The 144015-nt window shown below is 38.5% G+C and overlaps 2 protein-coding genes across 2 annotated transcripts; both read right to left on the reverse strand.

Moving 5' to 3' along the window:
* Positions 1-927: 927 nt before the first annotated feature.
* On the reverse strand, positions 928-95269 carry LOC120768741 (voltage-dependent calcium channel subunit alpha-2/delta-3-like). The gene is made up of 11 exons (XM_040095513.1): positions 94646-95269; positions 63573-63654; positions 31891-32001; positions 3298-3774; positions 2948-3229; positions 2159-2866; positions 1995-2092; positions 1806-1921; positions 1528-1739; positions 1170-1384; positions 928-949 (listed from the first exon to the last, which is right to left on the reverse strand). The coding sequence occupies exons 1-11, from the start codon at positions 94753-94755 to the stop codon at positions 928-930; spliced, it is 2433 nt and encodes an 810-aa protein (XP_039951447.1). The 5' UTR covers positions 94756-95269.
* Positions 95270-137704: 42435 nt separating this feature from the next.
* LOC120768179 (phenoloxidase 2-like) lies at positions 137705-139944 on the reverse strand. Its single transcript, XM_040094745.1, has 4 exons — positions 138967-139944; positions 138280-138901; positions 137983-138218; positions 137705-137917 (listed from the first exon to the last, which is right to left on the reverse strand). The coding sequence occupies exons 1-4, from the start codon at positions 139942-139944 to the stop codon at positions 137705-137707; spliced, it is 2049 nt and encodes a 682-aa protein (XP_039950679.1).
* Positions 139945-144015: the final 4071 nt, after the last annotated feature.

Genomic DNA, 144015 nt, shown 5'->3' on the forward strand with positions numbered 1-144015 from the left:
AATTCGTATATATACAGACAGACAGACGGTCATGGCTAAATCGACTCAGCTCAACATACTGATCATTTATTTATATACTTTATAGGGACTCCGACGATTCCTTCTGGGTGTTATAAACTTCGTGGCAAACCATAGCATTACCAGACTCTTATACATTAGAGAATGTATGGACTTCAAACCAAAAGCCAAAATATCAAGAAAATATTTTAATGTGAACAAAATATTTTATGCCGTTACCCCAACATACCTGGAGGTATCTTTCTGTGCGGAAAATTTAGTTGCATGTTGTCACCAAGGATGTCAGGAGGTGATAGACAACGCGGTGGATTGAAGCAAGTATTGAATAAACGTCAGCTATATCAAAACATTTTCGATTCATTATAATTACAACATTTTTCTAATAAACACTACCTACACGTTGGAAAACAAAAACTTTATTTTTGAACACACTGTAGCTTCTCTGTGGGAAGGCCTCAATATTTGCAAGAGAAATTTTCTTATTCTCGTAGACTACGACTGGGTGTGAAAGCGGACGTATTCGCGGTTTTAGAAAATGGATAAAAGAGAAACAAACACTGGTGATTTCACTCTTATTTTTGGAAGCGAAATCGTACAATGAAATTAAAGAACGCTTGTAGCATATATACCGCGACCCTTCTCTTTATATCATGCAAACAACTACCGTGGAAGATACGTGACAAAATACCACGATATAGTATAAGCAGAGCGACTATTCTAGGCCCGGATCAAAGCGACGATTTTCCGCTTTTCTTTGACGCTGAAGTTGTGAAGAACTATTTGTAAAACTACACAAATGTCGCAAAAGACAACCCTTTCCAAATTAATAGAACCCTATAAGTTTTAAGTTGCCTTTGAACAACTAATCGGTTTTAAACGAAAAGTTGGAGGAAAGCTTTACGAAACGCACTATGATTTTTCTTTCACGAATCTAAAAATATTTTGAAAAGGTGTATCTACAGCATAGATCGAGACTCATTATTCTTGTAGACTTATAAATTCTTCATTGAACTGATTTAGAGTTGCAACCTGGATTTGTTGTACCTGCTCTCATTGTGCAGAGTCAAATCAAAAGAGGATATGCAAATTTAAAAGAAAATGAAAGAATAAATGCATGCATCCTTATGCAGCACGTGTTGTCGGACACATACTGTTTATCCTCCTTTCCATTGGACGTTCCAGTTGAATTTCGATCCAGACCATCGGTTACCATAGCATCACGCACTAAACTCTGTACCAAGGTTCGATCGCAATAGTAGGGTTCGGCTTTGCGAGAACCTTGCACGTTATTTAGATGCTGAGCAAAATGGCCGACAGGTGTCACGCCATGCATGGCATGGTGTGGTTGCGGTGGTTTTGGTCGCACCTGTGAGAAATAAAATGGCTTAAGTTAGTTAAAACTGTTCGTAAAAATTTTTTTTTTAGCAGAACTATTTTAGCAGACAATATTGAAGGTCTGGATACTGATATTTTTATTCTACCAAAAACTTTTGCTTTTAATTTGCTTACCGACATCCACTTCCAGCCTGGCCGTCCTGCACGTCCCAAGAAATGTAAGACCTGCTCTTCAGGTGAGCCGAAACTTAATTCTTGTTCACGTGAGGCTGAGAGATATTCGCCAGAGCTTTCACGCTCCTTCTCTAAATCGCTAACACTATTGTACTCACAATACACCCAGTCGGGATGTACGCGCCAACTGTCTCCCTTAAAGTACTCGGTCACTGTGGGATAAGAAAACACTGTGAGTGAAAATATAAAGTTAAGGTAAAGTAGAAAAATTGTCGTACCATTTCTGCGCGAGTGCCTTATTTCCTGTTGGGAGACCAATTCGTGGCTGCCATATTTTTCAGGGAGTACAACAGCTAAGGTAAAGGGCGTATCTTCAATAGGTCCATAAAAATACCTAAAATCGATGAGAACATCATTGAATTATTACGTATTGTGTTATCAGATACTTTGCTGGGGCTAGGATATACCTTTGTGTACGCGCCGTCACTCGTTTCATTTCGTCAAAGTGATTGAATACCGTGAATTCGGTTTCACCCTCCTTGGGCATGAGCATATCATTGCGCATCTGTTAAAAAAACGGTATTTAATAAACTTTAAGACTATTTCAATATTATATTCACTCTTCACTTACATCGTATAAGAGATTCTTATTCATTTCGACAATTTCATGCTCGTTGCCCACTTCGGTTTCCGGCAGTTCCAACTCCGTTACGTCGACTGACGTGTACCGCGGCCGCAACTGGTCAATATATTGATTACCATCACTCAGTGGACGCAAATCTGGATGATACAGTACACGCCCATTATTATCAACGATAAACGAATATCCATTCGGTCCCAATTTATGTTGCGGTATCATCTTACGTATCTCCTCGATGGGCACATCGGTGCCAACAACACCGAGTAAATTTGCCACACGCACCGAATGGTTTCGTCTATCGAAGACCGGAGTTGAAACTGTCGTCACCAGCCTGCGCTGGTAGTCAGAGTCGCGCGCCAAGCCACCAGTCTTGCCAGCAACGAAGACTGGACTCCAGTGCACTGGATGATCGGCCTGATACATTATCATGGGACGTGCCATAACCAGCGCATAGTCGATAACCTTTTTGCGTGCATCATCCATATCGTTGATTTGTACGAAGAAACCTTTATTGGAGCAGGCCATTTCATGCAAATTGCTGCGACTACTCGAGTCGGAACCGATAAGGTAGGTGAATATTCGTACGGGCATGTGAGGCCAATTGTATTGTTTGATTATGTCGCTATGCGTTTCCGAAGTACTCTCGGTAATGAGCATAATGGCTTGATTGCATTGACTGCCTTCGCCGGATTGATTGTACTAAAATTATAGATAAACAAAATCAAGACGATTAAAATTTTTTGAAAAATATAATATTTAGTAGTTAGATAAACAACCAACCTTGTGAAGCAAGCTGAAAGCATACTCCAGACCAGCTGTGAAATTGGCAGTATTTTCGAGCTTAATTGCTTTTACTGCGGATTTGATTTCCTGTATATTGTCTGGGGTGGCGCGTACCATACGGTCCTTAAAGCACGGTACCGGCGTTTTGACATCCTCCGCAAATGTAATCAAGTTGACGAAATCGTTCTCACCTAGCGTGTCAAGTATGTTAAAAGCTGTTGCCATAGCGAGTTCGAAAGACTTGTCCGACATGCTCGACGAAGAATCCAATAATATCATCTGTATTCCATCAATAGAAAATCAGTCAACAGTCAACAGTAACATGTCAAACAAACACAGAAACTTACAATATCTTTTGGTGACGATGCGGCTTGTACGAACCAGTTTTGTGCGCGAAAGTCGTGTATTTGTTTGCTGCCCTTCGAACCCTCGGGTGGCCAAGCAGTGCCAGGGAAACGACGTAAGAAACCAGTTGATGAGCCGAAATATTGCCACGAGAGCGCTGGATCGCGTTCAAGATTGTTTTGAAAGAGTGGATCGAGATGTGCGCTCCACTGAAGTGCTGACTTTACATCAGGCTCGTCAAGCGAGACAGAATTCGGCACTAAAATGGAACTGAGACTGAGATTGACGGGTAATCGCTCGAAACGACGCATAAAACGTATGTCCATATGCCTTGCACCATCCGCCAATTTACCATCCGAGTTGTATTCGTTAATGCGACGCGCATCGTAGTGCTGATTGTTTATTGTCGCGGAAGTACTGTGTGAGTTCTGTGATTCCAATTCGGAGAGAGCGGCCTGTTCGGCGGAGTCCATAATGCGCTGTAAGAAAAGAAAGCATTTAAATTTTAGTAACCGAATAAAGTCAAAATATTTTAAGTTTCTAAAAGCTACTCAAGTAAATAATTATTCAAATATCGGAATATCATACATAAATTTAATATTTTTCTCATGTATTTGATAAGGAGAGTTTATAAAATAAAGATGTATTTTAATAGCGAATTAGACATTAATCAAAAAAACAAGAAATATATTGAAACAAGTTTACCAAAACGGTAAAAGCGGTAACACAAAGTACGCACAACCTCTCATGTAAGGGTTTTTATTTTGTCTTATAGTAGGGGTAAGCATCGAACTACGGAGTACGGATCTTTAATCCGCTAAACCTAACCTACTCTCAACTTAAGACACTCCCACGGAACCGAGAACAATGGAAAAACACGTGTTCAGAGTTTTCTATCGAACAATAGATAGCCACTGAAGCACGCCTACCCGCTTAATATTTGGGTCAGGTGGAAATCCAGGTCCCTATGTTATCTAGTTATCCACGTATGGATGTCAAGTAAAAGGCTAAGGGTCCACCGTTCTTTAGTTGAGGTTTGCTATCGTTGCTACCATATAATTATGCTCTTCTTTCTCTCCTCTCTTTTTTATACTCTCGCAACAAAGTTGCTAAGGAGAGTATTATAGTTTTGTTCACATAACGGTTGTTTGTAAGTCCTAAAACTAAAAGAGTCAGATATAGGGTTATATATACCAAAGTGATCAGGGTGACGAGTAGAGTTGAAATCCGGATGTCCGTCCGTCCGTGCAAGCTGTAACTTGAGTAAAAATTGAGATATCATGATGAAACTTGGTACACGTATTTCTTAAGATAAGAATGTTAAGTTCGAAGATGGGCAAAATCGGCCCACTGCCACGCCCACCAATGGCGAAAACCGAAAACCTATAAAGTGTCATAACTAAGCCATAAATAAAGATATTAAAGTGAAATTTGGCACAAAGGATTGCAATAGGGAGGGGCATATTTGGACGTAATTTTTTTGGAAAAGGTTTTTGTACATATCTTGGAAATTACTATAGCTATGTCAACCAAACTCTATAGAGTCGTTTCCTTCAGGCATTTCCATATACAGTTCAAAAATGGAAGAAATCGGATAATAACCACGCCCACCTCCCATACAAAGGTTATGTTGAAAATCACTAAAAGTGCGTTAACCGACTAACAAAAAACGTCAGAAACACTAAATTTTATGGATGAAATGGCAGAAGGAAGCTGCATCCAAACTTTTTTTAAAAAATGAAAATGGGTATGGCGTCGCCCACTTATATTCGGTATGTAACATTTTCTTAACACCCTGATGACATGTACGAAATATGGGTGAAATCGGTTCACAACCACGCCTTCTTCCAATATAACGCTATTTTGATTTCCATCTGATGCCTTCTCGGTATAATATATACATTAGGAACCAATGATGATAGCGGAATAAAACCTTACACAAATACGGTATTTGAAAAATATGTAAATGACGGATAATGAAATCTCGATTATCACTTTATCATGCGAGAGTATAAAATGTTCGGTGACACCCGAATTTAGTCCTTCCTAACTTGTTGATTTCTGTAATTGGCGCTGATAGCTTGAATAATCTCGTGAACTCGTCTCCCTGGTTGTCTATGGGCGGCAGCTGAAGTACTGCTTCGCTTCAGAATGCACGTGGTACTCTTATTGTTGTGAGTCTATACACCGCATTTATTGGTCTGGCATATGTTTTTTTGTCTAGTGCTTGTATCCATACTGGAGCAGCATATAGTATTACTGAGCTCATTGCTTTTGCGATGAGAAGGCGGTGGCTGGAGGGTGTTATAAAATATTTGGTCGAGCAACTATTCAAAAAATGTCGCCTGAGTGTAGGCGTTTGAACATTGTATATACTTATTTATTGATATATGGTATTGCACAAACTTTTCAATGTCTAGGCTTTGAAAAATTAACCAAAAAATAAACAAATTTTAAACATGAAATTTGTATCTTGACCGTATGACCGCAAGCAGCGGTGTGGCAAATGTTACATAACACATACTTGGCTCTCGAGTTGCTTTACTTCTAGAAGTTCAATAACACTTGTAAAATTATTTGTGTGAATTTGTGTGCTATGAAAAACTACGTCTATGCAATTTTTTCTACTTATATACAAATTTCTTTCAGTTAGAGTTACCAAGTATAAACAAGGCTGGAAATATTCCTTATAACAATTTGTTGCAATAAGCATTACTAATCTGACATTTCCAAAAAAAAACTTTTTTCGTTTGTATTTCAGTTAGATGTGGACATCTTTTTCAGAGATTTGAACAATTGATACAGCCTACTATTAAGTTAAAAATAAGTTTTTCATGATTTGATTTCTAACCAAAAATATCAGCACCAATAGGTCACTTGAAAAGTCTTCAGCCTACCATAGTAAAACACATTTTTTTGGCAAAATTCTGTTTTTTATTCTTTTAAGGGTGATACATAGATTATATCAACCCTCCAACTTTTCGATACATTTTTGGTAGTACGATTTGTCCTTTGCTCTAAAACAGACCATAGTTTCGGCGATCATCTCTTCATTCGAGGAAAATTTCTTCCCAGCAAGCATTCTTTAGAGGTCTGAGAATGGAAAATAGTGCTGGGAGCCAAATCTGGAGAATATGGTGAATTCAGAAGCAATTCAAAGCCTAATTTATGGATTTTTGCCATTCTTTCCCTGACTTGTGACCCGGTGCATTGGTGAAACAGCTCTTCGTTTTTCTTTAAATGCTAACGCTATGTAATTCTTAGTCGCTGGTTCTTCCTTTTTCAAGGAAATCATTAAAAATTATTCCACGCGCATATTAAAATACAGATGCTATAACGTTGCCAGCCGACTGTTACGATTTTCCATGCTATTTTTGCTTTGGTTCGTTGTGTGCGGTGCACTCGGATGACTAATAATTGGACTTCGGAATGAAATTATAGGACCATGCTTCATCCATTAATACAAATCGACCCAAAAATTCGGCTCTATTGCGCTTAAATATCTGAAAACACTACTCTGAATCATCAACTCGTCGTTGTTTTCGGTCAAAAGTGAGCTCGCGCGGCACCCACCTTGCACAGAGCTTTCTCATACCCAAATGTACGTGAATGGTATAATGTCCAAGTTTAGTTTAGAGTGCTATCTCGAATAACTTCACTTTACGGTCATTCAAAATTAGTTTGCGGACTTTTTTGATGTTTTCGTCAGTAACAACCTCTTTTGGGCGTCCACTGCATTCACCGACTACGGTGCTTTTTTCACCGTAGCTGCTAAGTGTGATGCCTAAAAAAACTCAATCTGTCATTATAACTTATTATTATTTCAATAGCAGATGTCACAACAAAATTAAGTAAGAATATTTCGACTAGTGTTATGCCATTCTCCAACAAAAAATATGGCTTTTGTTATTTCTTAAAAAACTGATAAAATGAATATAGTGTTCTGAATTGCTTCGATTGATTTTATTATAAATATTTTGGATATAAAACAAAATACAATAACCCAACTAAGTAACTTTAGGAAAGATGGTGTAATATATCATGATTGTAATCCATGGATTGATGTCATTTGCACTTAAAAAAATATTTTGTTAACACCTAAACGTGTGTGAACCTGTTTACAGTCACAACTTTGAAATTGTAGTTAATTTTGTCTATCTTGGAACCGCCATCAACATCAACAACAATATCAGCCTTGATATCCAACGCAGAATCATTTTTGCCAACAGGTGCTACTTTGGACTGAGTAGGCTAATAAAGTTCTCTCTCGCCGAATAAATACCAAACTCTACAATCACTCCCGTCCTACTATGACGGAAGTAAGTTTGTGCATCAAAAATGGGTTAAATCGGGTCAATACTTCGCTGAGCCCCCATATACTCAATACTAAGATATTCGAACTTCCGGGTGACTTTGTACCATATATATCGGCCAATATTTTTATCATAGCAATTGTGCCTAAAATATATAAAATTGGGACAAAACTTGACCTAGTCTCTATGTAACTGATATCGGGATTTTTGAGCATCCGGTTGATGTTACTACGTATGATTGGTGATTGTAGGTGAGGTACTTTAAAGCAACCCAGGAAACGTTTTTTAGCATGTTGCATGATAATAGTTAATCGATAAATTCGGGTTGTTACAACCCAACTCTCATAATGATTTTAGTTTTTCTAACAAACCGTATGCCGAATATGCCGGTCAGAGTATGAGTTATACTACTGTGATCAAATTGACAGATGAATTTTTAATTTTTACTTCGTGTGTTTTTCTAATCGGTAATTTTTTTCTGTAAGTTGGTAGTACTGTTAGTGACATCGATGCTAAATTTCACATCTAAATATTCATTAGTATTAAGGATACGCGTCGTTTTGTAAGGCTCTAAAAGTGAATTCTTCAATTTTTACTATGTCTGATTTATTGAACAAAGAAGTGCGATAATGCACCATCTCATACTGTATTGGTTATTCGTGATCATTTCGCCACATTTTCAAATAATATAGTGCCGCAATCACCGCATTAGACTGATTTACCTTTGCGTAACTTCTGGCTATTCAGAAAATTCACACGACCACTCCGAGGACACCGTTTTGACTCAATCGAGGATATAAAAGATGAATCGAAGAAGGCTCTGATGGCCATCACGACGGAGGAATTTTCCCACTGGATGGAGAATTCGTTGGCATAAGTGTATTGCAGCGAGAGGGGATGAAATGGGCAAAATTCACCTTTCAATTTGATCATATATATGCATATCGTCACTTAAAATGCAAAATAACGTATCATTAAAAAATTCCAAACCGAGTTTTTTTATTGGTTATGATTCAGCCACATCATATGTACCTATTAGGAAAAATTTTAAGCATTCTTGCCGAATGTATGGGACAATACCCAAGTTATATTGCAAAAATGGGAATTGAACATCTCCAAAACATCGGATTTATCGCATTATATTGACCGATTCAAAGTGATTTGTTCTCCATAAATTGACTGATTTCGTTACACAAAATTGTTCAGAATGCAACATTCGATCGACGCTTGTGACCGATTATTGAACCAAATAATCACATTTTAACCATTAACCACTTCCCGTATTCACCTGATATGGCACCGTGCGATTTCTTCCTTTTCGGAAAAATGCATTTGCCCATTAAAGGAAAGCGTTATGCAGACGTAGGGGGCATTCAAAAGGCCTGCATCGGCATACAGGCGGGCATACAGGCCAACGAGCTAAACATCGATTTATCGACATGCTTTGACCGTGCATCATTTAGATTTACGAAAGAAGTGTGCACGGTTTGTTCCCCACAAATTGATCTTGACGACCAAAAACACTCAGAATCCAACATTGCTTTCGACGCGTGTGACCGATTATTGAAACAGAAGGAGACTATTTTGAACAAAATTAATTAATCTTGCCGAAAAAAACATTTGTTCACGTTTGCGAGTCCTGTTTTCTTTGGAACGCACCTTGTATATATGAAAGGAATACTATGTATACGCAAAGTTGATAAAATTTCAATCCTCTGAATGACTTTTCACATACGGATTAAGGTATTAAGGTATTTCCATGGAGTTAATTCTTGCATGTTGCAAGATTACAAAATGTTCGGTTGCACACGGACTTAGCCTTTTCTTCCTTGTTTTTCTTTAATTACTAAAAAAACAAACAAATTATCGAAGAAAGACGAATGCTAAGAGAGTTTGCTGTTTTCACATCCGATATCGATTGCTGTGCGCTCTGAATTTCTTCCGATTGCCCCAACTGCCAACAAGGAATACTATTTGAGTGTTATGCGTCGTTTGCGTGAAACTATCCACCCTAATATGCATTGATGTTTGACGATGAATATCTCGTAAACGCAAAACTTAATCGAAAAATCATATGAGACCATTTTTATAGAGCAGTAAATTTCCTACAAAACTGTGAGTTTCATCATTCAAAATAATTTTTTTTTCATTGAGTATAAAGTTCATAAGAAATAAAAAATTTTCCCAAAAATAATCAAACTTTAACTGTTAATATATTTTAAACTAAAAATCACATTGGACCTTTTTTGTAGAGCATTCAATTTTCTACAAAATCTAAGGAACAATACAGTTTTTTAAGTAGTTGGAAGCGAGATATAAATTTTTCTATCTGATAATAAGAAAAAATAGAAAACTGTATGTAGGAGGACGTTCCCGTTACAATTAAAAACTCATGCTTGGAGAGGCTTTCTTAGAGGTGTCTAGGAACCTATTTTTCCGAGTACTAAACGAAAAAAAATTTTTTTTTTTGAATCACTCTAATGTATGTACTTGTATATAGAAAGTTGATAAAATTTCAATCCTCTGAATGACGTTTCACATATTCAGGTATTTCCCTGGAGTTAATTCTTGCATGTTGCAAGATTATAAAATGTTCGGTTGCACACGGACTTAGCCTTTTCTTCCGATTGCCCCAACTGCCAACAAGGAATACTATTTGAGTGTTATGCGTCGTTTGCGTGAAACTATTCGTAAAAAGTCGACGCAAATATGGGCCGACTACTCTTGGTTTTTGCACCACTATAATGCACCGTTAATATATTTCAATGATATTAGGTACCTTAAAGTTTTACAATTATATTATTCCTCACAGAATGAATTCCGATCCTTTCGCCGATGGTTTTCAAATCCACTCAATATATTAATTTTAGCGGACTTGGTTGAGTTTGTATCACATATACATATGTGGGAACGAAGAAAGGACAGACTAGAAGTGGGCGAACGTGCGGACAGTAACATGCAACAGTGATCGCTATAGACAACGAGTCGCGACGAAAAAACGACTGACAGTCGACACGCAGACGAGTACGATGCCAGTTGCAAACAGTTTGAGAAACTAAAACTAGAACATTTTTGTGAAACAAACACTTTTATAAAAACAACACTTTTATAAAATAAACACTTTTATATAATAAACACGAACCCACCCCACAAATTGGGGACTCAACCGGTGGAATATTGAAAAAAGGTTTAAAAATCATTTCTTGCGTCAAATAGCGTCGTCAAACGCTATAAAAACATTCAACACTTAATCGTCCGTTATTTTGTAATTGTCAGCGTCGTCAAACGCAGTGCAATACACAAATATATTTCAAGTGTCGGCCAGTGAAAAAAAAAACAAAACAAAAACAAAAAAGCGTCTTCAAACGCTATAAAAATTTCTTAATTTTCAATACTAAAATTCTGGAAAGTTCGGGAAGCGTCATTAATTGTTCGTCGTCATACGAAGTCGCCATTTCAAAATTAACGGCGAAAAAGCAGCTAATGTATTCCATTCGTATGAAATACAGATCCAGCGATAAGTGGTAGCAGCGAATTCGAGTACGAGAAAAAACGACGATCGTGTGGAAAGGAAAAGCATATTGGTAACGAAGTGTGGCAAACAAAAGAAGTAATTTGAAAGTAACGAAAGGTGAACACGTTGAACGAAGAAGCGAGAAGTCTAACGAAGAAGCAGAAAAGTTGAACAAGTTGAGTAAGCTGAAGGCAGAAACATAGATGTTGAACGAAGAAGTAAAGAAGTTAGACGCGGAAAGCAGATAAGTTTAATATAAAATCGATATATTTACATATATATTATTGATTATTTTTACATTTATAGTTGTTTGTTTAGAAACACCTTTAAATTATAAGTAAAATTTGCATTGCGAAAATGGACAGACAAGTAATACTGACACTCAATATTAGGGAATTGCAGCAAGCACTACGTGAACTAAATATTTGAACTACTGGACGTAAAGCAGAGTTGCAAAAAGACTGTTGTTGTACCATGGACATGAGACACATGAGGATGATGAAAATGCTGAATCAGTTAGTTCCTACGACGATGTACCAAATACAAATTTTACTGCGGCAGTGGCACCGATAGGTAGATCTGTTTTTACGTTTAATAATATCCAAGAAAGCCTAACACAATTTAATGGTGACGATAATATCGATATTCAACAATGGATGAATGACTTTGAGGAGAATGCATTAGTAGTAGGGTGGAATAGTGGGCAGAAATTTATTTATAGCAAGCAGTTGCTGAAAGGAGCTGCCAAATGGTTTATTAGAAGTCAACGAGGCTTGGTCAGTTGGGAATCACTGAAGGAAGAATTGATCTGTGAACTTGGGAAAAAGGTGTCGTCGTCAGAAGTTCATAGTCAGTTGAGAAGTCGTAAGAAGAGGGTAAACGAAAGGTTTCGCGAGTATTTGTATGTTATTATAGAAATTGGAAAGCCAATAAATATCGATACTGAAAGTTTAGTATCATATTTCATTGAGGGAATAATAGATACGAAATTGAACAAAGCGGTTCTGTACGAAACAAAAGCAATTAGTGAGTTAAAAGATAAGATAAAAGTTTTCGAAAAAATCCATAGTAAAGCAGACAAGTCAATACAGAAAGTCGTAAATACAAGTTATAATCAGAAAGTCTCAAAATCGTGTTTTAGGTGTGGAAGCTCCACACATCTCATTCGAGACTGCAGCAGTCAACAAACCAAATGTTTGACATGTAATGGTATATGACACAAGTCTTTTGAATGCAATGGTACTGCAGGTATAAAAGTAAAGAAGGAATCAGATAAAATTAATGTTGTAAATATTGACAAATCGAAATAAGTTTACCGGTAAAAATAATGAAGGTAGGAGGACTAAAAGTTGATGCATTGGTTGATACTGGGTGTTGTTTGTGCTTAATACGGAGCGATGTTTCCATATTCAGTATTCATAGGGACATCAGTACTAGATAAAGTCAATATTAATATGAAGCTAGAAGGTGCAGAATTCATAAAGAGGAGTGATGTTCAACAAGAGGTGAAGGACAGACGATCAACCATTAGGCACCTATCACTTAGACCACTTAGGACCTTTAACGGTCACCGCGAAACGTTATAACCACATTTTATCAGTTGTAGACACATTCTCCAAATTTGTCGGGTTATATCCTACCAAAGATACTGGTGCGTCAGCAGTGATTGATAGGTTGCATAAACAAGCTGCTATTTTTGCATTTTTAGCATCTTTTACCTCTCCAGCGTTTAGAGACTACTTTCGTGAACATGAAATTCAACATCTCTTTATCGCGACGGGTGTACCGAGCGGAAACGGACAAGTAGAGCGCATCCACCGAACAGTAATTCCAATGTTGACGAAAATTTCTCTGAACAATCCAGATCAATGGTATAAAAACGTTGATAATATACAAAAAAATTTAAGCAATTATCCAAATCGTAGCACAAAGGTGTCTTCATTCAAGCTCTTAACAGGGCTTGACATGCGTGTAGAAGATCAGATAGACTTGAGTGAGTACATTGAAAATGAAGTAATCAAAGAGCTAGAAACAGAACGTGACCAGGTTAGAGAGATGGCTAGGAAAAATATTAAAATAATACAGGAAGAAAATCGAAAAAATTTGAAAGCAACAAGAAAAGCCGAACAAACGTATGAAGAAAATGAGTTAGTAGCTATTAAGCGTACACAATATAGTCACACATTAAAAGTTAATAAAAAGTTTTTAGGACCGTACAAAATTGTTAAGAAATTGAATCATGGCAGGTATGATGTCAAAAAAATAGGTGAACGCGCAGGACCGTATCGAACAACAACAGTTGCCGAGTTCATGAAAAAATGGTGCATGTCGTTTGAGGACGAACGAATGTCAGGACGGCCGAATGTGGAACAAAGAAAGGACAGACTAGAAGTGGGCGAACGTGCGGACAGTAACATGCAACACTGATCGCAATAGACAACGAGTAGCGACGAAGAAACGAGTAGCGATGAAGAAGCAAGTAACGAAGACTTTGAAAACGACAGTCAGTCGACACGCGGACGAGCACGATGCCAAGTGCAAACAGTTTATGAAACTAAAACTAAAAAATTTTTGTGAAACAAACACTTTTATAAAACCAACACTTTTACATAATAAACACGAACCCATCCCACATATATCTTATTTGATGACGATTTTAATATAAAATAAGTTAATATAATACAAAACTTGATTGCTCATTAATTAGAGACATTTTAAGGAGCGCAAGTTTGGTGTGGGACTCTTTGTGTGAGAGAGTCTCCGTCGCCGAGTACTATCATTCACTCCGGTGAATGAACGTCTAGCCACAATCGCATCAAAGCGAGGTTCTTCAAAATTTCGCTGATTTGCGCCCATGCCCCGACGGAATAGAAGAACGAGTGACCAAAGATGCCTCCTATGAGCGCTTGGAGCGCACTTATGAGAGCTGCACCCGCCACGATGTCAAAATCGTGCTTGGCGACTTTAACGCCAGGGTGGCCAAAGAAGGTATCTTTGGCACTACGGTCGGTAAATTCAGTCTCCACGACGAAACATTCCCAAATGGGTTGAGGCTGATAGACATCGCCGGTGGCCCGAAATGGTAATCTGTAGTACTAGACGATTTTCTACTCGGCTTGCACTCATGCTCTCTGAGAGCACTCGTCAAATTTTCAAACAATACTGAGTCAAGTAACTACAAATTTATATGAGAAGTTTTTCATATTCTTTTAACATCTTACTATAGAGTACTTATAATAATTATGTTTTGTTATATATATGCACCTAGCGTAAATACCATAACAACTTTTATCAACAGTGTGAAAATGGATGAATCGGATGATCGGAGTATAACCCCGCACACTCCCAATATAACGGTACTGTTTAAAAGTACTAAAAGCGCGATGAATAAATAATTTTAAACCCCAAACCCATGATGAATGAATTTTATACTCGAGACGAATGAGAGCGCTTTATAGAAGCCTGGATAAAAAGCCATAGCTCCGCCCACTTTTAGGTGAAATAATATATCTCGAGACCCGCCCGGCCCATTTCAATAAAATTTGGTAAGTGATACTCTTCTTACATTCCTATATAACATCGGCGATATCGGACTGCAACCACGCCAGTTTCTCATATACAAGTGCTGCTTCTCATATAACACAATTTTAAACTCCAGTTTGATTCCTTCACTTTCCAGCGTACAGCGTACAAATCAAGAAACAATTAATATAACGGGGCAAAACTTTGCACGAATAATCGCTTTGAAGTGTGCCATCTAATGACCAAAAATGGGCCGAATCGTACTAAAACGTTTGCAGCTCTGGGTACTGAATATGTGGACCCAAGGATCTACAGTTGTCTTTTGTCCGAAAATATAATTAACAAGCCTTATGTACCTAAAGGCATTTCTCTGTCATTAATCTTTGCAAGTTATAAAAGCATCAAATGTTCAGTTATAGCCGATCTTAGCCTTTCCTTATTTGTTTTTGTATGAAATCTTATCTTTCTAATGACATAACGTAACACGTCTAATGACATATAACGAGAGACACAGAATACTAAATTCAGCTATTGCAGAAGTAATTGTTTTTTTTTTACTAGACCTAATATATTCACTGGATATAACCCGATAATTCTTAAAACTTATACTAGTAAATAGCAATATTTTCTTGTAATAAATACTTTAAAAATATAGCAAGGGCATGTGCTGGACGTTTGCGCTTTTACTTTTATACCATCTCGGGATGTTTCTAAAGTGTACTGAATTAGGCTTAGGAGTCTTAATTAAACAAGTAATGAAGTGCTCCACACTTTAAGATGCTGCTCTGAAAGCTTATCCTTCTACCAATTTCGACATTGGTTTTGTTGCACTTATCGCTTGCGGCGTTAAAGCACACGTTCATAAAAAAGAATTTGAGAGGTACTCACGAAAAATTGCTGTTACTATATTTTTAAGTAGCTGAAAAGTTATTTGGTGCAGAAAGCTGCTTTAGTGTGTAGAGAACTTTGCAAATATTGAACGGTCGCATTTGTGAGTATTAGAAGTCGTCCATTAAAATTGCCAACATTCACTCAAATGTTAACAATTTGCAGCCAAAATGTAACTTCTAGTGTTTGTACGTGTGGACAGTGCGAATGCGTCATGTTGCAAGTAAAACATCTTGTTGCAAATCCGTTGGCAAACAATACTCACCATTGGAATCCTGTTCGCCAACACCATTTTGCTATGTGTGTGTGCATGTTTTTTTCTTTTTTTTTTAATAATAACTGACAATGGTGTATTTGTAAAGCTGACGCCGGTGCCCAACACGGTGCTGTGCACTTTACGCCGCACTTGTCTGAATGCGCTCCACAAATGTGATGCGACTGAGTGAGTGCATTTTAATGTTGGCAACATGCGTTGCCCTGCTGCCGACATGTCGTGTGCTGACGCAGCGGCAGCAAAAAAAAACACAGAGAAAGGAAGAAATCAGCAGCAGCGACCCATGTCGGAGGCCAAGTCAACGCAAGTGTAACATGCTGCCTGCTTTTTAATGCAATCGTCTTGCTGTTGCACAAATAGTCAAAGCGTCAACTCGCATGCAAGACAAACAAGCCGAGCAGGCAGCTAACAAACAACAACAACAGGAGAATCAAATGCTGCTGGGTCGACGCCTTCGTAATGCATGCACCAACACATGTCTATATTTGTATGTGTGTGCGAGCCTAGAAAAAAGATACACCGGGCGTATGATAAACGTACTGTGGAGTAGGTACACCCGGGCGTATGATAAATGTGAACGCATGCGAATTGCATTACGTTTGCTTTGTTGTGTGTATGTGGTTGCGTGTGTATGTATGGGTGTGTGCGTTGACTTCCTTTAGCGCCGCTATTTTTGCTTTGTTGCTGCTTCTACTTGCGTGTAGCGACGCACCGGAGGCGTTGGAGAGCGTTTACTCTTGCAAGTCTGACTGTCTGCTACTTTGTTTGTTTGCTGTTGTTTTACGCTTTGTCCGTCTACCCGGCAGTTCATAGGCTTGTGCTATAATCACCCATCCGCCGTCCGTGTTAAGGCGCAAAACTAACAGCCAACAAACGCGGCGCTGTGTTTTTCCACAGCTATTTCGTATTCTTCTCCGCTTATGCTCGTCTGCCTGCCATTGCCTTGCCAGATGTCTGCGTGTTCATTTGGCCGGCTTTTAAATAATTTTCTGTTTTTTTTTTCAAAATCTTCGCTTGTTTGTCTGCCAGTTCATGTTTGCTTTATAAACTTACAACCCTCCGCTCTCATCCCAAAAAGTTGCAATTTGGCGCTGCATTTCTAAAGTCTAAGCTGTCCATCTTGCCGCTTGCTTTCTAATTCTTTCTTCCACTTTAAGCTTCTTTTCGCACATTTGCTGCCGCGCTGTGGATGATTCACACTTTCAAGGTTTAAATTCTATAGTCATTGTGTTTGCTATGGATGTTTCCTTAAAGGACTCTATGCCATTGCACTGTCTGTGCCATTGCGTAAGAGTTCATATTTCCCACGAAAAAAAACAGAAAAAATGAACGCAAATAAACACATATTTAAGTATCACTGGAAAAGTGCATGTAAACAAGTCAGTCAAGATATTTTCTCACTTTTTTGTTGTAGTGCTCTTGGGTGTCGAGTTGTTGGTTCCCTGCACTCTGGTAGGTGGCAGTAAGAGCGCATGTTGAGTTGTACTAGGAAATAATTTTCTTGGTGATAATTATGTCGCCTGGGAAGATGCAAACTAAACATCTTTTTCATTAATTTTCCATTCTTTATTCTTTCAGTTGTCTGTTTGTGCATTTAAGGATGATGTGTTTGATAAATGACTTTAATGGTGAAAAATAACATATGGAAGAGTTTAATATTTGCTCATAGTTTCTGGCTGAATATTACCAAAGCTCAGAGAGTATTCCTAGTTGATTCGAAGAACTTTGAATATAGTTATTTTAGGCAGCACATTTTTTTGTCCTCCAAGGACTTACCTTACTAAATCACGGGCCATTTGTTGGACGGCTGTAATTTTGTCTTTGGAAAGTGTAAACATTAAATATTTGGTTGAAAGTCTAGTTGTAGTCTCAATGAGAGAATACGTAAAAAAGTGAAACAAGGTTCTATTAGGTTTTCTAACTCTAGGCTATTCAAACACGGCGGCGAGCATGCATCAGCTTCTTTGTAAAATATGGTCGGACGAAAGCATGCCCAACGATTGGAATTTAAGTGTGCTCTGCCCAATCCACAAAAAGGAGACCCCACAATCTGGGCTAACTACCGTGGGATTAGCCTCCTCAACATCACGTATAAGGTTCTATCGAGCGTATTGTGTGAAAGAACAAAGCCCACCGTCCACAAACTGATTGGACCTTATCAGTTTTGCTTTAGACCTGCAAAACCAACAACTGACCAGAAAGACCGGTGAAAGGAGAATCGGCACACACCACCTCTTCGTCTATTTCAAAGCTGCTTTTGACTGCACGAAAAGGAGCTGCCTTTATGCCACGATGTCTGAGTTTGGTTTCCCCGAAAAACTAATACGGCTGTGTAAACTGACGTTGAGCAACATCAAAAGCTCTGTCAGGATCGGGAAGGACCTTTTAGAGCCTTTCGATACCAAATAAGGTTTCAGACTAGGCGACTCCCTATAGTGCGACTTCTTAAATCTGCTGCTGGAGAAAATAATTCGAGCTGCAGAACTTTATCAAGCAGGTACTGATATCATCGGACCTCAACACTCCAGCTCTGAAAGCATTCGACGCAGTACCCGCCAGTGTAAGCAGAGAAGAGGAAGGCCTCCAATTTTTGGAAGGACCAGGTGCAGAAGACCTGGCATCGCTGGGAATATCCAAGTGGCGCCACGTAGCGAAAAGAAGAAACGACTGGCGCGCTGTTTTTAACTCGGCTATAACGCATAAGCGGTGTCTAAGCCAGTAAAGAAGAAGACCTTTTTTTGGTAATGCAAAAGTTTTTTATTGAATTAGTTTACCATAAAAAGCCAATAGGGCAAAGGACAACGTCTATACCATTAGTACCATCTATACCGAGAGTCGATTGAGGAAACATTTTGTTAAAAAAAAATATGAAAATGTTTTGAATTGCGAGCTGAGTTTTCAATGTATGCATTTAACTGCCAAAGTATATTTCTATATGTGCAAATCAAACATAATTAGATCACAGTATTTCAGTATTAAGATTATTTCTAATAATCAATTAATAAATACATTTATTGAACTAATTCACGAAAGTTTAATTAAGAATGCACTAGAAGTATCATGAATTATTGAAAGAATACAATAAAATTATGATGATTCTAAGTGGGGATTTTAATAAAAAGTTTGCATCGGATACAGATAATTCATTGCTTCAGTTCTTGGATGCCAAATTTAATTTAAAAATGTGCAGGTCGCAGTGTACCAACAACAAGATATGGGTATGATATATATATATATTTTTTTTTTTGTGTGCTGTCTTAGTATTGTCCTTTCAATGGCCCTGCGAGTGTTCAGCGGACTGGCTTGTCCCAACATTCCCAAAATATACTTAGATAATTAATAATGCGTAACTAAAACCAGCGCCTTAGAAAGTATGTTATCTATAACTCCAAGGCAATTCTGTATCTACTGTACCTGGGTTGTGTCTGCAATCGTCGAATCGAGACTTTTCAAAGTTTTTGTCACATTTCTGTGCTATTGGATATACTTATTTTCGGAATGGCTTGGTTCAAAAAAGAAAGAATTAAGCGAAAAAGGTAGTATTACGCTTAGATTGCATATGTGGTGTACTAAGGTTCACTCTAACTAAGGTACATTCGGCATATGGCGCTCTTACATATCGCCGGAAGGTGTATGGCCGCGAAGATTGCTTTTATACTCAGATAATCTGGGTTTCTAAATGAACACGTATCTGTACGGATTCTGACATTTTCGCTTACTTTGACTCTAACCAGATCTTTTCGATTTTAGAATCGTCAAACAAAACTATAGCGTCTTTCTCTGTCCAAATACTATCGAGGAAGTTGTGGGTGGGTAGAACACGTTAGGGGCGACGGGCAATAAGCTTCTCTTAGGATGGTTCCAACACATGGGAGAATGTTGGTGAAGGAATATTGATAATGTCAGAAAATCTCTATCAACTTCAGCTTTAGACCTCTTGACTGTTGCAATGTTTTTTAAGCCAAGGTTGCTGCCATTTAGATAGCGATAAATTTGCTGTTCCGGAGTGCAGCCTCCTTCAGAGGAATGACTATCGTCTCTCGTTATCAATAACTTTGAGTAACTTTGTGATAAGACTGGTATGGCTGCTTGGCCATAGTGAAATCGCAGGTAATTGTAAAGTTGATGAGCTGCCAAGGAACTTTATTCGCGCCTTCAGGGTTGGTGCTCCCTTTTCCTTGTGTGTTCTACTACTAACTGTGCTTCGCTATAGTTTGGCCAGCGTTGGGTTTTTATAACTTCATGACCTCTTTTGGTCAATCATAAGAGATTCAGTGGGTTCTTTGCCCTATCGGCGTCCATTCTGTAGGGTTGAGAATCTTACCAGAAGCCAGCGACAGAAGCTATATGGAGGAAGACGAAGTGAAATTATCTCAACACTTCATTCTCGATTGTGCCATGTTTGCGAGATCCTTAAACACTTGGGAGCTCATACCTTCAGATATCCTACCAAGTTGATGGGAATAAAAATTAAACGTCTGAGAAAATTTGTGGCTGATACAGGCACTTACTTTGTGGACTTATAAGACCGAACGTAGAAGCTTTGTTTTTCATGGCATTCACAAAGAACTGCATATGATATAGTAGGCTACGTGTGATCTTTGGATCAGTCATTTAATCTGCAGATATAAAAAATTACTAGGGGATCCGGCCACGCGTTGCTGTGGTATACATTTTATGCTATTGTTCATACAATAAACTATTCAATACAGTGAAAATTTCATTTGCGAATAAAGACGAACACGTTTTTGTCGGTATAAGAATCCAAGGGGTTGTACTAGAGGTTTAATTTTGAATATGTTCGTACAAATAAATTTCATTGGAAACAAGTAAGGAAGGGCTAAGTTCGGGTGTCACCGAACATTTTATACTCTCGCATGATAAAGTGATAATAATTTACATATTTTTTTATTTTGCTGTAAAATTAATTAGATTAGATCAATTTGTGTACTTTGAGTACTGAATTGTATTTTCATTTCCTAATGTATACATTATACAAATAAGGCATCAGATGGAATTCAAAATAGCGTTATATTGAAAGAAGGAGTGGTTGTGAACCGATTTCAACCATATTTCGTAAATGTCATCAGGGTGTTAAGAAAATATTATACATATTATATACCGAATTTCATTGAAATCGGTTGAGTAGTTCCTGAGATATGGTTTTTGGTCCATAAGTGGGCGACGCCACGCCCATTTTCAATTTTTAAAGAAAGCCTGGGCAGCATCCTTCTGCCACTTCTTCCGCAAAATTTAGTGTTTCTGGCGTTTTTTGTTAGTCGGTTAACGCACTTTTAGTGATTTTCAACATAATCTTTGTATGGGAGGTGGGCGTGGTTATTATCCGATTTCTTCCATTTTCGAACTGCATATGGAAGTGCCTGAAGGAAACGACTCTGTAGAGTTTGGTTGACATAGCTACAGTAGTTTCCGAGATATGTACAAACAACTTAGTGGGGGGCGGGGCCACGCCCACTTTCCCAAAAAAATTACGTCCAAATATGCCCCTCCTTAATGCGATCTTTTGTGCCGAATTTCACTTTAATATCTTTATTTTTGGCTTAGTTATGACACTTTATAGGTTTTCGGTTTCCGCCATTTTGTGGGCGTGGCAGTGGGCCGATTTTGCCCATCTTCGAACTTAACCTTCTTATCTTAAGAAATACGTGTACCAAGTTTCATCAAGATATCTCAATTTTTACTCAACGGACAGACGGACAGACGGACGGACAGACAGACATCCGGATTTCAACCCTACTCGCCACCCTGATCACTTTGGTATATATAACCCTATATCTGACTCTTTTAGTTTTAGGACTTACAAACAACCGTTATGTGAACAAAACTATAATACTCTCCTTAGCAACTTTGTTGCGAGAGTATACAAATAACGAATTTAAGGCTGCTTTCTCAATATCTGGTTACCAGCGTTTCTATGCAGTTAATAGAGATGTTATTAGAAGTTTTTAATAAACATCAACAATGTGCATGCTTAACAGAGATGTCCGCTTAATAAGGCGTGCATTTGAGAGAGCTTTCACTGTATTCTTTATTTATATATTGTTTTAGCTAACGTATCTTCTAAGTTGGTTCAAATTGAATACTGTGTGCTAAATTTTACTAGAATCGGTTCAGTAGCTTAGGGAGTCTATCGCGGACAAACAACGTGACACGTACTTTTTATATACATATAAAGATAAATAGAAAGTTGGATAAAACCTGAAAATTTGGTATGACATAAGTAACTGCAGCATTTTTGAAAAATAACTCCACTTCTATAACATTTCACGAAATGTATGTCTTAAATCAATTATTTCCACTTGTTTAAGTTTCAAAAAACAACAAAACGCAAGCAAAGAACCACAAAGGCACCTCAGTCATTGACTTTCAACCAACGAACTAACCAAAGCAAACGACCGACTGACTGAGTAACTGACTTGCACATCCTTCTTTGTTCGCATGTTCATCTCCATGCATCCTGCTTTGTATGTAGCAACTTTTTTTTGGACCTAGCCACCACCATTGGTGGAGGTGTTATGCTGCCACTCCGACATGATGCATGTACTCGGTGCCACGTTGCATTGACCCGATTCACACGCAATGCAAAGAAGCTTCATGCACATGCCAGACTCACTCATACACACGTACACCAGCGCTTGGTTGCCATACCGTCTGCGCATTTGTCTACCTGTCCGCTTGTTTGTCTGTCGGTGCTTTCGCGTGTCTGCCCGAGTTCGGTCGGCCCGCAGGCAAACAATTTGCACTGGCCATAAAGTTGTCCACCTACCAACTACGGCGCTGTAGCTTTCTGCTGTCCTGTCAGGTGGCATTTGCCGCGCGAGCCGCGTTACCACTTCGCTATATTTGCCATTTATTTTTTTACAGTTTTGTTGTTGTTTGTTTTATTTTGTAGTTGTTATTTTTCGCCACATGCGAAGCGGAAATGCAACCAGCAGCAGTTGTTGGCTACTCGTTATGGGCGCCTGTTACAGACAGCTGACCCGTGACACCGCTACCCCGGCAGCAGACCGAGGCGATCTCTCTAGAGTCCGGGGAAGTTATGCATTTGCGCCGCGCCGCGTTCGTTGTCTAGTCGCTTTACCGCATGCACGAATTGTTTTTCATTATTTTCATGTTGAACACAAGTGCAAATTGCCAATGTGGCATTTGCGGTTGCGGCGGTGCGAAGGTGGGAAGGTGGGAAAAGCAGGTGGATTTTAAGGACGACGGCTGAGCAGGCGGATGGAGATGCGGTTATGTTGGTGCGACGCGACGCGACGCTTCTTTTTTGTTGGCTGTGTTGATGGCCACGCTGCACGTGCAAAAATCCGTAAAAGCATCAATAACAATAACAACGACAACGGCAACAACACGCCTATGGTAGCCACGAACGGCCCATTCATTCGGCAGTCATCGAATTGTCGATTGCCATGGTTTCAACAATGGCTGGCTGCCGCGCAACCTCACACAAGCAACAGCAACAACCCACTTACGCTATACAACCGCTGGAGATCCCTACACTCGCTGTCTTCCATTTTGAGGGGTTCCTTCTGTTAAATATCAATTGTGCGGGTAATAACCAAACCGAGCGTCAATTGCTTTGGTAAATGGGTGGATGCTCAAATAAACTGCCGAATTATTTATTTACGCTCTCTCATTCGCTTTTGTTGTTGTAGACTGTGGCGCACTGTCTGGGTTTTTTAATTGAGAAAGCAACAGAAATATCGCTAATAAAATACTGAAACAGAGCGGTGCGCGGTAGTGGGTTTATGGAAACGTTTTACCCCTTGTTAATTGCAGTCTAAAAGCTTGCATTGGACTTTACCCTTTACACGTTCGATTATGTGGAACGTCTCTGTATTCGTTTAATAAAATTCTCTTATTATTGGTATAAATTCCTTTAGTAGTTCCTAACGCTATGGTATAGGGAGTGAATACGATTCTAAATCCCAAAAGAACCTGAAAGTAGGCGATAATAAGCACCATGAACTTTTAAGTTTTTCACACATATTGTATTACCGTAGTCTCTCTCAGGGTTTACTAAATAAAAATATACCAGGTTGCTCAATAAGTTTTGTCATTTAATAAGAAAAACACAATTTTATATTTCAAAATACACTTTATCATTCAGTATAATTTCCCGGAACATTAATACACTTGTTCAAACGGTCCTCTGTGGATCCCATAGCTGAATTGCGAATCCGGAAGGTCTGCAAGATACGCTTCAACAGCCGTTATGTCCTCTTAATTTGATGAAAACCGCTTGTCACACATAAATTTTTTATGTTCTAGAAACAAATGGAAGTCGCTGGGGGCCAAATCTAGTGAATGCGGTGGATGCTCCAGCAATTCGAACTTTAATTCACGGAATTTAGCTATGCACTTGTGACACCGTGCAATTTCCTGATGAAAAACGATTTTTAGCTTCTGCAAACCGGGTATTTTCAAGAATTTTTTCCCTCAAGTGGTCCAAAAAGTTGCAGTAATATTCAGAATTAATCCACAAACAAAATTCTTCTCGCATCCCAAAAAACTGATGCCATAACCTTCTTGACCGATTTACGGGCGCGAACTCGTTTCGAAGGCGTACAACCATGTTCATACCACTCTTTAGCCTCTTGTTTTGGTTCAGGATCATGGTGATAGAACCAAGTCTCATAATACTGATGAATCAACGCACAAAATCCACTTTATCCTTTTTAAAACGCTCCAAATGTTGCTGAGAAAGTCGCATTCGAATGTGTTCTTGTTCCACTGCAAATGCGGCACACAGTTTTCTAAAACCCAAAATTTCACTTAAAATATAGCTCACACTGTCTAATGATATGTGTATATCCTCCACTAAATCGACGATCTTCCAAAAGCATATCCTGTATTTTGGCTTTGATTTCTGGTGTTGATGCGCTTTTTGGACGTCCTTCAAGTGGATCGTCTTCTTACGACCACGTTTAAATTCAGCAACCCATCTTTCTACTGTTCTAATTGTAGGTGAACAATCATTATACACTTTTATTATTCGTTCGTGAATTTCTTTTGGTGCTAAATCTTCCAAAAATAAGAAGTTTATCACTGCACGATATTCAATTTTTTCATTGTAGAAAAAAATACTTTGATACGGCGACACTAAATGGCTTGTAAACAAAGAATGAATTGACAGATTGAAATTAAACTTCACATGCGTTCATATAAAGAGTGTACCAACAAAACAATTAAAAAAATGTGGGCTGGTAGCAACACGCCTTCTTTTATCGAACGACAAAACTTATTGAACAACCAGGTCTTTTCTTTTAAAATTTTTTATTACTGATTCTGTAGTTCATAGAAGCCAAGAAACAACCACAAAAACAAAACATTCATTTCGTGGAAGTTGCCAGCGGCCTAATTCGCTTTTTGGTTTTTGTTATTTGTAAGTTATATTGCTACCGTTAAATATGCCTTGAATTATATTCAAGAAAATTGCCGTTCAAAAAAAAATTTAGTTCGAGTTGATAACGTTTTTTGCATCGATTTTAAATAGGAAAACTTATTAACAGTCAAACTTTGATCTTTAAAGATGGGAGATTCCAAGTAGGGTCGTTTATAAGAAAATCTTTAATAATGACCGTATCTAATCTGTAGCAATTTATTCTTTATTTTGCGCTATAAATTTTTGGTGATTCTAGCAAAAATTCCATATTTTCATGAATTGCAATATTCAACAACTTATCCAAGCTTTTATCTAATTATTATGTGGACTTAATTTAATATTATAAACAAAGAGAATAAATCGTAAGTTAGAGGCATTTTTACCGGAAATATTAAAACCTTATTTTCAAAAGTTAAACGAAATGAAGACTTCCAGTATTCGAAAATTCATAAAGAATAATAAAAAGAATTAAATTGTGAATAGTGATGTGCAGCACTTGCTTGTATATATAGATTACATCATTCATTCATTCATTCATTATTCATCGCCTGTGTACGCAGATGGTGTAAAGATCCATTGTATCCAGAACAAGGTATATTAAGTTTGCCACGAAGTTTGAAACACCCAGAAGCTCATATCGGACACCCATGCCCATCAGTTTATAATTACGCCAACTATGTACATAGTACTTCAGATCCATTGTCGGATTCGCCGATATTGAAGCACTATAAGGTCAAATATATAGATCGACCAAAATCAAAACCTTGTGTGGATATCTTCAATAAATTCGGCATAGATTATTATCCAAGGCAATGCTTCATTCCTCGAATATATCGAACCATTATACAATACAGATATTTACCATGCACCAAATCTAGGAAAATACCCGTGAAAATAGAATCGACACGCACCATCTTTTCGTCGATTTCAAAGCTGCCTTTGATAGGATATTCGCATCATTAGCCTTAACAACCTCCCCGCTAGTTCTGCTTTCTCCAAAAAGGATAAAGCATCGAAGCAAATGGGTCTGCTGGTGAACGAGGGCAAGACGAAATATCTCCTGTCATCAAACAAACAGTCGGCGCACTCGCGACTAGGCACCTACGTAATTTCGAAGTTGTAGATAATTTCGTATATTTAGGAACTAACATCAACACCAACAACAACATCAGCCTGGAAATCTAACGTAGGATAACTCTTGCCAACAGGTGCTACTTCGGACTGAGTAGGCAATTGAGAAGTAAAGTCCTCTCTCGACGAACAAAAATCAAACTCTATAAGTCACTCATTATCTCCGTCCTGCTATATGGTGCAGAGGCCTGGACGATGCCAACAACTGATGAGTCGATGTTACGAGTTTTCGAGAGAAAAGTTCTGCGAAAGATTTATGGTGCTTTACGCATTGGCCACGGCGAATATCGCATTCGATGGAACGATGAGCTGTATGAGATATACGACGACTTTGAAATAGTTCAGCGAATTAAAAGACAGTGGCTACGGTGGCTAGGTCATAGGTCATGTTGTTCGAATGAACGAAAACACTCCAGCTCTGAAAGTATTCGACGCAGTACCCTAGCTTCTCCTAAAGATGCTATTCATTTGTCGTAATCACCAATATCGGACCGCTAAGACTACAAACTGGAAAAATGGTTTCTAGTGCCTGTATGAAACACTTTTTCGTTTGAAGGGACTGTACTTTCTTTAAAGGTTAGTCCCATAATACTTTATAGGAAGTCTTTAAAGCATAACGGGATGAAACTGCGCACATGCACACTAACTATCACTTCGTATATGAACTGTCAAAAGCTTTCAATCACTCTAGTTCTAAGAAAACGAGGGCGCACAGTGAACTCAGGCTAAGAGTTGAAATCAAAGTTTGTACGCTTAATAATCAGCTTTTTAAACACTTTTGGTTTATTCTAAAAAAAACTGAATAATAACTTAACATACTTACATTATAGCCTAGTTTTTATACTTTCGAAATATTTATTGAATATCTTTTTCAGTCTTATGGAATTTGTTCAATACGCAGAACTACAAACTACACAGGTATTTATGTGAGCATTTGATTTCTGCGTCCCAAGTAATAGCATTTAAGGGATTTTCGTAGATTTGTTGGATAATCCAATCCAACATAATGTGCGGACACAGCCACAACAACAACAAGTAAAACAAAGCTTGCAAAATATATCAAATATGCATGATAAAAATGCTAAGGATGCTTGGGCCAATAAATATTAATGTAACTGAGGTGAAATAAGTTTCGTTATGTATTAGTGAAAACAAACACATACACACATACACAGCAGCGCTTGAAGGCAAATACATCCGCATAAAATGATGGACGAAGGCAATGAATTTAGGCAAGCAGACCAGCGCCAGCTCCCCCACCTGAAACGTAGCAAAGCCTGCCGAAAATTCACGTGTGCGCCTAAACACGTACAAAGAGATGCCTAAAGACATGTGTATATATTAACCGGTGCATATCTCTTCACAGTTGGTTTACGTGGGGATAGGTGTTTCAAGAAGAGCGACACCATAATCCTTCCCAGAATAGAGTTACATGTGAAAAGGGTATGAAAGCGTGTGAGTGGGAGCAGTTGTGAGGCATGGGAGCCTCGTTTTGGGCGAGTATTTACCACTATATATATGCAACCGTAACAAACGTTCGTTTCGTAGCTGAAGCACCGTAAGAAAATTTGAATTTTTTTTCATCCTAATATTAAATAGAGGCAAGCAAACGTACGAAAACTAAAAAGTTGTGCCAAAGTTTTCTGCATATAAAATGCGGATGCGGATGCTCAGCTGTGGCTGCGGGTGGCAGATGTTTGTGGTGTATTGCTGGACCGTGTCAGCAGTAAAGTAATGTCTTCAATGCAGTCAAAGCATCATAAGGAGTGAAGGTGCAAAATGAAATTGGTGTGCAGAGAATGTATTTATGTTGTTGTTGTAAAGTTTTAAATATTATATACACACATATTATGGTGCTGAGTTGTTGGCATTTAGCTGCCTTTGAATATTGTTTTGGTTTATTTTTCGCAATCAACCGTCTGCTTAAGGACTCAGTGCTGCATGCCACATGTGTACTATAAATATATATATATGCGTTATATACAAATATTTACTGGCTCATCAAAAGCTTAACAAAGCTTATTTTCCCAATTTTAAATATTATTTAAATTTTTTTTGTGAATAAAATGTGCTGTACTACAATTTTTAAAGTCGCAATATAGTTTAGCGCTTAATTGTGAACCCAACCTAATCTTTTACCTGAGTAGTATTGATTATTATTACCTACTGGTTTGACTAGTTACGTATATTTTTCATATTCTTGCTATAACATTTGTTTATAACACCTAAAGCTGAACGAGATAGATATGGATTTATATATACGGTTGTCAAATATCTCCCTTCCGCCATTTTTTCTTTTGAATTTCGCGGCTATGTATAAAGCGCTACAGACCTCGTATCTGGCAATACTATATAGTACATCTTTGAAAGGTATTGACATAACCTACAAAAAGCCGCTATGCATGATTAGTTCGGATATTACGTTCAACAGTTATAGCCGTGTAAACATGGATTTCTCTAACGCAGAAATTCGCGCTATTTTAAAGTTTTCCTTCGTTAAAGGCAAATCCGATAGAGAAACATTCCGTGAGTTTAATGGTGTTTTGGTGGATAGTACTTTATCATTTCGAACTGCGGAGGAATGGTTTCGACGATTCAGAGCGGTTGAAAACGACCCCATGGATAAGCCAGCTGGCGGAAGACCTGTGACAACGAATACCGATCAATGGCACCGGCATGTGGCATCTCGTGACATCGCCCAGAATATGGGAGTTTGTCACCAAACCATTTTAAGCCACCTGCACAACGTATTCAACAAAAAAGCTCGATGTTTGGGTGCGGCATGATTTGACGGAAAAAAGCCTTCTGGACCGAATCAACGCCTGCGATATCCTACTGAAACGGAACAAACTCGACCCATTTTTGAAGCGGATGGTGACTGGCGACGAAAAATGGATCACATACGACAATATCTAGCGAAAACGATTGTGGTCGAAGACCGGTGAATCGTCCCAAACAGTGGCCAAGCCGGGATTGACAGCCAGAAAGGTCTTGCTGTGTGTTTGGTGGGATTGGTACGGAATCACTAACTATGAGCTGCTCCTATATAGCCAGACGCTTAATTATACGATCTAAAATATCCAGTGGAATTTCCAAATTGCGTTTCACAGTTGGATCTGTCATTATTACGTTTCACAATCTTCATGCGCCGAAACTGTGTAATGGAACCCGACTAATTGTGACGGAGCACAGAATGGTTGATTCTACAAATTCCTTTGAGCTCCAACAATTTGCCATTTCAGTTTCCCGGGAAAATTGCATTTGCGCTGACAATCAACAGGACGCAAGGTTAGTCGCTAGAAGTGTGTGGCATAAATCTGGAAATGCTATGTTTTTCACACAGCCAGCTATACGTGGCGTGTTCATGAGTTGGAAAACCATCTTCTCTGTACATTTACGCTCCGGAACAGAAACCAAAAAATGTTATTTATCAAGCTGCGTTACATTAAAAAAAATGTAGAAAAATAGTAAATTAATAAGTTTCAACACAATAAAAATTCAACGTTCTTTTCATTTCAAAACACATAATTTCACGCAGGACAACGCCTGCGGGGTCAGCTATTATTATTATCCGACTATCAGACTATTTACTATATATTTTCAGAACACAAAATTTCTAAAAAGGTGGAACATGTGCTATTTACACTAATGCTTATTTTCAACCTTCGAGAAATAATCGATGTTATCTCTTAACTACAGGTGAGTTTTTGAAATACAACACCAAAAATATAAATCAATGACCCTAAATTTACGCATTAAGTAAGCAGCAATATTATACCAATCATAAAAACGAGTAAGCAACTCAGTTTTTGTTAGTCACATCAATCGAATGACCAGCCCCTGGTAATAAGTTGTGTGGGATTGCAGGCAACACGAGCATCCAATAAATAAAATCTGTGCACACAAGCATACCTTAAGGTAACTAAAGTTTATGCATAGATTTTTTTATTTATTGCGCAATAAATACGCGACGTAATGGCAAAATCATAGAAACGTGAGTCTTTACGGTTTTGTTTTACTTATGTTCGATGCAAGCATAAGCGCCCACAGCGATATCAAATACCGGAGTCGTATTAACCTTTTACATACACTATGTCATAACTATTGGTGGTATATATTTGCATATATAATGTAAATAAATACAGTGGTACCTCGACATACAAGTGCCCCAACATACGAGTTTTTCGAGATACGAGGCCGGTCGCGCCATCACGATCAGTCAGCAGCGTGCTTCCGCTGTGATAAGTTGTGCAGTTGAAAGGATCTATGAAGAATTGGAACCCGATGTCTCAGTAGATGAGGAGATTGTATCTCTGGGGAATTCCATGGGTCTAGAGGTGGAAGAGAGAGACGGGAACGAGCTCATCAAGGAGCACACCCAGGAACTGACGACTAAGGAGATATAAGAGTTACAGTCACAGTAGCATACTGAGGTTATGCAAGAAATTGGTTTTGAGGAGTCAGATGGGAATGTGGGAGAGAGTTTCACAGTTCGTGGAAAAAAACACCCAGAAAAAGTTGCAACAGCTCGTGCATCTGACCTTTGTAATGACACTTGCCTAACTCATTTCTGGAACATTATGAGAGGGATGAAGAAACAAACCTCCTTGGACTAGTTTTTTTCTAAACGGCCTACAAGTGAAAGCGAGAAAAATGTAGCAAAAAAGGCAAAGACCAGTGAGGATATCTAATTTATTTCTTTACGTTCTCTTTTTTGTTTTTGTGTAATAAATATTTGATATTTATAAATACGGTTTTATTATTCAAAACTACGTAACAAAAATAACTGGGGTGACATTTTGGAGGTTGGAACGGCTTAATGGTAGCTCAATTGTTTTGTATGGGGAAACTTGCTTCGAGATACGAGTAATTCAAGATACGAGCAAGGTTGCGGAACGAATTAAACTCGTATGTCGAGGTACCACTGTATATATTTACATATTTACGCATGTACTCTTGAACCGTTTTAGTAGCTTCACAATCTGTGGCAGAGTTCTTGGCATATAGCTAACCACTGATTTGTAAGGGCTACTCTTTTTCGATTCTCCTTATTACGCGCCACAAAAGCCTAACGGCGTTGTTTTAAAGTTGCAACTTATTTATACACTTTTTTCCTTTCCACATTATATTTGCTTGCCTCAAAGTCTTATAGATGCCTACACAATCAGCGTGAGGCACACTAACAAAGGCAGCGAGTCTCTGTTTCAATTTCTCAAAAATCGCTCGCGGATATCAAAGAAATTATAATTTTTAAACACTTCACTGCTTCGACAATGTTCTGCGACGTTCCTCGCACCCACCGTTGCCTACTTCTGGGCGCTATAAGGACATTTTATTTGCTGCCAACCTTCGTCCCGGCTGAAAGCTGCCGCGTCGCGCTTTCTTTGCGCCCTCGCGACGTCGTTGCCGCCTTTGCCAGTTTTGGTGCTTCCGCCTTCATTAGTTTGGCATTGGCTTCGGCATAACTGTGTTACGTAGCTTTACTGTTACGATTATTGATAAATTTTTAATGTATATATGTATGTATGCATGTATGTGTGAACTTACCATCACAGCGTTGCGTTTGAAATCCATGAAATTTTTCACCTCAGCTGCCAATTCGCGCAGCAACATGATGCCATCCTTTCGCTTCACTTCGATGTCACTGTCCTTAAAACGCTGTATAGAGAAAAGAGCGCAAAATGGAAACAAAAATTAGTGAAATTTGTACGCTTATGAAAATGTGCAAGGATATTAAAATTTTAACTTGATTGGCAGGATTTCAGCAAAAACTTTGATTTATCATTGATTCTCCTGCTGTTTCGTGAAATTTTTTAAGATTTTTAATGCGCGGAAGTGAGAAAAAGTATGTATGTATATATGCATAAATAGCATAAGTATTATATATATTGCAGAGTCTTTATAAAAGATGAATAATAAAAATAACGCTTGAAAGCCTTCACTTTAGAAGATATTCATCAACATCAATGATCTATAAATGTTCATAAGGCCTTCCTGTTAAACAGAAACAATGTCGTGTAGCTCTGTCTCAGTCTATGGTCCCTATCCTCAGACCTGCATTACACATGGAATTAGTTACAATCAGCGGCTGGAAGATTTGTTAGTCGAGTTTTTAACGTAAAAATATCAAGTAAAATTAATTTTGAAGAATTGTAAATCTCGAACCCTTAGGTTTGATTTTAAGTCATTTTTCCTATTTAATTTGTAAACATCTATTACCTTCTTTCGAAAATTTGTATAACAATACTCCAACACTTAAAGTCCTAAATAAATCTTCACTTTTAGGTTTGCAACAATCCAGAATAAAATTTAACGATGTTAATGAAGCTTCGGCATTATACACAGCCTCGGTGTTTGATATATAAAGTTGTCAAATATCTCCCTTCCGTTTTTTTGTTTTTTATTCAATGCTTTACAAAAATGGTTACAGTGATCGGATTTAGTTCAAATATGCACCGTTTCATTCAATAATCTGTTTCCATCTAGACGGCAACTTCATAATATCCCCATCGTAGAAGCCCCCCTCCTTATTTGCGAATAAATCGGACTTTACACCAACAAGGGCGTTCGCCATGGACGGGAACAGGTGGTAATCACTTGATGCTGTGTCCGGGCTATATGGTGAATGCGATAAAACCCCCCATCCGAGCTCTCGTAGCTTCCGACGAGTCATCAACGTAGTGTGTGGTCTGGCGTTGTCCTGGTGGAATACTATACCCTTCCTGTTGGCCAAATCTGGACGCTTCTGGTCGATCGCCTGCTTCAAGCGGTCCAGTTGTTCACAGTAGATGGTAGAATTAAGCGTCTGGCCATATGGGAGCAGCTCTTAGTGGATGATTCCCTTTCAATTCCACCAAGCACACAGCAAAACCTTTCTGGCTATCAATCCCGGTTTGTCCACTGTTTGGGACGATTCACCAGCCTTCGACCACAACCGTTTTCGCTTGATATTGTCGAATGTGATCCATTTTTCGTCGCCGGTTACCATCCGCTTCAAAAATGGGTCGAGTTCGTTCCATTTCAGCAGCATATCGTAGGCATTGATTTGGTCCAGAAGGTTTGTTTGCGTCAAATCATGCGGCATCCAAACATCAAGTTTTTTTGTGTACCAAGCCTTCTACAGATGGTTTAAAATGGTTTGGTGACGTACTCGCATCTTCTGGGCGATGTCACGAGATGCCACATGCCGGTCTAATTCGATGTTTTTTATGATTTGATCGGTATTCGTTGTCACAGGTCTTCCGCCAGCTGGCATATCCATGGTGTCGTTTTCACCCGCTCTGAATCGTCGAAACCATTCCTCCGCAGTTCGGGGTGATAGAGTATCATCCCGAAAACATTATTAATCTCACGGAACGTTACTATATCGGATTTGCCTTTAACCTATAACTGTTGAACGTAATATCCAAACTAATCATGCATACCGTCGTTTTGTAGGTTATGTCACTATACGAGCCCTGTAGCGCTTTATATATAGCCGCGAAATTCAAAAGACAAAGAGACGGAAGGGAGATATTTGACAACCTATTATATTTTCATAGAAGGATAATATAACCAAACTAATAATGATTGCGGACCATGTCGAATAAATAAAAAAAATGATTACGAAGATGTTGAGATAATGGCAGATAGGAACAGTGTGCACAGGAACAGAGTGTAAGTTTTTCCTTATGAGAAAAATATGTATGACACTTATTTATAAAAATATGAGCATGTGAAATAAAACTTTGTTTGTCCTCAAGATTTAGGAAGAGTCAATAAATTTATTTATGAAATTGAAAGGAAGAAATGACAAGGCTATTTTTGCTTTTGGATTAGAAAAATATTTCTACCCAATCCTTTACAAGGAACTGTGACATACCGGTATTTATTGTCGAACTGCGGTTAAAAACTGAGTTTTGTTCCCTTGAATTTGAATAAGCTAGTACTAGAGAACCTGCGCTGACTCAAGTCTCTTTTCGTTATGATAATTTTGAAAAGTGTGCCTTTAAACAATCGTACTTATTGTAACTTTGTCAAGCTGAGGAATAACATCTCGCTTATTTCAAGCCTTAAGAAGCCAAAAACTTACTGGTTGAGTATGTTGAACATTTACTGTACTTTAATTATTCTTAATAATATCAACATTAGCCAGAAAACTGTCGATGCTGTTTACGTACAGAGACAGAAACGGTAGATTTCATCAAATGGCGTAGAGTATAGCTTTGCTATGAAACGAAAGAATTGTTGAAAGAGTATTTACTCAGGCAAAATCGTTTGGTAATTTACAGCTGGATAACAAAGAAAAACCTACAGCAAATGCGAACTTTTAAGTAATATTTATTAAATTTAAACCCAATTTAAACTTGAGTTGAATTTGCTCGATATATGGGGGATGCCCTTACCTCAACCGATATCAGCCTCCACTGCGCTTTGGAATGATTGTAAGATACTTAAGAAAGGCCTTTCGTGTTAAAAGCTTTCTCCGAGGGAAACCAATGCTAGAAACAAGAAAGAACTATAACTTCGTTTAAATCGAAGCTATAATATCTTTCGCAAATACAAAAGGTTCCTTGGATGAACTTGAATCCGATTGTTTATTTTGTATGTCAACCATATGCTACAGTGACGAGATCCCAAAAATTACTCCGGATATTGTATTTTTGCCTAGGATAATGATCCAGGACAAATTACGTGAAGATAAGTCGTCAAAGGAAACAATTTCCGATAACTTGAATCCGAATGTTCAGTTTGTATGACAGCTAAATGCTATAGAGGTCCGATAACGCTGTTGCGACAAATAACCAGCTTCTTTGTGAGAAAAGAACAAGTGAAAATTTTCAGATCGATATCTCAAAAATTGTGGGACTAGAACGTATATATACGGGTAGACAGAAAGACATGGCTAAATCGACTCAGGTCATCAGCTCATCACGCTGATCATTTATACATGGCATACATTTTATAGGGTCTACTACGTTTCCTTCTGGGTGTTCATTCAACTCTTCCCACCCCACTTGATAATTGAAAAATGTTGTGCTTTCCGAGCAAAAGCGGCCAATTAATTTTCCGGCAAAGCTTAAATCAGTGAAGACGCTTCCATTAGTCTTAAATACAGCTTGGAGTAACTTTCTATTTTGTTTAAACTAATAAAAATTATAAAACTAACTAATTAGGCGAGTAATTGCTTAACTGGCGCACTGTGATGTCAAACGGTGCGTACAAGTGCCACACCCATTTTGCTGAGGTAAAATGAAATTTTAGCGCTAAACACTTCAGCCGCACGCTGGGGCATTCATGTAACGTTGAACTTATTAAATATGCCCAGACAGAGAAAATCACCAATTTGTCTGAGCATTTCGCAAATTATTTATTTGCACTCAAAGTTTAAACTTCCACTGTTGTTGTTGTAACGTACATACATATATATTCGCATAATAATGTCTGAAATCCTCCCATGTCCAAACTTGCAGACGAGCCTAATGATTTCAGATGAATTTTTCGATTATTGAAAATTGCCTTGGGATATCACTCAACTCAACAGCTGAGAGGCGTTTTTAGGCACTTGGTTATTTGAGTGGTTATGCATATGTTTGTGTAGTTATTCAACTTTGCTTTGTTCAATTTGAATTTACCTCATTGCAATTGTCTTCCATACTATAAAGTTTATGTAAACAAAATCTGCACTTTATTTGTACTCAACGCGCAAGTCAACCCAATATTTTGAACTCCACATTCAGGTTGAGTTGAATTACCCAGGAGAAGGAGTACAACTCTACCTCTACACTCCATCTTGCGCTGCGCCAGTCAATAGAAAGAGAATTGAGAAGCTAAAGAGCGCTAGAGGGATTTTCATAATAACACCTTGGTTGGAGTGGTTGTGGCGCTGAAGATTTGCTTGTACCTCAGCAAGCTCATTACTTTAACACTATGCATATACATATGTATATACATTTACTGGGTAGAACGCTATACAAAAATATCTCGCTTTATTATTGTGCCATGCAGCATAACTGTATTCCCACATTCATTCAATCATTTTACTATGTTTCTCATGCATTCACAGCTCTTCGCTATCTCTATACATAATGCGTAAAACTCTTTTGCTGGCAGTTGGGAAAAGTTTTCTAATTAATTCACAAAAAATTTTAATGGAAATGAAACCGGCGAAACTAAGTGTACGCATGAATGGTGCGTGCATGAGTAGGCGGGTACATACGCTCACATTTTGCGTGAGTATATAAGAAGTAGGAAGTTCTCTTGAAACTCCCAGTCTGCTACATAATGTAGGTGTCATTATTCATAAAATACAAAATATGTATACATATATTTTTTTTTCAACAAAAAATGAAAAATTTAAAATCTCGACAGTGACTCCCGATAGTTTTCGAATGGGTGAATCCGTGATAGTTGCTGTTGTTCTTCTTCCTCTTCTTCTTTACTGGCGTAGACACCGCTTATGCGATTAAAGCCGAGTTAACAACAGCGCGCCAGTCGTTTTTTCTTTTCGCTGCATGGCGCCGATTGAATATTCCAAGCGCAGCCAGGTCCTCCTCCACCAGGTTCTTCCAACGGAGTGAAGGTCTTCCTCTTTGTCTGCTTCCCCCGGCGGGTACGGCGTCGAATACTTTCAGAGCTGGAGTGTTTTCGTCCATTGAGACAACATGACCTAGCCAGTGTAGCCGCTGTCTTTTAATTCGTTGAACTATATCAATGTCGTCGTATATCTCGTACAGCTCATAGTTCCCTCGAATGCGGTATTCGCCGTGGTCAACGCGCAAAGGACCATAAATCTTTCGCAGAACTTTTCTATTGAAAACTCGCAACGTCGACTAATCAGTTATTATCATCGTCCAAGCCTCTGCACCATATAGCAGGACGTGGATAATGAGTGACTTATAGAGTTTGGTATTTGTTCATCGAGAGAGGACTTTACTTCTCAATTGCCTATTCAGTCCGAAGTAGCACCTGTTGGCAAGAGTTATCCTGCGTTGGATTTCCAGGCTGACATTGTTGGTGGTGTTTATACTGGTTCCCAAATATACGGAATTATCTACAACTTCAAAGTTTTGACTGTCAACAGTGACGTGAGAGCAGAGTCTTGAGTGCGACGACTGTTTGTTTGATAACAACGTCAGTTTACACAGCCGTATTAGTTTGACGGGGATACCAAATTCAGACATCGCGGCATAAAAGCAGCTCCTTTTCGTACTGTCGAAAGCAGCTTTGAAATTGACGAAGAGGTGGTGTGTGTCGATTCTCCTTTCACGGGTCTTTTCCAAGATGTGGCGCAAGGTGAATATCTGGTCAGCTGTTGATTTTCCAGGTCTAAAGCCACACTGATAAGGTTCAATCAGTTTGTTGTTGTTTTAGCAGGTATTGTTTCAACAACTGATTGCAGAACTAACAGCGTTCTAACCCAGCAGTATATGAAAAATAGTGCTTTCAACTTTTAGAAGAGAAATTAAGGAGTGACGTACATTTCGAAATTTCAAAAAATCGTTTACTTTGTGTTTATTTTTTTAAAATAATACTGCACGTCCATTTCAGTTTCCTAATCCTTGGAATAGTCACAGTCTATGTTCATCTATTAGCCGAAAAAGTTTGACTTTTAGATTTTAAATCAACCTATCGTCCATTATGCTGACCACCGCGAGAAGATGTTTCCTGGCGGTGTCTCCCAAAACCAGCTGAGGCTGGCGGATTTTCCGCAATTCACAAAATGTTATTCAAATGTTGTCCTTTGATATACTCGAAAGTTGTAATAAATTACGTCATGTATTATATGAAAAAATCGTGATAATAAGCATTTTATCGGCCGTCTAACTCATCGACAAGTTTAGAATTTTTTGTTATAGAAATAGTTAAAAAACAATAATATGAAAACCTTGCTTCATATGTCGTTGCAAGCCTGTGTAAACAGACGTGTAAACATAGAGTTCACTAACGCCGAAATTCGCGCTATTTTAAAGTTTTCATTCATTATAATTTCTATTTTTCATTTTGCTGCAATTTTTTAATTTTTGACTTCAGTATCGTCGTCATAATCAGCATAAATGTGTAGCTATATTGCGCATAATTAAATCCGACGAGTGACATTGCGTGTGACATGGGCGAAGTAGAAAGCGAAAAAAGTAAGTTAAAAGGTTTGTAAAATCGTTCTGCCTTCAGTGATTTTATTTTTTAATTAATTTCGAAACAAAAATATGCCATTACAAACACACATACGCAAATACTCTTACATAAATAGAGGAGTTTAAGATAGATCCGTAGAAGGAGCGAAGAGAAGCCAACTCAACGCCTTGGTGGAGCTAGAGATAAATCTGTGACAGCATAAACATATTTCGCTCAGCATTGTATTCATTATTGTCATTTTCATCATCAACATAATCATCTACATAATATTTATTGTAAAGATGACTATCAACGACGCAATGTTACGTATACGACCCGTACGCCATAATACTGACACTTACATACCAACCAGTGTCAGCTGAATCTGCCTGCTGCATCCCTCCACCATTGCATCTCTTTCTCTTCTGCTCACTCTGCCAACATTTACATACATTCTCTCAACTTCTATGCAGCAATGTCGATGTGAAAACTTTTCTTGAAATTTTTACTTTTTTTTATTTGTTTTGCAACTGCTCCTATCACAAATGGTTTTCTGTTGTACATGTGTAGGGGTGTGTGTGTGTGGCGCCAGAACGACAGCAGCCAAGCAGTTATGTATAAGAGAAGGAGACAATGCAACCAAGTGCATACCAAGAGATAGTAACTAAAATGTGGCATCTCCAACGGAGTAACACATTCTTTAATTTGAAGTTCTTTCCAACGCATTACTATTTCTGTTCCGTTGCCTTTTTCATCAGGCTACTCGGGCTATGGCTTTAACTTTTGCTCCTCCTTCGTCTTTAAGTAGAATGGGTGATGGTTGCAGTTTGCGTTTTCTTGCTGCTTCGTTTCGATATTTCTACAGTTTTTCTTCAGTTTGGTTGTATTTGAAATGTCACGGGATTTCTAAAGCTCTGTTTGTACTACGGATATGTACATATGTTAGGGTAGATCTTAGTAATCGTTTCGATCGATTTTTCGTTTATTTCATCATGCTCAATCAGTAGTATTATGATCAAAAAGAGCTCATAGGTCATGCAGTAACGAAAAAATTAAAAGCTGATAAAAGTGAAAGCAAAATTAAAAATTGGTCGACTCTTCTCTGTTACAAGGGGCGTTGAGTACAATTTTTGTGCCTTCAGCTGGAGCATGGCTCCAAGTAAATATTTAGACCCCTGCATTGCTGAGCCAACTGTCGATAGCATTTTCTCAATTACCATATCTACAAGGAGGTAGAACCTGAACGGAGTTGTTGTACTAGAAACTTCTAAGTTCATTCACGAATATGCGGTGGAAGTCAGTCCAGAGCCATAATCCGTAAAACGAGAATTGTATCGAAGTTGTTAAGTTTTTCATAAAAAGAACAAGGCATATTATTAATAAGAGGACTCAATTCCAGACCAGAATATATACCAAGCGAGAGTGCACGCTTAGATCAGTTTTTGTCCTTCGCGATCCGTTCTAGATGGAGTGTCGTTACATACAGTAGCTCATGAAGAGTAGAATTCTTTCTGGAAGCCAGCACTTAATGCGAATTTCAACAGAACCCCAAATACTTGAAGCATTGCCTTGCCAATGCGGAACGAGTGCAAAAGATATTCTCCATTGTTTGCCTAGTATTTGTCTCTTCGTTTAGTCAGCTCCATTCTGTAAGCGTGCGGCGGTAGTATTCCAATCATGTATTAACAATACCAGATTACCAGTAGGAATTTTGTGCATTTTACTGTTCTACATATGACATTTGAAGGTTTGCACCCCAGTAAATTCGCACTTCCGAAGATGGGAGTGTCCAAGATAGTGTTTGTCCCACTTGGCTGGAGTTGTGGGCAGTACCACCGCGATAGCGCTTTAATCGACCGCTTGGGTGGTCGGTGCTACTGATCCGCTCGGCATTGGAGACGAATCCTCCAGTGCGTATAGGCACACGCACACAAACTTTGGGCGCTCTAGCTAGGCTCCAAGCAACCGGGGGGGTCGGCAGGTCATGGATAGCCGAACGACCTATAGTAGCAGGTTAGTTGCTAAATAAGTTCAAATGAATAAGCAATCCCCGACAACGAGCGGCAGGAGTGGAGCTTTGGATATCAGGTCGTCAAACCAAACTCTGGTTGTATTTTTTTTCTGCACACGAGATTGCTACCATTAAGGTTGCGGAATATCTCATGCGCTGGAGTACAGGCTTCTTTAAAGAACACACTATCCACTCAGATTGCTTTGAACTAACTAACCGTGTGCTCCTTGACTACATAAGGAATGCCTTCGCTATCAATGGCATCGAGTCACTTTAAGTTACGACTAGTATGGATGTCCGCCCACAACAGGCAAAGCTGAGGCATCGCAACCCCGCTAGCCGTAGAATGGGAACTCGTCGGTACTTTTTTCGTGCAATCTTGTTGGATAGCTGGGACTCGCGGGAGCTTTATCAGAGCTACACTACCATTAGCTCTAGTCCGCTATTGAATTGTGAACTCTTCGCTCTTCCTAACCTAAGCTATAGGCAAAGCTACGGAATTTTGGTGAAAAACACTATATATCAAATAAATTTTCTAGACGATTGATAAAATGTAAAAGGGAAAGTATAGAAGTTATTCACGTGAGCTTCCTTTTGTATAAAGTCCTTTAAGTAAGCCACTCCGATAGCTATGAACATACTCTTTTAGATTGCTGGAATCAAGAAGTTATAAGCATGCAGTCTGAGGAGAATTGATATATATGCATAGTGCTTAACTTAAGTGAACCCAACAAAAAATTCTATCTCGGAGATTGAACCGACTTTTTGTCTTTTGAATTTCGCGGCTATGTATAAAGCGCTTCAGAGCTCGTACCTGGTAATACTATACATCTTGGAAAGGTTTTGACATAACCTACAAAACGACGCTATGCATGATTAGTTTGGATATTGCGTTCAACAGTGATAGACGTGTAAACATGAAGTTCACTAACGTCGAAATTCGCGCAATTTTAAAGTTTTCTTTCGTTAAAGGCAAATCCGATAGAAAAACGTTCCGTGAGATCAATAATGTTTTGGGGGATGGTACTCTATCATTTCAAAATGCGGAGGAATGGTTTCGACGATTCAGAGCAGGTGAAAACGACATCATGGATAAGCCAGCTGCTGGAAGATCTGTGATGACGAATACCGATCAAATCATGGAAAACATCGAGTTAGAAGGGCATGTGACATCTCGTGATATCGCCCAGAAGATGGGACTTAGTCATCAAAGCATTTTAAATCATCTGCAGAAGGCTTGATACACAAAAAAAACTTGATGTTTGGGTGCCGCATGATTTGACGCAAACAAACCTTCTGAACTGAATCAACGCCTGCGTTATGCTGCTGAAACGGAACGAAGCAGATGGTGACTGGCGACGAAAAATGGATCACATACGACAATATCAAGCGAAAACGGTTGTGGTCGAAGGCTGGTGAATCGTGAAAACAGTGGCCAAGCCGGCCAGGAAGGTTTTGCTGTGTGTTTGGTGGGATTGGAAGGGAATCATCCACTATGAGCTGCTCCGCTTGAAGCAGGCGATCGACCAGAAGCGTCCGGAATTGGCCAACAGGAAGAGTGTAGTGTTCCATCGGGACAACGCCAGACCACACACTTCGTTGACGACGCGTCAGAAGCTACAGGAGCTCGGATGGGAGGTTTTATCGCATCGACCATATAGTCAGGACTTAGCGCCAAGTGATTGCCACCTGTTCCTGTATTATAGCATGGCGAACGACCTTGTTGGTGTAAGGTTGAACTCAAAAGAGGCTTGTGAAAAGTGGCTGTCCGAGTTCTTCGCAAATAAGGAGGTGGGCTTCTACGAAGAGGGTTTCTACGAGGGGGATATTATGAAGTTGCCGTCTAGATGGAAACAGATTATCGAACTAAATCCGATCATTGTAACTCCTTTTGTAAAGCATTAAATAAAGAGCTAAAAACCGAAGGAGATATTTGACAACCTTATACAATGCCTTGTAGTGATGCAATAATAAAAAATTTTCATTGATTTATGGGAAACAAATTCTCACAATTTAATTCATCACTTTCTTTAAGCTTTTTTATGTTATAAATTAATGAGGTGTCGGTTGCCTTTGGGCTTTTAATAAATGCTTCATATGGCCATGTTTAGGCGCCAGCATTGTTTATCGAAATTTATGGCTAATTTATGAGAGTTTGATACAAGGCATAGAAGGTACAATAGCTAACAAGAAATTTTCAATTTCTCCACATTGCATGTTGCAACTCCACTGGGAGCGTGTTCTTCTGGTCTTGCTTTATTTAAAATATACGAGATTGCTCTACCCGCATACATACATACATAAACTGTTTTATTAGCAGCTTGCTGTCGAATGCAGAGTGATGCAAAAAAATTGTAGCTGACTATGAAACAACAAAAAGCTAAAAGAGCACAACAACAAATCTTTAAAAAATATTTTCGACGATTCAGGGAAGCGACAGCCACAAATAATGCAATGAAAGTGCCGACAAGAGGTCGGCGTAGCACAAGAAATGAAAGCAACTGGAAAATAGCACACACAAAAAATATCAGGAAAAAGAGACGACGAAGTGAGAACATCAGCACCATTAACAACAAAAACAGAAGTGGCAACACCAGCGCTGGCAACGGCAGAGTGCAACTTCAACCGCAACAAGCGCAACGCAACGCAAGACAGCGCAACGGTACACGGCGCAGCTAACCACAGAAGATGAAGGCAAAAAGCGATTGCCAGCACACACCACCACACAAATAGTAGAAACCCACCGCTGCGCCGAATTGCACAAACCAACAACATCAGGGAGATTTGGCTGCCGCTCCACGAAATGGGAGTTGCTTGCCACACACATTTTCTTATGCGTCAGTGCGTTGCATGTGGCAAGTGAAAAAGTTTTCCTATTCCATGGCTAACACCACACAGCGAGCGAAGTATGCGTACTCCGAACCGAGGCTGCGACGACGGAGTAAGCGAGCAAGGTGTTGCCTTGGGTGCGGGGCGTTGAGGCGACGCGGCAGCGAACAACCGCAACAGAAGACGACACGCTGCAACCGCAAGCTATAAATGTGCGCGTACGCTGAAGTATGCGTATTGTTTTTGCTTTCGCTTTTGTTGTCACACACACACACACATTTCCGCGTAATGCAATAAATATGTGCTTAAGTGCAATTGTTGGTATGCGTCTAAGTATATGTACCGTATATATAACAGCCTCGCAGTGCGTATGAATATGAGCCACGAGCAAGTACTGTTGCTAACGTTGTTGTTGTTGTTGTTGGTGATGTCAGTTGCAATCCGAAGCAGCCATAGCTGCAACAACAATAGCAATAAAACGAAAAGCTACAAAACGCTTAAAAAAACAACAGCAAAAAAGATATGCCAGCAATGACAACAACAACAGCAAAAAAGTATTGCAACACATTCGTGTAAGCAGGAATACACATTTAGCGAAGTTTTAACGCTCCTTGCAGCGCAAATAAACTCAAAGTGGAGCAAGGACGTGCGTTGGTGTGACACCCGTTGCCCTTACATGTACATACATAACTTATATATATTTACATGCGTATGTACTTACATACTTCGAAGTATATACAGTATATGCACATTTGTTGCTTATATATAAGCAGAAATGTTATAGAGAAAAGTGTATCTGGCTAAATTTGAGCGAGGCACCCATTTCGGCATTAAGTTATTGTGTTATTATGTTGCTCATACGCCCCACCCAACACATTACTTGCTTAGTGAAGATCAAAGCGTGCTAAACTATGAACATGCATAAGTTAAAGGTGGCAATATTTGATAGTTTCGATGAATATTTTTATACTCTAGCAACATGCTACTACAGAGTATAATAGTTTTGTTCACCTAACGGTTGAACTAAGCGAGATAGATATAGGGTTATATACATATATATAACCCCACTCTCTATTAAGTTTATTCGGCGAAATCGAACTACAGCGATACACAAGTTTAAATTCCATTTGAAACGTTCACAGTTCACTATACAATTCAAGAATGAATTATTATATTGGGTAGTCGAAAAAGACTTTTCGTATTTTGTCAATAGATGTCGTTGTAGTCGTTTATCTCCAAGCTTCATTTGGCCACGAATGAAATTTGTGAAGTTTACAGAGACTATGTTGTATCAGCTCGTATAGCACAACAATGGTTCGTTCGCTTCCGTTCTGGAAATTTTGAAATTTCGATTTTTACTGATGGAGTAATGTCTCTAGCGGAAAACGGCGAAAAGTGTTCGACCAAAATGGTACATATTTTTTTTGTTTTATTAGTATAAATATAAAAAGAAATAAGTTGAAGTTTGATTAGAAATACGAAAATACTTTTTCGATTACCCAATATCTGTTTAAAACTTTGAACAAATATTGCCTTTGAGGTGCGCCACCTTATGACTGAAGAATGCCTGAAATGAACTAAGACCTCTCAAGCCTGAAGTTACGTTTTACCGAAAATATCGCTTAATGTGTGAGATATATAATTGAAATCTGAGAGAATCTTTTCCTGATAGTAGTATATCTGTGTGCTAGAAGTGGGTTGAATCAGGTCAATACTTCATTTAGCCCCCATATATCTAAAATAAACGTTTTAGAACTTTCGTGTTGCTTAATTCCGCATACATTAGCCAATATGTAAGTCATCAAAATAAAATTGAGAGCGCTTGGTTTTCTTAATAGTATGAAAAATAGACGTGGAGTCAGATAGCTAACAAGCCTTATGTACATGAAGGTAAAAGTCCTTGACTTAAATCCTTGCAAGAGTACGAAATGTTGGGTTATTCCCGAACTTGGCTCTTCCATACTTTTTTTTGTTTTGATTTTGTTTAAAAATTGATTATGATTCTCCTTCTTCTTTACTGGCGTAGACACCGCTTACGCGATTATAGCCGAGTTAACAACAGCGCGTCAGTCGTTTCTTCTTTTCGCTACGTGGCGCCAATTAGATATTCCAAGCGCAGCCAGGTCCTCCTCCACCTGGTCCCTCCAATGTAGTGGAGGTCTTCCTCTTCCTCTGCTTCCCCGGCGGGTACTGCGCCGAATACTTGCAGAGATGGAATGTTTTCGTCCATTCGGACAACATGACCTAGCCAGCGTAGCCGCTGTCTTTTAATTCGCTGGACTATGTCAATGTCGTCGTATGTCTCCTATAACTCATCGTTCCATCGAATGCGATATTCGCCGTGGTCAACACGCAAAGGGCCGTAAATCTTTTGCAGAATCTTTCTCTCGAAAACTGGCAACGTCGACTCATTAGTTGTTGTCATCGTCCAGGCCTCTGCACCATATAGCAGGACGCGAATTATGAGTGACTTATAGAGTTTGGTTTTAGTTCGTCGAGAGAAGACTTTACTTCTAAATTGCCTACTCAGTTCGAGTAGCACCTGTTGTCAAGAGTTATCCTGCGTTGGATTTCCAGGCTGTTGTTGGCATTTACGAGTATACTGGTTCCCAGATAGACGAAATTATCTACAACTTCAAAGTTATGACTGCAAACAGTGACCTGGCTCGTCCGAGTGCAACGACTGTTTTTTTATGACAGGAGATATTTCGTTTTGCCCTCGTTCACCACTAGACCCATTCGCTTCCCAGCCATAACCATTTTGGACAGCAGAACTAACGCCGCGGGTGTTGAGGCATATGCCAGCAGCTGTATACTTTTATAGAAGATGGTACCTTCTCTATTTTCTTCCGCAGCTCTAATTATTTTCTCCATCAGCAGATTTAAGAAGTCGCACGATAGGGAGTCGCCTTGTCTGAGACCTCGTTTGGTATCGAACGGCTGGAAGAGGTCCTTCCCGATCCTGACGAAGCTTTTGGTGTTGGTTGGTGCTCAACGTCAGTTTACACAACCGTATTAGTTTTGCGGGGATACCAAATCCAGAAATCGCGGCATAAGGGCAGCTCCTTTTCGTGCTGTCGAAAGCAGCTTTGAAATCGACGAAGAGGTGGTGTGTGTCGATTCTCCTTTCGCGGGTCTTTTTCAAAATTAGGCGCATGGTGAATATCTGGTCGGTTGTTGGTTTGCCAGGTCTAAAGCCACACTGATAAGGTCCAATCAGTTTGTTGACGGTGGGCTTTAATCTTTCACACAATCCGCTCGATAAAACCTAATATGCGATCTTGAGGAAGCTCATCCTACGTTAGTTGGCGCAAATTCTGGGGTCTTCCTTTTTGGTGATTGTGATGGCTGATGCTTCAGCATGGCGGAGGAATCACGCTTAGAATGTTATGTGCAGTCGTTTATGAAACCAGATGAAAAAATTCCTGTGGTTGGATATTTTCTATCGATAAACCGCCCTGAACCTATCACAAATCTGCACAGATGTTTTATTTCTATTTCACTTGGATGTCCGAAATTATGAGATCCGTGGTATTTTTGCCTTGTTCTGGCAAAGCGGGACATTCAAGGAGGAAGTGAAAATATGATTCTATTTTATCCTCCTCCTTCCGCCTGCTTCTTTTCTCTTTATCCTAAGTCAGAAGAATCTTGCGACTGTACAACTGCTGATAGTTGACCAACGCTTGCTGATCTGGTCTGAAGCCCATAAGCCCAGCAGTGAAGCCAATGGAGCTTCTACCCGTTCCCATTCTGAACTTATTGAGACTAAAGTGCGTATCCTAGCAAGCTCATTAGACTTAGGCAAACCAAACCAATCTAATATCAAAGCACCTTGAGGCTAAAGATAAGGAGCCTAGACGTCCATTCACTAGTATTGAGCGCTTAGCCAGCGAACTCAAGGCAAATATCTTTGCCCTGCTATCAGAGTGTCAAGCGTATCCGTTTGGAAGACGCTGCGGTGGTCAGAAAAACTAAAACTGGAGCTGATATAAATACTCCATCAGTGTACTCCTCTACCAATCTCCCCACAAACATTTATCCATCCGTGAAAATGCTCACCACTCATGTCCTCCAGCAGGTTTATCCCTCCCATGCCTCCTTCGAGGGTATGTGAGCAGAGAAGCGACAACCAGGGCTAAGCTTGGTGACCTGGTAATCTATATATCTTGGAATGAAGTCAAAGTGTACGAGGATTCCAGATTGCCCAGACTCGCAGTCGACTAAGTAGCCAGACTGGTACAATGGTGGTACTATAGCTAAAATTGGTAGTCTAACATAGAGATAAGAGTGATATTTGTGGAGCGATCTCTCATTGATCCGGAAGACCTTATATATCCCAAAAAACTTCGTGCTTATCAAACGCATGATAATGCGGAAGTTCTCATCCCAAGGATTCCGATAATCGTAAACGATATTCGAATTTCAATTCCCGATTTATCACAATTTAATAATTAACAAATCTAAGGTTAGTTCTTGAGTATCTATTGTCTGAATTTTGGATTTTAAGTCATCGTAGTAGGTCAAAATTAGAGACAAATGATCGAATATAACTGATTCAAAAGGATAACCGCAACCTTAGGCTCTTAGGGACTACAAGGTAACAGATTAGTACTCCAACTTCTCTCTATAGTTCCTTTCAGCTAATAGAAAGCCGAACTATCCTGTTTTTAGACCTTATTCGGCTTGCCAGTATTTATGTACTTTGGCGAATAGAAAAATAGCATTACTGCTGAAGTGGGCTTTGATGACCTCTGGTTGGTCCCAAAGATGGCTACAAATATCTCAGCTTTAAATATTATCTGTTACTGAATTGGCACTTCCTGATTCGTTAAAAGTATGTGTTCATTTCCTTCATCATGGGTGTCATAAGACGGGTGATAATTGCATTAACTGAGTGTCGTATGAAAACTAACAGCTCTTGCCTTCTTTGTCTCACAGGCTAATGAATTTAGGATCGCCTTATAATTGTATCTCCAAATACTACACTACTATATATACTAAATAGGACTTAAGTGTCATATTCTTTTAACGTCTTTGACAATTTTTTCATAATGAGGCGGAAAACCAAACCTTGCACGCACATTTTGCAATAGCTCTCAAATATATATTAAATATCCCCATTTCTACCGTGTCATGTCCTGACAATTAACTGTCAACCCATTGAGATTCATTACCCCGAATGGTAATGAGTGTCATTTGAAACGTTACCTCGTCTTTGTCAATGTCTTATACATTTTCCAAAGCTTTGATAACGGTACTGCTTGGAAGAGAGTTGAGCAACTTCGTCATGCTTATATGTAATGGTGTATGTGGCGCTGTAAGTTGAGTGCAGCCGTACGTCCTTCGCATAGTTGTCGCAATGATTGTTGCTCGTTTTCACGCTGCTGCTATCTCGAATGCATGGAATGTATGAAGTACCTGTGTAAAATCTTAATTTTGTTGAAAATGCATTCATATCTCCATTAAAATCTAATTAGCACATTGCATCTTCATTGCGACGCGACAGACACACTTACTTGTGGCAAGTTGACTGCGGCATACGGAAAGCACTAAACAGCTTCAGGTGTGCCCCTGTATATATGTGCTTAAATATATATGTGTAGAGTTGTGTAAGAGAACGGTGTAGGTACAAGTTTGAGCTACATGTATTTTAATTCTGTTGGGTTGAAAGGACTGTTCAGGGTGCCCGCTTTTCAGGTACAGGCTGGATACTATCGAGCTGACTGCCGGAGAGCTCGCTTACGGACTGCACAAACAAACGCATATACACATAGCTGTAGAAGAGATTTAGTGCAGCATTGAGTCCTTGTAGTTGGTGCTGCAGCAACTGAGATTCCTTACGGTTAACAGCAATGACAGGTAAGTTGCCACAACTGTCGGCCAGCAACTTCGCAGGCGTGCGCTTGTGTTGGCCGAGACATATTAACTTGTACTTACAGCGACGAATATGCAAAGGCGCTCCGATCAGAGCTGGGACTTTTGATGCCTTTGGATTTGCCGATACACATTGGAATAAAGCCAAGTCGGAGTTCTCTCTGTGTGTGTGGATAAGTGGCAGTCAATGTGGAGTTTGGGCTTGCCTCACTTCTCACAAGGTAGCCATTTAGTCGCTCGGCGAGCTGGTTCATTGTTGGAATCGGCTTAAGTGAAAATTCTAGAAGAATGTGTACGCCGTCAGAAAGGTGTAAAATCCTTTGGGCACTTACCGATGGTTGCAAGCAGCTGCCGAGCAGCGTGTCAGCAGCATGGCAGTAAGTAGAAGCGGCAGAGTGCCATGAGAATGGCATGGAAAATGGATGACAGAAAATCTCCAAGATAAATGCGTTGTGGGTAAGGGATGCAATGTAATGAAACTACAAAATAATGTTGTGAAGTGCAGGCTAATGGGAGTTGTAAACGAAGTTCAGGGAATATATTTAAATAAAATTGGAAAGGAGTTGCTAGAAGAGCATTTAAGAAGCAGTGTGAGTTTTAAGGGAATAATTGGCTGTGCGTCGCAGAGTTCCCGAAGCTTAATTTTATATTTTGTATTTTTTTCTTTTACTTTATATCTCATAAGCAGAATCCTAGTAGCGGTACCTTTAGAGAGTTGTTGCCTTAACAAACCTAGTCTAAATCTAGAGTCTAGATTTTTATACATTTATTATAAATGTTAAAAGCTGAATTAGTACGCTTATTAAGAAAAGCCTATACTAGTTATACACAGTCGCCCTTAATTGTGCTATCATTAAAAACTCATACTAGTGTATTGCATGTATCAGACTTTTGAAGGTAAAACGTCTTATTGCGCCGACTAATGACCTTGTCCATGAAATATTAGGTTGTCAAATACTTATCTCCCTTCCGCCTTTTTGTCTTTTGAATTTCGCGGCTATGAACATATAAAGCGCTGCAGACCTCATATCTGGCAATACTAGACACCTTTGAAAGGCCTTGACATAATTTACAAAACGATGTTATGTACGATTAGTTTGGATATTGCGTTCAACAGTTATAGACGTGTAAACATGGAGTTCATTGACGCCGAAATTCGCGCGATTTTAAAGTTTTCCTTCGTTAAAGCCAAATTCGCTGGAGAAACGTTCCGTGAGATTAATGGTGCTTAGGGGTGCGGTACTCTATTACTTCGAACTGCGGAGTAATGGTTTCGACGATTCAGAGAGGGTGGAAACGACACCATGGATAAGCCAGCCGGCGGAAGACCTGTGACGACGAATACCGATCAAGTCATGGAAAACATCGAAGCGGATGGTGAGTGGCGACGAAAAATAGATCACATACGACAATATCAAGCGAAAATGGGCGTGACCGAAGGCCGGTGAATCGTCCCAAACAATAGCCAAGCCGGGATTGACGGCCAGGAAGGTTTTCCTGTGTGTTTGGTGGAATTGGAAGGGAATCATCCACTATGAGCTGCTCCCATATGACCAGACGCTTAATTCTACCATCTACTGCGAACAACTGGACCGCTTGAAGCAAGCGATCGACCAGAAGCGTCCAGAATTGGCCAACAGGAAGGGTGTAGAGACGTCATGCAAGTTTGATTATTCGTCAGAAGCTTCGGGAGCTCGCATGGGAGGTTTTAACGCATCCACCATATTGCCCGGACATACCGCCAAGTGACTACCAACTTTTCTTGTTCATGTCGAACGCCCTTGTTGGTCTAAAGTTGAACTCAAAAGAGTCTTGTGAAAAGTGGCTGTCCGAGTTCTTTGAAGATAAGGAGGAGGGGCTTCTACGAGGGGGTTATTATGAAGTTGCCGTCTAGATGGAAACAAATTATCCACTGAAACGGCACAGATTTGAACTAAATCCGATCACTGTAACACTTTTTATAAAGCATTGAATAAAAAGCAAAAAAGCGGATGGGAGATACGTATACCTAATATAAAAATTTTCGAAACTCCGATTGGCTTTATGCCATACATGTAAATTGGTTTATATGTAATATAACTTAGTAAAATGAAATCTATATATAATACAGGATATGATATAGTTTAATGTAGAAAGTGTGTCAAATCCGTTCGCTAATTACCCCGCTCAAATAATTTTCTTATCGTAGTCGGTCTTATGCCGTATATGTCTGTTCGTGTGCGTCATAAACTTTAGTAAAAGAATTGTTCTCGAGTATAATAGAACAATGAAATAAGTTAACGCAATCAGTCCAGAATTTCTCATATTCCCGACATACCTGATTCTAGTTTAGTAATTTCTGAATTTACCCATGCTTTTAAGCCGTTTATAGGGGATGGAATGTATGATACTTTACTGAAATTAAATGGATATATTTTCCTAAAGATAAAGTGGTTTTCGTGCCGTCGAAAACTCGTTTAAGATTCCACGCCCTTAACATCAGAAAACAAATGTATGATGACGAATTCCCAGCGGTGGAATTTTCGAACTTTCACTTCCATATACTTGTATACTAATAAAATTGTTCGCCTCTTTTCTGCTTAAGGGGCATACCTATATATGTATACACTAGCAGTCAATAGAAACGCACCCTCACTATTGTAGACTATCGTCAGATATACTATACTTCTATATGTATAACTGGAAATTTGAAAAAAATTCCACTAAATCTAGTAGGCACTGAGAATGAATGTTTTTTTTTATAGAATTGGGTTAACTGTTTAGTTATAGTTATGAAAACTGATCTTCTTGACAAATAGCAAGTCATTCAGTTTATTCTCGAAAGTCGACTGAGAGAAGAGACAACTAACTGCAGCGGATAAGTTTAAGTGACTGCCTCAAAAGTGCACCTTCTCCAAGGGCGGAGATGCAAAATTTTCACCAAGTCATCTAAGTGTCGAAACCATACATACGTCGACGGTTTAGAGATGTGGTTTTATATGGTAGACGCTCTCCCAAAAATGCGACATTATTGGGCTAAAAAGTATCAAAATTGAAATCAAAATGATTTTCAACAGATTGTGTGGTCTGTAGAAAGCAAATTAAATTTTCTAAGCTCGCAAAATGTGCTTCACGTGCGCCAAATGCAGGTAATGGGAGGTTCTAGGATAAATCTGTAGTAAAGAAAGTTAAGCTTCCTCAAAGACAAATGATTTGGGCCTGCCTTTATACCAAGTTTTTGAGATCTCTACACCTTCTTGATGTAATAATGACTGCAAAAAAATATGCGACAGTGGTTTACAATTTTTTAGTACCCATAATTGTGAAACATTATTTTTGTTCGGATCACCTTATCGTCCAGGATGACTCAGCGCCATGTCATCGTGTAACATGACGAAGTTTAGATTCGAAATTGATATTTCAAAAATTTATTTTGCTAAGTTGCTGGGTGCTTAATTACTATTCCAATTATGAGCGCGACCAGTTCGACTACAGCAGCTTGCGATTTTTAGAATGTATAAAAATATGGAACAAAGGATTTGTCTCAAATTTTGTGTTTCTAACCAAATTTTGTTTGCAGAACCGTTGCAAATATTAGAAGAGGCTTACGGTGATTCAGTTTTATCAAAAACAAAAGCCTACCAGTGATACAAAGCCATTAACTATTAGATCTAGCGTAGTCCTTTCTTACTGGCTTAATTCATCTACTAACCTAAGCAAAACTTAAACAAAGTTATGAAATTTCATACCTTTCGCATAGGTGTGCGCCATCACCCACTAATTTAGAGCAAATGGCAAGAAAAGAAAATTTCCATAAGCGTCTGCCAACACAGAGGCGAACTATTGAATTACATTGTGGGGTTTTCAGACACCCAAAGCCTGTTAGTCAACTTGTCAGTTGCTCACAAGCGGACAAGTCCGAAGTGCAGTGCAAGGAGTGGCTAGCGAAATGCGAGCATGCGAGCATGTGGACAGCAGACCGACAGAGCAGACAAGAGGCATCCTACCAGGCCAACACTCAACATTCACCGTTCACCATTTGCGCGTCAAAGTGTTTATTTAAGCGCACCTACAGAAAGATGACACTCTACACTCATGTATCTACGTGTACTTATATATGTATGTGTAGGTAGGTGTGCCTCTGTGTATGCGTGTCAATGTAGTTTTGTGACTTTTCTAAGCAACCAGCGTCAAGCCCTCACTCTATGTATGTTTGTTGGTGCGTTCATATGCTCTTATGTTATGCGAAACCGTGTCAACTAACAACTGCGAATGTGCCACACACACACACACACACCTATATACTCACACTCTATTGTACTCATGTATGTATGAGTGCTTGTGTTGGCGCGTGCGTCGCCAGCTATTCATTTACCATTTGTTTAACATTTTATTGCTTTTTCTTTTAGTGTTTTTGTGTTGTTTTTTCGAAATTTTTTTCTAAAGCATCTTTCAGCTTTTCATCTATTCACTTTTCTCTCTACAACTATGAAGTATTTTTCTTTCGTTTTTGTTTTTGTTTCGTACATTTGTGTTCGCACTTGCAATGGTGTCGTTCTTCATTCATATGTGCGCGCTTATGCAATGCGAGTGTTGTAGTTGTTGCTGGCACATCCGCTCGATTCTCGTTGTAATAAATTGAAGGACAACCAACTGTCAAATGAAAAATTGCGACCATGTAACATTGTTGAGTTGTTGAGTTAACGAAAAAGAAGAAAAACAATCTGCATCGACGGAAGCTGGGACTATGTACAAACATACATTATACATACATATGTATACATATTGCATAAATACATACTTACAGCAACACGCATATTTATGTACTAGAAGTAAAATGGCAACGAGAATTAAAAGGGTGCGTCGTACTTCTGACATAATGAATTTATGAGGACTCGCTCAGACGTTAGGAACGAAGAGCTTAAAATTGAATAAACGGTTCAGCAAATGAGTATGAGTAATTTATCAAAAGTGCATAAATATACCAGGAAAGTGTGATAAATTCTGTTATATTTTGAGGTGAAACTTATTCGGAGTTTGCAGTAAGTTAGAAAGCTGCAACGAAAATATGCTGCTTAAAACAGTTCCGTAGCCTCCTCAACATCGCGTATAAGGTTCTATCGATATTGATATCATCGGCCTCAACTCCCGCGCCGTTAGTTCTGCTTTCTCCAGACTGGACAAGGAAGCAGAGCAAATGGGTCTGGCAGTGAACGAGGGAAAGACGAAATATCTCCTGTCATCAAACAAACAGTCGTCGCACTCGCCACTAGGCTCTCACGTCACTGTTGACAGTCATAACTTTGAAGTCGTAGATAATTCCGTTTATCTTGGAACTAGTGTAAACACCATCAACAATATCAGCCTGGAAATCCAACGCAGGATAACTCTTGCCAACAGGTGCTAATTCGGACTGAATAGGTATTTGAGAAGTAAAGTCCTCTCTGGACGAACAAAAACCAAACTCAATAAGTCACTCATAATTCCCGTCCTGCTATATGGTGTAGAATCTTGGACGATGACAATAACTAATGAGTCGACTTTGCGAGTTTTCGAGAGAAAAATTCTGTAAAAGATTTACGGTCCTTTGCGCATTGGCCACGGCGAATATCGCATTCGATGGAACGGTGAGCTGTATGAGATATATGACGACATTGACATAGTTCAGCGAATTAAAAGACAGCGGCTACGCTGGCTAGGTCATCTTGTCCGAATGGACGAAGACACTCCAGCTCTGAAAGTATTCGACGCAGTACCCGCCGGGGAAGCAGAGCAAGAAAAAGATCTCCACGCCGTTGGAGGGACTAGGTGGAGAAGAACGTGGCTGCACTTGGAATATCCAATTGGCGCCACGTAGCGAAAAGAAGAAACGACCGTCGCGCTGTTGTTAACTCGGCTATAATTGCGTAAGCGGTGTCTATGCCAGTAAAGAAAAAGAAGAAAATAAACTAATAATGTTTATATTAGAACGGAAACAGTTACTAGTTCAGAACTAGTGTACTTCTCTACTGGGAATGTTGTTCACTGTACAATTTGTTGGCATTGTGAACGCCATCGAATGTTCATTTCGTAGTGAGGGTGGGCGAGAGTTTTAATTGAAAGCAAGCCACAACGTTACAGCTATACTAATCAGAATTCGCCACCAAAATTTAAATAATAAAATAATTTATGTTGGTGCGTGTCAAGAGCAACCTCACACAGCTAAAACTACACACATACACATGAACGCCTGGCATACTGGCAGATTTGAGGAATGTTCAATCGACAATGCCATTGGAAACGGCAGCAGGGGCTGCTCCTCAAATGACAATGGAGCACACGCCATTACTCGGTAGTTCGAAATGCACTTATACCACCACATACATACAAATAGTTATGCTGGCATGTGCGGCTGCATTTTAAACTGGCGCTAGCTTTGGTGTGTGCCGCTAGTAAAACGACACTGCCAGACGTAAATATTTGCATAATCAGACAGAACTTTGCTGAGGGGAAACGCCGCCGCCGCCGCCACCGCCACCAACGAATGAGAGAGTGATGTCGCCGTCGAAGAGCCACCGCTTGGCAGCAACCAGGCAGTCAATGAGTTAACCAAGCAAACCAATTGAACCGCCGACAGTGCGCCAGTCGCTAGCCAGCCAGTCAAATGGCTCAAAACATCGCAATGATCAGACTTTCCGGCGGCAGTTTGCGACCGAATTGGTTGGAGTTGGATTATGTGGCAACGCTGTAGCAGTCACATATGTACTACGTTTGTCTTTATGTGCGGGCTGGCGCACATTTGCTCAGATTTGTATGCTTGTTGTCACTGCGCAGCAGTCATGCTGCTGCTGCTGCTTCTTCGCCCCCCACTTCCCTTTCAGCATTGTTATTTGGTAAATCCACTCGCCATTCCAGCTTTGATGCGGCGTTGATTTATGGTGACTCCTAACAGCGCGTACGCTCACATCCCCACACGCATACATACACACACATGCATACATCTAATATGCACACAAACTCTCGTTTGTCTAGCAACTTCTCGGCAACAATGGCTGTTGGGAATATTTTTGGCGCTGCCGCTTCCGTCGCCTCTGCTGCCCTGGCTCCAGCGTTCATTCAATGCCACCAATGTCATGTTGGTTGTTGCTTTTCTTCCTCATAGCTGATATTGTTTTGCAAATCTGTGCATGTTATAAATGTGGTTGCTGTTGTTATTGTTGTTTTATTAGTGTTAAACATTTTGCCATGATAATCGTTTAAGTCAAACGCCATGAAAAAGTTCAAAAGTTTCGCCAAATTCATTATGTTACAGTGCACAGATTTGATGTGTGCGCCGGTTGGCGTCGCAAATTCCAATAACTGGTTTAGTCTAGTCAGGAACATTGATCCTTTAAGACGTGTCGTAAGTTAAATGGATTAATTTTTAAACTGCAACCTTACTTAAGCAGAGTTTTAATTAAAAATGGAGAATATACTGCGAATCGATATTTTATCGTCTCACATTTCAATGGTTTAGGTTATGTAGAAGCACCAGATTGTCTTTTCTTTGAGCGAGTAGAATAATAGACTGCTTCGATGTTGTATTATTAAGTATAAATTAATTGGAAATTTCTACAACGCTTATTCTGAGTGTTGAGGCTGCAGAGGAATAGCAAAAAAATCGATATTATTATCGATAGTTCGCACTTTCATCATAATATTCGTATAGTCGAGTGTATAGTTCAGTTTAACCTTTTTTCCCTAAAACCTTTTGTAAGCGGCTTAAAACTCTCCTTTTGCCACATAATATCAAGCCACAAACTACAAAAAGGAGTCTAATTCACACAATATAAAATTCAAAAACGTCTTTCTTAACCTTTACGGTATTTAAAAACGGTATTTTAAAAGTCATTTGCTGATTTCATCGATTACTTTGCTCTTGTAGTCGGAAATAAAAATATTTTCAGGAAAGATGTTGTTGTAGTTATACAGTATAATAAGGTAAGACACCTGCGGTAGCATAATCATATAATAATGCTAGTCTCTTCGATTGGTTTCGAAACAGCCGAGCTCAAAAAGGCGTATGGTAAAGCGCCGAATCGATGACACTTACCATTCCTATAATTAAGACCAACAAATTTTTTCAATACATTTTTATTAAGCAGATATTTTTCTGCATATAAAGACATTGGTTTCAAAAAGTATTTGGTATTTATCCAATCTGCCATTTTTATACTCATGCAACGTGTAATAATCGTCGACAAGAAGAAACGACGTTCCAGCGCCGATACGACAAAGAACCGCTCGAAGTAATGCAAAATATTGCTGCCGCAAGTGTTGCTAAAGACCGCAAATAGTAGACTACAAGATGTTCTTAAGGATAGGGACTCTCTCAAGGCACAACCTGGCGGATTTTGAGAAAGGATTTTGGATTGCATCCATATAAAATGGTTCTCACCCAAGAACTGAAGCCATACGCTTTTTTTGCCTTGGAATAACTTGAAAACGAAACCGAAAATCTTCTTCTCCGAAGATGCTCACTTTCATCTGAGTGGTGCGGTAAATAGTTAATACGAGTACAAGTTATTCATGAGCAAGCATTATATTTACTTAAATTAACCGTTTAGTATGGTTTTTGTTCTGGAGGAATCATCGGTCCGTACTTCTTTCAAAATGAAGCTGTTTATTGTATATGAAGAGCGTCATAAATCGATGATAATCAACTTTTTATGGCCGCAATTGAAAGAAGTTGATCTTGGCTACATCTGGTTCCAAAAACACAGGGCTTCGTTCCACACAGCACGTGCAGCAACCGAATTATTGCGAGACAAGTTTGGAGAATCGATTATATCAAGAAATTGTGACATTTAATGTCCTCCAACAAGTTGTGATTTAGCACCATAGGACTACTTTTTGTGAGGTTATTTGAAATCATTGGTCTTTACAAGTAAACCAGACTCTCTTCATGCTTTAGAGGTCAATATTGAACGTGCTACTCATGACATACCACTTAATTAGTGGAAAAAGTACTCGAAAATTGGGTTTATCTTATTCGCTCCTGCAAAGGAAGTTGTGGATCAATATTGAACGTGCTACTCATGACATACCACTTAATTAGTGGAAAAAGTACTCGAAAATTGGGTTTATCTTATTCGCCCCTGCAAAGGAGAAGGAGTCTCTTTCTGCTTCAATACAGCTTTTTGCACGGTCCAAAAGCATGTTGAACGAGTGTTTTAGGTCGTTGGCCGGTATGGCTGCCAGTATGCCGATACAACCCTTTTGAATGGCCTCTACGTCTGCATAACGCTTTCCTTTCATGGGCAAATGCATTTTTCCGAAAAATAAGAAGTCGCACGGTGCCATATCAGGTGAATACGGGAAGTGGTTAATGCTTAAAATATGATTTTTGGTCAATTAATCGTCCTTCGAATGTTGGATTCTGAGCAACTTTTGGTCGTCAGTCAATTTGTGCGGAACAAACCGTGCACACACCTTTCGTTAGTCCAAATGCTCGGTCAAAATGCGATAAATCGATGTTTTGGAGAGGTTCAATTCCATTTCCATGAATTTTAATAATGATTTCGGCTGATTTTTGATGAATTCACGCACAGTTTTGATGGAATTTCCGGTGATCACGGATTTTGATTGGCCCATATGTTGATCATCATTTATGTCCTCACGACCACTTTGAAAACGTTGAAACCTCGTGCAGTCGTGCACTCTGCTACGGGATAGGCAATCATCGCCATAAACTTGTTTCATCAATTGAAACGTTTCGGTAAAAGTTTTACCAATTTTAAAACAAAATTTAATGTTGGCTCTTTGTTCGAAGCTTATTTTCGCACCGATAACACAAACATACTGACACTTAAAACGCAATAGCTTTACTTCCAATGATGATGAAATGTCATGAAATTCTCACTGGACAATCGATAAAAATAGCAGATTCTAACTCATCAGTCGACATATAGATGACCGGGGGGCCGCTAGATTCAAAAATCTTTACTTTGGAACGCACCCTGTAGGTTATTTCAAGTCTCAAGCTCTGAGGTAACAATAAAGAGATGTTTGTATGTTCATTTTCAGAGTAATATGTGATACGAGACATTCACAATGGAAAAATATTATAAAAATTGTAAAACGCAACTTAATAACTTCATCGTTGCTTTTACATTTAAAAATGGCAAAGATATCGAGCAATGAATTGGCGAATCGAAGATGGCAAATATCAATAGCGTACTGTATTAGTTAGTAGAACACATAAACCCTTTGCTGCATGGGAGATAAACATGTGCCTATTTTATGTGTTACAAACAACTGTTGGAAACTCTCTTTTATCATTTCGTGAAAGTTTAAAAATTATAAAGTTCCTAATAGTTGAATGGAGATCAAGAGAACTTCAGTTTTACCATCAACAGGAACATTATAATATAAAAAATTTAGAATATGCCTCTCTTTGCAAAATAATTGATTCGTTTGAAACCTTTTTACTCAAATACATATGAAAATCTCTTACCAAAATAATATTTATTAACACCAGAAAGCATAAACGAATATGTCTCCAACTCTTTCATCCCTTACATATCTATGTATATTTTAAACTCACACATCTTTCATTGAAAATTATATTTTACGCCCCATACACGACATACATACGTATACATCGGTATTTATTATAATGGCGGTATGTATAGTATGTATATGGGTGTGTGCAGACTGTAAATTACATGAAATTAAAAGCAGATAACCTCACTTCTTCCACAAGTATGCTACACTCAAATAAAATAACACTCTACTCAACGCTTTAGAACTTATCTGCCGCACTCAATGTCATAAAGGCCCTCAGCCATTTCATATCTACCCGAAACATTAGTCATTATCCATGCCACGGTGAATGCCGAAATCGTTCCCATACCACTGCACAAGCGAACGCATACGCGATAACCGAGCTGCCAACCCACAGCGCAATAAATGTCAAAATTCAGTTGGTAAGATATTATACCGTACTTCTATTGGCCCGCCTGTGATACTAGGCAGGAAATAAGTGAGCATTAACTGAAGTTAATTCTAAAATACTTCATAACTCTCAACTCAAAATAAGCCATCTGAAATATGCCTAGAATGAATTCTGAAATATCATTTTGTCTCAGTTTACGTGAAGAAGCAAGAGTACAGCTGGGATGGTCTGCTGGAGTCTACTTTTGAGTCACTTGCTTGGAAGAGAACTTGTTGATAGCATCCAAAACGCAATGGCTATGACTAGATATTTACATTTGGAATTATCTTAGAAAACATCTCCGCAGCAGATGTCTAGTTGAAGTCAGTTGCGACGAAAGCCCTCATTCGAAAAAATTCGACTACTAATGTATACTCAGCCACAGAAATGAGATGATAGACATTGGGGAATTTCGACCTAAGACTTGATAATTGTTATTACACAGATAAAAGAGGAAGTAGGCTCTGACTACGAGTACTGTGTGAAGAATACAAGAAAAATAATTTAGGAAAAAAACGAATGTTCCAGAACAATATAATGTAAGTAAAAACATCGTTCCATACTACTTTAGGTTACAAGTTACAATTTAATACTAATTCCTTTAAAAGCGCTAATCTAAGTTTTAAACCAAATTTTCACTCAAGAACCCGTCAACTTGAATTGCTGAAAGTAGTCTGATAACTCTCCATTTCTGGTATGTTATAAAATTTAACCCGTTATAGCCTTATAAAATACTTTTTTAGCATTCTCAAAACAGAACCCAAAATGCTCATAAATTATTAGTTGTTGTCTTTTTCTTTTTTGGGAAAATTCTGAATATTACGTTTTGAAAAAACTTCATAATTATGATTTCCGAGTAAAAGTCGTTTAATTGGGCCGAATGAAAATGAAGTCAAGTTAGTTAACATACTAAATTAAAAACCAAAAAATAAAATAAAAAATCTTGGAACCCTTTATTTCGAACAAATGCAACATATTTTTTCAACTACATATACGCTTATAAGTGGAGCCTACAGCTCTCTGATTTGACTGCTCTTGTTTGCTCGCTGGGTTCTCATTAATGCAGTCAATCATTCGGGTGCGTTCGTATGTAAATACTTGTGTGCTAATTAAAAATTAAATTGCCACAGACAGTATGCGCACACACATACCCAAAACTCTACATGTATAGTACATACATACATATATGTAGGTAGGTACGCGTAAATGTTTAATAAAGCCGAATATTTTCAGGAGCGACGTTGATTTTTATTGTGCGGTGCGTGGTTGAGCGACACAATCTCCTTGTTATAGCATTTCGGCTTCCTTTTTTCGTTTTTAGGGTTGTTTTTTACCGGATTTCGTTGCGCTGGAAGAGCTCCTCTTACATACATACATATGCGGTAGGTAACACCGCGCTGTGTTTTTTTGGTGACATGTGACTACTCCTTTGAACAAACAACAACGTGTATGACTTTAAAGGTATGTGGATATATAGATGTAGGCATGTGAAACGATTCATTGCCTGCAGCACTGAAGAATCGTTAACATTTAAAAAAAATTAAATAAAAACGAAATTTTTAGATAACAGGTCCTTAGAAAGGTACATATTAAATACAACTAATATATATCCACGTCTGTACAAAAGAACCGCGCTATATCGGGGCTGAATAGAATTCAGTGAAGTATGAGATATTCTGAATATAAAATATGGAATTTTGAACATTTATTTTAGAGTGCAGCCCATAACTTTTATTCCATCTATACTTTAATATCATTCTTATATGGTTGTAGTGGTAAATTGCAGGGTGCTTCATCATTTTACATATATATAAATATACAGTTGAACTTCCATAACTCGAACTTCTATAATTCGAGATTCTCCATAACTCGAACTCTTAAATTGGCAGTAGAAGTCAAATTTCATAACTCGAAGTCTCCCTAACTCGAAGTATTTTTGTGGATTATGGTGATTCGAGCTAGGGAAGTTCAATATACATATAATTGCTTGGATTCTTATCCTCTGGTTGAGAGTTTGTACTTTAGCGTATATCCCTAGCTTTGCCTAGGGCAAGTTGCAAGAGTATAAAATGTTCGGTTGCACCCGAACTTAACCTTTCCTTATTTAATTACATTGCATTTGGCAATGGAAATAGTGGTTCAGAGACCAATTTTACACCGTCTGTTGGCGATGCTAACCTCCGTTAACAGAAAATTCTTTAGAGCTTGATTTTATTGATTAAACACAATAATATTTTTTCATACATAAACGAAAAATGTATCGACAGATATCAGTATCGATAGGTGTTGCTTCACTGTGTCTATCCACAGTTATGCATATTCAGCTTACCTAACTTTTTATACTCTGAACAGGGTATATTAAGTTTGTCACGAAGTTTGTAACACCCAGAAGGAATCGTCGGAGACCCTATAAAGTATATATATAAATGATCAGTATGTCGAGCTGAGTCGATTTAGCCATGTCCGTCTGTCCGTCTGTCTGTCTGCATATATACGAACTAGTCCCTCAGTTTTTAAGATATCGTTTTGAAATTTTGTAAACGTCATTTTCTCTTCAAGAAGCTGCTCATTTGTCGGAACGGCTGATATCGGACCACTATAATATATAGCTGCCATACAAACTGAACGATCGGAATCAAATGCTTGTATGGAAAACTTTCACATTTGACAAGATATATTCACGAAATTTGGTATATATTATTTTCTGAGGCAACAATGTAATCTCCGAAGAAATTGTTCAGATCGGTTAACTATGGCATATAGCTGTCATACAAACTGAACGATGGGAATCAAGTTCTTGTATGCACAACTTTCACATTTGACAAGATATATTCACGAAATTTGGTATAAATTATTTTCTAAAGCAACAATGTAATCTCCAAAGAAATTGATCAGATCGGTTAACTATAGCATATAGCTTCCATACAAACTGAACACATAGTTACTAACAGAAATGCACATGTGAAGGGTATTTAGCTTTGGTGCAACCGAAGTTAACGTTTTTTCTTGTTTTGTAGTGTTTTCGAATAGACAAATTGCATGACAGGCGTCCTCGGACTATTGAAAAGTTCAAGGCAAGAATTGCTGTCGTTCTCACCCTTATACTTGTAATTGACTAAGATACTCAACTCGGACTAAAAAACGCAGCAGGAAGAGCAGAATTCGCTGTTGCTGTTGCCAATAAAAGCGGCTCATTTTTGATGAAGTATTAAGAAAAGTTCTGAAAAGTATTACTCAGCTAATTTTAATACAGATTTTAAACCTCTTTTCGTTTTCTAAAAAGTTAATCTGTGCACTTATCCGGCGTAAAAATGGTGCGACCTGTACTAAATAATGATTGTTTTCAATAATGATTCACTTCATAAATAAGAGATACACAGCATTTACATAGTCAGCATTAAGTGTTGCTATTATATAACCAGTTGTACACATTAATTAACAATTTTTTTTTGAGAAAAAGCGAAATATATTTTTACTTGTTTTACTTACATTTTTGATTTCATTCATTTTGGTAAACTGTCGCCCGAACTCCCAAAGATCCACACCAAATTTAAGCGCCCAGTTTCGCACTCTGGAAATAATCAAAAACTGCTTTGAGTTTTTTGTAAAGAATTTTAAGAATATCATACATTTTTAAATTCTGAAATAACTTTAAACAAGTAATTTGATATGAATTAGGCAACTAAGATTTTATCATTTCTAGTAATTTAATACACATATACAGTTTTTCAGGTTTTTAAACATATTCTAGTCTCTCTCAATAATTTCTTTCCATACTTCGGTCAGCATTGTTTACACGGGATATTTTCAATGTTTCTTTTCTTTAACTCCTAGCAGAGAAACTAATTCGACAGGGGACAATGAAGCTTCTAATTGCTTCAATAATCCTCAGAAAAATAAAATTTGTTTTCTAATTCAATAAATTTGAGTGATGTGATAGGTCACATAACGATATTGCAATACCAGTTTGCGCACAAAGTTAGTGATTTCCGGAATAACAACTGATTTTTACGACCTTCACGAATTCGTCTTAGAGGAAGCTCTACGACTTCGATGAGATTCACCATACGGCCGATAAACGCTGGTCCTTGATGGAGCTTCATTGTCAAAAAAATTAGTTAAATGCAGCGATTAGTTAAATTTTGCGATTTAATATAGAATTGATTATTTTAATTTACTGTAAACAACTCAAATAGTTCTCGTATGTCAAAACGTTTTGAGTTTGTATAACATCAAGGATGCCAAACTTTACGATAAGGTTGTGAGTAGTTCGATTGCAACACTTGAGTTGCCAACTCCCGAAACACAAATGGCAATCTACGTATTTACCGCTCATGTGTCAATCTTAATAGTCTCAAGACTCTCTATTATTTAATACTTTGACTGCGAACAAAGTCGATTCTGAAGGAAAGTATCAGATTTTATTGAGGACCACCGTTAAATTTATTTTACTATATACAGGGTTTGTCCGGAAAGTAATAAGACTGATTTTCCTCCGCCGTGACTGTACTTCGGAGGGTGCGCATACCGACTGGATTCAGTAGAGGACGTTCCTAGCTAACAAACGAGCGGCTGGTCAGTTGTCTCTGAGCCCCTGGACAGTCAGGACAAACATTTTCGTGTGACGTGTTTCTATGAGTGGTGCAAGCCGAAAATGTAGCATTCGTTGGAGCAGAGGTACACGATTAAATTCTGTGTAAAACTCGGTAATTCTGTAAATGTGGCCCCCCGGACTTTTTTGTTTCCTTGCCTGATGAAAGGCAAGCATTTTGAGACAACAGAGTGGATCCAAGCAGCATGCAGCTCGCCTCTGAAGGCTATTCCGGAGAATGCCTTCCGTGACGCCTTCAATGCTTGGAAACCGCGCTGGCAGCACAGCATCGAAGCTGCATTTTTTTTAAATCGACTCAGTCCTATTACTTTCTGAGATGAATTCATGTTTACAATTAGTTTTAAGAAGCAGTTGGGGTCGCTCTGGTGTCGAAATTTTTTGATAATTCTTATTATAATTTGAAGGTAGTTACAATCTCAACGAACCATGTTCAGGGTATAACAAAAAAAATTTACAAAATACAGATCTATTTAGTATATGTATAATGCTTGTTATAAATCATGAACACTCATGAGTTCACTCATGTTCAGCACCAATCTAGAGGGAGTTCAAATAAAAATTAGTCTAGGGAAAGTAATCAAAATTTTTTAAACGCAAAAATATGCCAACGTATTGGTATATTTTTTCTTACTGACTGAGAGATATTTTAACCATAATACCTTGTTCAGACCGACACTTAATCATACAATTTTGACTGTTGAGTGGTTTATCCCACTAATCTTATAAATTTATCAAGATTTCGCCATACAAAAATGAAAGTTCGAAATCACTTCATCGGAGTGATTTGAAACTGATCCACGCTAAATCCTTCTGTGCGACTCTAATTTTGCGCCATCTACTTGTCAGCATTGGAAATCTATTACATTATCACAGGTGATTTAGACACTACAAAGGGAAAAAAATGTAAACAATCAAATTTTTTTTAAAGCAATGAATCTAATTTCACCCGGAAATCGACTTAACAAATGAAAAAATGCGTCCGTTATTTCCATTATATGCAAAATATTTAAAAGAAGACGGCTTTTATTTCAAAATACTAAATTTTTTAAACCTCTATACTATACGAAAATGTTTTTTTTTTAATAAATATTAAGCGATGTGAATTCTTGAATGGCAAAAACAGCTGTTTTTTCATCTTTCCAACGGCAGTGAGAACGGGCTGATTAGTGAATATAATAAAATGTAATTTATTCCTTTAAATTTTCGGTCTGAACATGGTATAACATCAGCATAGACATGGCCTTAGGAAATTTGTGATCAATATGAAGATAACATGAATGCCCTTAAAGTGTGGCACATTTGTTCACATACTAGATGTGTTCGAAAAATTACAATAGTACAATTGTAAATTTTATTAATATATTGATATACATATGTAAATCCCCTTGATACACGAGAGTATTTTCGGCAGTATTCATTGGTTACTTTGTTACTTTACCGCTAAGGTTAGACGTGTTTTTATGAGCTGGCTATTTTTGTTAGTAAAAAAATGGATAAAGTGGAGATGATTGAGCTTTAGTCTCAACATCAAGTCCATAAACCCAATAGTCACCTGTTATTACAAATTCCTGCATCGTTGTTGATTTTATATAGTGCTTCCCAAGCACTTTCTATTCAATGCAGCTTTTGTTCAAAATTCAGCTTTTTTGAAACAAATATCGATGCCTTGCGTTTTATATGTCATAAGTAAATCGACATGCTAAGCATCATGAACGTCTCCGATTGTCATTCGGCGATCATTCATAACGATTGGTTTCACTTTTCCCCCGTTTTCATCGGTTGGCTGGGGCGTCCGGTGCGCTTGTCATCTTCAACATCCTCAGTGAAATCTGGGAATCTCAGTGAAATCTGGGAAGCTTATTTTTTTAGTGCTTGATTTATATACGATAAAGCGAAATAATCTAGAAATGTTAGATTTTTACTCAAGTTATCACTTGTCGAGCAGACATACATCCGGAATTCAACTATTCTCATCATCCATATTATGTGAGATATAATATTTAGAAGCGAAGCAAATGGGTCTGGTAGTGAACCAGGGCAAGAGGAAGTATCTCTTATCATTAAACAAACAGTCGTGGCATTCGCGACTTGGCTCCCAAGTCACTGCAATCGAAGTCGTATATAATTTCGTCAATTTTGGAACTAGTATTAACACCAGCAACAATGTCAACCTCGAAATCCAACAAAGAATAACTCTTGCCAACAGGTGCTACTTCGGACTGGATACGCAATTGAGAAGTAAATTCCTTTCTCGACGAAAAAAAACTAAATTCTACAAGTCACTCATCGTCCTCGTTCTACTATACGGCGCAGAGGCGTGGACAATGACAACATCTGATGAGCCGGCCTTCGAGAAAAAGGTTTTGCGGAAAATTTATGGTCCTTTATGCATTGGCAACGCCAAGTACCGCAGTCATTGGAACGATATATACGAATGTCGTATTGACATTCACATAGTTCAAGAGACAGCGTCTACGCTGGCTAGGTCATGTCATCCGAATGGATGAAAACACTCGAGCTTTGAGAGTATTCGACCCAGTAGTAGTAGTAGTAGTAGGGGCAGTAGAGGCAGAGGAAGGCCTCTACTCTGTTGGAAAGACCAGGTTGAGAAGGATCTAGCAACACTTGAAATCTTAAATTGGCGACATACAGCGGGAAGGAAGAACGATTGGCGCGCTGTTGTAAACTTGGCTATAATCGCGAATGAGGTGTATACGCCAATAAAGAAGAAGAAGGAGAAGTTTATTTTTGAGTGATTTATTACTACGTGGAAAGTTATTTGTTTAATCTTGGGGCTTAAACATTTTCGAACTTAAATTAATCAAATTACATATATCGTTGATTTCAATAGAAATAAAATTTGACTGTGATTTCGTCAAATTAGCCATGAATTTCAATCAATTATTTCGCACTTTGTGTTTTCATCAATTTACTAACGCACAAGAGCATACCTAATTACATACAACACATATTAGTATACATACATATATTATATATGCTTAAGTACACATGTATGTATATCGAACTCATTAGCTAAACCCATAAAATACTGCAGCAAATTTGTTTTCTTTAGGCGGATGTGCGCTGCCATCAAAAAGCTTCCATTAAAGCTCAAACAAGGCAATACATTTCTGTTAGACTGCCCGGCGCTGTCGCAACACCCATCCATATATGCATGAATGTAGGCGCATAAACAGCGAGAATTCTATTTTAAACGCTCTTACGTCAGACGCTCAATAGCTACACTCGCGTGTTCAAACAGCAGGTTCTAGGAAGGGCTGCCGGCTTGTAAAAATAGCACATAATACAATGTAAAAAAGCAGCGATATTGAAAAAGGCCAGAGCAAAGAGCAGAAATCGAGACCATATCAGAAATTGAGTAATAAAAGATATACAAAAAGGTGCATATAAAGAACAAGCAATGTATGTGACAATAGGGACTGGCTTTGACGTGGAATTACGAAAATAAATAATTAAGTAAGAGAAAAGGTAGGCACAAGCACTATCAGAGTTTATATCTTACACTCGACACATTTTGAAGAGTTCTATCAAAATAAATTAAATGAGTCAATTATTCGAAAAAACTCTCCAAATCATTTAATATAAAACAAAATTTCCGACAGGCATAAAATTAATGCACCTACATCTGACATTACAAAGGACTTGTAAGGCTATGCATGGCGTTACAACCAGCCAGTAAAACCTAACCTAATGTAACCGTTATTAGTTCACACATTTTATAGTATTGTGTACCTGCATATCATCATCGAGAGTGCGTCTTATATAGAGACCATTTTTTTGTACAATTTTAAAACATTTTCAGCCAGCCGGCAGCTCTCAGCTAAGTACTTTGATTGTATCCTGAACCGATTTTGCTCTGTGTGCAGGTGCATTGTCGTGTAACAAAATTACTTTGCCGTATCTTCTGAGCCATTCTGGCCGTTTTCCGATCAATACATGGCTTAAATTTATCATTTATCATTATCTATAGCGATTAGTATTCATATTTTCACCAGGTTTTAGAAGCCTATGATATAACACACCCTTCTGATCCCACCAAACACAGAGCATTGCCTTCTTACCGATCTGTTACGATCTGTTTTTGCTGTATTAACCTCAACGACAATTGTCCCGGATTAACCAAAAATTTTCTCCGTATAGGATTCTTAAAATAAATGCATTTTTCATTGCCAGTGACAAATCGATGCGAAATTGATGTTCTTTCATTTCAATTTGTCTTTTATTCAATTCATTTGGCATCCATTTTCCTCACTTTTGGACCTTTCCCATACCTTTCAAACCGTTTGAAACTGTTGGATGTTGGACAGATGTTATGACAACCAACAAGAAAAAATATTAAGGCTCTTTCACAACAACACACATGTGTATCTCACTTCATAACGGCACACCTGGTAACTCAATAGGCATTACTTTCAAACAACCATGCGATTGAATTCATAAGATGCATAACCTTAAAATCAAAGAGAGAATTGGGAAGGACGTTCTAAATAGAAAATATTCTACCAAAATTTAAGGTGTTGCCTTGATAGAGATTTTAATATGCGCTCCATAGATTTATAAACACGTATTTAAAGGACTCAACTAAGTCAGCGTCCCTCTTAAGTTTGCTGTAACCAATTTTTCGGTGATCGGAAATAGCCCCATATCTATCTTTTCGCATTATAGCTCCTACTAGGTATTGCAAATGCGTTGTTGTCCTTTAAACTTTGTCAACTTTTGTTAAGTTTATTGTACCCTGAAAAGAGTATATTAATTTTGCCACGAAATTCGTAACACCCAGAAGGAAATGTCGGAGACCAGGTAAAGTATATATTTATATAAATCAGTGACTCGCCAATGTAGCCATGACCATATGTATATCCGTCCGTCTATATACTTCTATGTATATGCGAACTAGCTCCTTAGTTTCTAAGATTTCGATCTGAAATGCTGCACACGTTATTTTCTCTCCAACTCGTTTCTCGGAATCGCTTAAATCGCATCACTATAATCTCCACACAAATTGTTCATATCGGACGACTAAAGCATATAGTTGCCATACAAACTGACCGATCCAAATCAAGATGAAGATTTTTGTAAAATATCATTTTTTTTATTAAGTAACCTTAACTCAACTTGAAGGTTATTTATTTCAAACAACGCGGCTTGTTAAATGCAAACCGTTGATCGGTTTGTAGGTTATTATTTTGGTGCAGGCGCAGTTAACGTTTTCCGTTGTGTTTTATAAATAAAATATTATGTTGGCGACCATTCTGTTTATTCACACTCGCAAGCGGTTAATTAAGGAACCAGATTTATTGCTAGTTATACTAGTTACTTTTTCTAAAACTGTAGTTCGCTATAGTTTCTAACGACAAGTAAACTGAAACTATTATAACAAGGCCAACGTATGAATACAAAAACCAATCTTAAATAAAAGGACTGTATTCCCCAATAAAAAGGTTATAGTTAGCATTACATTTTCGCACCTTCAAGGTAATCATTTAGTCCGTAAATTGCTTGTGTAGTTGATGTCATCGGCGAGTAACCAGGGTATCATCCGTCATTGCGAACTGCGTCAACTAGCTAGCTCAACGCAGGACATAATGGTGACAACTGCCGCGCGCCGCGTCTGGGTGGTGGGTGTCTGTTGATCTCGTCGCCCACTTCTTTTAAAGCTAATCCATTCTCAAACCCTTCAGCAAAAAGCTGACTTGTGTGTGTGTTTGTGTGTATGTGTGCGTAGGAGTGCAAACAGTTGCTTAAATCAAACATAATGCGATTAGCAAAGAGTATCGAAGGTAAAGTGACGTAGGCGGTTAAACGGCGACGCACAATGAAAGTGAAACTCAGTTGGTCGCGTGATATTTCCACACACACTTTGTTGTTGTTATCGTTACCAAAGTAAAAGTGACTTTTTATAGGACCAAGCAACTTGTTTGCATGCTAGCACGTTGATTGTTACATTTTCATATGAGCTACAGGGGTGGCAAAGAAACTATAAGGAGAAAACAATAACAACGAATAAAAAGTTTTCCGCGACGCGCCCATCGACGTGTTGCACGAATAAAAATTTATATTAACACTGATATGCATGTGTTTGTGTGGCACAAAACGATTTGTTACTAAGTGGCAACGTACACACACACCTGCTTGGTTATAATCTGTGGATATCACGTTTTCCTATGTTTAGACGCCAAATATGCGAAATTCGTAAACGAGAGGGTATAGAAACTCGCCGTATAGAGAATGCAAATAGTCTAAACATCCGTTAAATTACAAAAACCTGGTTGTCCAGCCTCTGGTGTTTTAGATTTCAGTGGCGAATTTTATGACGTTTGGAAACGAAATCACAGAGGTCTTATATGCTTTATATGACGACTTTTCTTGTCCAATGGCGGTAGTCAAAAATAAGTTTAATGAGTTTCAGCGTAGTCGATGGAATGTACGATTGTCTAAAAATATCTACCCTTTCGAACCTGTTTCAAAGATGGTGCAGACTGTCCTATTGGCCGAAAATTTGATGTTCACCGATTTTTAGAATTTTCAAGACGATATCTACATCACTTACCTAGTGAAGGACAAAGCGGTCATAGGAATTACCTATATTGCTAGAAAAAATTTCCTATTTGGAGAAGGATAGAGCGCTCTTCCACCAATATAACATTCCGACTCACACTTCCGCCATCACTAAGGCCAGTGGTGAACGAGGGCAATACGAAATATCTCCTGTCATCAAACAAATATTCGTCGCACTCGCCATTAGGCTCCCACGTCACTGTTGACACTCATAACTTTGAGGTCGTAGATAACTTCGTCTATCTTGGAACCAGCATCAACACCAATAACAACGTGAGCCTCGAAATCCAACGCAGAATATTGAAAACAGGTGCTACTTCGGACTAAGTAGGCAATTTAGAAGTAAAGTCCTTTCTCGACGAACAAAAACAAAACTCTATAAGTCACTCATAATTCCCGTCCTGCTAAATGGTGCAGATTCATGGACGATGACAACATCTGATGAGTCGGCCTTAGGAGTTTTCGAGAGAAAGGTTCTGCGAAAGATTTATGGTCCTTTGCGCGTTAGCCACGGCGAATATCGCATTCGATGGAACGATGAGCTGTTTGAGATATGTGACGACATTTACATAGCTCAGCGAATTAATTACAGTGGCTACGCTCGCTAGGTAATGTTGTCCGAATGGACGAAAACACTCCAGCTCTGAAAGTATTAGACGCAGTACCCGCCGGGGGAACTAGAGGAAGAGGAAGACCTCCACTCCGTTGGAAGGACCAGGTGGAGAAGGACCTGGCTTCGCTTGGAATATCTAATTGGCGCCACGTAGCGAAAAGAAGAAAATACCATAATCACGTAAGTGGTTTCTACACCAGTAAAGCAAAAGAAGAAGGCCAAATTTTTAGAATTAGGATTTCGAACTGTTGTCTCATTCACAGTTTTCAAGATTTGGCCATATGCGACTTCGTTTAGTTTCCAAATATAAAAAAATAGTAAGCTCGAGGGGACTATGTTGAGAAATATATCACCACTTTTTAAATTTTTGTAGACTAAGACTTATGCAGCGAATCCGATATGTTAAGGATAACCCATTTCAAGGGTCTATAATTTTTTTTTAAGAAAAAACAGAAACTTCAACTATAGTGGGAATTATATTCATTTAAAAGATTATTTTTGGGACTTATTATTTTAAGATTCTCTCTTTCAATTGTTTGTCGCGGCTACGTTTCAGATGGTCTATCCGTTGAGGCTAATTTTCGGTGACTTGTTCGAGCACTTCGTGGAGTAATTGGCGAATTACACGCGTTATGTTTTGCTCAACTCTCAACTCGTCCTTGTCCTCATTGGCTCTATACTTTACATATCACCACAGAAAAAAGTTTAACGATGTAATGTCACACGATCTTGGTGAGAAATGACCGAAACAAAATTTTCTGCGAAGTGTGCTCTCAATAAATCAATTGATTGATGGTATTTGTGTGGAAAGTCACGCCGAGATCACCAGCTTTAATTTCAGGCATCAAAAAGTCAGTTATCATAGTGCGATAACGGTCGCCATTGATGGTTACGTTCTCACTCAGTCATTATTTTTGAAGGCATATAGACCGATGATTCCACCGGACCAAAATCACACCAAACCATTGTTTTTTCTGGATAAAATGGTAGATCTTGAAACTCTTCTGTTGTTGAGTTGAGCGAATCGCGCGAAATACATTCTTTCATGCGTAAGTCTTTCCATAATGAAATTTCAAGCAATACTGAAGCAAAGAACTAGTGATCACGCGTTAGATAAGTTCTCAACATTTCTTCTTAAATCTAATAATTCACAAGCCTAATTATAATTCAATTCCATAAATAGTAGCCATAAATAAGAAACATCTTGAAATGAATTTGTTCTTGAATATATTTTAATATAAAGAAAACATCGACCGAAAGTCTTCCTATTTTGGTGGACGCTTAAGGTGAATATGCTCTGACTGATCGAATGGGCCATAAGTAATTTGTGCGATATAAAATTATTTACTTTGGCCTAGGAGACAAAGAACGTCTTCGGCCCCCAAAAAGGCTGTAATATTAGGCACTGAAGAGAATTGCTCGATCAAGATTATTGGGAGTGTCTGAAGCAGCCAATGGCCAACTAGTCAAATGAAAGTAATAGCCGCATAACCATAATGCCAAGGTTATACTCTATTTGGTGGAGTCAGAAGCGCGTATTGTATTAGGAGCTTATAAAACCGAGTGAATAAATTAATGGGGAACCAATAAAAATTGACTTGATTCATTCATGGTAGCGAAGCTGGTGCACATTGTCAAAAAAAGGGAAAATATTGCGGCTTCATATGGGCAATACTTTGAATAATACTTTTTTACACGTTTTCTTAAACAAACGTGTAAAAAACATACAAGCATATATCGGTTGTTAAAGTGAGAATCCGGAAGGTCTGAAAAGTACGCTTCAACAGCTGTTATTACCTTTTAATTTGATGAAAAATGCTTGTTTTAAATTTTTTAAGTTCTGAAAACAAATGGAAGTCGCTGGGGGCCAAATCTGGTAAATACGGTGGATGCTCCAACAATTCGAACTTTAATTGATGAATTTTTGGCATGGTAATATGTTCTTAGGACAACGCGCATTGTCCTAATGAAAAAAGATTTTTTGCTTCCGCAAACCGGATATTTTTTCACGAAATTTTTCCTTCAACTGGTCCAAAAGGTGGCAATAATATTCAAAATTAATTGTTTTGCCAGTTTACAAGTAATCCACAAACAAAATTCCTCCCGTATTCCAAAAAACGTATGCCTTCTTGGCTGATTTCCGGACACGAACTCGTTTCGAAGCCGAACAACCAGGTTCACACCACTCTTTAGCCTCATGTTTTGATTTAGGATCATGGTGATAGACTCAAGTCTTATCCATAGTGATGAATTGACGCACAAAATCCACTTTATCCTTTTTCAAACGCTTCATATGTTGCTGAAAAAGTCGCATTTGAATGTGGTTTTGTTCCATATCCTGTATTTTGGCTTTGATTTCTGGTGTTGATGCGCTTTTTGGACGTTCTTCACGTGGATCGTCTTCCTACGACCACGTTTAAATTCAGCAACCCATCTTTCTACTGTCCTAATTGTAGGTGAGTAATCATTATACACTTTCAACATTTGTTCGTGAATTTTTTTAGTGCTACATCTTCCAAATTTACCGATCCACATCGAATTCTTGTATGGAAAACTCTTTTATTTGACAAGATAGTTTCACGAAATTCGGCACAGATTATTGTTCAAAATAGCGCTGCCATATAATATAAACGATCAGAATCAAGATAAGATCTTTTTATGCGCTTTTATGCTATGCACCTGTGAAGGGTGTTACAGCTTCTTGATTTTTATTGTAATTAATATAGTTCACAATCGAAGCCTTTTATTTGCTTCTATAGTGTCATACATATCTGAAGTATCTTATCGACCTTGTCTCACATTCTAAGACTTCTACTACTATTATATAAGCGCACCTTTTCGGCGCCACGTCGCTTGTTGCCTTCAATCACGGCCTCATCGATCATCGCGCATGCTGTAAGGGGTCGCATAAAAACGAGCAATTTATGCGCAAAAATCATTTATAGTTGACAACGCCGAGGAAATAAGCAAGAGCCAAAGCAACTTTAACAATAAACTCTTGAAAATATGTCGCAAAACACTTAAAACCATGCACAAGGATGCTCACAAACTATTTTTCTCCTACTGCTTTACACTTTTGTTATGCCCGTGTTGTTGTTGCTGTTTATTTTATATATGCATTTTTTTGAGTGAGTTTTCTGCGCCGCTGTGATTCAATTACTCGCAGCGCCACTTGCAACGGCGCTTGTTGCATCTGTCCTTTGATGGCCTCAATAATTTGTATTTGTTGTTTTTGTTGGTATTTTTTTCTTGCCTTATTTTTCTCACTTAGCAATTTAAGTTTCCACACGTATTAAAGTTGCTAACGAAGGCAGCAAACTAAAAGACAAAACATTCACAATATTCGTACAACAACGGCAACAACAACAACATCGCTGAGCATAAATTGCTGCATATGCTGGCAAAGCGCAGCGTTGAAGGGTGCGGCGGGCAGCGCGGAATGAAGGTTGAAGCTTGTGCTACTTTAAGATTTTTAATTTGTGTAACACAAATTTTCTTCTGTTCACCCACATAAACACATACCCACACACATATCTACACAAGCACGAGTAAAGTTCATTCTTTTTGCCTGTCACTGCCGCGTACGTGATGAAACGAAATAAGAAACTAAATTCGTTGGCTGAAGCTAAAGCGAATGGTGACTGAAACTCTGCTTTCTATAAGCATCCTGAGACCACTCAAAGTACCATCTGATCAAATTTGATCCGGACAGCGGAAAAAATCCATTTTGACGTATGTTAATACCAATCGTTACTCTCGCTTTCAAAATAGGTTTCTGAGTCAATACAAGCACGCCAACGCTTAATCCAGTTTTCCATACACTTGTTATAAGCCTCAGTGCCTTCAGCAATTATTAGTTTTTGCGGTTTCGTTTCAGTTTTGGAGCGCCATTCGATAGATTATTGGTCAGTTTTAAGGTCGTCTTCATAAACCCACATGTAATCACCGGTAGTGATTCATTTCATGAATGCAAGTGCTCAGCTAAGCTGCCAAACATCTCTGTGCAGCCTTAACACGACGTCGTTTTTTCAAAAGGTTCAGCTCCTTTGGTTCGAGTGTAGATTTCCTCGCTTTAAACCCAAAATATTAACCGAAAATCCAGATGATATGCTCAGATCCTCTACTATCACTCCGATGCAAACACGACAATTTCCAAGCCTAGTTTTTACACTTTTTCCAACATTCTCTCAATGTTTTGGTACCGTAATACCATTGACAACACAAAATTTCAAGCACTGTTATTAATATTTACCTTAAACAGAGTATATTAAGTTCGCCGCCAGGCTTGTAACAATATGAAGAAAAAGTCGGAAACTTTCTAAAGTACTTAAATAAATATATCAACGATATATATGGGCTTTATTGAATGCTTTATAAAAAGTGTTACAGTGATCAGATTTAGTTCAAATATGCGGCGTTTCGTTCGATTTAAGTTTTCATCTAGACGCCAACTTCATTATACCCTCCTCGCAAAAGCCCCCTTTGATTTGCGAAGAACTCGGACAGCCACTGTTCACAAGCCTCTTTTGAGTTCAACTTTACACCAACAAGGGCGTTCGCCATGCTATAAGACAGGAACAGGTGGTAATCACTTGGCGCTATTTCCGAGCTATATGGTGGATGCGATAAAACCTCTCACCCGAGCTTCCGTAGCTTCTGACAAGTCATCAACGAAGTGTCTGGTCTGGCGTTGTCCTGGTAGAACAACCCTTCCTATTGGCCAATTTTGGACGCTTCTGGTCGATCGCCTACTTCAAGCGGTCCACTTATTCGCAATGGATGGTAGAATTAGCGTCTGGCCATATGGGAGCAGCTCTTAGTGGAGGATTCCTTCCAATCTCATTAACCGCACAGCAAAACCTTTCTGGCCGTCAATCCCGGCTTGGCCACGGTTTGGGACTATTTACCGGCTTCGATCACGACCGTTTTCGCTTTATATTGTCAAATGTGATCCATTTTTCGTCATAAGTCGCCATCCGCTTGAAAAATGGATCGAGTTCGTTGCGTGTCAGTAGCATATCGCAGGAGTTGATTCGGTCCAGAAGGTTTTTTTGCGTCAAATCATGCGGCACCCAATCATCAAGCCTTTTTGTTCGATACACAACCTTCTGCAGATGATTTAAAATGGTTTGCTGACTTACTTTCATCTTCTGGGGGTTGTCACGAGATGCCATATGCCGGTCTAATTCGATACTTTCCATGATTTTATCGGTATTCGTCGTCACAGGTCTTCCGCCGGCTGGTCTATCAATGGTGTCGTTTTCACTCGCTCTGAATCGTCGAAACCATTCCTCCGCAGTTCGAAGTGATAGAGTACCATCCCCCAGAACACTATTAATCTCACGGAACGTTTCTCCTGCGAATTTGCCTTTAACGAAGGAAAATTTTTAAATAGCGCGAATTTCGGCGTTAGTGAACTCCATGTTTACACGTCTATAACTGTTGAGCGCAATATCTAAACTAATCATATATAGCGCCGTTTTGTAGGTTATGTCAAGACCTTTCAAAGATGTATAGCATTGCCAGATACGAGCTCTGTAGCGCATTTATAAAGCGCATGTCAAAAGACAAAAAGACAGGAGGGAGATATTAGCCTATACTAATGATAAAACTTTTTGAGGTTGAGACAGTTATGGCAGAAAAAGTATTCCTCTCCGCTAGATATCTTTTATCAGAGATGTGGATTTACTTCTTTAATAAAAAATAATAAAATAAATATTTATTAAACGAACGTTTTCTTAAAAAATGTTTTTTTCTTTTCTCTTAATTTGCAACATTGAGCTATTCGATAATAAGGCTCGTCTCATCAAATGTGTACTTACACATTTTTTATATTAATCCTTAACCCCCCAGTTTCTATTGTAATATAAGTTTCAAAAAATAGTGGAAATTATACTTTGTTGTATTTGAAAGGATCTTTGGAGTTTATATTAATAGTTTATTCCGAAAAAAATGCAATTGAAAGTGGTACAGTTTAATATAAGACTGCTATACCAATGCAACCGATAAGGGTTAATAATTTCGAAATCATTTTATGTTTTGTTCTCGCTGTTGTTACGCGATTTAAATGAATGAACAAATGCATTTTCGCATTTGGGTCACTCCAACAGCGCTAAAAAAAGGAAAATGCATTTAGCCCTAGTGGAGCAACAGTAATGTCATCACCAACGACAATGCCATAATATGCAGCTTGAAGTCTCGCAGCTGGCATTTTAGTACTGGCAATACTGAGAGTCGATGGAAGACTTAAAAGGAGCACTGTGGGCAAATTTGATATAACCTTTGTAAAAAAAAAGCTAAAAAAAAAGTGTTTTAATTGTTAGCGCATATTTACGAGATTTTCATTTTATTTTTAGTAATCTGGATATAAAACCTTTCCAGTCACATCAAGAGCAATGTATATATTCATTATATATTATTAATAATCATATCCAGAATAAAATAATTACAGATTCAACAGTTTTGTTCCGATTTTTGTTGAAGGACGTTTGACAGAGAACATATGAATTCGTGATGTCATGAATGGAAAAAGAAAATAATTTGCTTGCATTTACCATGAAAGTTTGACAGCCCGTTTCGTTTATAGCCTAGCACGGTTGGATTTTGTCTTTATGACATTTTTCATTTCATTTTCACAAATTTGGTTGAATATTGCTCCTTCGAGAATACAGGCATTGATTCTTCACCTTGAATTCATGATTCAACATCTGTTTAGGTATTGTATTGTATTGTATTTAGAACCCAGCATCACGCTAATTCCGTTTAGGCCCCAATTAAATTTTATCTATAGTATCCATCTAATTCACTCGACGCATACATTCCACTAAACACAAATTGCAACAAATCATCTATGGTCTAGTCAGAGCTACCTATGTATATTGTGATGCCTGATAATGAGTTTCAGCTTTACAGAGAGTTAAAGAAGAGTTTCTAAAAAATGATGGTCAATGCATACTTATATATATGTTTGTTTATACCAAAGGGTATAATGAGTGAAAATTAGATTGGCTGGCTGTCACGCCATACATGACCTGCAGTATCTTTGTAATGAAGATGGAAGTTCAGTTTGAAATGCTTGACTTGAAGCTTCTGGATACGTAAGACGAGTTTCAGATAAGGCCGGACAGAACCAGAAAAGTTGTTCCAGCGTTTCGCTAACACCTACTTCCCTACATTTTCTGTATGTGATGAGATTAAGTCTAGGCCAAGAATCGTACTGCAGCAAAGAAATTTCGACCCCCATAGTTTCAGTACGGCTTCGGTAGCCATTAGGATGAATTTCTTACAATCTCATCAGCTATTTTTTTGTCCCGGAACACACTCCCTTTTTATTTTTTTATAATCCGTTTAATGATGATCCTGTGCCATCCACTCTCTTAATTTTTAATGTTACTTGAAACTTTCTCATCTAAATAAAACGTGAGGGAGTTTGGTCTATTTCATCCACCAACCCCCCTACTTATCGAGATATGCCAGTCGATTTTTATGAAAAATTCACTTAACGCCAGCAATCATTCAGCACATTTCGCTGAAGAGCTTTCGGCAGCATTGTTAATTGGTGATAGGTTGAGTAACCTTTCTAGTTCAGCCGTTCTCTTGGTTCATGGCGCCCCCATTAGGCAGAGAACAACGAGCCGCTGTATTCGCTTCAACCGTACTGCATCAGTAAAAATTGTTTTCAGAAAAAAACCAAAATGAGTGTTCCATAAAAGAACTTGATTTCGAGTTCTTTTAGCTTATAATATTACTATATATGCTATATCAATCGCGATTCAAATTTTGTATTTCTAACTAAATTTCGTGAGAAGAATCGTTGCGAATGTTGGAGAGAGCTTACTGTGATTCAGTTTTATCAAAAACAAAAGCCTACGAGTAGTACAAGGCAACGAGCAACGACTGTCGTGAGATCGTTTTGAAAACGAGTCTCGTTCTGAACAACCTTCGACCTCTTCAATTGATGAAAATAATAAAACGTGTAGAGTATGGTATATGAAAATCGCCAGGCAAGTGCTAGGCACATAGCAAAAGCTCTCGACATTTCTAGCGAGTCCGTTCGAAAGATTTCGTAGTATATTTTGGGTATGAAACGCGTTCTTGCGCGACTCGTCTCGATAAAGCTGATTTTTTTTTTCAAAACGAGTCACGTAAACAGATATCATTCATGAAGAGCATTGTAACTGCTGCAATGAGATATGGGTTTATGAGTTTGATATGCAAACAAGTCAACAATAATCGGAATGGTGGGAAAAAAACGAGCCAAGATCAAAAAAACCACATTAATGGATTTTACACGATGATAATGCACCATCCCATCGTGCCACGATGGTCACCGAATTTAAAGGCAAAAACGTACCACCGTATTCACCAGATTTGGGTTTTCGTACTTTTTTCTTGTTCCTCTAACTGAAATTTCCCCTCCGTGGAACGCGTTTCCAGTCGATCGAAAAGATAAAACTAAATTCGCTGAAAGCCATCTCGAAAAGTTTTTATGAAAAGTGTTTCGAGGAGTGGAAAAATTGTTGGCATACGTAAATTACAGCTGGTGGGGATTACTTTATAGGCGACAAAATACATGTTTATGAATAATTAAATATTTTGCATTTTATTTAAATTTTCCGAGTACTTTTGTTTAACAATGTACCTGTGCCCAAAAAATAAGATGACATTGCATTTATTTTGAAAATTCTTTATTTATTCGTCCAAATCAATTTCATCCCCTTCAAAGCAATCCCCTCCCGATGCAATGCACTTATGCCAACGGATTTTCCAAGCTTCGAAACACTGGTTGTAGTCACTTTCCGGGAAGGGCTTCAGTTCCGTCTTCGCTGCGGCTTGAATCTCCACCATCGTATAAAAACGGTGTCCCCGGAGCGGTCTTTTGAGCTTGGTGAACAGCCAAAAGATCAGGTGAATGCGGTGGTTGCGGATTGATATGGGTTGAGTTTTTGGCGAAATGGTCACGAATTACGAGGCAGTATGGGATTGTGCATTATCGTGGTGTAAAAACCAAGAATTGTCTTTCCACAATTCCGGCCTTTTTAGGCGGATAGCGATACGCAAACGACGCATAACGTTCAAATAATATTCCTTGTTGACTGTTTGACCGGTTGGAAGGAACTCAAATGCACAACACCACGATAATCGAAGAAAACAGTCAACATGACCTTGATTTTTGAGCGACTTTGGCGCGATTTTTTTGGTCTCGGCTCTCTTTTGGCACGATATTCGCGCCATTGATCGGTTGTTTCGGGGTCGTAAGCATAGATCCAAGTCTCATCGCCACTTATAATGCGTTTCATGACACCCTAGTAGTCGGAAAGCATCGTTTCACACACTTCAACGCGACGTCTTTTTTCCAAAAAATTCAATGTTTTCGGTACCAGTCGAGATTTGACGCGCTTGAGGCCCAAAACATCCTTCAAAATGGTATTGGCTGAGCCTTTCGATATGCCAACTTCATCAACAAGGTCTCTAATTGTTAATCGACGGTTTTTCAACACCAAATCTTTGATTTGTTGAACGTGAGCTTCGTCGATTGGGGTTGATGGTCGCCCTGGACGCTCTTCGTCGTCGTCACATTCACGGCCGGCTTGGAACTCACTATACCACTTGTAAACATTTTTTTTAGACATAGCCTCATCACCAAAGGCTTTCTGCACCATCCTCAACGTATCCGCAGCAGAAAATTGATTCCGTAAACAAAATTTAATGCAAATTCTTCGCTCAACAAATTTCGACATTGCAAAAAAGTACTGACAGTACTACCAACATAAAAAAAAAATAATTCTCCAAATCCTTTTACGCGCGAAGTTTAAATTCAAATGTCACCTTATTTTTTGGGTAAAGTATATATAATATATTTTTTTGTAATTATAAATTTTAATTTAACAGTAGCTCCCAACCATGCCTCACATAATATAAACACTTTTTTTCCCATCTATGCACGACTTTGTCCCACTGTGCAACGTCACAGTCAGCGAATTGTACTTGGCTAAGCGTTGGTGCTGACGCGCATATAATTGGAGTAATTGAATTTTCTTTCAAGAGTATAAATAGGTTTGCTATTTACTTTTATTAAAAGGTAAGAAAATAGGAAAATATATTTTTTACTATTCTTAGTTAGCTATTGTTTGCGTTTTGTATGCGCTTTCGTTGCACTACTTAACAGTTTGCCATTTTTATATTTTTTTCCTACTTCCTTTACTTTCCGTTGGATTTTTCGTATCAACTAAGTTCATTTTGCGACTTTTTTCATTCACTTCTTTACTGATTTCGTGTAGTTGTTGCTTTCTGTTGCTGCCTTGCATACTTATTTAAATTGCATTCAACGCCACGAAAAGTTTGTAAATATCCGCGCAATGAGCAGCAGCTAACGAGAAATGGAAGTAAGTATGACGGCAGGATGGCTGGCTACAACTACTGGTGCTAGTCAGCTGCAAAAGTGGAGCGTGTTACAACCAACTGTTAATTTCGATAATTCGCAGCGAGAATAACAACAACTAGCAAATAATAGAAATTCTGCCTAAAAGATGACACATACAAACACTAATATAATAAGAACGTTTCATGCTTAAAAAACAGCTTCCACCCGCTCATCCTTCTCATCTAACAGCATCTTAACATTACGCTTGCTTGCATTGAAAGCGTTTTCTTCACATTTACTTAGTGTTAATTAAGGCCTTCAAAAATTACGACATTAACTCTTACGAATGTTGGCTATATAGCACTCTTACGCTGTTTACATGTGGATGGGCTTACTGTGTTGTACGTGCGAATGGGTGCGCGTGCGCGAAAAAATGCGAAATCCTATTATGAATCCATTAGATACGCTTGCACGCACAAAAAATTTACGATACCGTTATTTTGTAGCACAAGAGTTAGCTAAACGCATGTACTATATAGACGTAATGCATATAGAAGAAAAAAAATCATACGAAACATGCTTCACGCTAGAACTCGCACAAATTGTGATTTAAGCCGCTTGACAGCTATACACAAATATCATCAATCTTGGCATTCTGTAAATACATATCTAACTTTATTCAGGTATTCAGCGCTCCAAAAAACAATTAGTTTCTTGGTCTCCATATATGCATTCTGCATAGAGAGCTTAAGAATTATCGACACATTGAACGAAGATGGTTGCCTGCATTTAAGAAGCTTTCAGCTTGAAGTGATTAATTATGCTCTTGCAACGTGTTGCTACAGAGTATAACAAATTTGTTCACCTAACAGAAGTATGTATCACATATGTGTAACTGATCGAGTTAGTTATTGAGTTATACATATGTAAAAGTGATCAGGATGATGAGTTGAAATCCTTTGCATAAAAGGAAGGTAGAGTTCGTTGATGGGCATATCGGATCAGTGTATTGCTCACAAATTGCTTTTAACCGAAAAAGTTTAAAGTACCACAACTTGGCATTAAATTAAGATATAAAACTCTAAAAATTAAACGTTTGAAAGAGTGCGCTGTGCTCTGCACTCCAATAAGTTTAATATACATATTTCCTAAACCACTAAAGCTACAATAACCAAATTCGCCTGGCGCAAATACTATTAGAACTCTTACAGACAGTATGAAAAAGAATGGAGTCGGATGATAACCCCGCTCTCTATGGATAAATAATAATATTAGGTTGTCAAATATGTCTAAAGCGCTACAGAGCTCGTATCTGGCAATAACATACATCTTTGAAAGGTCTTGGCATAACCACCAAACCATTTTAAACCATCTGCAGAAGGCTGGATACACAAAAATGCTTGATGTTTGGGTGCCGCATGATTTGACGCAAGAAAACCTTCTGGACCGAATCAACTGCGATGTGATATGCTGCTAAAACGGAACGAACTCGACCCATTTTTGATGCGGATGGTGACTGGCGACGAAAAATGGATCACATACGACAATATCAAGCGAAAACGGTGGTGGTCGAAGGACGGTGAATCATCCCAAACAGTGAAACAGTGGCCAAGCCGGGATAGACGGCCAGGAAGGTTTTACTGTGTGTTTACTGGTATTGGAAAGGAATCGACACTATGAGCTGCCCCCATATGGCCAGACGATTAATTCTACCATCTACTGCAAATAACTGCACCGCTTGAATCAGGCGATCGACCAGAAGCTTCCAGAATAGGCCAACAGGAAGGGTGTAGTGTTCCACCAGGACAATGCCAGACCACACACTTCGTTGATGACTCGTCAGAAGCTAAGGGCTGTCCGAGTTCTTCGCAAATAAGGAGAAGGGCTTCTACGAGGGGGTATTATGAAGTTGCCGTCTAGATGGAAACAGATTAATGAACGAGACGGCGCAGGGGATTTGGCAACCTAATATTATAACTAAATACGACAGAGACAATAAATTTTACTCTCGAGATGGTATGAGAAGGCTTTATCGGAGCCGGTGTCAAAATTGGACTGTGGTTGCGGCACCACCCATTTTTAGGTGAAATATCTCGAGACCCGATAGACCGCTTTCTACCAAATTTGGGACGTGACATTCCTCTGACATTTTTATATTACAGTGTGAAAGTCGGACTACGACGCCCATATAACACAAATTTTAATTCCATTTGATTCTTCACTTTCCAGTATACAAATCAATGAACGAATTACTGTATAAAAATAAAATTTTGCACGAATAATGGGGGTGTCATCTGATGACAAAAGATTGCCCAAATCGAGCCAAAACTGTTCAAAACCCTAGGTCCTGAATATGTGGACCCAGTGCTTATAGTTTACTTTTAACTGAAAATGTCGGTGAATGTATGAAATATATAATTGGAATTTAGAGAAAATTCTTTCCTGATACTAGTATGTCTGTGTGCTACAAATGTTTGAATCGGATAAATACTTTCCTTAGCCCCCATATTTATATATTAATAGATAGCTTCGCGGAAGCTTAGCCAGAGCTGGGCCACCATCGGTACTTGCGCTGTCGCAAAAGCCTTTTGGCTCAAGAGTGACCTCTTTGCCCTCAATAAGACTAGCCTTTCTCCCTAGTTGTTGGGCTTTTAACAGGCCATTGCCCTATTGGCGTCTATGCTGTGAGGTTGTCCGGTCCCTTAATTGGGAAGGTGCCGCTTCCCAGATGGTTGATGTCCTCGTGAAAATAAAGGCCGACATCACCGCCGTCCAAGAAATGCGATGGACGGGACAAGGACAGAGACGAGTAGGCCCTAGTGGCATTCAGTACAGTGACCATATAAAGAAGCGCAAGTTTGGAGTGGGATTCGTGGTGGGAGAGAGAATCCGTCGCCGAGTACTATCATTCACTCCGGTGAATGAACGTCTAGCCACAATCCGCATCAAAGCGAGGTTCAACATATCGCTGATCTGCGCCCACGCCCCGACGGAAGAGAGGACGATGTGCCCAAAGATGCCTTTTATGAGTGCTTGGAGCGCACTTATGAGGGCTGCCCCCACCAGGGTGGGCAAAGAAGGTATCTTTGGCACTACGGTCTGTAAATTCAGTCTCCACGACGACACATCCCCAAATGGGTTGAGGCTGATAGACTTCGCCGGGGTCCGAAATATGGTTATCTGTAGTACTAGATTCCAGCATAAGAAGATTCATCAAGCTACCTGGCTGTCTCCGGATCGAAAAACTACCAACCAGATCGATCATGTTGTGATAGACGGAAGACGCGTCTCCAGTGTTTTAGATTTGCGTGCGCTCCGAGGTCCTAACATCGGCTCGGACCACTATCTTGTTGCAACTAAGATTCGCACCCGCCTCTGTACAGCAAAAAACGCACGCCACCAAACACAAGGAAGGTTCGACGTCGAGAAGCTGCAATCACAACAGACAGCCGAACGATTTGCTACTCGGCTTGAACTCCTGCTCTCTGAGAGCACTCGTCAACAACTCGGTATAAGGGAACTGTAGGACGGCATTTCAAACTCCTTACGTACAGCTGCAACCGAAACCATTGGTTTTCGGAAAGTGTAAAAGAACAGCTGACGACGAGGAGTGCCGTGTCGCAGCGGAGAGAAAACAGGCTGCCTACCTCGCAACGTTACGATCGACCACAACACGTTCGGGATGGGATAGATACCGAGAGTTGAAGAGGGAAGCGAGACGCATTTGCAGACAGAAAAAGAAAGAGGCCGAAATGCGTGAGTATGAAGAGCTTGATAAGCTGGCCGACAGGGGTAATGCTCGAAAATTCTACGAACAAATGCGGCAGCTTACAGAAGGTTTCAAGACCGGAGTATACTCTTGTAGAACCCCCAAAGGTGATCTAGTCACCGATGCCCAGAGAATACTTAAATTATGGAGGGAACACTTCTCCAGTCTGCAGCAGAATGGCAGTGAACGTACAACGCCAGGAGAAGGCGAACCCGATTCCCCAATCGATGACGATGAAGCAGACGTTCAATTGTCCGACCATGAAGAAGTTCGAATAGCGATTACTCGCCTGAAGAACAACGAAGCGGCGGGGGCCGATGGATTGCTGGCCGAGCTATTCAAACACTGCGGCAAAGAACTGATAAGGAGCATGCATCAGCTTCTTTGTAAAATATGGTCGGACGAAAGCATGCCCAACGATTGGAATTTAAGTGTGCTATGCCCAATCCATTAAAAAGGAGACCCCACAATCTGCGCCAACTACCGTGGGATTAGCGTCTTCAACATCGCGTATAAGGTTCTATCGAGCGTATTGTGTGAAAGATTATAGCCCACCGTCAACAAACTGATTGAACCTTATCAGTGTGGCTTTAGACCTGGCAAATCAACAATCGGCCAGATATTCACCATACGCCAAATCTTGGAAAAACCCGTGAAAGCAGAATCGACACAGACCACCTCTTCGTCGATTTCAAAGCTGCTTTCGACAGCACGAAAAGGAGCTGTCTTTATGCCACGATGTCTGAATTTGGTATCCCCGCAAAACTAATACGGCTGTGTAAACTGACGTTGAGCAACACCAAAAACCCCGTCAGGATCGGGAGAGACCTCTTCGAGCCGTTCGATACCAAACGAGGTTTCAGACAAGACAACTCCCTATCGTGCAACTTCTTCAATCCACTGCTGAAGAAAATAATTCGATCTACAGATCTTTATCAAGCAGGTATAATCTTCTATAAGAGTGTACATCTGTTGGCGTACGCCGATGATATTGATATCATCGGCCTCAACACTCCAGACTGGACAAGTTTTTATCCGAATGGACGAAAACACTCCAGCTCTGAAAGTATTCGACGCAGTACCCGCCGGTGGAAGCAGAGGAAGAGGAAGACCTCCACTCCATTGGAAGGACCAAGTGGAGAAGGACCTGGCTTCGCTTGGAATATCCAATTGGCTCCACGTAGCGAAAAGAAGAAACGACTGGCACGCTGTTGTTAACTCGACTATAATCGCGTAGGCGGTGTCTACGCCAGTAAAGAAGAAGAAGTATTTGAGATACGCGTCGTTTTGTGAGGCTCTAAAAGTGAATTCTTTGATTTCTAATATGTTTGAATTTATTGAACAAAAAATTGCGATAAAGCACCATCTCATACTGTATTGTTTATTCGTCAACATTTCGCCACATTTTCAACTAATATCGGGCCGCACCAATCGAATTCGCCTGATTTACCTTCGTGTAGCTTCTGGCTAATCAGCAAATTCACATGATCACTTTGAGAACACCGTTTTGACTCAATTGAGGATATAAAAGCTGAATCGATTAAGGCTGTAATGGCCATCATAACGGATGAATTTTCCAAGTGCTATGACGACTGGAAAATTCGTTGGCCTAAGTTTATTTCAGCGGGAGGGGATTACTTTGAAGGAGATGAAATGGACAAAATTCACCTTTCTATTTGATCACAGTAGTATATTACAATACAACGTCCTCAAAATAGGCTAAAATCACCATTAACTCAAGGCGATGAGACATGGATCCATTTCCTTCTAATAAGATCAGATAGTTTGGATTCGTTGGTAAGCATATCGTTTCTGATTTCCACAATTCGCTTTTTTGACTTTAGGTGGACCTTTGTCATCCCAGTAAAACTAACAACATACATTTCGAGCAGAATTGTCTCTACATTTATATTCCATTTCACTTCATTTACTCGAACATTTACAAGTATAGTAACGATGTCTTCAATCGGGACTCTACAAAAGTAGACCAATAGGAACAGCTAAAGATCCTCTTTCGACATTTCTCTTCAGAAAGGTTTGCCATTTCATCATGGAAAGATATACGATCCAACAACTACTCGAAATTATTAATATTGCCGCTAGCACATCAGCTTAAGAAGACCCAAATCAGTCTCTGTGACGTAGTTGTGCCGAATTTTTCGAAAAGATCTTGGCCTACACCCTTACAAGATCAACTTAACGCAAGAACTGAAGCCGCTTAACCACCAGTATGGTCGTATGTTCGTGAATTGTGCTGAGCTGAGCAACAACTTGAAAATGATCCAGATTTTCATCGAAAAATCATCTTATACGATGAGCCTCATTTCTGGCTAAATGGCTTCGTCAATAAGCAAAATATGCGTTATTAGTCAGGCAACAATATACACGTACTAGGAATCGCTACCACTCAATGATAACCGAATTGGATAATATGGACTAGGACAATATGTGGTTCCAATAGGACGGCGCCACAAGTCAAGACCAAAAGGCCATTGACCATTGATGAAGAGCTTACAAATATCGGCAGCAGTATCGGCCGATTTATGCTTAAAAACCTTCGAAAATTGGGTTCAGCGTCTGGAACTCTGCAAGCGGGCCCGTGGTCGGCATGAAAAAGAGAACGAGTTCCGTACATAATGGCATCGAATGTACACACATGTATCACAGGAATTAAGAACTTCATTGAAATCTCAAACCGGTTTTGTTTTATTAAAAACAGATTTTTTATCGCTCTTATTGAAAAACTTGTGTTTTAAATTCTTTCAGTTTTTGCAGGGGGGATTCTGATCTCAGGCTTACAAAATGCAACCCATACAAGAATTGAAACCGAGCGACCATCAAGTCCGTCACAGGTTCGATGAGTGCGGCCAAAACGATATTTTGTATTTGGAGTGATGATTTGGAGTGATGATCACAAGTCACTGTTGATACGTTGTTACATCCACAAATCCACAAAAAGTAACAGTTTGGTGTTCTCTATCGACAGAGGGAATCTTTGACCCATAATTTTTAAAACATGAAGCCACCTATTTTGTTACAGTCAATCGGGAACTTTATAATGCCATCATTAATAGTTTTTATGGGACTGAATTGGAAGTTGTTTATGTGGACGAACTTCAATTGCAACACGCTGGTAGCTGATACAAAGCAACCCATTATTTAAGTCAACTTTTGTCGAGCGCATTACATCTCCTGGCATATCCTACATGATCGTGCGATTTCTTGGTAGTGAATATTCAGCAGGTTATTGCTGACATACGGCTTCAATTGCTGCAAAAAGTGGTCGAAAATTGGAATTTATACGAGCCAGTCGGGCCATTTCTTGCCCGAAATAAATTTTAATACATAATTGCAAGCCCTTATCTTTATAATACAGCTAAATACTTGGTCATAACTTTAAATTATATGCGTTCTAGTTCTTCTAGAAAATCACATGTCTAAAAAAAATCCCTCGAACTTCCCACCATTCCGCAGAACAGTTTCTTCTGCTTGCCATTATAAGTAAAAACGAGTGTTTAAATTGTTACAAAAGTCTAACGGTTAACATCTAATGTCAAGCTACCTTCAAAGTAAGAGATGGCCATGTTTCTATAAGAGCATACAATACAACAAATGACTCGACCAAATTAGCACGTATCAGAGCTGACAATGACATGAGCACACCTAACAGAGCAGTTTAAATTTCAAATTGTGTTGTTGTGTTTGTTGGCCGAAACATGAAAGTATTTGATTTAATGCGCAAGTAAAAGTAGCTAAGTAAAACACATATATACACACATATACATGCACACGCACATGCCAAGGACTCTATGCTCAAAGGTTTATAAACAAAAAAGTTACTTAAAAGCCAAAAATTCAAACACATTAACATTACATATGCATGAAGTACATACATATGACTGTATATATGTACTTTGTGTACTCATATGCACGCGCTCATGCATGACGAGCCATCTTTGTGTGCTCCAAAAACATCCTTCAAGCGAAGCGCTGCGCTCATAAGCCACTGCTTTGGCTAACAAAGAAGCAAACCGAATAAAACAGACACAAAATATATATAATCCCCAAACAGCCTTAATACACTTGTCACTAATTATGGCCGTATTTCAGTGCCTCCGCGCTGACACCACACCGTACACCGCTCCCAGCACGCTCATCATATTATCCCTTTCTCTGTCATCTTAATAATTCCTATAATTCATTATTTGCTTTTCACTCTACTTACACGTTCCAAGTATCTCGTCTACAAGTAAGAGCATCGTGCCTTACATGCACACGTGTCGGGAGTCAAACAAAAATGAGCACATGTAGTCAGTGCTCATCTCTCACTTTTTGAGCTATTGAACTACAAGTATTAGACGAAAGTCAACGTGTGAATTACGGCCATACATAAATACAAAGACTTATAAATGAAAGAAAGAATATGTGCGGAAAGCACTTTGGAAAATAGATTCTGCTGTGTAGGCAAAGCCTCTCTAGGAGAGTCATATTTTTCCTTAAGGTTTTAGATTTCGAGACACTGAGTAGACGTAGCCCTATCTGTATGTCTGTTTTAAAACAAGATAAAAATGGATCTAGATTCGAGCTCAGTCTGCGAACAATTGTCAAACCGCTAGCCTCTCGATAGATAATGACATGTTTTTATAACAAAAAATCTGGGGTAAATTGTAGATTCCTGCATTTGTTAAACAAAACTCAAGAGTAAAGGGTTATTCCAAAATTTAGCTTAAGTAAATTGTTTATTATATAGACTAACTATAGAGAATTACTAATTTTTTGCACCTTGCCTTCAAAAAAAGCTACGTATTATTTTTAAAGGTGATACGAAAAGTCCAGAACATCCTTCTTCATTAACTGACAGATTTGGAGATTGGGTTTACAGTGATATGAACTATAATTATATAATTTTAACGGTATAGCGGCCCATTCTTTTACCATCTGTATCGAGAGTGCTATTCAATTCACAATTTCTCGTGAGCTACACATGTCGCTCCGAGGGCAGTAAAAGTGATTAGACGTAATCAAGTCATGTAATCAGATTTTTTCGTAACTGTACTAGAAAGGACTGTTTTAAGCATAACTCGCCCAGAAAGCTTATTAGCTTTGCGGCTGCCTATACAGTATAGGCCGCTCTTACATCTAGCATCCATACTAACCGCATAATAAAGTATAAACGCGAAGCGAATTCCAAGGAACATTAAAATTTTAATCCTACTACTTAATAGAAGGAACCGACACTGATCATTCCAACAAATAATCTGGTGAGTAGATATATCAAATGGAATACTTTATTTGAAAACTGTGGATATATTTTGTCACATATCTCTCAAGTTTTTTCGCGAATAGGTGAAAGTTGACTCACGCTAACGGAGTTCAATCTCTTTATGAATTGACTTTACCCCAAATTTTCTCACTGGGCATGTACTCCGCTTATGCGTTAACTGACTATGTTTATACCAATACAAATGTATTCCAACATCGCTTATATATCCAATATATGATGAGCGGATATATATATACGTATATGTATATATATGAGCATATGCTTTCCAGATTGCCAAAATATGCGCTTATGAATATAACAATTATCCACATCACTGATTCGTGTTCCAAATTCTTTGATAACAAAAACGTAAGCAGTTCACTCATGGAGTTCGGTTAAGTTGACAGCACATAGAAAATGCTTATAAGATGTGATCCATTTATGCCTACACCCATAAATATATGTATACACATATGTAAACAAAATAAAAAAATGGAATAGCAAGCTTTTACTATGAAACTCGTGACATCGCCCAGAAGATGGGAGTTAGTCACCAAACCATTTTAAACCATCTCCAGAAGACTGGATACACAAAAAAGCTTAATGCTTGTGTGCCGCATGATTTGACGCAAAAAAATCTTCCGGACCGAATCAACGCCTGCGATATGCTGCTAAAACGGAACGAACTCGACCCATTTTTGAAGCGGATGGTGACTGGCGACGAAAAATCGATCACATACGACATAATCAAGCGAAAACGGTGGTGGTCGAAGGACGGTGAATCATCCCAAACAGTGAAACAGTGGCCAAGCAGGGATAGACGGCCAGGAAGGTTTTGCTGTGTGTTTACTGGTATTGGAAAGGTATCGCCACTGTGAGCTGCTCCCATATGGCCAGACGCTTAATTCTACCATCTACTGCGAATAACTGCACCGCTTAAATCAGGCGATCGACCAGAAGCTCCCAAAATTGGCCAACAGGAAGGGTGTAGTGTTCCACCAGGATAACGCCAGACCACACAGTTCGTTGATGACTCGTCAAAAGTTACGGGAGCTCGGATTGGAGGTTTTATACACCACATAGCCCGGACATAGCGCCAAGCGATTACAACTTGCCGTCTAGATGGAAACAGATTATCGAACGAAATGGCGCATATTTGAACTAAATTCGATCACTTATTGAAACTGTTAAGCCATGAAAATTTCATAACTTTGAGAACATGTACAACACAGGTACCACAAATCAAAAAGTTGAAACTAATTTAGGAGAAGCGTTGCCACCTGTTTTTAAAAATTACGTAGTAAAGCGTAATAAGGTAAAACACATAATAATATGGATATTAAGTCAAAAATATTTAGAAGGATGGAAAATATTAAAAGGAGTTGTAGTGTAAAATACTTTTGCAAAATATTGCCACATTTTTCAGTTTTGTTATTCAATTGCATTGATAAAATAAATGCAATATTAAACTATGAGTGCCAAAAGTTGCAAATTTTCTTATTTTGACAAAATTATTTTTGAGAAGTGTTGCCACCAGTTTGAAATATTTAAGTCAAAAAATTATTAAGATAAAAAACACAGCAAAAATGAGTGCGAAATTAGTATGGTGCAAAAGGGCTCGAAGCTTCAAATATTTTCAAACAAGGTTGCCACTTGTTTCAAATGTTTGGATAAATTTAATATGAAATATTTTAATAAAAACAGGTCTGTCGCAAAAGAAACAGAACTTTTTAAATATAATTGTTTCTGGTGGCGCCACCTATTGGTGGGTATATGAAATAAAAAGTATGATCTCTTGTTGACATTTCGTAAAAATTTTAAGACAATTGGATAACTACAATCGATGTTATCGATCAAAAAGTGACAGCAGCTTTTGGTCATCGGTCGTAAAATGCAAAGAGTAAATATTAAATTTTGTTTTAAACTTGGGAAAACGTTTACTGAAACATTTCAAATGATGAAAAAAGTTTATGGTGATCAGTGCCTATCCCCTAGTAATGTGCATGATTGGTTTAAGCGATTCCAAGAAGGTCGTGAGGAATTGTGTGACGATCAGAAGTCGGTCATCTCATCATCATCAGAAGTCAAAAATAAAGACAATGCTGATTTGTTCTTACGATTCCGAGGGTTTTGTACACCGAGAGTTCGTCCCACCTGGCCAAACGATTAATGCTGTACTTTACCTTGGTGTTATGAAGCGTCTTTTGTCACGCATTCGTCGTACTCGATCACAATACCGTGGAGCAGGGTCCAGGCGCCTGTTGCACGATAATGCGTCGTGTCATCGGTCGACGCTTCTCACTGATTTTTTGACAAAAAACTCCATATTAACCATTAATAACTCACCCTACTCACCTGATTTGGCACCCTGTGATTTTTACCTATTTGGAAAACTTTGTTTTCCCATGAAAGGACACTGGTTTCAGGACATTTCAGCTATCCAAAAGGTGAGGACCGACATTCTTAAGAGCATTCCGAAAAACACCTTAAACACTCATTTGAAATGCTAATTGACCGGGCTAAACGTTGTATCGACGCACAAGGAAACTACTTTGAATAAAAGAATATAACTTTTGAAAAATATTAATTTTTTGTTGTTTTTTTAACAGTCGTGTTTCTTTTGCGACAGACCTTGTATGTACATAAATATCTATACAATGTTTTGATAACAAAATAAAAAACGAAAAATATTTAAAAAATTATGTATTAAAATATTTCTAAGAAATTTTAGAAATTTTGTTACTTTTGTCATTCAATTCGTTTAATGAAATAAAGGCAATGTTAAATTATGGCTAGCAAGAGGATAAAGTTTAGTTATTTTGTCGACGTGTTGCCAGCAGTTTGAAATATTAGAACTTTAAGGCGTTCAAAAAGGCTTTTAGCGTAAAATAATTTCAAACAAGGTTGCCACTTTTTCAAATTTTTTGATAAATAAAATTATTTTACTAAATTATGGCATTGTTAAAATATTAAAATCATATAAACAAATTTGGATATATTTTGGAAAAGTGTTGCCACCTATTCAAATATTTTTTTTATAAAGAAATCACATTTTACAAGTTCATACATACAATATGTACTCATCTCCTAATTTTTTTTGTCAAATAAAATAAAGCATTTTAAAATTTTCTAGAACCATTATTATTACATATACATACATACATATGTGTGTACTCCACTTATACTTATAAATATTATTTTTAGCATTAATTATTGCAGTATTTTTTCAATAATTAAATTATTTATTGTCTGATAATGTCCTCATATTTAAATTATACACTACAAAACCAATCAGATAATAATAGAACAAGTAAGTAATAAAAGTTTCATGTAAAAGTACATACGTATTTACAACAAACTTACTCATTATGTGGGATATCCTCATCCTGTTCGGCGACCACAGCGAAAATATTTAGTTTAAACAGCAAAACAAACAAGCAAAGCGCCAGAGCGCCCAAATGTTTGCGCTCCATTATGACGTAGCGTCGCGTGTCGCGGCAAATGCGGAAGTGTTTGTTTGTGTGTGTGTATGATTTCTGCTTTTTTTATTGTGCTTTTTTTTGTTTGTTTTATGTGTTGATAATTCAAATATATGCGCTGGAACACTATTTTTACACAATATATGTATATGTATATGAGTGTTTTTTTGTTGTCAGTTCGCGCTTTCGCGATATGCGCTTTTTATAGTTTTGGCAAATTGCTTTTGACGCTTTATTTACGGCCGCTTATTGTTGCTTTGTTCGCATAGACAGTAGGCCTTTTGGACACTGAGCGCTTGTAAGCGTTGATGAAGATGATTTGTTGTGCCTTTTAGCGGCCAATTGTTGCTGTTGCTGTTGTTTTTGCTTTCAATTTATAGTTGCTTTCTTTGTGTTATGCTTGTTGTTGATGTTGGGCATTTGTGTCATTATCCAACACCAGCCATACACGTACATATGTGGATAATTAGTGAACTGCTGTTTTTTGTTGTTGTTGTTGACTATTTTATTGTATTTTTATTGGCCTGTTGTTTATTTGATTGTTTTTATTGTTCTTACGTTGTTTATTATCTAGCTTTTGTCACTCGACACGCACTGGCCCTGTGGTCTGTAATGCCACGCTCACCGGTGCGTATACGTAATGCGTAAATGTCAGAGTAAATGTGTGCGCGACCATTCACATGCAGCAAACAAGCGAAAAATCTGAACGAGTGAACTGTGTAATTCTCATATTTAGTTGCGCAGCGGGTGGTGTTGCGCTTGGTTGTTGTTGTTTTATATTGTTTGTTGTTGCACTTGTGCGGGTTTTTATGTGTTTTACACTGCGTTTTCAAGGTAATTTTTTATTCAACGCCTCCAACTGAGTGCTTTATATTTTTCTCTAATAATTTTCACACTCACAATCAAACTACACATGTATATGTACTATATATGTCGAGTTGTAATTTACGCACACCTGCTCGCCATGCTGTAATACTTGGACTGTTGTACCCAATTAGCTGTCAGCACTTGACCCACTCGCCTTTTTTCCATATTTTCAAAGAGCATCCAGCAAAAACGTTCGAAATTTTTTTCACTAATTTTACATTAGTTCGTATATATGTATATGTGTTTATATATTATTTTTAATTTATATTTATAATATTATTGTGTGCACCGATATGTGTTTTTAGTTGATTTATAACCATTTATTGACGCGTAATTTATTTTAGTTTAGTGTATGTGCTGCGTACAAGCGGCAAAACTGCAAAGAGATGGATGAAAAATAAATTAGATTTCGGTTTTGTTCAAATTTGCCGAGAATTGTGTACTAAAAATCGACAACAAGTTATAAACTTTATAAGAATAATGTTAAAGTTGCTGGTTAGTTGAAAAGGGAGACGCAATAGCACCAGACGGCAGACCGCCACACTTTAACTATCATTAAGCCATATGTATTCACTAACTCAGTGGATTTAGTAAGAAACCTGATTTGCACCACAGCTGCCCAAAGTGTCTTAAGTTGGAGCATTGGCAGACGTGGAATATGTGCTTTCCCATTTGGATATTCACATGGATAATGTGCGCCACATTCACTTTTCCACTTTTTAAAGGTGGTACCTTAAATTTAGGTGCCCTGTGAAGACCCCTACAACTCAGTCCCTAGAAGTAGAACCTTTTGAGTCTTTTTGGCCTGTCCACCTTTAACACTACCCCACAGTAACTTTGTGAAATGCAAGGTGTTGCTAGTGTTCCAAGACCAGAGGGTTCCTCCCGAGTAAATTGCTTTTAATAACCCCTGTAGGAGCTAAATGGTCTGGGTCAGATTAGAGGATACAATGCCCAGGATAGTATTAGTTGCCGCTTGGCTGTCCACTAGAAGATATATGGACTTGCTGTTTGGAGCCTACTTGGCAGCGTCTGTTATGCCAAACATTTCAGCTTGAAATACTGATTTGTAGTCATTTAGTTTGAAGCCAAAGCCTACTCCTGTCCTTAAATCACCCATCGATCGGTCGGTGAATATGTAGTCTTCGCCGTAGGAACTGTCGATCATAACACCATTGGTCCATTCTACTCTTCTAAATAATAAAAACGTTGTTTTTAATTCTTAATGAATCTCCGAATTCTCGGTCGCTTTGTCAATTAATCTTAAGCTTCTTAACAAGGTTGAGTATTATACTATTCGCATGGTGATGCTGAGTCTAGCTCCAATATCTTAAAATCATGAGCAGACCGTAAGCATTGCCTCCAACTTCACTGCGTATGTATTGGCCAGATATCGAAGATAACCTCAGATTATTGATTGATATTTCTTTCTCAGAATTTTAACCGTTTTACTAAACCCATTTTTAACCAATTTTTTTTTCAATACAAACTGTAGCATATTATTAATTTTTTATAATCGTGTCACTTTGGCCGATTCAACATTAGAGCGTCAGCACTTTCTTCTCTTTATAAATTCACACCAAGTGCAAGCAAAGTCCCTTCCCACGATAAAATATGGTCGGACGAAAGCATGCCCAACGATTGGAATTTAAGTGTGCTCCGCCCAATCCACTGATTGGATATTATCAGTATGGCTTTAAACAATGGAAAATCAACAACCGACCAGATATTCGCCATGCCCCAAATATTGGAAAAGACCCGTGAAAAGAGAATCGACACACACCACCTCTTCGTCGATTTCAAAGCTGCTTTCGACAGCACGAAAGGGACCTGCCTTTATGCCGCGATGTCTGAATTTGGTATCCCCGCAAGACAAATACGGCTGTGTAAACTGACGTTGAGCAACACCAAGAGCTCCGTCAGGATCGGGAAGAACCTCTCCGAGCCGTCCGATACCAAACGAGGTTTCAGACAAGGCGACTCCCTATCATGCGACTTCTTCAACCTGCTGCTGGAGAAAATAATTCGAGCTGCAGAATTTAGTCGAGCAGGTAGAATCTTTTATAAGAGTGTACAGCTGCTGTCATAGGCCGATGTTATAGATATCAACGACCTCAACACCCACGCTGTTAGTTCTGCTTTCTCCAGACTGGACAAGGAAGCAAAGCAAATGTAAAGTCCTCTCTCGATGAATAAAAATCAAACTCTATAAGTCACTCATTACTCCCGTCCTGCTATATGGTGCAGAGGCTTGGACGATGACAACAACGAGAGAAAGATTCTGCGAAAGATTTATGGTCCTTTGCGCATTGGCCACGGCGAATATCGCGTTCGATGGAACGATGAACTGTATGAGATATACGACGACATTGACATAGTTCAGCGAATTAAAAGACAGCGGCTACGCTGGCTCCAGCTCTGAAAGAATTAGATGCAGTACCCGTCGGGGGAAGCAGAGGCAGAGGAAGAGCTCCTCTCCGTTGGAAGGACCAGGTGGAGAAGGGCCTGGCTTCGCTTGGAATATCCAATTGGCGCCACATAGCGAAAATAAGAAACGACTGGCGCGCTGTTGTTAACTCGGCTATAATCGCGTAAGCGGTGTCTACGCCAATAAAGAAGAAGAAGCACAAAAGGGTAAAATAATATCAATAATTGAGTTTGATCTGTCAGTTTTTATGTCAACCATTTGCTATGGCGGTCCAATCTGAACAATTGTTTTTGAGATTGTACCGTTACTGTGTGAAATAAACCACGTCAAGCCTGGTATATATATCTTTTCAAATACAAAAAATTCCCATACAACCACAAGTACTCAATCATTAAGTTTTTAAGTCAGCTATATACGCAAAATAGTGGTTCGATATCGGCGGATTAAGTAACGTCCCAGGTCCCGGGTATAAAGATATAACGTTAAAGGTGTTGATGTGAACCCATAAAATACCAGTCCTGATCCGATCACCCATACTTAAAAAATACCAAATCTTAAAAATAAGATTAAATGACTTTTGATGAAGAAACAGTATCTTGAACCGCCGTATTTCGTTGGTTTGCGATGTCAATAGTGATCGTTCAGCGCGATTCTAGCGAAACAGAATCAAATTGTGGCTTAGCAAGGAATCGAAATTATTTGAGCAAGCAAGATGTCGAGGGATGGGTCATTTGCTGTACACTCGGCATCAAATGTTTTCTTCAGCTTTTCGCAGATTAAAAAACAAAAAAAAATCATTTCAAAAATTAGTTTAACCATATGCAAACTATGAATACATGTTGAATTACAGTAAAGCCAATTTTGATGGTTAGTTTTGTAATTTCTTATTTTACTTAGCTCAACAACTCGCATAAAAATCATATGTTTCTGTGTATTCTATATGAAGATGTTCCTAAAACTTGTGAAATATTTAATTACCAATATCCTTAGCCGCATGTGTAACAGTATTCAGTACAAATTATTGCATATTTAAAAACTTGAGATATAGATCCATTTTATTTTACGCCTAATATAGAAATTCATTTCTAATACACTGCCAAATATGTGCCAAGATTTATATATGCCGATGCATAGAGTATTAAAAAATATATTTGTTAGAATTTAATAAATTCATCACTATTTCCTTTTCGCCACACACGCTGCAACGCCACATCGGGCAGTGACGGAAATTGCCACAATCACATAACTTGTACTAATATATAAGTATATGTACATATGCATATACTTATACTTATATACATATGGTGCCGATACATAAGCATTTCTTCGTCGCAATAAAAAATTTTGACCTAGAAAATGGTCATAAACACATACATATATCAACAAATACAACGACCAGTCGCTGCACTTGTGTTGCATACCCTCAGGCGCAGTGGTTGCAAAAACATACTGGTATCTATACCAACTCACAACTGGAATGTGCTTCTATGTGCACCACGTTGCACGCATGTGCATTAGCTTTAGCATTCCCGTATTGACAGGAGTGGGCTTGTGGAGGCAGCTCATAAAAAATACACAAAAATACAAACGCGGTTAAATTAAAAGCATATATGTACAAGTATTAGTAATTGCATTTAAACATTAGGGTGGTAGGAATTGGACTTAACACAGTGTTATGAGGCGAAAGGGAGTGGTTGTTGTTTATAAAAAAATGATTTTAATTTATCATTTATGTTATTCCAATCTAATTTAGCACCTGCCTGAAGATAATCAAAATCAGACTAGTTGAGTTGATTTAATCATGTCCATGTGTGTCTGTTTACTGTCCTTCTGTCTATTCGTCTCTCTGTATATACGCAACCTAGTTTGTACCGGTTTGGAGATATCGATTAGAAAATTTGCACACGTTTTCCTTAAGAAACTGCAATTTTGTCGGAACTGTTGATATCGAACCACTTAAGCGTTTGGCTGCAAAACAAACTGAACGAATGAAATCATATCCTTGTATGTGAAACTTTCTTATTTGACACGATATTTTCACGAAACTCGGCAGATATTATTGCTCGAAGGAACGGTACAAACACCAAAGCTATAGTAATATTGTTAACAAATTCTTACATACGCTTAAATTCAATCTTTAAAAACGATGCACTGTTTTGAAAATTTTTGCATCGCAACAATTCAACGCGTCTAAAAAAGTTTTGGATCTCTTTGTTTGATTTAACCAGTTCCTGAAAATATATTCAAAATTTTAGTTAGAAAATATAATCTGAAGAAAAGATTTTTAACCTTTTCCACATTCTAAATTCAGCAACGAAATCATCGGGATCTTCTACATCAGCGGACCCTTGCTTTTCTAAAACACGAACAATCTTCTGCAATAACGTCAAGATCTATGCATTTATTTGGCAAAATGTTTTCAATTTTGGAAAGCAGCTCTCGATTTTTTAAAAATCGTTCATGGATTTGGTCCAAAAAATGATCTAAAAACGGTATATAAATTGATCTGCGGTAATATTCTTCCGGTTCGCCTTCATAATTGTCGCGATTAGTTTGCCGTTTCGCCAAACGCGGAATTTTGATTTCTAAATCTAATTCTGCGGCTATTGTTTTAACTGATTCAAAAATGAGTTTAAACGATTGCTCAGAGTTAGTTTAAACGATCGTCAAGTGTTGCCGCGAGCTAAAAAAAATTAAGGATATGTTGCGAAGCAAAAAAAGTATCAAAAAGTATCAAAAGCACAACCGTTGTTTTAAAGATTTTCATTTGAAAAACAAATAATAAGTAAAGTTGTGTATCTAATTCAGACCAGTTTTTTCTGGTTGTTTTTATTAAAAATATAGACATTTTAGTTAAGACACTCAAGTATTTTTTTGCAAATAGCATAATTTTTTTTAATTAAAATTTATTTCACAACAGTTTGCTCATGGAACGAAAACTAAAAGTCATAATAAATGAGTTTTTATTTTTCCTTTATTATGATTAAAAATAAACTCTAAAAAAAAGTAATAGAAACCTTATTGGTGACTTTTCAGTTCAGAACTAATTTTCAAAAGAAGTCCATTTTCGACTCACAAGTCCCCTTAAATCTAAAAAAAATCCAGTTTAGCAGCCACAGAGTTATAAGGCAAACTCATTACTTTGAAGTAAATTAAAAAAATATCTGTGTCCAGTTTATATTTTTCTGGGTGTTTTAATTGGCCTACATTCCCACAACTTTAATACTATCCAGATAGTACAATAGGTTTGTTTTTAGTTTAACATTTTCATAGTTTCAAAAAATTAAATTCTATCAGCAGAAAAGTATCAAAATAGGCCGTTTGTGAACAAAAAAGTATCAAATCACAAAATTTAGAAAAAAAAGTACCAAAAAAGATACAATTGTATCAAAACGGCAACGCTGTTAGTGACTAATGTATGCATTTATTTTACATATTCATACATCGTCGGCAGAAAGATTGCTTTGAAACCAACAAATTACAATTTTTCAAATGACTATGTAGAATTAAATTCTATTATTTAAAAATTCAATTAGTTTGGGGGGGGTTTTAACACCCTAAAACCCCCCCCTGCGTTCGCCCCTGGCTTAGACGTGTTTCGAAGCACAAATTATTGTTTACAGTCAAATTTTCATGTAATATTGAATGTACATATGCTGGTCCCACTAATGCCTATAGTTGTTTCAATCTCACGTTAGGTCACATGACGATCTTGCAACACCATTTCACGCACAGAATCAATAGTTTACGAAACAATAACTGATTTTGGAATACTTTTCCGTAATCAATGTTGGAGTGATCTACGACTTCGATTGGTTGCACCATACCGCCGATATACTTGCAAGTGCAGAAAAATATACGGTTGGGCTCACTATTTGAGTTAGCCTCAATGTTTTAAACAAATGTAGAAAAGATTCTCGATGGAATTGCAGTAACCTGCTTTAGAAGCTTCAAAAAATCGATTTTTTTGCTTAAATCTCTTTAGATAATCTAACAATATGTCCTCAAAGTTATAGATGCGAATTCGAAATATTTTCGAAGCTAGAAGGGAAATAGTGACCGTCTAGCAGATATATTAGCGCTTGGGCAGAAAGCGAACACTTTGATGCGCGATTTCTCGATTTTTCATTTCTACGATTTTTCTTAATCGGCGGCCAGGTAGAAAAAAACTAAACGTCGTATGGAATTGGGGCAGAGTTTATTATCTTTGGCATTAAATTATCTTATATTTAAACTAAGAAAAGTCAAGTTTGAACATATTTTTAAATTTTACACTTTTTTGTGGAATTTTTTTAGTTCAACTAGAAGATAAATTATTAGAAAATATTAATCTCTTTGAATTTTCTGTTTCCGAAAGAAATTGCGAACTGCATCCTGCGCGCCGTCGGACAAATGTACATGCGAAATGCATCGGGCAATTGCTTCCCAAAAGCAGAATATCAAAGATTTCGTATGCAAAAAATTTCCGAATGATGTTTATGTATATAATTATAAGCTCAAGAAATTTCGCTTTAATCAATTATTTCTTTCCGTCCCAAAAAAAATCCTCAAATCAAAAAAATCGAGTTTTTGAGGCCTCCAAAGCAGGCTCCCCCCTTAAGTATGGAAACAATGGGATCATTATTGGGTATATAAGGATTAAAAGATTGCCAACTGTTCGTAAAAAATTAAGAACATAAAGAAAAACTAAGAAATGAGGGCCATCCAAAAAGGATTAGAAAAGATTCAACATATGTTTGAAACCAGCTGCCGCCATTTTAGGATTTTCTACACAAGTTCATATAGTAAATGGGCATTAAACTAAATAGGTCATACAATCATGCCATAATGATTGAGATATGAATTATCTGATACAAATATTTTCCAAAAGATATAAACTAATATCTCTGTAATCGATTGCTGGTTTATCGGTTAAAGGCACATTAGTAATTTTGTCATGTTGATAGCACAAAGAAGAGGAAATTCATTATTAAAATTTGAAACATACATACGTATATTAGCGCTCTGCACTTTTTAAGCTGTAATTTAAAGTGTAAGGCACTTCAATTTTGTATAAACAAAAATTTACAATGCTTGCCACCGTCCGACACCAACAAAATTCAAACTTTACACTTTTAAACTCTCAATATTCGTATATCCACCAACAAAAATGCAAAAACAATTTATAACCTTAGTCAAAAATTTTACCAAAACTCACTTTAAAAAAATTTGCAAGAGATAAAAATGCAGCACGAAACGCCCTAAAACCTTATTTTCTATACCGTGTGAGTGCAATTTGAAAACAAAAACAACTTTTAACACACATGAACGGAGGAGAAAGAGAGTCGGAGAGACGAAATGAGTGGAATGAGGTACATAATTGAGAGTGAGTATGAATATCGTTGCGCTAGCTGATGAGACCGAGGACATCCTAAAGGATATCGCATGATAATTTCCATTACAATAAAAGTGTCACAAACGTGCTGTCATACATACATAAGATAAATGAGCATAAACTCACACACTGATATATATTATACTTGTATATGTATTTGGTATATGCGGGGAAGACATTTATGGACAGGATGAATGTACCAGCAAACGCTTTCAGAATGACACATTAAAGTTAAGATCTACATATGTACATATACATATATAGAGCTTACGAACGCGTGGTGAGCATATTTCAATGAAATTCAAAGCAAACACAAATATGAGATATATTGTAGAACAACGCACAGGACCTTTCAACCAGTCTATATTTTATAAGGAACGGAGATATATTATACATACATATTAGATGGCCAGAAATGCCCTCAGTCATTTATTAATTGACTAAACAATATTTTGTACATATGAAATAGATATGTGTAGCTTTAGTATTACTCTAAAAAATCACGTTTGCCATAGGAAATATATTCAGTAGTGCAAGCTAACCTTACAAAACTGTCCACATAGTCGAGAAAACCTAAAGGTTTTACTTCGTGATAGACTTTTCTGACTTTTTTTGTATTAAATGACGTATTCGTTCATTCATTCTCTCTCCACTGAATAAGTGCTCAAAGCCAAGAAAGCTGAAAGGGCTGGAAAAGAGTTTAAGATTTGGGATAAACTATTTGCTACAAAACTAGTTAGGTTATACACTTCCTCAATTATGTAAGTAAGCCATAAATATTTTGGTGACAGTAATAAAGGCAGTAAGTAACCTTGTATCACTTATCGGTCAGATGTTTCTTGGGAAACAGGAGAGCAGTGGGAAGTGTTGCCAGAAGCAAGAAACTTCACTTCTACTGGGTGCCAGGACACAAAAACATGGAGGGTTATTAAATAGTGGACGAGATTGCCAAGAATGGTGTACGGGTAACTCCCGAAAACGTGATCAACATTCGGAAAGCCATGCATTGTCTATACGACGAACTGGTCAGAAACATGGTAAAGAAAATCAAAACCCGATTTAACGAGCTACCTGGGTGCAAAAATCATGTGTAAAACGGTAGATCGGAAGTTCACAAAACTCCTACTTACACTTGATGGAAGAGACTAACTGGTCATTGTCTGGTGGCGAAACACGCCCACAGAATGAGGCTTTCAGATCGAGAAGACTGCAGAAAATGTCTAGAGCAAGGCATCAGCGAAATCCAAAGTGGTCAATGCGTGGCTCATTGGCCTACCCGACTAACCTAAACTTGACTATTAAATTAGAAAAGTTGAAAAACGTATCCAATGATGACACAGATGAAGGTTAAATAAATTCGTTATATAGTATATTTAGATTAGTAGGTTTACCTAACTAACCTCTTATTTGAATACCAGACTTTTCCCTTAAAACATGTGTGGTGCTATTTCCGATATTTAGAAGTTATTTTCAAACCAATTTAATTCACCGAAAAAAAATTTTCTACATTAGTATGACTGTCAGTGACATCTACGCCAAATGTCACATCCAAATATTAATTAGGGTATACGTTTGTTTTTCTGAAGTACATAAAGTGTATTAGGCGATTTTTATGACGAATACAATTTTTCAACAAAGAAGTTCCATTAAATTTTGGGTGCTTAATCACATTTAGGTTGTTGAAAAAGGCCTTCGGTGATAATTGTTTGTCGCGAGCAAGTATTTTTGATTGGAAGAAATTATTCAAAGAGGGTCAAGAGACGACGGTCTAAAAAAGGTCATTGACAACGAATCACGTCTAGGTCAGAGATCTTACTGACATCTTTGGAATATTGAAAGGATCAGTAAAACACATTTTTGAAGATCATTTGAGCCTAAAAAAAAAGGGAAAGCACGATTAGTTCCGAAATCACACAATTTTTTGGCGATGAGTTTTGGATCTATGCATTCCACCCGGAAGCAGACAATCAGAATAATCTCGTGGCAATGGTGAATCGAAGCCAAAAAAGCACGTCAGGTCAAAAATCAAGAGGATTGGAAAATCGAGTGCCAAAAGTGTATTGTGACCAAGGGGGATTACTTATGAAAGTCTTACTGTTATTTGCTCAAAATAGTATGACTCCACTCAAGAACAAATAAACTCTAAGTGCGATATTGATCAAAGCTAAGCGAATTCATTGATAATATAATGACAAATGCAGCTGGCTTAGACTGCGTTCGCAAACGCACTTTGTTGTCGCTCATTATCGAAAAATTGTAGGATTGTGTCGTTCATTGCATTTACACGAGTTCGCCAATTAGAGTCGAACAATTCTCTGAATTCGCTTTCCTGTCACATTCTGAAATTATTGTACGCGGTGAACAAAAATATTTCTGTTTATCAAATTTTTATTTTTTTCGCCCTTTTCTACAATTATATTATGTGTATTTGTATATATATATATTTACATAATATATACAGAAAATAGATAATAAAATTCAAATTCCCGAACTTATTCTAAATGGATGTTCATTTGAATCGGAGCACATTTGCAACGATGGAGAGAGTTTCAAAAGGAAAAGAAATGGCGAAATGCACGAGCACGATCGCCACAGTGCCTTCGTATTTTCTTTAGCCACCACCGATAAAGCAGTAAGTGTGTGAACGGATTCGTAGCAACACTAGCAAGCCACCTGGTCTCATAAGAATCGAAAGTGATGAAATATAATAGCTTGTAACTTCAAAAGGGCCAGCTAAATTTAAATGGCATGTAAATCGTAAAGTAACTGCTGGCATTTGAAGATATAACCGGTTTCGAGATAGTGATTTTCATTACGTGAAACTTTGGTGGAAATGTGTTAGAACGTATAACTGATCAAAAACGGTTGATGGAGTGGTCAACGGCATCTATTACGTCTAGTTACCATACGAAAACGCTACTCCACTAAATTTCCGAAAGACGGATCAGGGCGAGAAGGATTACCTTAAAATGAGGCGGTCATCTTTTAAGTGCAGTTAGCCATCTTGAGTACCGTGGACATTCGAAGAAGTACTCACGACTTAAGACTCCGCTTGTAGAATAGACAGAGTCTGAGAAAGTCGATAGTAGCTTAACAGCTGCTCAGTTAGCTGACTATAACATAACTATTATTGGAGATTGCACTTAAGGGGTTAGGGGTAGTCAGAGGCACGAAAAAATTAGAGTTTTCAGTATTTTTTTTGCTATTAAATCATGTTATTTTACAAAAGTAATAATATGGCATTATTATAGGAAGTGTTGACTTGAAGTCACGAAAATTTCAATTAAAAAAAATTAATTTCCAAAGTTATAGTTGTTTGTGTTGACCCTGTTCCAAAAAAAGGTACTTGCGGTGACAAGCATAAGTCCTTGGAGATTCATCTAAAATCAATCGGACAAAAAAAATTAGTTTTATAAATAGATAATCCTGGGCCTGATCGAAGGATTTTTTTTAATTAACAAAATGGCGGCCTCAGGAAATTTTTTTCTAAATTTTTGCGAAAAAATAACTGTTGATTGGTCTTAAAAAATCGAAATTTTCGAAAAAATAAAAATCCTTCGATCAGGCCCGAGTTTATTATGCATTCTGTACGGTTTTCGAGTTACAGTTGCCACCGGTTCAAAAAACATAGTGTTGAGAAAAACGCGTTTAAAGTTTCACAGTAGCGCTTTGAAGTGCCCGAGCTCTCTTTGTTATTTGTCGAATAACTCAAAAACTAATTATCGGATCAACGTGAAATTCTCAGGGTATATTTTTAATATATTACACTTAACGAAAATGCAAAAAAATTAATTTTTTGAAAATTCTAACTACCCCTAACCCCTAAAGCAATCCAGTGTAGATTTATTTAGAAAGGGAAAATTATGAGACTATTCCTTAAGAAGCTCCAAAGCAATGAAAAATTCAATTTCATTTTCAATCTTATTTTTAAATATCCTGGTAAGATTGCTAATAGCCTATCAAAATTTCTAAAAATTTGGGCTGAATCAAAGGGTTTGTTTTAGGGAGTACTACTCGTTTCGCCATTCCAACTGAAACAGATATCTGTATAAGAAATAATATGGAAATCAAAAACAAAAGCAGCAAACCACACCACCACATATACACAAGCCTTCGAACTAAATCCCGCAAGAAAATGATCGAGGAATCACACAATGCAAACGCAAACACAAAAAAGAGAAACTGCAAGATGTTATAAAACGAAAAGCTTTAAATCTATTTTCATAAGAATATTTTACACAAAGCATATCCCAAATGGCATGGCAAGCTGCAGCCAACAACAACAGCAATAACCAACTGGACCAACCTCAACAAACTGAGAGCCGTGGTGGCCACCTTGAGTACCTCGCTTACGCTATGCTGGCGCACACACAATTTCCATTCAGTTGCTTGGGGAAATTTAAGTTTTAATTGAAACACAAACAACAAACAAAAAGCAAAAACAGCACAAACAGCAACAGCATATAAAAACAACTTTATATATAATATTCGTATGATTGTTGCTATTGTTGTAACTATCATTGTGCGCAACTATGTGCTTGTAGTTTTTGTTGTTATAGCAAGTGAATGTTCATTGTACCACGAAGGACACTCTCGAAGGAGCAGCGCATAGATAGTACGAACATGCATTGTATGTATGTATGTATATGTGTGTATGTATAGTATGTGTTCAAAGCGGAAGCAAAACAATTGAAGAAGCGCAAGCACAAAATGCGAACTAAATTTACAGTAAAGCGGTAAATATATTCAAAACGCATAAACACAAAAATGATAATTCAAGAAAAGTTGCTGCCAATGGATAATAATAGGCAGCGCAAGCAAAGGGATTTAATAGAAATTATTTACGAACAACAAAAACAATGCCATATTACTTCCGTTTTGCGGTTTGCGGCGCCATAAAACGGCCACAGTCGAAAATATTTCAGGTGCAATGAAACTTTTTTACTTTGGCACTTTGAGGCGGTTGAAAAAAGTCACAGCGAAAAGTTGGCAAAACTGGAAACCACCATTGAAGATGCCAGTCAACGAAGCAAGGCGGAGTAGCGGCAGCAGCTAAGACAATACGAAGGAAAACGACGACAAAAATGGACGAAGAAACCAAAACCGCATGAAAAGTTATCGAAAAGCGAGAAGCTTTGGATTTTTTTCTACACGCTGTGTATATACATATGTACATATGTGCGTGGATGTAAGGATGTATGAGTGAGTGTAAGTATACATGAGTGTTTGAATGTCATGTGTGAATGTGTGCATGAGCGGAAGCGGGAAAAAATTTATAACTGTCATTATGTTGGACTTATATCGGCCACAAGCGCACACAAACCCACACAAACACCAATATATACATAGAAATATATTTATATATGTGTGAGTGTGTGTGTGCATTCAATTGTCCATCCATCCTTCAGGTCGTTCATATCGTCAAAAACTTGGCCATATTGTTTGAATACGGCAGCATCGCCACTTTTGCAGATGAGTACTACGATAAACCGTTATTGTAACGTACTCGTACTACATAATGGCAGTTGTCCTCGGTCGGTCGTTGTTAGTTTGTATTATATGTACATATATATGTAAGCACAGTTATACATTTAGTTGTATATAGTGTGTGGAAGTAGTTGTAGTAGTGTGTGTTGTTGTTGTAGTTGTAGTTATAGTAGTAGCAGTAGTAGTAGTAGTTAAAGTTTGTATTTGTAGTGGCGTCAGTGTAGTAGTTGAGTATTGTCGAAATGGCGCATATGGTCGCAAGTGCGTAACGGTAATTGTAGTGGTGCGGCTAGTGATGGTGCGTGCTAACGTACGATTTTGTTGTTGCTTTTGTTAGTATTGGCATTCATAGTAGCAGTACAACTACAACAACAGTTACGTGCACACTACACTCCCATTCTCTGCCTTCTCCCTAATGTCACTGTTGTTGTTGTTGTTATTGTAAGAGCATAATAATTTATATAATAAGCGTATGTTTGCGCCCACAAATGGACAGTTGATTCTTATTACATTTTCGCGCTTTGTTTTGCAGCGCCTTATAGATACATATGCACACTCCGGCCGCCCACAACACCCCGCAACAACGTTAATGCCACATCTAGTGGCAGCAAGCACAAAAACTCCCGTTAGTCGTTGGTAGGAGGCGCACTTCTGGGCACATCTGCTCGCCCAAATAGCAATGCTTCTAGGCGACCTTGCTGTGTCTATGTGTTTGTGCGCCCAACCTAACCCGAAAACTGTTTGCCAGTTTGCCAGTTTGCCACATCGCCACACTCTGCCATACCCAACACACTTCGCACACAATTTCCTCCGTGGACCACAGCATTGCGTATGCCACTCCATGTCGCTACCCGCCAGCCGCTTTCACGCTTAACACTGCCTTTTCGGTACGTTTGGTGTGAACGAAGCAACAGCTTCAGCGCCATTAAAATAAAATATCTTTATTTTATTCCGTAAATTATTACCCACAGAGGCAATATGTAATACGCACTCATGCACACACACGCCCGACGCATTTATTCGTGACATCGTCACATATGCACATTGTCGACTCCTTTTTTAATCCTTGAAATGTCAAAGCATGAAATCAATTATAATGCAACTCTCATTCAGTAGTAAGTAAGTAAGTATCGAGCTTGGCCGAACGCGCGCCTTTACGCACACTTAACTTTGGCTGTGTGTGTGTGTGTGTGCCTGCATTGACTCCCACTCCAAAGTGCGCACTCTCGGAGCGCAGCGCTCGCATGTACTCTCGCGTGTAAGGACACACGCTCGTCAGAACACTCACTAGTCTGTGCTCTCGCACGTAAGGACACATTGTACGTGCTCTCCTATGTAAGCGCTCTCATTGGTAGAAAACATTGCGCTCTCCTGCAATGTGTAGTAAAAATATTTGCATGCAATTATCGTCTCACTCACACTAACGCTAACTGTGAATTGCTTTCTTTCTTCTGTCTCTCTTGCTGCACACCTAAATTCGCTCACGTGCTTGCGCGCGCTCAACTGCATCACGCTCATTATGCATTCGCTCCCATTATTTCGTATGCGCTCTCGCCATCATGTATCCGCTCTCAACACATTACTCGCTTTTAATTTGACCGTTGCGCCTCTGCAGCTCCGAAAATCCGCATGCCAAAACAGTTTACTTCCGTTTTCGCCGAATTTCCGTGAAATATTCGAAAATGTCAAATTTCGAATGTTTTTCATTGAACGCGTACTTTTTCGCCTCATGCTTGCTCCCTAACAATGTTTTCAGCCCTTGGGGGTTGAAGCGTACAACCCATCCCACAGTCAATATATTACGAATTGTTTATGTAGCTCTACGCGCGTGTGTGTGTGTATGCCTGTGTGCGTGTATTTGTCGCTTGTACACTGTCGGCACAAAGCGGCGCGCCTCTGTCCTTAATGGGACACCTGCCAGCACCAGCCCCTTGCAAGCATACCCCCACCGGCCGTTCGGCTCACAAACAACGCCTGACTAACGGCGGGGTCGCAGTTTGGCGCTTACGAAAAGAAGCCAGCGTAGACGAAGTCGAGTATGTCGTGTTGGGTTTAACTCGCAAACACACTTACGCTTGTATGAATGTGTATGTGTATGTGTCCGTTCCCTTGGCTTTGTTGCCTGCCAACCCGAAAACATTGCTTTGCTCGCCCGACACATAAGAAATTGTGGTGTACAGAGATTTTCTCATTCGGAATTGTGGGGCTGCACTGCAGCAGCAGCAGCAGCCGAGTAAAAGAAATGAAACGATATGTATGAAATATATATGAAACGACGAAAACGACTTACAATTCAATGCTCCAGCAAAATTTCCGCACATAAATTTTCATATGTATTCACATCACTGCCGAAAGATATTTATTTCGAAAATTAATGGCCTTTTCCATGCTTCACACACACACATTCGTATTTCTGCCCAAATTTTTTTCGCTGTTTTGTTAAATGAATTTCGCTTTAGAAATTTAATTTCATTCCTTTCGTTTTTCCAATATACAATTCACTTTTCACACTCGTTTCACATTTCTTGGTGATTTCGAAAAGTCCAGCACAAAAGTATTGCAATTTTGTAAGTATGAAATTCCTCTACTACACGCTTTACCAAACCAAAGCCAAGGCGAGCAAATGCCGAAAAAAGTTAGACGTTTTCAAACCGAATTTCACTACCCTTCCACACTTTTTCGTGCTGAAAATCGGCTAAAACTCACTTCGTTGCACATTTCCAATGCGTTTCCATGCATTGCTTTCGGCCTTTTCACAATCTTTTATTCAACTAGCGTGAAATTTAATTTTTCCTCTTCACCATTAAAAATAACTCACTTGGTTGTGCTTTGCTGTGCTGTAGTGGTATGCTATGTGCTTAGGTGTCACGTTCACTGCGTTTGACCAGCGCCTCAGTTCGAAAAGGCTTCCATTCGCGAGGGGTTTACGCACCGTACTAAATGAGAATCGCATTACGCTGCTGTGTGGCATAAATTCGCATTCAATGCATTCGTCACTCGCCGTGGGCGCTCACCCTCACACAAACCGTTTGCAACACACATGCACCGTTAGTCGAATTCCGCAACACAAACGGCGCTGTAAAACGAACTAGTTCGCTCGATTTTGCCCACCCAGAAAGACAATGGTGGAGAGCATTGGCTCTTCAATGAGCACAGATTACTTTTGGTATTCGAAGTCGACGAATGCAACTCTTAAGTACGCATCCGGTTTAAAAGATAAATATTTTCGAATATGAGTTACCAGTGTTGATATTTCCTATATTTTAATTATTGTTATTCAAATAATTTTAATTATTAATTTTTACACGCTCTAAACTTTAGAATAATTTAAATCATAAAATTTGTGCAGAATAATGCAAATCTAATTTAATGCTAAAAAAAAACAATATCTTAGAAGTCTTAGAAAATGAAGAGAGCGGGTAATATCGGTTACAGTATAATTTAATGCCGAAAATAGATGAAATCGGTACAAGAACTACCCAAGATACCATACAAGAGTGCTACAAAAACGGTTTGGCATATCAATGAAATTCTTTATTGCTGTGAAAGTACATTCGATGCCATTATGAATAGAACTCGGTTTCTTTTACATGACCATCACGGGCACCCTTGCAGAAGTTTAAACGCTGAACGCAATTTTCGACGGTTTTCAAGCTTAAATCGGCCGATAGTGCGGCAATTTCATGTTCGATATTTGTAGGAAGTCCATCAATTGTCGCTGGCTTGTTGGCATGAACCATAGACTTGACTTAGCCTCACACGAAACAATCTAACGGCGTCAAATCGCACGACCGAAGCGGCCAATTGACTGGGCCATTTCGTAAGATAACACGTTCACCAAACTAAGTTTTCAATAAATCTATTGTGACATTCGCTGTGTGGCTTGTGGCGCCATCCTGTTGGAACCACATATAGTCCAAGTCCATATAATGCAATTCGGACCAAAAAATATTCGGTTATCATTGAGCGTGCCAGTCTTGATCATCACGGAAGAAGTTCGGTCCGCCGACCCATAAACCGCACCTGACCGTAATTTTTTCTAGATGCAGAGGTAACTCATGGAGTACGTGTTTATAGTTGCCTGACCAATAACGCATATTTTGCTAATTGACGAAGCCATTCAGCCAGAAATGAGCCTCATCGCTGAAGATGATTTTTCAATGAAAATCCGGATCATTTTCAAGTTGTTGCTTAGTCCAATTCACGAACATACGACGATTCTGGTGGTCAAGCGGCTTCAGTTCTTGCGTCAATTTGATCTTGTAAAGATGTAGGCCAAGATCTTTTCGCAAAATTCGCCACAACGACGTCACAGAGATGCCTAACGCTTCAGAACGTGTGAGGGACTGATTTCGGTCTACCTCAATTGATGCGCTAGCGGTTTTCTTCTTTGTCTTACTGGCACGGGAAAATTTTGTACTGTGCCTATACAACAATATTTCAAAAATAATGAAAGCAGTTCGAAAACTTCATACAAAATATGGGTGGTACAGTGTTTAAACATTGTCAACTGTCAACAAATTTTGAAATGGCGGCAAATTTAAATATTGCTTTTAGGAGATTGCAGTAGCAGGGCACAACTGTGAGCTCACATTTTTTATAAAATAGCCGTGGCTGTGCCGTGTACATGAAGTACATATCTCCAAAACTATTCAGGCGAAAATAAAGAAATTTGATTAATACAATTTTCTCGCACCCAAGATGGTACGATGTTAAAATTAGACTATGAATGTGGTAACACCTACATTTAGATAAAATCACATAACCTTCCGGACATACACGACCTGATTCAACAAAATTAGGTATATAACATTATCTTGACGAACCTACAATGATCACAATCAGATCACAACCACGCCTACTTCCCATATAACACAACTTTAACTTCCATCCGGTTTTTCTATTTTCGAGTATACAAATTGCTTTAAGGTATAAATTTCTATCAATCCATCTCTAGTTTAAAAATTGTCAAAATCAAGTCCCCAGAAATCCATTTGTCAAAAATGAGTTGAATCGAGTGACTACTTTTGTAGCCACCATATACCTAATATAAAGATTTTCAAACGTCCAGTTGACTTTATGCCACCTATATCAGCCAATGTGGGAGCCATTACATTAAGTTAAAGACCCTGTTACAATCGCCAACAAGGATCTCAGTTTTCACTTAATGATCAGAAAAATCTTTAAAATTCGACGAAGTGCTTTAAGCCTATCACAAATTTCTTGAAACCAGTTATATCAGTTTCGACTATTTCTCCTTAGGCCTCAGTGATTCTTCTTCTTTATTGGCGTTTACACGATTATAGCCGAGTTAACAACAGCGCCCCAGTCGTTTCTTCTTTTCGCTACGTGGCGCCAATTGAATATTCCAAGCGAAGCCAGGTCCTTCTCCACCTGGTCCTTCCAACGGAGTGGAGGTCTTCCTCTTGCTCTACTTCCCCCGGCGGGTACTGCGTCGAATACTTTCAGAGCTGGAGTGTTTTCGTCCATCCGGACAACGTGACCTAGCCAGCGAAGCCACTGTCTTTTAATTCGCTGAACTATGTCAATGTCGTCATATATCTCGTACAGCTCATCGTTCCATCGAATGCGATATTCGCCGTGGCCAGCGCGCAAAGGACCATTAATTTTTCGCAGAACTTTTCTTTCGAAAACTCGCAACGTCGACTCATCAGTTGTTGTCATCGTCCAGGCCTCTGCACCATATAGCAGGACGGGAGTAATGAGTGACTTATAAAGTTTGGTTTTTGTCGAGAGAGGACTTTGCTTCTCAATTGCCTACTCAGTCCGAAGTCGCACCTGGCAAGAGTTATCTTGCGTTAGATTTCCAGGCTGACATTATTGGTGGTGTTTACACTGCTTCCAAGATAGACGAAATTATCTACGACTTCAAAGTTATGACTGTTTGTTTGATGACAGAAGATATTTCGTCTTGCCCTCGTTCACTTCCAGACCCATTTGCTTTGCTTCCTTGTCTAGTCTGGAGAAAGGTGTTGAGGCCGATGATATCAATATCTGACAATACAGAGTGCAAAACAGTATTGATCGACCTGCCATATATATATGTATTTATAGGCATGTTGTGCCCTTAACTGCTTTCCTCAGCAATGTATCTAGTCAATTCCTATATTACAAAATGTTCGATTACACACGAGCTTAACCCTTTCTTACTTGTTTATTCGCAAAGTTTTATGCTTTTATTTATACTTATATTTTTAATTTTCCCTTTATTTAGTATTTTACAAATTAAAAACCTCCGTTGTCCCTAATGTAAAGAAGTTATAAGCAGATGCACTGTTTTGTGTACATTAATTAGTTTTAATAACCTTATCAATCTCTATAATTAGTAAAAATTGTGGTTCGTATGCTCGAAATTGATAGTGGCAGGTGTTATCAGCGTAGGCAACTAAATCGCTACTTTTGAACTTTTGTGCTTGTTGAGTGCCGGATTCAGACGTCTATGCTTACGAAATATATTTGATGAAATCCAAAAAAAAAATAAAGAATTAATTAAATATGATAGTAACATGGAGCTCAAGGCGAAAATATTGGCTTGTGAGATAAGACAAACTCTTAAATATTCATACACACTTTACATTAAATATGATATAAGCTTGGTAGCAACATGTATCTTCATAAAAATTCGAAATCACTCTATTTATATGTATACATTTTCACACTCTTGCAACATGTTGATAGAGAGTTTAATACTTTTGTTTACCTAAGAAAAGCTAACCGAGATAGATATATATACATACATTAGAGTGATTCAAAAAAAAATTTTTTTCGTTTGATACTCTGAAAAATAGGTTCCTAGACACCTCTAAGAGAGCCTCTCCAAAAACCTTATTCATAATGATTTTTTTCATTTAGTTATAAAATTCATAAGAAATAAAAAATTTTTCCAAAGATAATCAAACTTCAACCGTTAATATGTTTTAAACGTTTGCGTTGACGAAAAAATCATGTTGGACCTGTTTTGTAGAGCATTCAATTTCCTACAAAACCTAAGGAACAAGATATTTTTTCAAGTAGTTGGAACGAGATTTTTGTAGGAGGACCTTCCCGTTACAATTAAAAACTTATGTTTGGAGAGGCTTTCTTAGAGGTGTCTAAGAACCTATTTTTCCGAGTACGAAACGAAAAAAAAAAAATTTTTAATCAGTCTAATATACATACATATAAATAAATAAATGGTCAAAAATGCAGACACGAGTTCTTTTAAGTTTTGTGACTTGCTAATTTGAAACAATATTTTGTGACTAAAATAATAAGTAAACGTTTGGGGTCACTCTGTATGCCGTGCACAAACTGCCTTGCCGACCAGAACAAGTCGGCTTTAAGATAGGTTGTGAACACTGCTAAGGTAGCTAAGGCAGTCGAACCATAAAAATTTGTGAGAGCAGCTAGAACAGAGAACAGAGAACGTATAATATAGAGAAGGCAGAGAACGTTTAATATAGAGAAGGTTCACCGCGTTGCCAAACTTACGATATTTCATTTTTTGGAGGGGTACTCTTTTCTATTAGTGGATTTCACCGCGAAAGGAGGGGTACTCTTTTCTATAAGCGGATTTCACCAAAATTTAACAGGAGCGTCGAAAATAGCAGAATTGAGCATTTTCAGTGTTAAATGAGAAAAATGATGCTAATTTCAATGTATGCTTACAGATTCGTATATTTACAATGCGCAAACGGCTATGGATATCATTTATATATATTCTCCATATATTTGATAACAAAGCTCATTAGTATGTATGTATGTATGTATATGCAATTTGACCTATTTAATGATAAATTCCATTAAATCTGTTGAAATGTATAATAAAGTGTAAGGTTTGTATTATTACTTAAATATTTAATTAATATAATTATTAGTAATATAGGTTTATTAAGTTATACATATACATATGTACATATTTAATGCTTTGGGCATTAGAAGTTTTGATAACATCTTAAAAGACGATGTGATATGCATATAAATACATATGTGTACATGCAAACAGATTTTGAAGAACCGTACGCATAAAGTTCACATATTCACATACATATGTAATTTTGTGTTCATGTAAACAAATTTGAAAGAATTATTCGCATAATGTTTGTATATTTGTCTACACACAACTTTATGTGTAAATATATACACCCATTGCTTCATACATAAACTCCGTTGTCACGGACAACCAATGGCCGAACTTCACGTTTTGTCAAAAAGTCAATGTGTTGTTGGTAGAAAATACGAGCTGTACCAAAAAAAATCAAACGATTGTCAGCGCTTTCCTTGCCGCTGTACAGCTCCGCCTACAAACCAGCGTAAATATGTATGTTTGTGTGTGAGCTTGCATACATAACGACGCAGCTGCGTAAAAATATTTCAGAATTACAAAATATTTTTTATATTCCTTGACAAATACAGTCAATCCCGGTTATGTACCACAATCAAAGATACAGATTTTGTGGTTTGTTAAAAATAAAAATGTAATATGGCACATAAGCGAGTGCGGATACTTAAGCAAGTGGTACTTAAAACAATAACTTCTATGTATTTCAAAAAACAAACCGTGAGATGCAGCAAGATATAATATAGGCTGTTAAGAGTGATGAGGGAGGGATTTGATTTTCATTTAAGGGGAGTACTACTTAACCGGGATTGACTGTACACAAAAATCAGAAGAATATTGAATATTTTCTTTGAAAAATTTATAGACTTGAAATTCGACAAATAAACTATGTTGTCTATTTTATTTTAATATTTTTTAATACTTCTATTTGCGGGGTTGTCACTTTTTCCTTCTCATACATTTCAGAAATATATTCAATTTATGATTTTTAGCTTTTGAAATCGTCGCGAAAAGACGCTTGTAGGCAAGGCATGCTCGGGGAGATGTAATAGCGTCTGCTTTTATGAATGAATCGAATATGCTTTTGAAAGTACGTTTGCGTTCATGAATGAAAATTTTGTTGTTGGGTAATTTACTATAAATTTTGACGTCGGCAATTTGGCTGCCATATTGGTTTCTGATGCTTTTTCAAACGCTTGTTGGTTTTGTAAAACAATATTTGTAATTTTTGCGGGTGACATATCCACATGTGAACGCATGTGAGTATGTATGTTGTGTATGCATTGTTTGTGTGGGAATGCCATACGCACATATTTACATGTGTACTCGTATTGTAAGTATGTATAATGATTTTTGAGACTATTGTTTTTTTTCCAGAAGAATGTTTGTATTTTTTGATTTACATGCGTACGCATATATTATTGGTGTGAGAATGCCATACGCACCTACATACATATGTTTGTACGTAAATATAGAGAAGCGCGCGCTTTTTATATTTCTGATAAATGATAATAACTTGATTTGAAATTGATTTGTACTTGCATACATACATACATATGTATGTATCTGCAGGATAGATGCGTATGAAAGTTTTAAATGATAAGAGGTATGATTTACATACTTACATACATATGTACATACATTTTATTATTGTAATATATGTATTATGTTTTTAGGATATTACGATAATATATCATATATATAGCATATGCATATGTATGCATAAGTAAATGTATATGAAATTATATTATATTATCAAAGATAAGAAATATTTAAAAAGTAGCTTTTATTTGGACATTAACTACAAACATTACCATGAAAATAGCATAATTAAATAATAATGTTATCAATTTTGCATGAATTCCAAAAATTCGCAAAATGATATTCTTATCAAATGATATGATTGCATGTAAACGTATAAAAATATAAGCAAAAGGCCAACATGCGTCTGTAAAAGCAGTGTATATTTCTGAGCATAATTTTCATTGAATTCTCAGCTCTGTTCACTCATTTCTGTTAAAATTTCTCCTGCCGAGCCAAAAGTGGTGAAATCCACTAATAGGATTTTGTTAGCTCTTGACAGTTCACACGCTTGTCCGTAGTTGAACCTTCTCTATATTATACGTTCTCTGCATTGAAGTCCTGTCAAATACTCGTCGGACAATACGGACTAAAGTCGTGACGGAATCTGTAATAGTAAATGCTGCCTTAAGCTCTGAGAACCCGCGCGAATTCTTTTGCATGTCAATGGGCGGCATACTGGCTATTATGTACTTCCTTCAGCATCATTACTAGATATGGTTCGGCAATCACTGATTATGCGACACTGCGTTTATTGGTCCAGCATAAGATGTAATCTATAGAGAAAGGATCTATAGAGTAAAATTCGCCAGCTGACATAATTCTTGCTAAATCATAAGGATTTTATTCTGTTTACTTGAAGTGTACTCCGGGTGGTCATTAAATTTGAACGTTGGGTCCAATATAACTTCTAGATACTTCCGTTGTGGTTGTTAAGTAATCTCACAATCCATCTACTTAGTGCTTATAAGCATGCCTTCTGCCTTGTGATCGGTCAGTTCTAAGCCAATCGAGGAGAATCATTGGCACAAAGCGTATATCCACTCCATGGCAATCTAGGAGTTTAAGGCTATCCGCGTGTTCGATTAATTTCACTGCTTGTGGTTGGTGTCTCCTTAGCACCCCATCTTACATCAGATCCTATAGAAAGGACCTTAAACCGAGCCTTACTGTATTTCACTTTTAATATAGCAGCTTTTGGTGTCTTCAATATTTCGAATATTAGTCTTATCTTTTCAAAAACTTCACAACAATGTTCATAAATACTTATTTCATGCAAAGCCATTCTTAAGTATGTTTACCCATTTCCTGGACTGAAAGCAATCTTCACATCTTACTGCGTATTTTGCAGTTCCAACGACATTGTTTAGTGTATCAATGGCGGATCTGAGTTTCATAAAGTCGTATTATCTTTCTGATAGCTTTTTGATTGCCAACTCCAAGCGTTTTCTTATTATGCTTTCGTACACTTCTTGTTGGGATGTAGAGCAGGTCGCCTCCACGCTGGTGCATCCTGGGTAATGCTAAATGGCCTGGGGCCTTACAACTCCTAGACGACTTTAGCATTGAACTGGTTTTAGAGTAGGTTAAACTTATTTGGATCTGGTTGAACCCTGGGCTGGTGGTGGTGACATTCTGGCACCTGAGTATGATGGGGTGACACCCATCAGAAATGGCTGCGGGGATAATGTCGCAACTGCCTCCGTCCCGTTAAAATCATGGCAGGCCTCAGAGTACGTCCCCCCTCGTCGTTAAGTTGGCGTGGAAGGTGTAAGTTGAGAGGACTCCTTCCTTACGCTGTTCGGCTCTGAACGTACTGCCTCATAAGGGCGTATGTCAACCCTCGCCTTGGCCTCGTCACAGAGATAACCTTGGGACCATAAAAGGCGACTACCTTCCGGGGGACGGCTAGCGGCTCTGAGTGGGGACCTTTTTAGCATGGACAAGTTAGAAACTAACATTGACGGAGAGGCGACGAATGGAGATGAAGGGATGTTGAAATCGACACCCAGACTCGTCTCAGGCGGGGCTGCTGCTCCTGTGGCGACGAAACCGTCGCTGAGTAGCTGCAGCAAGAAGACAAGGACCCCGGTAGGAGTCTTCCCATCAGGCGGCAGAATGGGGGGAGCCGGCGCAAAACCGCCGGCAAAAGAGGTAGTTAAGGGTGGAGCCTTCGTGCACGGCGGAATCGCTAGCACCAGCAGAGGAACTTCTGATAAAATTATGAAGGGATCCACAGGGGGCATTAGCAGGGGAGCTTTAGCTAGAAAGCTGAAGTCGGACCGTCGACTGGCAGCAAAAATCGAAAGGGCTAAGAAGATCCTGAGTGAGAGCGAGACCGATAGGGCACGACTCGAAACGAAGGGACCTGAACCAGCGATTAAGCCCCCATCACATCAACAACCGATGAAAATGTTAAGAAAGAGAAGAAAATCGTTGCTAAAGATTTCGGGAGATCAGTTGGCTCATGTCATGCAATTTTTTGGGAAACTTTGGCATGGGCATGGTACGAGGTACGAGTATATTCTATCTGAGGGGGATTACTTTGTAGGCGACAAAATAGAAATTGACGAATAAATAAACATTTTTTTCAGAAAAATTAAAATTCACCTTATTTTTAGAACAGATCTCGTATCTATGCGTTGAAATGCTTATTGCATATATCTAACAAAACCACTAAAGCTATATCATTCAAATATGATGTGAAGAAATCTTTATGGAACCTTCTGAGAAAGTACCTGTTATTATGTGAGACATATCATTGCAAGTCAAATAGAATCTTTTACCGAAAGTTGTTTGCTGAATATGTAGGTCAGTGTGTAAAATATCTTCATAGAATTAAGTGAAACATGTTTCCGCGCATACTTGATTAATACAAAAAGCTAATGCGATCAGTTGATGCCTTTCTTAACCCCAGTATACCCGATATACATAAGTAGTGATCTGTGGCCGTTCACCTGACTTTAAACCGTTTAGTTTGGTCACTATGTGTGATTGTTTAACATTGAATTGTTTTAACATTGATTGAATTGAATATGTTTTCTTAGGCATACTGTTATTTAGCGCTAAAGACAAACGAAAGGTCTAAGCCTCATATCTCTTCTAGTTCACCTTTTCATTATGTACTCATTACATTAAATCTCGACCTTATGCCTGTTTTTATATCACATATACTTACATACTTATCACATCGTATATCGAACTTAGGACTTCGTAAAGTACATAGTTCATAACACCCATAGAGAAAAGTGAGAGAATCTATTTATTAATGGTCCGCATGACGATCTGTGTTGATTTATCCATGTCCGTCTATCTGTATATATGCCTCAGCTCTTGAGATATCGATTTGAAAATTGCTCAACGTTCTCTTCTATTCAAGAAGATGGTCATTGAGCGAAACCGCGGATAGAAGACCACTATAGCATATAGCTATCATAAGAACTGAAATATCAAAATCAAGTTCAAGCTCTTCTATGGTAACTAATTTATTTGTGAAGGTTATTCCAGATCAGTTCGATACCGAACCTTAATATTTTTGAATAAATAATGATTAATTTGCCAGTCTTTAGCTTTTTGAATCATCTACTATTGCGCTGTACAATGGAGCAAGTCAATTTACAGGGAGCCAAAAAAACTGAAAAATTGCGTATGGGGGAAATGTTCTATAGATCATTCTGAACAACTTTGCTTAAGAGACTGCGGATCTCAAACCGGTTTCGACCCAGCAATTTTTAGGGCGGAGTTTTGAAAGGATCATAAAAATTTGTTTGAAAGTTTTGCAGACATCTTGATATTCTATTGAACAGTTGCCAAGTTTTCACATTTAAGGCAAACTGGCATAAATATACATAAAAGTACAGAAACTTCAAATTTAATGAGGAATGTTTATTATCATTCGAAAGAACATTTTTTGGCATTTAATATTTGAAGATTAACTCTTTTTATCTCAATTTTCGATGACTCGTTCGAGCATTTCGACTTGAAACCGCCGAATGACACACGAGATCTTTTGATCCAAAGCCTGATCGAAGCGGGATTGTCCGCATAGACTTTAGCCTTTACATATTCTCCACAGAAAAAAGTTTAATTGTGTGATTTCACACGATTTTGGTGGCCAATCAGCCGGCGCAAAACGTGAAATTATCTGCTTACCGAAGTGTCCACTCAATAAATCCATTGATTGATGCGATGTGGGAGTGGCGCCGAGATCACGAGTTTCATTTTGACGCATCAAATAGTCGGTGGGGATAGTGGTGCGATAGCGGTCGTCATCTACGGTTACGTTATCGCCGGCATCATTTTTGAAGAAATACGGACCGACGATTCCACCGGCCCACAAACCACAACAAACCGTTGTTTTTTTCTGAATGAAATGACAGCTCTTGAATCTGTTCATATTGCTTTTCGTCCCGAATTAGGCAATTTTGGCTGGTTACATACCCATTGAGCCAGAAATGGCGCTCATTGCTGAATACGGTCTTCGTGTACACTCTCAGCTACGACTACTATTTTCTTCACCGCGTGCTGGACATGGTCTATTCGGTCGAACATTATCCAATAATGAATGCTGGGTCTAGGTAATTGTGTTGCGAATAGTACGCTCAGGCTTATTAAGTTGATCATAAGTTGAGCGAAGCGCGCAAAACACATTATTTACAGGACGTGTATTTTCGTAATAAATTGAATCGATTTGTAAACGTTGTTCAAACGTAAGTCTTCCATGATGAAATGCCCAAAATGGCATGATAGCTTGACACAAGTCTCGCGTAATCTGTCAAGAAAAAAGTGCTATTGAAAAAATTACCTCTACTTGGATCACCCGATATATTCCCCTGACAATGCAAACGAAGTTCTGCGATTTCTGGAAATCCAATGAAATGAAAAATTCCCGCAAGTTGCGAAAGATCACAAGATCTCTATTGCTCGCTGCTGTTTGCAATGAAATTAAATTGCAACATGTTTTACTAGTGCTCAATTAATTTGCATGTTAAAGCAAATGTAAATACATATATTTGTATGTATGTATGTATGTATGCATGCGTGTGCATGTAAATTCAACAATAAATAGCGCGAAATGATTAACCAACCGATGTGGTAGGTAAAAGCTCGATATGAAGCATTTAAGCGCTGCGATGCCAACTTTTTATTTCATTTTCGCTAAACGTTCGGAAAAATTCCTTTACCAACTTGGCCAACGCCACAACAATGTGCAAGTGGAATTGAATGCGCACACATACACATAGGCATATGTATGTGTTTTGTTGCTATTATTGTATTATAGTACAAATAGTAGTCAAACTTGTAGCTGCGCGCCATAATGAGCTGCGCTCAGCCGAGCCGAGTGGATGATGAAAAGCCGTTGCACGAAAGGTCAAATGCAATAAATTATGCCACTTAAAGCGAACAGCAGCAAAGGTGTTCGGACAACTGCCCGCAACGTTGTTTAAACACGTATATATGTATGTACATATGTATGTACGTGTGTATTTAGCAAGTGTATGTCATATGTATATGTATGCAAATGCGGGAATGTGTGCGAAAGTGAGTGTAAGTGTGTGTGTGAGTTGTGTCAGGCGTGAAAAAGGGGCTGTGTGTGGGGTGAGGCCGCGTGTCAGATGCTCGTCGTTCGTTGAGTGGCATTAATTAGCTGTATAGGCGGACGTGTGGACGTGTGTGCTGTAGCTGAGGGCAGGAGGAGATGTCGAAAGGTGAACTGAGCACACACACGCATGCAAACACATAAACCATAGTAAAAATGCAATTATTATTATAAATAAGCTGGACCCCTCTCGCTACTATATTTGAACTGTTGAAAAAATATTATGTGGGCAGGTTGTGATACACATACATACACGCATATTTATAAAGAACGAGAAATCATCAAAGAAAGAGAGAGTGTTGGGGATTCGTTTATCCCTCTGTTTTGCGTATTACAAACGCGAAAGTGAGTGTTGTGGTTGGCGTAGGCGACAAAGCCATCATTGAACCATGATTTTTCTGACAAAAGATATAACTCGATCCCCCGATTTGTTACCATCTGATTTTTTATAGAGTTGAGCACAGCAAGCACGTTCGTACCGAATTGTTCGCTACTTTACCCAATATGCTCCCAAACTTTATGGAAAAATATTAAGCGCGCAAAACACAATCTTTACAGGACGTGTATTTTCAATTTGTTCAAACGTAAGTCTTCCATGTGGTAAGGTAAGACCTTCAAGCCATTTAGTTCAGACGTTTCGTCGAAATGTTCATCACGGATTCTGAAATCATAGCTTCGAGAAAAACGCATTTATAGTTTTGTGTGCCTATGGAGGGAGAATATATAGATTTTTAAAGTTACCCTCTATGTTCACCGAATTTGCTGTTCCCGTCTGGAGTTAGAAGGAAACAATGGGCAAATACTCACACAAATTTCGTTACATTAAAGATTAGAATATAATAATCATCTCAACAGAACTTAAATACTGCAATCCGTCGAAGAGTTTTAAGTCAACTTATTTTTTGGTATATTAACCATCTATTTTGCTTGTTCGTATCCTGTTCATATATATAATGTCCGAGATCGTCTTTCACCCTGTAGCAGAGAGGACATTATTTATGACCAGGTTGCGGAATAATGATGTCGCTTAACGGATGTGGTTGTAATCCCATTACAAGTCACTTTTCAAAGTATTTCCGAATACAGGTCACAGGAGCTCTTAAATGTAAAAACCAACATCAAAGAATAGGATGATGGTATGCTGGAATTATCATTGTAATCACCAACACCTTAAAAAAGACATCGCGAAGTAATAAATAAGGCATTGCATGGATTATGATCGATAACCTTGCATAAGAATGCATAATAACCACGGTGTATTCGTAGAACTTCAGTTAAAATAGGACATAAACGACTTGGCAAATATCCTACTTCAAAGTTATTCTGAATAAAAGCAGCTTCTATGAGCTTGAATTTAGATATTTGAAGAAATAGATTGACTCCCTTCAGCTTATAAGAATCCCCAAAAAATACTGAAATTGATTCATCGCTTCCCACACTGCCCCTGTAATACATCATTTTCATTAGTGTTTCGGCGGTAATATCGGACCGAAAGATTCCTTCCTACATGGCCCCTCAATCCGGTCGAAGTCAGGATACTCCGTTACCGCGCGATTAATTAGATTTAACTAAGCTATTTTACTATCGTGAAGATTTATTTGTAGAAGACGCATTTGCGTTTTGTACACATCCTCCTGAGAAGCGTTTAAAAGCTATTTCTCAATATATAATTTTGAGAGTTTGTACACTTGTACAGAACCCAATGAATACTCACTTTGCTCGATACTTTTGACAACGGTCGAGGTCTCTCTGAGATCTTCCTCCACCTCATCCATCTCATTATGTGCAGTTAGGTAGTTAGCAGCGTCGGCTGCATTTTTGAATCGACGGCTAATCACCTGCCACCTTGCGCCAGCTATTCAATGGATTTGTTAGTCGAAAAGTGCATGATTTGCAACGTTATACTTTTCAGCTCCAAGCCAGATTACACTGTGGGGTCTACAAAATCCTTTACGAATTTCCACCTCTCCGTTAGCAAATTTAGATTTCAAGCTTCAATCAACCGCACCTGGCTCGGCTGATATTTTGTAGCCGGAGACCAGCCTCTTGTCGTTGATCTTGACATAATATCTTTCTTATCGGCCGCCCAGCCGACTGGTACCAGAATATACTTCTCCAACTTTCGCTATAGTGGCTTTGAAAAGCTGGTTCTCTCGTCGCATCATGGTATTATCTTAATTTAACTCTGTTACCAGCCGAAATCTGAGCATAACGTTGATGGATTCGGATTGCTTAACAGCACCTCCAGCTTCAGCTTCAGCTCCAGAGCTATTGCTAGCCTTTATAGCACGCTTAGCTCCGGTCTTGATGCTCGCTGTTTTAAAGCTCATTCAGAACACTACCCACTTTTCGGAACAATTAGTACTTTCCCGCTTTATTGTCTTATTTTTTTATTAAGGATATAAAATCATGTCTTTTACCTCTTAATCGGTCAGTTTGTATTACGATATGCTGTAGTTCTACGTTCCAAGCAATATATACGGAGACTGTAGGAATGGTTCCGACTTGCCCGCATATAGTCAGTCTGACAGCTTGGTGCATGAGCTTGCTATGTGTATTCAAGTTAGTCAGAAGTTCGCTCATATGTATGTGTATGTATGTATTAGTATACAAATGTATATGCTAATAAATGTTCATGTTTTTTTGTAACGCTATTGTTGTTGATGTTGTCGCAGCATTTAGTCGCATGCTGCAATTTTATCAGTAAAATTTAATCAACCACAGCAAGTTGTAGCGTTTTTGTTGTACAGGCACTTTAACAAACAGCAACAAAAACGCATTAAGAAGACAAATGCGAAGGAAACATCAAAATAATGAAATTGAAAAAAAAGTAAAAATAAAAGTAAATCAAAAGCACATTACGTACATACTTGTAGAAACCAAAACGTGAAAAAAGCTCAATCGCGGCAAACACTTGTTGCTCGTTGGCTTTTGCATTGTTGTGGCACCATTGTTGTCGCACCTGCTGCCGCCACAAGTACGTAGAAACATTACACTTGTTGCGCTTAATGTGTATTTACTGTAAACGATCGCAGATAAGAGCAAAAATAAATAAAAAGTGAAAAATCTAGCTAAAGCAAAGGCGAAAGAGACAGCAGCGAGCGAGTGAATGAGCAGCGATAAAAAATGAAAAACGCCGAAAGCTCCACAGTTGCAGCCTCCCAACGGCTGTGCGCTTTTATTTGCATGCACACACACATAACAAGGTGCTTGGCTATACGCATACATTTGTGTGAATTCATACATATGTACATATGTATTTGTGTAAATATTTCCTTTTAACTGTGCGTGGAACAGGTTAGATTTGCTGGAAGCGATTATTTGTTTGTGTGTTTAGTGCTTGTGTTTGTTTGTTTGTATATCAATTTGCTACTTTATTTGCTTTTATTGCTGTTGGTTGCCGATTGGGCTTTCAGCTAACACCCAGCTTGGTTTTCACTAAATTCTTTTTCAATTAAATTTCTTCAAATTTAAAAATAAAAATACTTATGGTACACACATGAATATATCTCGTATCACCTGGAACTGTTAGAATAATAGCGCATTTACCGTTTTCCTATTCATATATTGGTTTATTAATGTACAACTGGGTGACATGGTAGCCCAATCTAAATGGTCGTTTAGTTCCGCCTTTAATATCTTGCGCCGTTTAGGACACAGCGATCAACAAACATCAGGTGCTTATGCTCTCAAAATGAATTGCATTATTTTGATAACCTAATTAATTGTCAGAGAGATAGTAGAGGTGTAACTCTTAGAATAACAGTATACAGTTGATATAGGATAACTATACTCCTACTTGTACTAATATAAACGAACTTAATATTAACCTGTGAATGCATGAATTAAATAATTTTAAAGATATCTTTAATGTAAGTATCGCAACATATGTAAAGGTACATGTGAATATATATATATTCTACTCTTTTGCACTAATCGATCAGAAACTACATATATTTTTTTTTATATACGAGCCGAGTTAGTTAGACTAAGTGTACAGTGAATATATGTATGTATAAGGTTCTCAAATATCTCCCTTCCGCTTTTTTGTTCTCTATTCAATGCTTTATAAAAAGTGTTACAGAGATCGGGTTTAGTTTAAATCTGCGCCGTTTCAGTCGATAATTTGTTTCCATCTAGACGGCAACTTAATAATACCCCCCTCGTAGAAGCTCCCCTCCTTATATGAAAAGAACTCGGACAGCCACTTTTCACAAGCCCCTTTTGAGTTAATCTTTACACCAACAAGGGCGTTCGCCATGAACAGGAAAAGGTGGTAATCACGTGCCGCTATGTCCGAGCCATATGGTGGATGCTATAAAACTTCCCATCCGAGCTCCCGTAGCTTTTGACGGGTCATCAACGAAGTGTGTGGTCTGGCGTTATCCTGGTGGAACAGTACACTCTTCCAGTTGGCCAATTCTGGACGCTTCTGGTCGATCGCTTGCTCCAAGCGGTCCAGTTGTTCGCAGTAGATGGTAGAATTAAGCGTCTGGCCATATGGGGGCAGCTCATAGTGAATGATTCCCTTCCAATCCCACCAAACACACAACAAAACCTTCCTCGCCATCAATTTCGGCTTGGCCACTGTTTGGGACGATTCACCGGCTTTCGACCACGACCGTTTTCGCTTGATATTGTCGTATGTAATCCATTTTTCGTCGCCAGTCACCATCCGCTTCAAAAATGGGTCGACACCTTTAACGAAGGAAAACTTTAAAATAACGCGAATTTCGGCGTTAGTGGACTCCATGCTTACACGTCTATAACTGTTGAACGCAATAACCAAACTAATCATGCATAGCGTCGTTTTGTAGGTTATTTCAAGACCATTCAAAAATGTATATAAACCTAATACTACTCGCCTAGCAAGTTTGTGAATTGAGTTTGTGATCTGCTACGTGGAAATCACTCTCAATGGAAAAGAAACAACAGCTTGGGTGAAAGACCCCACTTTTGACCCCCGATTAAGGAGAAGATCGATATGACCAAAGATGCTTGTTATGAGCGGCTGGGGCATGCTTATGACAACTGTCCCCGCCAGGAAGTAAAAATTGTGCTACTCGATTTTAACGCCAGGGTGGGCAAGGAAGGCGTCATTGATTCAACAGTTAAAAACATTCACTCTCCATGGCGAAACGTATCCGAAGGAGTTGATATGGCTGTCTGTAGTAATATATTCTAGCAGGAAAAAAATCATTAAGCCACTTGGCTATCTTCGGATCGAAAAGTACAAAATCAATCTGGATAATGTTGTGATAGATGAACGATATGTCTCCAGTGTCCTTGACGTGTGTACTCTCCGAGGTCCTAACATCGACTCGGACCACCATCTTGTTGTAGCGAAAATACACGCCCGCCTCTGTATAGCAAGAGGCCGAAATACGTGAGCATGAAGAGCGATGAGAAGTTGACCATGAGAGGTAATGTTCAAAAATTCTACGAAAAGATGCGGCGACTAACGGAAGTTTTCAAAACGAGCACACACTTGTAGGTCCCTAGTGGTGATTTAGAGGCTGATGTTCAGCGAATACTGTAGTTATAAAGGACACACTTCTCCGTAGTGCTGAACGGCAGTAAAAGTGTAATATCTTGATATGGCGAACTCGGTTTCCCAATCGATGACGATGGAAAAAATGTTCTATTGCTCGACTACGATGAGGTCCGAATAGCAATTACACGCCTGAAGAACAACAAAGCGGCAGAGGCCGATGGATTACCGATCGAGCTACTCAAATACGGCGGCACATAACTGACAAGGTGCATGCAACAGCTTTTTTGTGTATTGGGTTTGGGACCCGCTTTTTTGTAAGATATGGTAGGATGATTGGAACTTAAGTGTGCTTTCCCCAATCAACAAAAAAGGGGACCCCTCAATCTGAACCAATTACCGTGCGGTAAGCCTCCTTAATATCGCATATTAGGACTTATCGAGTTAAGATAATTATGTTTAACTTGGAACCAGCATCAACACCGATAACAATATCAGCCTTGAAATCCAACGTAGAATCACTCTTACCAAGAGGTGATACTTTGGACTGAGAAGGCAATTGAGAAGTAAAGTCCTCTCTCGACGAACAAAAACCAAACTCTACAAGTCCGTCAACATAGGGCAGAGGCCCATGCCTCGATGTCATCGCCTGATTAGTCGGCCTTAAGAGTATTCGAGAGGAAGGTTTTGAGGAAATACTAAACCATTTGCTCTCAGCAAGACTCATGATATTCGTATTCAATCGTAGGAGTTTTTACGGGACTTTGTCCAATAGGCATCGTGCGGTAAGGCTAAATATCTTCTCGAACGGAAATAGTACGAGCCGAGATAGCCGAAACTTATATTAGCCGTTGCAAGAAATTTGTGGTAGGCTCAAAGAGCTTTGTTGAATTATGAGGGTCTCTAAGTTCATTTTAAGTAATTTTTTGGTACCACAACAGATGATCGTAATGTGTTACTAAATTTCCTGTTTCCTAAAAGTAGAAAATGTTTGATCAAACCACCATCCTCACTACTCCCCAAGCGAATCTATGGTATGCGCTGTATTGGTAATGTTCCAAGAACTCAAATATTTCGTTAATATACTTTATTTGGTGTAGCCTGTAAAGAAGCTGAAGCTGAATTTATAGTTTTCTCCTTGTTTTTTTTTTTCATTACTGGCATATATGTACATATTTCGCCACTTAGTCGTATTGATACACATAATAAGTTTAGTCATTTCATTTAAGCACTCACTTCAAGTTTGTTCCTTAATGTATGCGCAAATACCGAGATTAAATCAAATATATGGTTCTTGGTGCAATTATTTTGCCTCACACGTACGCTAATTGCACGCACAAAATTCCACAGATTTACTCTATTTGTATGTGTATGTGTGTATATGTCTCTACTTTGTCATGTGCGTATTCAAGCATCCTTTAATCGGTGAAGCGATCATAAATACTCGCTTGAATACATGCATACACACATCGGTATATCATAACACATTGTAAGTGCTCACGTATTCATGCGATTTGTAGTTGTTGTTGTTCTGTTTAATTAGTCGCATTAAATGTTGTATAATTATGGTGCAATGACATCGTTGAATCGGCGCAAGATATCCAGTGTTTATGTTGGCTAATATTCGCACTTGCATACTGAGAGGCCGCGAAGTTATACCCTGAACAGGGTATATTAAATTTGTCACGAAGTTTGTAACACGCAGAAGAAAGCGTCGGAGACCCTACCAAGTATATATATAAATGATCAGTATGTTGAGCTGAGTCGATTTAGCCGTGTCCGTCTGTCTGTCTGACCGTCTGTATATATACGAACTAGTCTCTCAGTTTTTAAGATATCGTTTTGAAGTGTTGCAAATGTAATTTTCTCTTCAAGAAGCTGCTCATTCGTCGGAACTGCCGATATCGGACATCTGTAACATATAGCTGCCATACAAACTGAACGATAGGAATCTAGTGCTGGTAAGGAAAACGTTTGCATTTGACGAGATAAATTCACGAAATTTGGTATAGATTATTTTCTAAGATAATAATGGAATATACGAAGAAATTGTTCAGATCGGCTTACTATAGCATATAGCTCCCATACAAATTGAATGATCGGAATCAAATGCTTGCATGGGAAACTTTCTCATTTGACCATATATTTTCACGATATTATATATATAATATGTATAATGTTTTATCGGAAGAAATTGTTCAGATCGGCTCACAATAGCATATAGCTGCCATATAAACTGAACACATAGTTACTAAAAGAAATGTACCTGTGAAGGGTATATTAGCTTCGGTGCAGCCGAAGTTAACTTTATTTCTTGTTTTATTTGCGTACAACAATTTTTAATTACAAGTGCGAAAATCGCTTAAATCTGTAGCTAAAAGTGTAGAGGGATTTTTTTTTGTTTTGCCTGCAATATTTCGCTTTCATAAAAAACTCGACAGTTACATAGCTTCACTTTTTTGAATTGCGTTTTACATTCGATTTGCAGAACGCTTAATAGTTACAGCGTGTACTTATGTAGTTTGTCTGAATCATTACTTCTTATCATATTCTTGGATGAATGTGTGTGAGTATCTAAGTATACCCAGTAGTAAAATGAAAAGCTCCTATCGAACGATAAACTGTCGCATTAGAGTTGGTGCTGATTTCGTTGGCAGTGTTCTACATAACACTCTCAACTCGCTCTTTAGAATGGCGTGACAACGAGGCAAATGAGACACTACGAAGTAGCGATTTCTCCAGCGCACATTGGACCTCATTCCCTTTTCGACGTGTAAAGTTTAGTAATATACTTGTTGGGTTTGGTCCAATAAAAGGAATGTTTTTTTTATCGCTTAGTTCTCTGGCGCAAAACTGGTTAATAAATCCCTCTAACAAACGCTCTCTAAGTATGTGCTCTGAATTGTAACGGGGAGGTCCTCCGCCTAACGATTTTCTATTTTTTTCTTATTATTAGATAGAGATATTCATATCTCGTTTCCACTTACTTCAAAACACATTTCGTTTTGCAGGTTTTTTAGAAAATTGAGTTAAAAGGTCTGCCCCAATATTTCTGTAAACTTAAACGTTTAAAAGATATAAACGGTTGAAGACTGACCATTGTAAGTGTATTGTACAAAATTTTCTGCTCTACAAAAATTGTTTCTATAACTTTTCGATTAAGTTAAGGGGTTATATTGGTTTAGAGGTTTCAATAAATTTAATTTTTTTATTGTCTTATTAAATTCTACAACACTTTAGAATATTGTTCTAAATTTTCAAGGTGACCTGCGCTCGAGGCTAGCCTTCGTCCAAGTGCTAAGTTAAGACTTTAACTAAACCACGTATTTTTTCCACTTTAGAAAATCCTGTAAGGAGTTATCCTGCCAACGCGTGCGCATCTCCGAGGGGTCACCGGAAATGGCGTCGCAATGGCTGAGTTTAAAACATTTTTTTTTCCAAAAATTACAGAATTTCTTTGTTAATAGTGTATGTGCGTAATAATAATAAATTCTAATCAAATACCTTCTGATTCATAAGGTTTGTTATCCGATTTTATCTAATTTGGGTACAAAGAAGATGATGTTCGAAAACCACGCTCTCTCAATATTATTCAGATAACTCATATGTTTGGCGATATATTGGGTAGTCGAAAAAGTCTTTTCGTATCATGTCAATAGATGGTTGCAGTCGTATATCTCCAGCGCTACCAATCACATTGTGTCATACCATATCGTGTTGGAAAGGTGAGGTTTCAAGCTTCATTTAACAAAAAATTAAATTCGGGGAAGTTCAAAATAAGTTATTGCTGTGAAAATACTGAATAATGAAATGATAATGAAATTCGCTTTATTTTGAAATTTTTGAAATAAAAAGCCACTAATGAAATTTGTGAAGTTTACAGAAATTTAGATTTACATTGATGGTATAATGTCTCTAGTGGAAAAATGGCAAAAAGTTGTCGACCAAAATGGTAGATATTTGTTTTTTTTTTATTTATTATTAAAAACGTTTTCTTTTAAGTCTGTAACACCCAGAATGAAACATCGTAGACCCTGTATAGTATACAATAAGTACAAATGATCAGCGTTATCAGTTGAATAGATTTTGCCATGCCCGTCTGTCTGTATATACAAAAGCTTAGTCTTTCTGTTTTCGAGATTTTGATTTGAAATTTTGCGCACATTGTTTTACCAACAAGAAGCTGCTCTTTCATCGGCACTAATATAACATATAACGTCCATAGAAACTGGCTGATCAAAATCTAGATAAAGATTTGTTTAAACTTTCGTTTAGTTGTTTGTTTTGTTGTTATATCAAACAACGTGATTAAAAAAAGTTAGCATAAAAGTGACTACAGAGAGCAGCTGATAAAAATTTTACTCTGCAAGACTTCTAGAAATTTTTCGAATTTGCGCCAAAAATGAGCGACTCTGATTTAATGTAGGCTATGCTGGATTTTAAAACTGATTCTCTATGGGATAGTCAATTTATTGAGCAGATATCAGCCCAGGTGAACTCGAAACTATAAATAAGAACCATAGACGGCATTGCTGTTTTTCGTTTTATATCAATTATTCTATAATAACAAAATCTGTTGTAGGACTAGCCCTCACATTTGACTACAGGGTAATATATATGTATGTATATGTGCCTTTGTGTGTGTATCTTTATATGTACTTATTCACAGGCAGTAAGAAATTTACATGCACGTCATTTTTAATTACACCGTAGATATAAAATGTGATAAATCGCATAGCATTACTAAGTGTTGACTACTTTTATCCTTGACACAATGTCAAGGATAATGCGCTTTTATGTTGTGATAAATGTCTGTCAGGTAAACTTTTGCTACCGAATTCCACAAAAACTTCAGCATTGACTTTCGTAAGACATACGAAGTTTGGGGACCAAAATTAATCAATATAATTTGTATACCACAGAGCGTGTTAATTTATGTAGGAGCATGTTTCTGAGACCAAATTTGTATAATATTTTTTTATATATTTATATGTACTATGTACATATTTGTATAATGCAAATATATGATGGAGTTATGTGTAGAGGAGGATGGAGTTATGTGTAGATGTTCACGCAAGTGAGGAAAGTGCTCTGATCGCCATTCACTTGGGAGTGGCCAGAAACGATTCTTTTACACATGGCTTAAGCAGCTCATGACTTCCGCACTTTGACCAAGTATCCTCTGGGTAGCCTAAGAACATCCGTTCGAAGGTGAGCTAATGTAAGAAGGCGAAACATCCCCTACATAGGGTTATGCGCTGAGTTTGGGACCCGCCACGTAAAAAGCCCCCCCAATGAAATCTAAACGACAGCCTCGGATGAGAGACCCCCCTTTTGATGACGACCATGGCAAACGAAATAAGGACTACGATTTGAGGGTATGCACCTGGAATGTCCGGACCCTTAATTGGGAATGTGCCGCTGCCCAGCTGGTTGATGCCCTCGCGAAAATAAAGGCTGGCATCACCGCCGTCCAAGAAACGCTAGGTTGGGCAAAGAAGGTATCTTTGGCACTACGGTCGGTAAACTCAGCGTCCACGTCGAAACTTCCCCAAATGGGTTGAGGTATAAGGGAACTGTGGGACGGCATTTCAAATTCCTTACGTACAGCTGCAACCGAAGCCATTGGTTTTCTGAAAGTACAAAAGAACAGCTGGTACGACGAGGAGTAACGTGTCGCAGCGGAGAGAAAACAGGCTGCCTATCTCGCAATGTTACGATCGATCACAACACGTGCGGGATGGGATAGATACCGAGAGTTGAAGAGGGAAACGAGACGCATTTGTAGACAGAAAAAGATAGAGGCTGAAATGCGTTAGTACGAAGAGCTTGATAAGCTGGCCGACAGGGGTAATGCTCGAAAATTCTACGAAAAAATTCGGCGGCTTACAGAAGGGTTCAAGACCGGAGCATACTCTTGTAGAACCCTCAAAGGTGATCTAGTGACCGATGCCCAGAGCATACTTAAATTATGGAGGGAACACTTCTCCAGCCTGCTGAATGATAGTGAACGCACAACGCCAAGAGAAGGCGAACCCGATTCCCCAATCGATGACGATGGAGCAGACGTTCCATTGCCCGACCATGAAGAAGTTCGAATAGCAATTGCCCGCCTGAAGAACAACAAAGCGGCAGGGGCCGACGGATTGCCGGCCGAGCTATTCAAACACGGCGGCGAAGAACTGATAAGGAGCATGCATCAGCTTCTTTGTAAAATATGGTCGGACGAAAGCATGCCCAACGATTGGAATTTAAGTGTGCTATGCCTAATCCATAAAAAAGCAGACCCCACAATCTGCGCCAACTACCGTGGGATTAGCCTCCTCAACATCGCATATAAGGTTCTATCGAGCGTATTGTGTGAAAGATTAAAGCCCACCGTCAACAAACTGATTGAACTGATGATATTGATATCATCGGCCTCAACACCCGCGCCGTTAGTTCTGCTTTCTCCAGGCTGGACAAGGAAACACAGAAAATGGGTCTGGCAGTGAACGAGGGCAAAACGAAATATCTCCTGTCATCAAACAAACAGTCGTCGCACTCGCGACTTGGCTCTCACGTCACTGTTGACAGTCATAACTTTGAAGTTGTAGATAATTTCGTTTATCTTGGAACCAGCGTAAACACCACCAACAATGTCAGCCTGGAAATCCAACGCAGGATTGCTCTTGCCAACAGCTACTTCGGACTGAGTAGGCAATTGAAAAGTAAATTCCTCTCTCGACGAACAAAAGCTAAACTCTATAGGTCGCTCATAATTCCCGTCCTGCTATATGGTGCAGAGGCTTGGACGATGACAGCAACCGTTGAGTCGACGTTACGAGTTTTCGAGAGAAAAATTCTGCGAAAGATTTATGGTCCTTTGCGCATTGGCCACAGCGAATATCGCATTCGATGGAACGATGAGATGTACGAGATATACGACGACATTGACATAGTTCAGCAAATTAAAAGACAGCGGCTACGCTGGCTAGGTCATGTTGTCCGAATGGATGAAAACACTCCAGCTCTGAAAGTATTCGACGCAGTACCCGCCGGGGGAAGCAGAGGAAGAGGAAGACCTTCACTCCGTTGGAAGGACGTGGCTTCGCTTGGAATATCCAATTGGCGCCACGTAGCGAAAAGAAGAAACGACTGGCGCGCTGTTGTTAACTCGGCTATAATCGCGTAAGCGGTGTCTACGCCAATTAAGAGGAAGAAGAAGAAATATAATATACATATAGTGTATTCATTATACATACATACCAATTGAATCACATAAAATATCTCAAAAATGCATTGATAGAAGACGCACAAATCCAAGAAAAAAGAGCTAATTAGCTCCTCTCCTAATATATGATATAGCGCAGAAAACGACAAACTCTTGCTGTATTTGAACATATTAGATGCCAGGCCAGAAAAAAAAAAACCCCACACTATATTACATACTGTCTTCATACATAATGTCTTCCCTACATTTTCCATTAATTTTTTGTTTTTAGGTATTCCGAAACTTCGGCTGAATTATTGCTTATATTTAAACGATCTTATAGAATTTAGTTTTTTATTATAGAAATCTTCTTCTCTTTAATGGCGTAGACACCATGGTTATAGCCGAATTAACAACAGCCCGCTCGTCTATCGATTTTAGTATAATATATGTAGAGTAGACTCTAAAATTAATATCTTTCCAAGACAATTCCCAACTGATGTAATTTATCTACATGAAAACTATTTTTCGTTGATGAAGTGGTATCAAGGTACAGGAAATATGGTTGGTTTCGGGAGGAGTACTTATTAGATTACTATTAATATTATTATTTTGAAGCATATGGTCAAAAGTTGCCAATGTAAACCAAAGATTGTAGCATAACATTTCTGAGTACAATTATTTCATCCGTAACTGCTGTAATCGTAATAATTTTTAATGACTGTATTGATGGCATCGCCGTCCTTGAAGAAATCGTGGCAATTACAATTAGATTCCTGACTGTTGGAGATCATAGGCTTGAGCTTAGAATTAATATTTGTGCCTCAGATAATAGAAGCTAAATTCAAATGAAGATCAACACCATTAATGACGCCAGGCAAGCAATTTAGCTATAGAATTCAGAATTGAAGACGTTTCTTGCCCACCGAAGAAGAAGAACACATTCAAATTTGGCTATACAAAACGTCATTTTATTTTGTCAGATATGTTATTATATGTTAAAATTATTTTAATATAAAAATTGTTGTAATATTGTCATAACTCATAGGATATTAAAAATGTCATCATCGTTCTTGAAAATAGTTTAAGCAGCACGTGGGACAACGCGGTTATCGTGACGTACTACCACATCTACGATGCTCATGTTTGGAGTGAGGAAGTTTACGAGACGGTCAGCACCAGCACGAGAGAGGCGATCGAATGGATATCCCATAGGGCGACGATCAGGGTATAAACGATCCCGTACGCCACAGTATGAAGCGGCATCACTGCAAGAGCCCACCAGTTGTTGTTCGACCTGTGACAATTAATTTATTTTAATTTAAGTTATACTTTCTTTCATATAAATTATTGTACGCTCACCCTATCCTGGTCGTAGTTGGATACCATAACAAATAGCTCACACTCCAAACCTTCGGGCAAACCTTTAGGAATGAGCATGTGATTGGGCCAACCGCAGCCGCAGAAGTTGAATTCGAGCTCATCGGCACTACCGGCAGCTGGCCGATTTAGATCCAAATTACGGAAAGTGCGTTCGAAGGGTATGGTGACACTGGACTCGGTGGAGCGACGCCGAATGGTATTTTGACCAGGGTTTACTGTTGGTTCAATAAGATTTATGAAATCCTACTATCTAATCATAAACAACTCAAGACTCACATGCCACAATGAATTTGTCCAATTCAATCATAAGTAAACGTTGATCCTTGAAGAGCATGCCTTGTCTACGCTCATCTGTCTTGGGACCCAGGAAGATGCGCACTGTACCGAAACGTTGGGCACCGCTATCATTGTTGACATTAATGGTGTAGGTGAATGGCGTGTGTTGGAGATGCGTAAAACGAGCGAACACATTGCCGCGTGGCACAAAGTCCATGCCGCGCGAGAGATCAACATCAGATTGCTGCCAGAAGGTTTGCAACACATTTGCTTGTCCACCTTCGGGACTTACTTGTATACCAGTTACAGTAACACCATCATAGTCGAGTTCTGGTAGTGTATATGGGGGTAAACGGACCTTATGTTCCTGGAAGATATCATCGATATATGCATGCCATCTGTAGAAGACCGGATCACGCATAGCAGTGGCTGAATCACCCATAACGCCAAAGGATTCCAAATGACGATGATCGGGATCGTGCGAATAGGAAATGAACACATGACCCATATTATGGAAGTCACCATACAAGCTACGATTTGGTGAAATAATCGATGATTCCATAATGTTGCCCAAAATATCGATACCGCCAGCATTATCCAATGGCACACGGTTACCACTTTCCTGCAATTGCATTCAATTACAATGTATAGCGAGGAATCTTTAAACCACTAATTGTGTATACTTACATCGGTGGCAAATCCTTGAGATATAGCTTCGAAGATGCGATCCCTCCAGCGCTCCATGTCACTTACATCCAAATTAATTTGATCCAACTCTCGGTTGAGATCCGACAATTTCGTATCCTCAAAACGTGGTGGCCATGCGCGGCTCGACACTAACGAATCCATTTTAGGGAAGTAGCCTTCAGCAATGGGCTCACGCAAATTGTTGAACCGTACAACACGTGCCAGATTATTACTGAAGCGCTCCAAATTGTAACGGGCAACCACTTGTTGATGCATGTAGTAGAAGAGTTCACCACGACGATCCTTATTCACAACAGCACGATCACCAGCCTCAAATGGGTACACCAAATGCCAATGCCAATGATGAAGATTGATGCCGAGATCTTCGCGGAAATACCACAGCCGATGCTCAGGTTCCAAATCAGAGGCGGTGTAATCGCGTGGTATGGTGATTGGCATACGCGAACCATCAGGTACAACAGTGGCCTCCTCGCGCACTTGACGGAATACACGAGAATCGACAAATTTGTCAGGGAAGTTCTGCGCGAAAGACGGCAAATCCAGCCCCTTGGTGTCTGGACGATGTAGCAGCGCCACAGACAGTGCATAATTGAACAAGTATGGATTCACACGGTCGCGTGCAAACACAGCTACACTCTGCAGATCGTCTATGGAGCGCACACCCATGAATATGTCAATCAAACGACCCGCAATGCGACGATGAGCCGGAATAAAGAGCGAAAATTGTGCATCACGTGCCAGTGACATAGGTACACGTAGATCCGGTATGGAAATTTCTCTAACCGGAATGCGTTGCTCGGCCATTTCACCGAAACGACTCTGCACCTCAGTGCTGATTGGACGATAGCGATCCGTAAGGAAATTATCAGGCACATCGAACACCGCTTTTCCCTTTTCCATAAAAATGGGTTCGGTGGGACGATCGAAGAGCAGCAATAGATTGTTCTTGTCAGCCATTTTAAATTGCTATTTAGGCAGTTCCTTTTGGAATTCAAGTAGAAAGTTATAGTTTTTAGATTGCACTAAGCGTACACGACTGTAGTTCAGTGCGTAACTGATGATTTGGGGTACGAATCGAGCTCTTTTATACTAGTCGAACATTTAGTTTTTGACATATTTGCACACAGTGCGTATATAGATCACAAAACTACTTATCAGTGCCCAAATTCATTGCGGTTTCGTTATCATACAGCGTTGTTTTGACAGCCTAGGACTGCGGTGACCGTTCCATAATTTCATTAGTTGTCTTAATGAGATCCCATAAACTATTAAGGTACTATATTCGTATGCCCTTCAAAATAGAAATTTCATATTTGCAAAGAGTGGGAAATAGTACAAATTTAGCAATCAGAAACATTGCTACATATGTACATGGGAATAAACATTAGTAAATGAAGTTGCGGTTCTATACAAAGCAGAGTATACTGTCTAGTGTTGTACTGATAAGAGTATAAAGTAAGAAAAGTACCATGCTATCCAAATTATTTTAGTTTTACATTTTATTTTTTATATATTCTGAAAACAAAAAAATATTAATTTTTATTGTCGCCCCCCTCCTTATCTGCGAAGAACTCAGACATCCACTTTTCACAAGCCTCTTTTGTGTTCAACTTTACACCTACAAGGGCGTTCGACATGGACAGGAACAGATGGCAATCACTTGGCGCTATGTGCGGGCTATAGCGTGGATGCGATAAAACCTCCCATCCGAGCTCCCGTAGCTTCTGAAGAGTCAGCAACGAAGTGTGTGGTCTGGCGTTGTCCTGGTGGAACACTACACCCTTCCTGTTGGCCAATTCTGGACGATCGCCTGCTTCAAATGGTCCAGTTATTCGCAGTAGATGGTAAACTTAAGCGTCTAGCCTTATGGGAGCAGCTCATAGTGAATGATTCCCTTCCAATCTCACTAAACACACAGCAAAATCTTCATGGCCGTCAATCCCGGCTAGGCCACTGTTTCTGCAGATGGTTTAAAATGGTTTGGTGACTAATCTCATCTTCTGGGCGATGTCACGAGATGCCAGGTCTAACTCGGTGTTTTCCATGATTTGATCGGTATTCGTCTCCACAGGTCTTCCGCCGGCTGGCTTATCTATGGTGTCGTTTTCACCTGCTCTGAGTCGTCGAAACCATTCGTCCGCAGGAAGTGATAGAGTACCATCCCTCTAAACACCATTAAACTCACGGAACGTTTCTCTAGCGGATTTGCCTTTAACGAAGGAAAACTTTAAAATAGCGCTAATTTCGGGGTTAGTGAACTCCATGTTTACACGTTATGTCAAGGAAAGATGTATAGTATTTACAGATACGAGGTCTGTAGCGCTTTATACATAGCCGCGAATTTGAAAGTACAAAATAGCGAATAATATAATTACTTTCTAAAGGGCAAGTCTAGGACATGATACCTTTTTAGTCGATGGGTTTCTTGAGAGAGATACTGGATACTGTTATTACTAAGTTTATGGTTTAGATAATTGCCGGATAGTCTATTTACTTCCTCTTTTATGTAACGAATTTGTAAATCGTAATGTATAATTTCATATCATCAATAATGTTTGGTGTCTTTGACGAGTAGTGTTGTAAAAATTCAATATTTGATTTGGAAGCCGAAGCCCACAGTTGAATACCATATATCCACACTGGTTTCAAGATCATTTTGTATAACTTAATTTTATTCTCAAGATTGAGTTCAGACTTCGTGCCAAGGAGACAATACATTTTGTTTGTCTTAGTCTTAACTTGCTGCTTCTTAGCTTTGATATGGTCTTTCCACGGAAGTCGTCGATCAAGAGAGCGAAAGCGGCAAATGCGTCTCTTCAGCTCTCGGTATCTATCTCATATCGCACGTATTGTGGTCCATTGTAACGTTGCGAGGTAGGCAGTCTGTTTTCTCTCCACTGTGACACGGACACTCATCGTATCAGCTGTTTTTTGCTACACAGAGGCGGGTGCGTACCTTCGCTGCAACAAGATAGTAGTCTGAGTCAATGCAAGGATTTTGTTCTTTAGATCTTCCAATAACACCATACAATAGTACAATAGCTTCTATTGATGGTTTATCACACAATAGATGGCCTAAAATAACGCTCTGTTATCGTTAACATGCATTACGGGTTAAACATATAAAAAACTAGAACAAAACGGGATAACAAAGGAATAATTTACATATTTCTAACTGACATACTATAATCAAAAACTTTTGTTACATTGACGATCTACCTAGCAAGCAAGCTGTGAGTGATGAGCACACCTTCAAACATTTTCAAAAAACCATGCTTTTCACAATATTATAACCCAAAAAGATCGTTAGATAATAAGTTCGGTTGTACGGTAAATTTTTGCCTAAATTTGTCTACAAAAAAGGTTTCAAAAGAGGACACAATTAAACGACATGGGAAATTAGCATATCGCGAAATGATGTTATAGAAAGCCTATAGCGCATTGACCTCCATCAAAAACATGAGCAAAAATGCTTTCACAACCATGTCCAACCTTTGGTGACTTTTAGCCACTCTGATCTCAACAACTCTTCAGCTGCCCCAAATCACAACGTTCAAGCGAAAATGGTTAAAATAACAAGGCATTGAGGTGGTTGCCAAAGCTCCTACAAACATAAATCTACACATTTCAGCTGTCCGTCAGCCACAGCAACAACAACAAATGCCCCTCAACGGAAGCGACCGAGCAAATGTCTGACAAAACCGTACAACGATCGCGAATTCCAAGATCTCCAGCAAAGAAAAATTTGCGTATAATTTTGAAGCGGCTGCAAGAGGGTGAAACGAAGTGAAATAGGCGTTGCCGAAATACATAAATGGCAAATGTACACACTCAAAAGACTTGAGAATTCTGCGGACCGCAATAATGGCCGACGGAGGGCAACACCTCGTTCGAGCAAAAAACTAGAAAATAAGCGACCAAAAAAAATGCATTTACATAAACCACACATAAACCGTCAGCCAAGCATAACACCCAGAGCGACAGAGGTGGACATGGCGGCTAGTCTAGCTGCTGCTGCGGCGTTGAAAATTTCAGCGCTCAAATGTTTTATTCGGAGATATCCATGTCAGATAATGTAAACCTAATTTTATTTACTGTTGCTCAGTTACTATTCACTTGTTATTGTTGGTGCCATTTTTGTTTCTGTTGTTGTTGTTGTTTTTCTTTGTTTCTCAGTTCAGTTTGATGCTTTTAGTTTTGGTGAAATCGCCGCAACAAGTGTAATTAACTGCGGCCAACAACACCGGCTTCAGTGGCACCAATGGGGCCACCGCCATTTCACAATTGTTCGCCTTCAGGCGGTTATTTGGCTTGTGTGTTGGTCGTTTGCAGCATCGGTGGCACCGCGCATACATAAGCAAAGCGCACACACGCGCGCTTCAAAGCAACCAAGCTGCAACAACAACTACCAGGTGCGTTGAAAGCAAACGTATTTGTTTATGGCGCTGTGGTTGCTGGAAGCTGGTGTATTTGCTGCCGTCGTCATGTATTTTAATTTGCCAACTAATGGGATACAACAGTTGATCGCCATTTTTCGTGGAATTCAGCGCCGAAAATGCACAGCCAACAACAAAAAACTATACCACATATACTACTGCCGGAAAGTACCAGCCACGACACGGCAAAGTTCAGATGCTGTAGCAAAAGCTGTGCCAGTGGCAGCGATCATAAAATATAACGTAAAGTGAAGAAGCAGTTAGACTCGTAAAATTGTAAGACATTCGTTTGCTATTTGCTGTCTTTCTTGAAATTTTTCTTTCTTTTTTATTCATAAGTATCATATAATGCGCAAAGTTTTTCAACTCTCATGTTAAATGTTTTTAGATGTCCTACATGTAGATATAGGTATTTAAATATAGTTTTATGAACATTCAAAATTATTATACAATCAATTATTGTTGTCGTTCATAAATTTAAGAACTTACTAAATAAACACATAGATAAACAGGATGATGTTCATATAGCCTCGAATGAACCTACTTCAATGGGCCTATTTCGCTTCACTTTAGGCTAGCAAGCTTTTGCAAT

Source organism: Bactrocera tryoni, chromosome 2 (genome assembly GCF_016617805.1).
Source record: "Bactrocera tryoni isolate S06 chromosome 2, CSIRO_BtryS06_freeze2, whole genome shotgun sequence".
In the NCBI taxonomy this organism is placed as follows: Eukaryota; Metazoa; Arthropoda; class Insecta; order Diptera; family Tephritidae; genus Bactrocera; species Bactrocera tryoni.

Coding starts and splice junctions, on each gene's coding strand:
- LOC120768741 (XM_040095513.1), bottom strand. CDS start 94,755: ATGGAGCGCAAACATTTGGGCGCTCTGGCGCTTTGCTTGTTTGTTTTG. Junction 63,655..94,645: donor GAGGATATCCCACATAATGA/GTAAGTTTGTTG, acceptor GATTATTTCCAG/AGTGCGAAACTGGGCGCTTA. Junction 1,740..1,805: donor AAGGCACTCGCGCAGAAATG/GTACGACAATTT, acceptor CTTATCCCACAG/TGACCGAGTACTTTAAGGGA.
- LOC120768179 (XM_040094745.1), bottom strand. CDS start 139,944: ATGGCTGACAAGAACAATCTATTGCTGCTCTTCGATCGTCCCACCGAA. Junction 138,902..138,966: donor CTCAAGGATTTGCCACCGAT/GTAAGTATACAC, acceptor ATGCAATTGCAG/GAAAGTGGTAACCGTGTGCC. Junction 137,918..137,982: donor CCAACTACGACCAGGATAGG/GTGAGCGTACAA, acceptor TAATTGTCACAG/GTCGAACAACAACTGGTGGG.